The sequence below is a fragment of the Dromiciops gliroides genome, chromosome 2 (genome assembly GCF_019393635.1).
Source record: "Dromiciops gliroides isolate mDroGli1 chromosome 2, mDroGli1.pri, whole genome shotgun sequence".
Taxonomy (NCBI): domain Eukaryota; kingdom Metazoa; phylum Chordata; class Mammalia; order Microbiotheria; family Microbiotheriidae; genus Dromiciops; species Dromiciops gliroides.
Genome location: NC_057862.1, coordinates 388,850,232 through 388,986,088, shown reverse-complemented (window position 1 = coordinate 388,986,088; position 135,857 = coordinate 388,850,232). Strand labels below are relative to the sequence as shown.

The 135,857-nt window shown below is 44.0% G+C and overlaps 2 protein-coding genes across 5 annotated transcripts in view; both read right to left on the bottom strand.

Annotated features, from left to right (window-relative positions):
- The window catches only part of LOC122739680 (pyroglutamylated RFamide peptide), a 1,941-nt gene extending 1,857 nt beyond the window's left edge, over positions 1-84 (bottom strand). The window contains exon 1 of the mRNA XM_043981330.1: positions 30-84. The gene's annotated coding sequence lies outside the window, so the exon portion shown is untranslated. The remainder of the gene's footprint in view (positions 1-29) is intronic.
- Positions 85-14,167: 14,083 nt separating this feature from the next.
- Positions 14,168-75,056, bottom strand: FIBCD1 (fibrinogen C domain containing 1). Of its 4 annotated transcripts, none has more exons than XM_043980140.1 (8): positions 74,934-75,056; positions 73,740-73,852; positions 54,462-54,941; positions 49,025-49,184; positions 48,058-48,194; positions 27,471-27,567; positions 17,813-17,992; positions 14,168-16,107 (listed from the first exon to the last, which is right to left on the bottom strand). In XM_043980140.1, exons 2-8 carry the CDS (start codon positions 73,809-73,811, stop codon positions 15,848-15,850), a joined length of 1,386 nt encoding a protein of 461 aa, XP_043836075.1. In that variant the 5' UTR covers positions 73,812-73,852; positions 74,934-75,056; the 3' UTR covers positions 14,168-15,847. The 4 variants fall into 4 exon arrangements, with proteins under 4 accessions (XP_043836075.1, XP_043836077.1, XP_043836076.1 ...); XM_043980142.1 differs by having other exon boundaries at positions 74,920-74,985; XM_043980141.1 differs by lacking the exon at positions 74,934-75,056 and adding an exon at positions 74,263-74,675.
- Positions 75,057-135,857: the final 60,801 nt, after the last annotated feature.

Below are 135,857 nucleotides of genomic sequence, written 5' to 3'. Positions count from 1 at the left end.
TTTCATGACAAGGAGTCAAATCTACTTACATTATTCCTTCTGGATCTTTCTTCCCCAGGAGGTTGCTGGTTTTCTTAGTTTCAGTGGATGGCCTAGAAAGAGCTAGTCTGAGCTTCTCCTGGGCTCTCCCTGCTTTAAATAGGCCTTCAGGGGATGCATCAATTTCTGAGTGTATCTGGCCTTTTGTGTTCTGATTGCTAACACATTCCAGAGTCTGGGATTCCATTGGGAACAGGAGTGGCCATGGAGAGCAAGAAGGCACTGATCAAACTTAATAGAGATTCTGATTAGAGGGCAGGATGGGGCATATCTTCGGCCCACCCCCAAACACTGTCCAGTCATTTCATCTGGCGAGGAGTTGATGGGATCATTAACTGCATGCTGGACATAGTTGTTTCCTGTTTTCCTCACTGTCATCAATTGCCACTAGTACTAAGAATGGCCTTAGTCGTTTATTCTATTATTTCTTTGCCTTCCCGCTTGTTCTGTTATTGATGTCTCACTCTCTCCTAGAGTCCTGGGCAGGGAATTTACAGAAAAGGAAGGGGGCAGGTGTTAGGTGGGAAGGGAAAGTATTTCATCTATAACGTGGCATTTCTTTTTCTATTTCCTTCTATATCTGTTGTCTTAGGTTAATCCTTCCAAAGCTAGCTGAATTTACCATCTTTCTTAGTGGCTGAGAAAAGCCATAATCTTGATATAGTTTACTGGATATACAGCTTTACAATATAGTCCTGCTACTGGTCTACAGAACTGGTAAATGCTGTAGACTGCAATTTGTCATAGCATCAGCACTAATTGCTACTACAGAGGAGTTAGACATGAAACAGAATGGATCCATTAGAAATGGGGAGCTAGACCTTCCCACCAATGCATGTGGGGAAGGAAAATAGCATTTATTAAACACTTACAGTGTTCCTGACACAAACACTATCTCATTTGATCCTCACCATCATCCTGTGAGGTAGGTGCTGTTATGATCTCCATTTTTCAATTGAGGAAACTGAGGCAGTCAGAGCCTAAGTGACTTGCCCAGGGTCACACATCTAGTGTCTGAGGCTGAATTTGAACTCAAGTAGCTAAAGGCACAATCACCACTGACCTTTTCAAGCTTCTTTCTTTTCAAACAGTTTGAGGAATGGAATTTTTAAAAAATTTTGTTTATACCTTCAGCTCATCATGGTAATGCCTTATAGTGAATAGTAAGTACTTTAACAGTTTTGAAAGTGCTTTCTTGTACATGAGCTCATTTGATCAACAGAGCAATCCTGTGAGAGACTGGGTCAGGAATTTTCATCTCCATTTTATGAATGAGGAAGAAGCAGAGGAAACGAATTGTGCGCACGGCAGAAGGACACTCAATCCTAGGCCTCCCAAATCCAAGCCCTGTGGCCTTCCGTGACACCATGCTATAGCTAATTCAAAGTACAGAGTCGGAGGGAATTGTTTTCTTGTCCCAGAATAACTAGCCCCCTTGGTTGCTGATGGCAACTGTGTCTAATTCTTGTGGGAAGTCTGCTTGCTGGAGATAGAAGAGTGTGTGTTCCCAGAACACCCCTTTGGAAAACAAATTGCACAAATTGACCTTGACAACTTGACAGCCTGGTTTTTGTTTAGCCTCAATGGTTTGGGCACATGAGGAAGAGGGATGAAATAGGTTTTAGGCAACTCACTTTGGGAGTGGGACTGCTAGGGTTGTTTGATCTCAGCTGGTTGCTGGTGATCTGGAAGGGAATTTTATTTATCTGCTTAACTCTGAGAGACCCAGGGGAAGGGACACCCTCCATCCTGTTTGCACCTCCAGAATGATATTCCTAAAGTATAACTTTCCATGTCACTCCCTTGCACAATTATTGCTTCCCCATGGATGACTGAATAAAGTCCAGTTTAGCCCAATAGTCACAGCCTTCCACAGTCGGCTCCCAGCTACCTTTCCAGCTTCATCATACCTATGTCATTCCTATTCATAGGCTGGACTTTATTCAAGCCAGACTGCTTGCTGCTCCTTGAACAAGCCCTGACTAAATTCCACTTCAGGACCTTTATTCATGCCATTCACTGTGGTTGGCATGCTCTCCTCCCACATCTCTCCATTCATCAAAGATGTCCAGTTCTGGCTTAAATGTCACCTTCTCTGTGAAGTCTCTGCTCCAGTTGAAAGTGGTCTCTCCTCTCTCTGAGTTCACCTCATATTTTATACTGCTCAAGAATTTCTCAGACTGTGCTTTGGATTCGACTATAAGCTTTATGAGCACAGAGACCAACTTATGTCTTTAGACTCTGTCAAGAGGCTTGTAATCTGGGGAGCTTACCTGCAAGTCCTGTTTAACCCCATTGAGTGGTGTCTGAGAATAGCTTTCACCATCTCTGCTAGGCTCCCTCATCACCTTGGTTAGCTCATCAATCCCAAACCATTCTAATTGTTGTCTTACAGTTTAATCTTGTTATCTTGCACCTGTGGCCATGCAGGTGTCAGCCTCAAGGGTCTGTGCTCCCTAAAGGACTCAAAAGTCAACCTTTGTTATCTATCTACCAAGGCCAGCATGAGACTGGAGACCTATTTGGAGCCCAGGGTAGGGATAAGAAGAGCTACCCCCCCACCCCCAGCTGATGCCACATACTAAGGGTCTGAGGCCTCTTTGGTTTCGGCAGGGGTTTCTTTGTTTTGTATTTCCTCTTATTTCATTGAATGGTCCTGGTTTTTCCTCTCCAGGAGAGGGGAGAGTTGGTGTGAATTTTATAAAGCCTCAGTCCCTTTTGACTTGTCTGTTGGGAGAATCTAAACAAAGGGGCCAGGCAGAGAACAGGGATGAGGCAATTGGCTCTCAGCATCCCTCTTCCCTTTTACTATATGACCATTTAACCTGTTCCCAAGTTGAGGGGAAGTCCTGGATGGTTTGGGATTGTTTCAACTGCATTTTGTCTGGCATTGGGGACAGACCACTGGTGAGTTTTTGCCAGTTTTCCTTTTGGTTTTGTCTAGAGAAAGGGAGCAGGCTCAAACTAAGAAGGGTTTTGTTCTAGAAAGATCCAGAGCTTCTACCTGATCAAAGCAAACTATGTGAATATACAGAGTTGAGATGATTGGAGGGGAGTAGAAGATTACCTTGTTTTAAGCAATTATGACCCCCACTGGCCTGCTAGTATATCAAAGTTCCTCCCAGTAACCCACTTTTTGCATTAAAGGCATGATCTACAGAGGGGATCCCCACCTTATTTAAAACATTGTGTTACCCAGGAGGAGTTACAGAGGTTAGTGTTTGAGCTTAGTTATCTGTCACCTAACAGGGATCAAAGCCTTAAGAAAACGGAACAATAGATAGACAAGTTTTAACTTTGAGGGGAGAGGGAAGAAATAAAGAGATATTCTGTAAATACTCTTTATTAGAGAAGGACAAACTGAGATAAGAGCATCTAAGTGGTACAGTGAATAGAATGCCAGATCTGGAGTCAAGAAGACTCATCTTCCTGAGTTCAAATCTAGCCTCAGACACTTACTAGCTGTGTGACCCTGGGCAAGTCACTTAATCCTGTTTGCCTCAGTTTCCTCATCTGTAAAATGAACTGGAGAAGGAAATGGCAAACCACTCCTTTATCTTTGCTAAGAAAATTCCAAATGGGGTCACAAAGAGTCAGACATGACTGAACAACAACAAAATATGAGAAGGCAGAGTGAGAACGTCCAGCATCTTTGGGAATGGGGATAACAATAATAGGTGATATTTATATATTACTTTAAGGTTTACAAAGGACTGTACATCACTTAGCAGCCTGGTGGTACAGTGGAGAGATCACTGGACTTGGAGTCAGGAAGACCTGAGTTCAAATTTAACCTCACACACTCTGTCTTCCTCAGTCTCCTTGTCTGTAAAATTGAGATAATAAGAGGACCCACCTTGCATGGTTATTGTAAGGATAAGATGAGATAACTGGGGTTAGGTTATATGTAAAGTGCTTTGTAAACCTTAAGGTACTTTATAAATGCTATTTATTTATAAAACAATATAGCTCTTTAATAAGTAATAATATAGTATATATTTGATATAATATGTAATAAATAGCACTTTATACATGCTATTTATTTATAAAACTTTAATAAATAATAATAAACATCATATGTTATAATACAATCTGTAATAAATAGCACTTTATACATACTATTTATTTATAAAAACTAATAAATAATCAATAACACATTATATCATATAATATGTAATAATAAATAGCACTTTATACATGCTATTTATTTATGAAAACTATTTCTAACAACTCTATGAAGTAATATTACAGGTTTTATTATCCCTACTTTACAGGTGAGAAAGCTGAGCCCGAAGGAAATTAATCCAAATAGCACTAGTGTTAGAGCAGTATTCGAATCTGGGACTCTCCTTGCTCCAAGCCCAATACACTTTCCATTCCTCCTCACTGCTTTTCATCCTGCTTTGGAAGTGGCACCAAAGACAGCCTTTGTCATCTCCCCAACCTTGATCTCCCTCCCCATATCCCATCTGCTACCTCTGTAGGAATATACTGTGGTTTGGGGGATGCAAATCCCCCTGAATCCAGAGGCTTATAGTCAGCTTATGCTCAACAAACACGTGTCACCAGAGCACATGACTGCAAAACTATTTTCTCCATTTCTTCTTTGAGCATCTAAGCACCCCCCCCCCTCCCCAGCTGCCTTCAGGGACTGAAGCTGATTCCTGGGAAGTGTGGACCAGGGATAAGATAGGTAAAGACCTGAGCTTGCTACTTTTGCCTCTGAGAAGTTAGTCCCCCAGGAATGGTTGACAGGTAAGGTTTGGGTTCCCAGAGAGTTCAACAGAGGGAAAAAAGCATGTGTCAATCACAAAACTACAGGGGTTAATTCCATGCCAGCTTCTGAGCAGAAAGGCTTTTAATGTTGCCAAGGTAAATTCAGAGGAGAATTTATTGCTTGGATTGATGAGTTGGGCAGTAAAAGCAGACTTTTAAGGAAATGAGCCTAGTGGGACCAACCTTTGGGCAGGCTGCAAACATCACTGCTCTGTGGGTTAACTGGGTTGTTTAAATGACCCTCGGACATTTAGACCTGGAGAGAAGTTTAGAGATGGTCCTACATCAGCCTCTTCTAGTCCCATTAGCAACTGAGACACAGAGAAGAGAGACTTTTTTTTTTTGGCACCAGGTCACTCAACATGCGGAGTTGGGACCAGAACCCGGGGCTCCTTAATTTTATTTTATTTTTTGTGGGGCAATGAGGGTTAAGTGACTTGCCCAGGGTCACACAGCTAGTAAGTGTCAAGTGTTTGAGGTTGGATTTGAACTCAGGTCCTCCTGAATCCAAGGCCAGTGTTTTATCCACTGTGCCACCTAGCTGCCCCCATCTCCTTAATTCTTAAGCCTCATTAACTGTTAGCACTTTAGCAACAATGAATTCATCAACCCCTTTCTGGGATAAAAGTTAATTGAGATCCTTCTTGAAGAACGTAGGACACAAAATAGGTAAGATGGATGGGGAGTTGTGGGAAGGCACTGCCCTGGGTGTGATAGCAGGGCCTCAGTCGTGAGGGTGATTCCTATCTCTGTATGAGAGGTGGACTCAAGGAATAGAAAGAAGTGCTCTGAGAGGTTCAGATCTGATGCATTTGGACAATTTCCCTATTTTGCCATAGCCTTGTATACAGAGGCAGACCCCTGAGCTTGGGGACACATAGGCAGTCACAAGGATTAAGGCGTGCAGTGGGATCTGCCCATTCTCTGGGCACCATGTAAAAGAACTTGATCTCACTTTAGCCTTTTCAATCCCATCCAGACGCCCAGAGGATGATCCCTCTTGGGAGACTTAGGCTGATTTGAAATAACAACAGCAAAAATACATGCATGGGTCAAACCAACTCATATGGTGGGTTCTTATGTACTCAGATTTTCTTGTGTCCAATATCTTGTGTCTTTCTTGTGTCTTATCTCTGCAGTTCTCTGAAATTCACAAAGCACTTTCCTCACAACAACCCCAAGAGACAGGTAGTGCAAATATTATTGCCTCCATTTTACAGATGAGAAAAGTGGTTTAAATAATTTGTCCAAAGTCATGCAGTTACTAATTTTTGGATCAGTGATTATTCCAGCCTAGGTCCCTTGACTCTAAGTCTGGTATTCTTTCCATTATGCAACACCACCCCTCACATGGGCCATTGAAATCTTTTAACTACATATAGACTTTTCTTTTTTTTTTTTTTTTTGGTGGGGCAATGAGGGTTAAGTGACTTGCCCAGGATCACACAGCTAGTAACTGTCAAGTGTCTAAGGCCAGATTTGAACTCAGATTCTTCTGAATCCAGGGCCAGTGCTTTATCCACCGCGCCACCTAGCTGCCCCCAAAACTGGTTTTTCTTTCTTTTTTTCTTTTACATATAGACTTTTAAAAGATGTTATTTGTTGTAAAAGGATTTGACCTGAGGTGTATATCCTTAGTGCTCTCTTGCTCTCTCTCTCTCTCTCTCTCTCTCTCTCTCTCTCTCTCTCTCTCTCTCTCTATATATATATATATATATATATATATATATATATGTATGTATGTATACATATATTTATATGAAAAGCACATTCATAGATTCAGATTCAGGAACTATTATATCGTTAACCTCTGGTTGTTTTTTTAATGACTAGACACTAGGGGCTTTTAGTTCTTATTAAGGGGTTTTAACACATCAAAACAGTGGTTAAGAAAACAATTAGCCTAAGTAACAAAAGAGGACCCACAAGGACAATTTGTCACTCGGGCAGTCCACAGCATATAAACCCACTGTAATGTAGCATGATCACCAAGATTCGTCTAAACCACACCTCAGTCATAGAATTCTGAATGGATAGAATGGTTCAGCAAACACTTGCTTATCATATGAATCACCTGTGAATAAGGCAGGTATTAATCCTGCCCTCAATACAATGAGCCTCATTGACAGGTTTCCTATCCATACACAGAAGTATCACATGGGAGCCCTATACTACCTCCAGCCAATAGAAGTGGAATATCTCTGGAAAGCCCAAAGACACAGAGTCAGTGAAGAAAGAAAGGTCAGAATAAGTTGCTTTATTTTAAGGAGATTGGAAATCCATGTAAAGAGAGACACCAATCACACGCTACTTATACGCATTGGACCATTAAACATCACATTTGTTCCAGCAGCTTCAGCCAACACCTAGATAGACACAGACTTCTGAAGAACAGTGGGGGCCCATGGCCCAACAGGAGCTGGCTAGGAAAGAAGTTATGTCTAGAATCAAATCATGTTAGAGCTATAAAGGATCTTAGAACATAGAACTTGGGATGCTAGAGCTAGAAGGGGACTTAAGAACATAGACTATTAGAGTCAGAAAGGACCTTCAAGAAGATCCAGCATAGATGGATGGGTCTAGGCCTGAGCGGGACCTCCATCTAATCCAACCCTCCCCATCCCCATTTTGCAACCAAAGAAACAAAGGACCAAATGATCTATCCAAGGTCACACCATTAGTAATAGTCAGAGGTGGGATCTGAACCCAAGTCCTTTGACTGCAGAATCAATTGTCTTTCCACTTCTGTCCATCTCTTTCATTTTATTAACATGAGAGAGGACTACCTTACAGTCCAGTTCGGTTTCCATTGCTTCATATTGCTTGTCCTTAGTCCAGTGGACAGAAAGTCTCCTTCTGTTTCAGGTGGTCTCTAGCTCCCTGTTTCAGACTCGTGACCTCACAGCCATGCCCTCAGAATCAGGAAACCTCCTGGCCAGGCAGCTCTGCGGTGTCACAGGCAGGAATGCTGGTTAGAGTAGCCTGGTAAGAGGCCACGGCACCATGTCAATAACCAACTTCTGTTCAGGGAGACTAATGTGATGGTGGGATGGGCACTAGACAAGTCCCTAAGCATCATTTGCCCCAGCTTGCTACCATTCCCTGGGAGCATGTTGCTTCCTATCTGTGGGCCAGAAGGGGAGACACTCACCTAACACAACTTCAAATGTGGTTTGGGAAAATGTATGCAGGGACAGCTGAGGGGAGGGATGACTATCCTGGTGTGTATGTTTGTGTAAGCATGTACACACATGGATGGTTATACATCTGTATGTATCACTTCATAGCTCTCAAATCACATTTTCAAATATCTACATTATCTAATAAGAGTTTGACAATAACCCTGCAGGGGAGCCAGGCAGGCAGCCAAGTAACTCCTATCCCCATTTTATAGATGAGGAAACAGTTGAGGTGAGAGGTAAACTGACTTGCCCATTGTCACACAAGTTCATGGCAGAGTTAAAGCTGGGTCTCCTGACCCTTTTCACTGTACCAAGCTTCCAGGGAGTGTGGAGTCCTCTTTACTGAACCTTCAGAGGAAAGAGCCATTTCTCCCACACTGGTCCATGCCATGGGGTCCTTCCTGCACTTCCCCCTCCCCTCTCAGACTCCTTTTTCTCTGCTCCTGATCCCTTGTGTAAAGACAGTGTCCTCTTAGGAAGAGTCAGTACAATCTAAGATGGCAGGACCTGTTTACACATTCCCATTTAATCCCCTACAATCCCTGTATCCTTAGACTGTATTAAATACCTTCTTGGCAGCTCCAAATCAACTCACTTAGAGATTCCTAGGGGGTGATGTGGAGATTCAACTGCTTCTGGCTCAAATGCAAGCTAAGTTTTTGGCCCCAGAGCAAAGCCAACCAGGGCAGAAACCAGAGGAGTAAATCCTCTGGGAGGTTGAAGGAAGATCCTTCCAACATTCTCATGTGTGGAGGATGCCTGGGGTGGGGCCAAGAGGTGTGTGTGTGTGTGTGTGTGTGTGCACGCACACGCAGGGAGGGAAGGAATAGCAGGAAGAGTTTAGCAGGCACAAGCTCACAGCCATGCCCAAGTGCAAGCTCTAGTAAAACTATTTACAGGTGGTTGCAAAGGGAAAAATAATTTGGAAAATATTTGCAATCCAACCTTTACTTCTCTCCTGGGGTTCCTGCTGGGGAGTCCCTAGGCTGACGATGCCCAGGGCAAAAAGTGGCAGAACATAGAGAGGACAGATTCATATCAGCCTCAGTGTCCAGCAAGCAAATCTGGGTGTTTAAAATTCTTACAGTTGGGGAAGGGAGTGCTTAGGAAAGAGAAGGAGGTGGTACTAGATAGAGAGATACACACATATATGTTTATACATAGAAATACATGCCTGTATGATTACACAGACAGCATATCTGTATGTATATAGAATATATATGTGTTTATGCTGTATGTGTATATAGTATATATTCTCATGCTTTTGAAGGGGGAGGCAGGGCAGGACTAGAGATAAAGGTGCTGATTTTTTTTTTAGAGTTTTTTGTTTGGTTTGGTCTAAGTTGCTGATTGAAATTCAACCACTCTGCGCTTATTCTCAGGAGGAAAATAATAACCATAATAATAATTGCTTGCATTTTTATAGCACTTTAACATTTATATACATGATTACATTTATTCTCTTGCACGGTAGGTGCTATTATTATTACCACCGACTATTATTCCCATTTTATAGATGAGTAAACTGAAAACTGAAGAGACAAGATAGCTCACTAGAGGTCATACAACTAATAAAGTATCAGGGCTAGGACTCAAACGTACATTTTTTATTTCAAATCCAGGACCTTTTTCACTATCTGAAGCAACCTCTCTCTAGAAATGCAAGAAAATCTCCAATACAGGTGCTAGCTAATCCATTGTGAACCAGGACCATGAGCGGGGGCGAGCATCACCACCAGCCCTTTCCTTGCTGTGCCCTCTATGGGCCAGAAAAGCCAGAAGACAGGTTCTGGAATGGAACCTCACGAAAGTCCTCATGGTAGCCAGTTGGCACAGTAGGAAGAGCACTGAACTTAGAATCGGGAAAACTCATCTCCATGAGTTCAAATCCAGCCTCAGGCACTTACTAGCTGTGTGTCCCTGGGCAAGTCACTTAACCCTGTTTGCCTTAGTATCCTCATCTATAAAATGAGCTGGAGAAAGAAATGGCAAATCACTCCAGGATCTTTGCCAAGAAAATCCCAAATGGGGTCAGGAAGAGTTGGGCATGACCGAAATGACTCAGTAGCAACAAAGTCCTCATTAGCCCCTGGCAGGATGAAACAGACCCACTGTAGGCTTTGGCAGGCTTTCTACTTCGCTTTGTGAAAGGGATAGTGGTGTGGGGAGAAGATATGCTCTGGCTTTACATGACATGAACCCACTCCCATCCTCAGAGAGTGCATAGTCAGTTGACAACATGTCTCATAAAGAGAGTACCCTATGGTGGTGACCTGGGGTCTGAGCCCTAACTACCATGGGATGGCTGGGCCTTTGCCCCAGGGGGCTGAATTTAAGGGGTGCCTGTGGAAACCACAGAGGTTAGCACCTAGTTAGCAAGAATAATTAGTCAAAAAAGAAAGCTCCCAGATGGCAGCCTGGGCTAAGCTCTCCCTGAATCTGCCACTCCTCTTCCTCTCCCTTCTTCCCTGGGGAAAACAAATGGTGCGCTGATTGAAGCTTGCCCCTCGGAGGCTTTAAGTACTTGTCCTAGGTGCAAAACCCCCTAGTTACGGCTCTGCCAGGTACACTTAGGAGCCCAGGGACACCTTTACTCTTCAGGCTTCCCAGGGGAATAGGTGTTCAACTTTAATTTGACAGGGAGAGTTATTGAAGTCAGGAGAGGCTAGATGGCTGAACTGAGCCGGCATCAGAACTTGGAACAGACTTTGGGGATCATAACTGCCTTTCCTTGGCTCTAACCACTAGACTTTGCTCTTCCTCCACCCAAGCGCCGCTGCCGCTCATCTGTGTGACAGCCAAAAAAAAAAAAAAAAAAAGGGCAAGTTGCCTTCTGTGCCTTCTGATTCATGTGCATCTGTGAATCAATTAACATCTCACCAGGAGTTTGTTTGGTGACAGATCAGAAAATGCTTGGCACTTCCCACGCAAGTTTCCCAGAGAGGGAAGTCAGCTCGCCCAAGTCCTAGCTAGAGCAAGGCCTGGGGTATCATGACCCTTGAGACCAGCTACTGTTCTCCTGTCTTTCTTGGTTAAGACTGGGGACCCCAGGGACTCTGTCGAGTCCTGCCTCAGTTCCTGAGTGATGAGAAGCTAAGCTCTAGAACTGGAGATGTGGAAATTGCTTTTCCAAGTCCCTTAATTTAATTGAAAACAAATCAATAAATGAAAAGAATCTGTTTGGGCAGAGAGAGAACAAGCACAGAACCTGGGGTAAACAGGCACTGGGTAAGCATCGCAAAGTCTTCTAATGCCTAACTGGGGCACAGAGGGGGCCCTGGGTTCTTGAAGGGAATACCAATGCATCACAAGCTCTAGCAGGTTCTACCAAATGCTTCCAAGTATGAACCTGGTGAGGACCAGCCTAGAGCAGGGAGGCTCGTGTCTAGAAAACTGGCCACTGGCTTGTAAATGTATTTATTTATTGTCACTTCTCATGAAACTTCTAGCAGGGGAAGGGAAGTTTCGTCACCTGTGACTGTGGGGGGTGCCCACACTGATAAAATTACAGACATTTGAAGTACCGAGTAGAGGGATTGGACTTAGACCTCCTGACTGGACAGTTGCCAGGCCAATGAAAACTGACCCTTTGGATCTAGGCCTGGGCCTCCATCTGGCTCTGCCTGGGGTGAAGGGAAAAGGTAGGGTGCCCATCATGCTTTGGAGCATGATCGATCACCAGCAACCCAGGTCAGGGAGAACGTGGGCCACTTGGCCCTTCCATTTTTGCTCATCGTCTGTTTTTGACTTGGAGCTGGAAAATGGTTATGTTCAAGCTAAACAACTTGGCTAGTTGGAAAAGGGCCCAGCCATCACCTATGGTTTAAAATATACCCATGCATCCTTCCTACCATGAGGCAAAACTGCCCCCAATGTCCCTTTGGTCTTTGCTAGATTTCCAGCAGAGAGAAGTGTCCTTATTTTCTGTGTTTTCTGGAAATGCAGAGGGTTTTGTGGGGGTGCCTGTATAATGACTGCCAGGGGAAGAAAATTGAGGTGAACCCTGTTCCTTCAGGAACCTCCATGAAGAAATATTAACTTGGAGGGGGGGAAGTTTTATATCTTTATTTTCACTAACTTCAAACTGAAATTTAACATTTCTCTCAATAGTTTAAAAATATTATTCTGAGAAGGGGTCCATAGGCTTTACCAGATTGCCAAAGGGGGGCACGATACATGGTTATGAACCCCTTTACTAGTCCAACCATATATTGTAACCTAGAGGGGTAATGTGACTTATCCAAAGTCATACAACAAGTTAGTGGCAGAGGCCAGGATAAAAATGCAAGCCACCTGCCTTTCAGCTGAAGGCTTTCCCACAATGTCTTATTATCTATTTTTGCTTGAACACAGTTTCCAAGGAATGATGCATACATGTGTGTGCATGTGCGTGCATGGGTGCTAAGTGTTAGGAGTTGGGAGGTGGTGTTTGAGCTTGTATGGAAGTTTGAGATCACTTCCTTCCTGGCTCCTCCTTCACTTCTTCACTTGCCCCCCCTGCCCTTTTGCCAGACTCTTTGCCTAGGACCCAGGTTGTCTGGGCCACACAGTATTTTCTTTCTTTCTTTCTTTCTTTCTTTCTTTCTTTCTTTCTTTCTTTCTTTCTTTCTTTCTTTCTTTCTTTCTTTCTTTCTTTCTTCTTCTTTCTTTCTTTCTTTCTTTCTTTCTTTCTTTCTTTCTTCTTTCTTTCTTTCTTTCTTTCTTTCTTTTGTGGGGCAATTGGGGTTAAGTGACTTGCCCAGGGTCACATAGCTAGTAAGTGTCAAGTGTCTGAGGCCAGATTTGAACTCAAGTCCTCCTGAATCCAGAGCCAGTGCTTTATCCACTGCGCCACCTAGCTGTCCCTGCCACACAGTATTTTCATTCATTCCTGGGGAATGAGCCTCACTCAGGGTGAGGTAACTGCTATATCTCCAGTCTGCTCTGCTATTCCCTTCTTTAGGATCCTTCTGGGTCCCTGCCCTTGGTCGGTTTGACAGAATTAGGCCATCACCCTGACCTCCCTGGCCCTAGGAGGTCAGCAAATCATTCTTCACCTGGCATAGGGGAATGGCCTTAGACTGAGAGAATGAAAGCTAGCTACCCTCAGTGGAAAAGGAGGAAGATGGTAGAATGGAAAGACTGATAGCATTTTAAGTCAGAGGTGATGGTTCTGATCATGGCTCTGTCATTTCCTGGCTGTGTGACCTTGGGTAAGTCACTTCATCTCATGGGACCTTGGGACCCACTATAAAATGAAGAAGTTGGTCTAGGTGATCTCTGAGGTCCCCCGAAGCTATAAATCCTAAATCATATGAACAATGAAGGCCTCCCTTCCCTTGCTTTCAGAGGCCGGCTGGTGCTAATCCCTGTGCGCAGGGGGCAGGGCCTTACTGCATTTCCAGGGAAGGTGACTTCAAAAGAAGCAGAAGAGAAAAAAAAAAACCACCATCCCTGACAACTGAACCATAACTACTTCAGCCTGCTAATGAGGGTTAGGATGCCGGAGGGAAGTTCCTGACTGAGGGAATTTCTGTCAACCTGGACCCACAGTCTGCAATCACAGCAGGAAGGGTTGGGTTGGGGCTGCCTCCTCCCCTTGCTTTTTAAATGAGGAACACAAGGCCATGGGGACTATGCGCTCCTTGTCTGGAGCTCTCTCTATGGACTGGGGGCCTGGTCCATGATGGCCGAGCCCAGAGGGGAAAGGAGGGAAGAAGCCTCCTTCTGTGGAGTCCAGGAATGAGGGCACCTCCCTCAGCTGAACCATGCCCTTTCCAGCAGTGCCCAGGTCATCCAGAAGGACAGATCCCAATGTCTCCCGGCCCTGAGGCTGAGCTTCTCCACCAGCAAGTGGGAGGGAAGAGATGGGCATGAAGCCCATTCTGGAACATCTGGGCTTGTCCCCAAACAGCTTGTACTGGTAACCACCTTCTTGGCACGGAAGAAAAAGAACTTGCCGAGAATGGGGAGTCTCTCACTGCAGGGTCTGGGAATATAGCAGCAGGCATGAAAATACTCAGCTCAATCTGCTTTTGCCCCCTGCTTTGGGGGGGTTAACATAAGCAGCCTTTCCATCTCTCTCTCTGCCCCACCTTGCTTCCTTCATCCCCCATCTCTCTCTCTCTCTCTCTCTCTCTCTCTCTCTCTCTCTCTCTCTCTCTCTCTCTCTCTGGCAGGGCAATGAGGGTTAAGTGACTTGCCCTGGGTCACACAGTAAGTATCAAGTATCTGAGGTCGGATTTGAACTCAGGTCCTCCTGAATCCAGGGCTGGTGCTGTATCCACTGCGCCACCTAGCTGCCCCATCCCCCATCTCTCTAGCTGTTGGGTTAATGTTCTCCCAGAGGACAGAGCTGCTTGGTGCCCAAGGCAGAACAGGCCAGGTTTGGCCCCTGTAGGTGGCCCACATGGGAGAGGTCCAGGGGCAGAACAAGGCAGGGGCTCTCGGAGCTATCCAAATGAGACAAGCTTCTGTCCTCTGAGTCTGAATGAGGTTCTCTTTACATAGTTCTAGAAGGTCAGGCACAGGCTACAATCACAGTCCAGCCTGGCCAAGTTCTGCCTCCCCCTGGCCCATAAAAGCCAGAGTCTCCCAAATCTCTTTGGCTCTTTGACTGAGGGAATGCCTTGGCCTGGGGATCAGTCTGAGGGCTGGTTAGTTCCACACAGGGAAGAAGGGAAAGAAGCCACCAAGTCAGTGTATCACTCCTGGCTGGAGCCTATTCTCAGCTACAAGACCAGGGGATGGCAGAAGCAGCAGGGCTGAAGGTGAATTTCATTGTACTTAGAAGGGTTTGGGTCAGGATGTTGACAAGAGGTCTAGCCTGAGAATCCTGATTGCAGAAAAGGCTGGGGGGCAGGGTGCCTCAAGGCACAGAGCAAAAGATCCTTTCTGGGAGGCACAAAATTTAGCCACTGAATCTTTCTTCAGTCCCTCCCCATCTTGTGCCAACGTGGTCTTTGTGTAACCCACCATGCTTTTTGATCTGTGCTCACCACACCAAGCTAGGTACTTGGAAACCCCCTCTACCATCTCTAGTCTGGTCTAGCCTGGGCCAATCTCGTGGCCCCAGGGACACTAGGCCAACCTCTATTCCCCATTAACAAGTCAGAGATCAGGTGAGGAGGAGAACTTTAGGAAGGACTAAATGCTGAGACTGAGGGTTGGCCTGGCTGGGTTCAGATCACCCATCTCCCATTCCCAAGAGAGGAAAGCTAGAAAATCCATGCTCCTTACTTCATGTCACCTTTGATGGGTTTCTTAATTTTTTTCCCCTAAACGTCATCTGAGATTCTGATTCCTCCTCACTGCCCCAAAAATTCTATCTTGTTTTTGCACCCCTAACTCTGGTGGAACCTGTTATTACCATTGTGTCTATCTAACATAGGGAGACAGAATTTTGACAAATCCAATTAGATACAGGACTGGCAAGAATACCTATTGGATGGGTAAAAATCTAGGGCAGATAATAAAATATGGATCTTAAAGTCATCTTCATAGTTACGTTTACACCTAGATATAGCTACCAGTGTGTGAATATGTGTGTATATATACATATATATGTACATATATATATATATATAAACACTCTCATATATATTACTTTTTCCACCTTCAAAATTTACCTCCCACCAGCTGATACAGAGGACAGTTTTACATCTCTGAACCTGGAGAAGAGTCTTTATCTCTGGTTTTTCTCAACTCTTTGCCTGCAGGGACCACTGTGATATTGTCACTGGCGGGAGGACGGTTCACCCTGGCTCATGGACAAAACAACATAAGAGTTTGGGGAGAGAATGGAAGGCAGACTAACAAGGGTGGGAGAAGAGGGAAGTGAATAAGATAGGGTGGGGGCCGTAGGTGCCAGTCTACTTTTCGTCTCTGACTGGTCGGATCTTCATCTCAGTGAATTTGAGCGAATACTGCCATCCCGTCCAGGAGGACCACTCGATGCCATCCGCATAGGAGGAGTGGTGACCCCTGAGGTACTGACCATTGAGGTTGGAGGTGTGGCAATTTCGATACCACCAAGCCCCATGGTAGAAAGCAGCACAGTTATTCTCTGAGTGATCATTGTCTTGGTCCTTGGTGGTGAACTTCATACCATTGTGTTTCAGGAAGGAATCACCTGTATCCCAACACACAGACACAAACATGCACAAATGAAACATAGATAAAAGTAATAGCTCACTTTTCTCTGGTGCTTCAAAGTCTTCAAAGCTATTTTTTTCACAGAAACTCTTTGGAATGGGAGAACATAAGTGTTATTAGCTATGTAGAAGAAACCTTAGTTCAAAAGGCAGTGAATAGGGGCAGCTAGGTGGTGCAGTGGATAGAGCACCAGCCCTGGAGTCAGGAGGACCTGAGTTCAAATCTGGCCTCAGACACAACACTTACCAGCTGTGTGACCCTGGGCAAGTCACTTAACCCCAATTGCCTCACCAAAAAAAAAAAAAGACAGTGAATAGACCTGTAGTCAGGAAGATGTGGGTTCAGATCCAGCCTCCAGGATTTATTATCTTGGTGACCTTAAGCAAATGACAGCTTTTCTGAACATAACAAGTAGAGTTGAACTAAGGTCCTTTCTAACATTAAATTTGTGACCTATGATTTGCCCATGGACCACAAGACCTGTGTTCAAATCCCCCCCCCCCCCAGTATCTAGTTAGCATCCTTCGATGCTGTGATGGGCTAAAGTAGAACAGACACTGGACTGTAAACAACAGAACATCAGAGCTGGAAAGGAATTTTAGTCATAGTCTCACCCTGAACAGCCAGGATCCACCAATAGTCTAAATGACCATTTGCACTCAGATCTGGCATTGAGATCCAGACTTAGCTCACCTATCCATGGCCACTTCTGAAATGGCCTGATGGGTTTGTTTCCTTCTTCATGCTATCCAGTTCTGAAATAGCTCACTGGACAAGCTTTAGCTTGTCTATGGGTCATCATTAGGACTAAAGAAATCTTGGGAGTGTGTGTGTGTGTGTGTGTGTGTGTGTGTGTGTGTATGTGTGTGTAGAGGTGGGACTGGAAGGCTTCATTCCCAGGAAAAGAGAAGAAGGAGAGAAAAAATCCAGGGGATGATAGAAAGAAGTGTGCATGGCTGGCAATGGACTAGAGCATCCCTCAATGTCCATGGGGTCTTCCTAGGGCAGTTTCGAGGGTGGCCTCATCACAGTAGACAGGTGAAAATGAACATGTAGGCCAGACTGAGAGCAGGCATCCTGAAAGGAAAAGAGAGGTTCAGGGCCAGGCAGCCTCCACCCCATGGTGGAAAGGAAATCTCAAGGACTGAGGTCTCTGAGTGGAAAAGACTCCTCCATCTGCTGCAGCTTCTCTGAACCACTGCCCATTTTACTTAATCCCCCAAAGCACAGGATCTCGGTGATGATCTTGATTTACTCTTGTACCCTTAGGAGAATCCTGCCTTCATGCCTCATGTTTCCTCTCCCAGGTTTTACATTTAGAAAGGAGCTTTTAGGTCAAGTACCAAAGGTTAACACAATAGGACTTTGTTGATGGGGAAAACATCTTTTTTTTTTTTTTTTTTTTTGGTGAGGCAGTTGGGGTTAAGTGACTTGCCCAGGGTCACACAGCTAGTAAGTGTCAAGTGCCTGTGGCTAGATCTGAACTCAGGTCCTCCTGAATCCAGGGCCAGTGCTTTATCCACTGTGCCACCTAGCTGCCCCTGGAAAACGTCTATCTTAAACACATCCGCATCTGCTTGGATGCTCTCCTCAAACCACCACTGGATGAATTGGACACAAATTCCTTATTCCATCAATATCCACACCAGACCCTGCTGAGCTAGCCCATCCCTAAACCGTACCTGCAGTGCCAGAGTAATCAGCGATGGTGATGGGATAGCCGTCTTCCTCTGGGTCCACGGAGAACAACCCCACAGCAAAGTTTCCATAGTGGGCATAAGCTGTGCCATTGTCAAAGTCCTCCAAGTCTATGTGCAGCTCGTAGGTGGCCTGCATGGTCAGAGCATGAATCCTCTTGAGACCTATGAGCCGGGGAGACAAAGGAGGGAGATAGATGGTGATCTTTGTGGGGTTTGGCCCATTGTGGGAACTAAGGAGCAAAACAAGCCAAATTTTATAGCTATGGAAACAGAACAGAGCTCTTGAGCAGACAAATGCACTGCACCCAATCCCTGAGCCCTTATACTCCTTCCTTCTTCCTGTGTGTTGTCATTCAGTCAGCTGAAAGTCTACAGAGCCATTGTGCTGACCTCATGGTTGTGTGCCTGTGAAAGCTGGTCAGTTTCCCAGCACCATGCCAGGAAACTGAACTGCTTCTATTGAATGGTCTTAGGAAGATTCTGAAGATCACTTGGCAAGATAAGGTACTGGACACTGAGGTCCTTTCTCATCTGAACTGCTGAACATTCAAACTCTACTGTAGAGAACACAACTCCAATGGGCTGGCCACATGGTCTGAATGCCAAACATATGTTTACCTAAAAACCTCTTTTTCGGAGAACTCACATGAGGCTAGCACTCACATGGAGGTCAGAAGAAGTGAAATAAGGACACTCTCAACGTGTCTCTGAAGAACTTTAGTATGGATCATAAGACATAGGGGGCGTTGGCACTAGATGGTACACCATGGTGTGCCCACATCAAAGAATGCACTGTGCTCTATGAGCGATGCACAAAGAAAATGTGAGATGCTCAAATCTAGAGATAGCTCCCTACCAAATGTTCAAAAGGACTATTTGTGGCTCACCTGTGGTAGAGCTTTCTAAACACATATTGGGGGTCAGCTAGGTGATGCAGTGGATAAAGCACTACCCCTGGAGTCAGGAGTACCTGAGTTCAAATCTGGCCTCAGACGCTTGACACTTACTAGCTGTGTGACCCTGGGCAAGTCACTTAACTCCAATTGCCTCACCAAAAAACAAACAAAAAATTATATTGTAAACACATATTGGTCTGATCAGCCACAGTCAAACACTGTGTACTTTGACCCCAATATTGTGATGCCATTTTGGTCCTATTCGAATACGAAGGATGAACAATAAACAACCAATGCTGTTTAGCCATTTTTCAGCCATGTCTAATTCTTCATGACCCCATTTGGGGTTTTCTTAGCAGAGGCACTGGAGTGGTTTGCCATTTCCTTCTCCAGCTCATTTTACAGGTAAGGAAACTAAGGTAAGCAGGGTTAAGAGACTTGTCTAGGGTCACACAGCTAGTAAGTGTTTGAGGCTGGATTTGAACTCAGGAAGATGAGTCTTCCTGACTCCAGGCCCAGCACTCTATCCACTGTGCCATCTAGTTGCTCCCTTCTTCCTGTGTTTGTCTATTCATAATGAAGATGTGGACTGGACCCTCCCCGCTTCAGTTTCCTCCCTTTCTCAAAAGTTTTTATTAACTAGCACTTATGAAAGAGAGAACACAGGTCTTGGAGTCAGGAAGACCTGGTTCAAGGTTCAAGCCTTCCCTCTGGGGCACACTCACCTGTGGCCAGGGGCGAGTCAACTAACCTCCAGAAGCCCGAGGCAACTCCCTGTGACTAAGAGTTCTAGATAAGCTGCCACTGCATTGGCAGAGGGAGTTCCTCACTCCTAGGACCCTACCAAAAACTCTTGTGGGTTATTGATCTCTGTGCTAGAATGGATTCCTAGGATTATAAAAGGATAGAGCCGAAAGTGACCCTCGACTCTAAAATGTTAGAGCTTGATGGGATCTTAGACCCTAGACTATTAGGGCTGGAAGAGACCTCAAAACCTAGAGTGTTAGAGATGGAAGAGACATGAAAGTGAAATGGAAAGAACTTTAAACCATAGAATGTCAGTGCTCTCAATGACTTTAGAATGTAGCTATCAGAACTGAAAGGGGGGGCAGCTAGGGGGCACAGTGGATAGAGCACCGGCCCTGGAGTCAGGAGGACCTGAGTTCAAATTCGGATTCAAACACTTAACACTTACTAGCTGTGCTCTTTACGTGGTGGCAAGGAATTGGAAGTTGAGGGGGTGCCCATCAATTGGGGAATGGCTGGACAAGTTGTGGTATATGAATACAATGGAATACTATTGTGCTCTAAGAAATGATGAGCAGGAGGAGTTCAGAGAAACCTGGAGGGTCTTACATGAGCTGATGATGAGTGAGATGAGCAGAACCAGAAGAACATTGTACACAGTATCATCAACATTGAGTGTTGATCTACTGTGATGGACTATATTCTTCTCACCAATGCAATGGCACAGAAGAGTTCCAGGGAACTCATGATAGAAGAGGATCTCCAAATCCAAGGAAAAAAAAAAAGTAACTGTGGAGTATAGATGCTGAATGAACCATACTATTTCTTTTGTTTTTGGTGCTGTTGTTTTTTTTTTTCTATTTTGAGGTTTTGCATCATTTCTCTGATTTTTTCTCTTATAACAGGACTAATGCAGAAATAGGTTTAATGTTATTATGTGTGTATATATATATGTGTGTATATATCTATATCTATATCTATATCTAACCTATATCATATTACCTGCTGTCTAGGGGAGGGGGAAGGGAGGGGAGGGAGGGAGAAAAATCTGAAATTGCATAGCTTGTATAAACAAAAGTTGAGAACTATCTTTACATGTAATGGAAAAAATAAAATACCTTATATGTAAAATAAAAAAAATTAAATAAAAAAAAAACCCAAAAACAAAACAAAAAAACCACTTACTAGCTGTGTGAGTAGGCACACAGGCAAGTCACTTAACCCCAATAGCCTCACCAAAAAAACCAAAACAAAACAAAAAAGAACTGAAAGGAATCTTAGGACACAGAAGAGCAGAGCTAGAAGGAACTTTAGAGGTCCACTAGTCAAATCCCTTTCCTCACCCCCCCCCCCCCACACACACTTTACTGATGGGAAAACGGAGGCCTGGAAAGAGCAAATGACTTCCAAAATTAATCCAGCTGACATCATTAATAGTTTAGGTGGAGCTAAAACCTCTTACTCCACCCTGCCCCCATGGAATCAAATCATAACAGAGAACATCCTTAGGTTAGGATTTAGCCTCCAGATTTATCAGTAGGGGGACGGTGACCTACAGTTGTTCACAGTTGCGTTGGTCTCATTAGGTCTCCCTGAATTCCTCTCAGACTTTACCAGGTCAGAGAACAATCTAATGTCTCTTCTGTGTCCTCTTCAGCTCTGATATTCTATATTCTTTTTTTTTTTTTTTAGTGAGGCAATTGGGGTTAAGTGACTTGCCCAGGGTCACACGGCTAGTAAGTGTTAAGTGTCTGAGGTCAGATTTGAACTCAGGTACTCCTGACTCCAGGGCCGGTTCTCTATCCACTGCACCATCTAGCTGCCCCTGATATTCTATATTCTATAGTTCTTGACTGCTCTGATATTCTCTGATTTAAAGCTCCTTCAAGTTCTAATATTCCATTTTAAAGTCTCTTCCAGCTCTAAAATCCATCTCCTTTCCTCCTTTCCTCTTTCCCTCTCTTCCTTCTTTCAACGTGCCTCACCTCAGGTAGGGCGGGTAGGGCTTTCTTCAGATGTTGCATGTGTGAGCACACACACCCGAATACACACACACACACACACACACACACACACACACACACACAGAGGCACACACATAACTACCCCCCACATACAGCTTTCCTGCTGGTTTGATTAGCTCTTGATTAAGAGGGCATTTAATTAAACGCCTTATGAGTTATCAGCAGCAAGTGACATTTCATCAGTGAGGTTTACATCTCTCTCAATCTCTCCCTCCTGCCTCTCTTTCTAGAACTCTAAGCCCCGTGCTTTTAATGTATGCATTTTAGTGGCAAGAGAAGAAAGCAAGAATCTTTCCCTTTCTAGCGTCAGTGAGGAACCCTCCACCTCCCAGTTCCAACTGAAAGAAGACGAAATGTCTAGGTTAGTAGTTCCCAATCTTTTGTCACTGCTAATAACCTGCTGGTTTTGACCTCAAATCTGTTGGACCCCCGCTATAGTCAGTTCTCTCTCCCATGATGCCCAGGGCTGTGTGGTAGACTCGGGCCAAAAAAGAGGTAATAAATAAGAGAAAGCCACATTTGATGAATAAATATTCTCCTGGGGTTGCTTTATGACCATGAGTCATGGAATATAGCAAATTCTCTGAAGAATTAAAGTTACAAGTCACCCAAAGAACAATGGACAGGCAACCACATATGACTAATGAAGAATTACGAAGGAAAAAGGCTATGACCAAAAATAAGTACAAGTATTAAAACAGATAGGCCAGTCATCATGGTAGTTGCGGTGGGGGGGGGGGGAAGATAGAGAGAGAGACAGAGAGAGAACCATGGGATAATCTACATGCTTCATTGGCTTCCACGAAATGTTCATTTTTAGAGAAAGGATGAGAGCTACAAAGCAGGAGAAGGCATAGGTGGTCACAATTGGCAACACTGGGAGGAGGAGGTACACCAATAAAATCACAGAGGCCTCAAAGTATCAAAGAAGTAAAAATAAATGTACTGGTCACTGATCAAAATTCTGATATTAATTCATGACAGCACATAGCTTAATGAACCAACTGTTCAAAATGTTTGCCATCAGTGCCTATGCATTTCTGAGATTGATGTACCACACACTGACCCATATGCACACACATTTCTATACTTTCTCTTCATTCTTCTCATCTTGTAGGTCAGGTGTCCTTTAACCTTTCACTTAAACTCATTATGTGCCCAGCAGTGGCTACACATGGTTTTGGTTTGTTGTTGTTGTTGGTGGTTTTTTTTTTTTTGGATTGTTTACTTTCAAACATACCTCTCCGGTGACTCTGAATTGTCCATTTTCCAACAAGTCTTTAAAGCTCACTTATGTCACACAAATGTCAGTTGTCATTTTTTTTGAATTTTATTGTTGGAAGGGACCTCGATGGCCAGCTGGACCAATCCATGGCCAACAGGAATGCCCACTCTCATATACATAACAGATGATCACCTATCACCTATGTTCCAGCTTGGAGGCCTCCAAGGAGAGGGGCCCCAGTGTCTCCTATGTCAGCCATTTCACTTTTAGATAGTTCTAATTGTTAGGTTTGTCCTGACATGAAGCCTCATTTTTTTGTCCTTTTTTTTGCAGGTCAATGAGGGTTAAGTAACTTGCCCAGGGTCACACAGTTAGTGTCAAGTGTCTGAGGCCAGATTTGAACTCAGGTCCTCCTGACTCCACCTAGCTGCCAAAGCCTCATTTTTTCTTGTGATGTCTATCCCTTACTCCTGGTTGGGGCCAAGAAGATTAAGTCTGATCCCTCTTCTCCATTACATCCCTTCAAAGACTTGAAGACAACTGACATTCCACCATTTTGAATTTTGTGATTCCATGATAATGAAACCAGCTCCCTAATTGCTCTTACTGGTGCAGCTAGGTGGTTTGGTGGATGGAGTGCTGAGCCTGGAATCAGAAAGACTCATCTTCCTGAGTTCAGATCTGGCCTCAGACACTTCCTAGCTGGGCAAGTCACTCAAGCCTATTGACCTCAGTTTCCCTATCTGTGAGCTAGAGGAGAAAATGGAAAACCACTCCAGTATCTCTACCAAGAAAACTCCAAATGGGGTTGGTCACAAAGAGTCGGACACAAGTAAAACTACTAAGCAACAAAAAATTGCTCTTATAAAACAGTACTATTTAATGATTGCATTCCCCCCCCCGTTTTAAACATCTTAGAGTGAAAACTATGCATCGTTTTTATTTTTTGAACCTAAGCAGGATGCATGGCTTTCTGCTTGTCCTCCATTTACACTGAGTGGGTTGCTCGACCAAAGAGGAGAGGGGAGAAGAAAGTTTGTGACCATACTAGGTCCCTCCCCCCTGGCCACAGCCCCACACTGCCTGCCCCTTTGCCATCCCTGCTTCTCTTACTTAAACTTCCATGTCATTCTTAACAGGGTTAGATCCAGAATCCCTGCCATCAGTGCCCTTCAGTTTCTCTTCCTGCCTTTGCCTTAGCTTCAAGCTTTTCCAACATCCAAACCCCCTTTCCTTCCAGAGTTGCTACATTCTGCCAGCATTTATTCATTCATTTAGTAAAACTTGACCAAGAGCCAACTGTGTTCAGGGCACTGTGAAGGGCTAGAGTTGAAAAAAACACATACTCCCCCCCCCAACTTCTAAGGATCTTCCCAACTGTAGATAAGATGGGGAAGGACATACTAATCCAAAGAATGGACTAAGTATGCAATGCTAGGCAAATCCCCTGACCTCTCAGACCTTCAGTTTCCTCCTCTGTAAATCACTAGGATTCTCTAAGTGGCCAGATGGGAATTCTGGGGGCCAGGGGAAGCCCCCACCCCCTTCTGAAACATCTCCGCCATTAGCCTGTCCCTGATGCCTGGAAATCTACTTTTAATGAGTCAATCTTTTGGGTTGAACATTGCTCACTCCCTTGAGCCTCTCAAAATGCAAATTCTCATGTTGCAAACTCCTGAATGTGAATGAATTTATTATATGTTTTAGTCCCAGGGATGTAGCAGCAAGAAAGCTCTGGGCATCTTGGGGGAAAGAGAAGAAGACTGTTGAAAACCAAGATGATTCATGCTGAGGACAAACTTGGAAGGCAGTGTAGAGTAATGGAAAGAGCATTTGTTTTGGGGGTCAGAGGACCTCATTTTAAAATCCTGACCCTGTCAACTACCACATGGGTGACCAAGTTACTGCGTGTCTCTGGAGTTCAGTTTCGTAATCTATAAAGACTAAATCTTACTATCCGTGTGACCCTGGGCAAGTCACTTGGGATCCTGGGTTCAGTTTCCTCATCAGTAAAATGAAGGGGTCAGAGTCCATAATCTCAAAGGCTTCTTCCCATTCCAAATCTATGATCCAGCTACTCTGAGTTCAAGGGACCTGAGGGACTACGGCTGTGAGAGATCACTTGCTATGAATCTGTCCTATCTTGTTCACAGGTTTTCCAAGGGTTGAGATGCCCCTTGGATTCCTGGAGTCATATCCCTGTTCTGCAGGAGTCAAGAAATTATTTTTAATATAATTTCCTTCCCCGATCTTACCAACTCCCCCCACCAACTTCTTAAGAGGGGAAAAAAGGGGGGGGAAGGTGCGGGGCGGGGAGGGGGGAGGCTGATTTGTTCTTTCTCTATGCCTGTGCTCTCTTCTCTCCAGCCCCGTATTGATTTTCCCTTCTTGCTTCCCACCCTGGTCCCCCGTCACCTTTACATGGTTTAATTAACTGCTCCTTCATTCCCCTGCTCCCAGCCCCTCCCCTGGGCTTGGCGTGCCAGCCATCACCTACCTCCCAAGGAACTCAAATTAAAAGATGCTGGGCAAGGGAGAGTGGAGGGAGTGGGGAGAGATGGGTGGGCTTAAAAATAAATAACCCACCGCACACTGATGGGAAGTTTGCGGGGGTTTGTGTGACGGAGCTGCCGCCCCTCTCGCTTTGACATTCACATCAGGGCTTCCAGCGCCTGCCAAGAGTTAATCAGGGCCCGACTAAACGGCTCCTTCCCGCACCTTTTCGAAGCTGCGGATAGATTTCAATTAAGATGCCTTAATACCGGCGCTGCAGCCAGAACAGCTCCAATCTGCTGCAAAGAGAGATGGGGGAAGGAGATGCCAGGGAGCGCCGCACCTTGTCTTCACTCCCTCTCTCCTTCCCTCCCTCCCTCTCTCTTTCCCTCCCCTCCTCTCCCCTCCTCTTTCTTCTCTTCCTTTCTCAGCACACCACTTCCCTCAAGGACCTTTTGTCCCCTCCATGGAAGTGGAGAGAAGTGAAGAGCCCTGAGCCACAGCTGCCACCTTGGCTATCTCTCCTCTCCTCTCCTCCTGGGCCTCGGGGTGTTTCTAACGCAACTACTACTCAGCCAGACAATCCAAGCTCTACCCCACTCTGGTCCCAACCTCCACCCTTATCTCCCACAGTCCCCCTGTAGGAGCCTGCCCACCACAGCCAGCTAGGTCTCCTTTCCATTCCTCCTTCTCCCCCACTGTGATCTCTGCTCTCCTACGGGCCGGACTTTGCTTATACCAGGGGTTCATAACCTGAGATTCCTAGATTCCAGGGGGTCCCTGAACGCGGATGGGGGGGAAACTCTTGTTTTATTATTTAACTTGTCAGATATTCATCCCCTATTTTCCAAATGGACTATCAGCTTTTTTAAGTTAGGAATTGTTTTATACCTATGGACCTCCCATTGGGCATTTAGTAGGAGACTAACAAATGCTTTGGGGCAGCTAGGGAGCTCAGTTGGATAGAGTTCTGGGCCTGCAGCCAGGAAGTCCTGAGTTCAAATCTGTCCTCAGATACTTCCTAGCTGTATGACCCTGGGCAAGTCACTTAATCCCGTTTACCTCAGTTTCCTCATCTGTAAAGTTAGCTGGAGAAGAAAATGGCAAACCACTCCACTATCTTTGCCAAGAAAACCCCAAATTGGGTCACGAAGAGTCAGAAGCGACTGAAACAACCAAACAACAACAACAAATACTTGCAGATGCATACAGGAGTATGACAGCATTCCAGGAGCCTTCTCCCATGAAGAGGCCCGCCCCTCTCCTACCTGGTTACTGCCACCACCCTGTCTCAAAGACTTAAAGGTAGACGGAGATGTCTGGAGCCCCTGCATTTAGTCACCCTCCCCTCCTTCCTCTCATACATTAGCATTAATGGGTATTCCCATTTACATCTAACAGACATTCAATGACTTTTTTTTGTGTGCGTGAGGCAATTGGGGTTAAGTGACTTGCCTAGGGTCACACAGCTAGTAAGTGTTAAGTGTCTGAGGTTGGATTTGAATTTAGGTCCTCCTGACTCCAGGGCCGGTGCTCTATCCACTGCGCCACCTAGCTTCCCCCCATTCAATGACTTTTGATGTGGTGTTTTGCAAACTTTAAAGGAGCTATATAAATGTCACTTATTCTATTGTTATTATTCAGCAAAAAGGAGGTTTCAGGACTACCGATACAATAGGGTGACAACAAGAAAGGGCACTGGTGGGGCAGCTAGGTGGCACAGTGGATAAAGTACTGGCTCTGGATTCAGGAGGACCTGAGTTCAAATCCAGTTTCAGACGCTTGACACTTACTAGCTGTGTGACCCCAGTCACGTCACTTAACCCTCATTGCCCCACCAAAAAAAGGCACTAGTTGGGGCATTAGGAGATCATTGGATTGTAGCCGCACACTTACCATGTGACCTTTCTGGGCCTCAGTTTCTTCATCTATCAATTGGGGATAACAATACCTTCCCACCCTACTTCACAATGCACTTGAAGGTACCATTTGAAATCATATTCATGAAAACACTTTGAACATGATGAAGTCTTGTATAAATGTAAGGGATTTTCATCACTTATTCATTCATACATGAATGTGTTCATTTATTCAACTAGTAAATGAATTTTCCTCCCTTCAAAATGTACAGGATTCCTAAGAGTGAAAACTCTACTTCCTTCTCCCTACCTTTGATTCCTGGTCCCAAGAAATGACCAGGCTTCTGGATGATGGCTGAGGGGGGGGGGGAGAGTGTCCAGAAGGGTAATCCATACCTAACCAGTGTTCTCCAGTGAGTTTGCCAAAGCCATCCCTGTAGGCCTCCCAGCCTCGGAAGAAGTTGACAGAACCATCTTCCCGACGCTGAAAAACCTGTGAAGAAGAGACCAATGAGGAGAGAAAATGAAAGACTGGAATCCCAAAGAAGAAAGGAAACCCCTCTGGTTTCCCTTCCCCACCGCACCCACATGGCAGATGACAGGACCAGGAGAGCTGCCATCAGCCTGTGGGTTGTGGGTTGTGGGTCCTGGGCTGCCATGGCTCAATTAGCCTCAAGCTGAGCTCATCTCTCTGAAGCTTCTTTCCCTGATGAATCTAGACTTGTTGGCTAACTTTCCTGGAAAGGCTCTGAGTTGGTTGTGTCTGCTTTATCTGGTCAACCTGGAAATCACAGCTGAATCTTTGTCTCCTGGGTTCCTTGGAACCCAGAGGACCTGGGTTCAAACTTTACCCAGAACACTTCCGACCTGTAGGACTTTGGGTATGTCAATCACTTAATCTCCTTACATCCCAGTTTCCTCTACTGTAAAATGATCAGATCAGGTTCCATGGCATGTGAGACCTCTTCCAGCTCTTGGTCTAATGATTCTAGAGCCATCCTCTGATCTTATCATCAGGACCTTTAAGGCCCAGGAATTCTGTACTTCCCAGAGAGACTCTACTTAGGGTGTTCTTTTTTTTGTCCCCCCAGGGCAATGAGGGTTAAGTGACTTGCCCAAGGTCACACAGCTAGTAAGTGTCAAGTGTCTGAGGTCGGATTTGAACTCAGGTCTTCCTGAATCTAGGGCCAGTGCTCTATCCACTGCGCCTAGGGTGTTCCACTGAAGAAAAATCTAGACACCTGGATTCCAGTCCTAGTTCTACTGCTAACCCACTGGAGACTCTCTTTAGACCTCAGTCTTCTCATCTGTAAAATAAGGGAGATGAATGAAATGACCTCAAGGACCCATCCTGCTTAAAAAGGAAAGAAATGGAAAAAAACCTATGCTGTTAAAAAAATATATGTCCTTTCCTTTGACAAATAGCAAGAGGTTGGAATCTCCTCTCATGTCTCCTGACTCCCAAAGGGCCCAATCTAATTACACTATATGCCAGAAGCCAAATTACTGTCATGCCTTGGCAAAGGTGCCAGTGGTCACCAAGGGAACCGGGGATGGAGATTCTCCCTGGGAAGGAAAAGGGAAGAGAGGGAAAGGGAAGCCTGGGTCTCCGGCCAAGGCAGTGAGCCCTTGCGGCGCTTGCAGAGCTTCCTTTTAATAACATCCCTGATTTGGGACTTGGGAATCCCAGCGGCTAAATTGCTTTGAAATAAATGCCACGTCGGTTTGCGCCAGAGCTGACTTGAGTATTCACAAGATTCACTGACGATTCTGTTCTGCGCTTGTTACAAACACACACACACACACACACACACACACACACACACACACACACACACACACATGCACGCATGCACGCACCCCAAACCTTTTCCATTAGCCAACGTTTTCCTTGCTGTGTTACTTTGCCATTTATTTAACAGACGCGGAATAAGTATTAGCTCGCTGAGACCCCAGCTACATACATGAATGTCCAATGAGTCAGAGATCATATCATCTGAGGGCTTTAGAGCTGGAGAAGACCTTAGAGTAATCTAGTCCAACATCCTCATATTACAAATGAGGAAACTGAGGCTGAGTGAGGGAAAGAGAGTGACCCCAGTGAATGGGAACTCCTCGTTTTTCTTATTGAGTGTGCTGATTCGGGGTCTGATTTTGTAACCTCCCACAATATTCCCCTTTGCAGACTGGAACTTCCCAGCCTCACTTGCTCCTGGACTACTAATTTCTTTGGGGAGATGTCAAATTCCATTGTTTGGGCAGCTTTTACATGAGGAAAATAGAAGGAGATGACACATCTTTTTCTTGCTCTGGTACCTCAGATCCAATGAGACATTGAATTTTTAAAATCCTCAGAAAGGGCTGGTTCAGCATGGAAGGAAATCCAATAAGATTTGAAAAGATCTGAGATGTAAGTGAGAAAGGTATTGATAGTTGGAGATTTGAACCCTAAGCACGTGCCTTTTTTTTTAAGTCCTAATCTTTGGCAGAAACACAGGGACCCAAAGGAGACTCTAGGTCCGAGTTGCTATTTGTAAAATGAGGGGATTGAACTAGATCACAGGTTCGTTACCATTTTTGTGCCAGTCTGATGAAGCGTGGGGGCTCCTTCTTAGAATAGTATTTGTTGCCTACATTCACAATCAAAAGAAATGCTAAATTAAAATTAGAGGTTAGAGGGAAAAAAAGATTTAATTTTTTTCTCATCCAACTTTATGAATTTCCTGAAATTTATCCATTTAACTCCAGATTAAGAACCCTGGGACTAGATATTTTACAAAGTCCCTTTCAGCCCTAACGTTCTGTGTTCTGATATTGTATGTCCTAATATTCTATATTTTATGTTCTGGGGTCCCTTCCAGCTCAGATGGACAGTCTATGTCCCCAAATCTCCTACAGTTATTGTTCTTTGACCATATGGCACCTATCCCAACCCCCTACCTCGAGGTACTACTGAAAGAGAATGGCCGATTCTATTCTTTTTTAAGATGTGACACAATAAACATTTATTAAATGCCTATTGTGGGGGCAGCTAGGTGGCGCAGTGGATAAAGCAGCAGCTCTGTATTCAGGAGGACCTGAGTTCAAATACAGCCGCAGACACTTGACACCTACTAGCTGTGTGACCCTGGGCAAGTCACTTAACCCTCATTGCCCTGCCAAAAAAAAAAAAAAAGCCTATTATGTGCCAGATGGTCTACTAAGCACTGGGAATACAAGTACAAAAGGAAAGAAGTTCCCTAGGTACTGTGAGAGATGTGGAAGGAAAAGTCTCAGTCAGTGATGCCCTCAAAAAGCTTACCCTCTGGATGGTAGAGGGAAGGCATGTGTTTGTTCGTACTGTTTCCTCATCCTGCTCTGCCAGTTTGAACCCTAGCCATCCTTCAAGGCCTAGATCAAGTCTTACTCCTTCCACGCAGCTTTTCTTGACTATTCTCCAACCTACTCCTTTTCCCTTCTTGAAATTCATATAGTGTGCCTCTAGCATTAAATACTAAGTCCTTCTCTTGGCATTTAAAACTCTTTGCAATCTACCTTTCCAACCTGATGATACATCACTCATACTTATACATTCTACAGGCCAGCTAGGTTCCTCTGTAGATAGAGTTTGGAATCAGGAAGACTCATCTTCCTGAATTCAAATCTGGCTTAGCTGTGTGTCCTTGGGCAAGTCACTTAGCTCTGATTGCCTCAGTTTCCTCATTTGTAAAATGAGCCGGAGAAGGAAATGGCAAACCACTCCAGTACTTTTGCCAAGAAAACTCCAAATGGGGTCATGAAGAGTGGGATGTGACTGAAAATGACTGAACAACAACATATTCTACAAGTCCAGCCAAAACGATCTGCTCATTATGCTTTCTTCATGGCATGCCCTCCCCCATCTCTGTGCCTTTGAATGGGCCATCATGCCCTGCCTAGAATCACTCTCTTCTCACTCCCACCTCTGTGGGCTTAATTCAAATGCTAACTTCTACCGGAGGCCTTTCCTGATCCCCTCCCCCCAATAAGAAGCCTTCCCCCTCCAAAAAAAATATTAACTTTTATTTGTTTTAAATACAGAGATTAACTGTATGGGAGAAAAAGTAATTAATTAACTGTATATGAGAAAAATTCTGTACTCATTGTTTTGGGCATAAGCCTGCCAGGGATAGATTTGTTAATTAAGTAATTCTAAGCATCTCTGCTTAGAGACAAGCCCAAAGGGACAGGCATCCATCATGTCTTTGAAAATTTCTCTGACACAAGCCATTTTAGCTCACAATTTATAGTATTACCAAACAAAAAGATAAAATTTCTCAATAAGACAAAAAATAGTAACAAAATTGAGCTGGAAGTTCAGGTAACAGTTTGGATTCATGAAACAGAACAAAAGCCACTTAGCTTTGGGTGATCTTTCAGAATACTTTTCTTAAAACCATTCAATCCCTCTTTAACCATTCCCTCAAAGTATTCTTCTTTCAGCCTGGTCAAAAGTGAACTCAAGAGATGCTTCTATTAATTTAATTAATCAAATACTATTTTCTTCTCCCAGTCTGATCCTAATTACTTAGCAAGGGGCCCTTCCTAGGCTGAAAAAGCTGATCCTTTTAGAAATTGGCCAGGCCTTGATAAGAATGATGTGAAAAGATTTCAGGGGCAGCTAGGTGGCACAGTGGATAAAGCACTGGCACTGGATTCAGGACCTGAGTTTAAATCCAGCCTGAGACACTTGACATTTACTAGCTGTGTGACCCTGGACAAGTCACTTAACCCCCATTGCCCTGCCCCACCCCCCAAAAAAAGATTTCAGGGCAGGACATTGTTCTTTTTGGGGGGGACAGGGCAATGGGGGTTAAGTGACTTGTCCAGGGTCACACAGCTAGTAAATGTCAACTGTCTAAGGTTGCATTTGAACTCAGGTCCTTCTGAATCCAGGGCCAGTGCTTTATCCACTGTACCACCTAGCTGCCCCCAGGACATTGTTCTGAAGTTTTAGTTAAAGAAAGACTAATAAGCGCTTCTCATTGAGATCAGACCAAGGTTTTCAGACTTAAGTACTGCCCTGATATTATTTTGCAACATGTAGTCTAAAGTGGGAAATGGGTGGGCTTCCACATGCTTCCATAATTTATCTGTCTCACTAGAACATTACATAGTCCATGGCACATAGTAGGCATTTTAATAAATGCTTGTTGATTGAATAGACTTACTGTATATATATTTATATATGGACTTGTTCTCTTGTTTCATGTGTATCTACTTGTTCTCTCTACCTATAGAACACATGCTCCTTGAAGGCAGAGACTGTTCCAGATTTCATCTTTTATCTAGGTCTAGCCCAGTGCCTGGCATCTAGTAACCCTTTCATAAATGCTCGTCGATTAATTAAGCTTAATAATCGCTTAGTTGAGCTATTGCTCAGTTGTACCACACAACCTAGCGTTTTATCATATGCTACCAAGCACAGGGATCACTTCTCTTTCCTTGTGTAATGGAGGTACACAACCTCCATCGTCTTCCCCTCTGAAGGGATTGTGTGTTCATCTATTTCCCACAGTGTTACCTGGGCAGGAAGTGCACGCTCACTAAATGGTAGGAAGTGCCTTTGGGTCTGGGCCGTAAAGGACATATGGGATTTGTCTTTGGAAGGATTAAGGAGGAGAGTGTGGCCTTACTGTTGGGGGCTGTCTAGCATCAAGAACACTGGGCTGGGCATTGGAAAACACTGGTTCAGTCCCGGCTCTGCCACTATAACTAATTGTGTGAATGGAAGTAAGTCACTTAACCTCAAGGGGCCTCCCTTTCCTTGTTTGTAAAATAAGGGGATTCAACTGGATGGGATCTTTCTAGGGTCTCTTCCTGCTTTAGTATTCTGTGATTCTTTTCCTTTCCATTCCCCCAACTGTCTTTGTTCAGGTCAAATTCAATCAACAGATTACTTTCTCCATGCACACTGAAGGCTCTGCAGAGGAATATAGAAATAAATAAGACCTGATCTCTCTCCTCAAGGAGCTTACCCTCCATTTGGAAGAGATAAGATAAGGAAGTACAGGGATAGCCAGAGACCAGACAATAGGTAAGTAGCATATGCATGGAATAAGATTCAGTTGTGGTTCTTCAGTCCTGTCCAACTCTTTGAGATCCCATTTGGGGTTTTCTTGGCAGAGATACCAGAGTGGTTTGCTATTTCCTTCTCCAGCTCATTTTACAGACGAGGAGAGGGAGGTAAACAGGGTGAATTGACTTGTTCGGGGTCACACAGCTTGTAAGTTCCTGAAGTCAAATTTGAAATTCAGAAAGATGAGTCTTCTTGACTCCAGGCCCGGCATTCTATCCACTGTGCCACCTAGCTGCCCTTATGGAATAGATAGGAATTGTGAAAAGAAAGAGAACTCATTGGGCACTGGAGGAATCAGGTAAGGTTTCCTGGATAAGGATAGATATGAGGACTTTTGAAGGATTTCTCTATCCCTCCAGAGATGAAAGGAGAGAATATTCTGCCTTAACAGTAGAACACCATAGGGACCCTTCTCTCCACACCTCTGACACTTTCTCTTTTTTTTTCTCTGATAGTCCTTTTGTGGGGAGGACAGGTAGCCCAATCAGAAGGCACCTAGACTGCTTCCCTGCCAGTGAAGATCACATCCTTTCTTTTTCTTTTTCTTTCTTTCTTTTTTTTTTTGGTGGGGCAATGAGGGTTAAGTGACTTGCCCAGGGTCACACAGCTAGTAAGTGTCAAGTGTCTGAGGCCAGATTTGAACTCAGGTCCTTCTGAATCCAGGACTGGTGCTTTATCCACTGTGCCACCTAGCTGCCCAATCACACCCTTTCTTGCCAGGTGCCTATGAGTGGAAACGACCAGCAGCAGGACTCTTGGGACCAGGAATCAAAGGCAGGGAGGAGGAGGTAGAGTTTTCTGGACTTCTGAAACGCTAATAGATCAGCCCCAAAAGTGGGAGGCCCAAGGGCAGACAGTTCCAAGATAATCAGAAGCAATAGCCCTGATTGTCCTCAGCAAAGAGGAAAAGAGGGGAAAGAGCTGGATCAGGGGATTAATGTGGCCTCTTCTCTCCCTTTCTTTCCTTTCCTTGCTCATAAAATATGAATTTCCCTCTTGGGTTTTAAAAAAATACAAAATAAAAAATAGTTATTTATTTATTTAAAACTAAAATATGAATTTTCCCAGTTCCTGGAGTTTCTTTCCTTTCGATTCCAACCATAAAGTTATTGATGCACAGAAAAGCTGGGCTCTGTCTCCCGATGTTCCTTTTGGGCTAGAGCCACGTGCAGGAAGTCAGGTTGTTGTTTTTTTCCTGGTTAAAAATTTCAAAAGCAAAGCAAAAGCAGGCAGACTTTGGTACCATCTCTTTCCTGCACAGCCTGGAAGAGGGATGTGTTTGCCAAGGGATTAGCTCTGATCCAAATGGCCCTGCATATGGTGGCTGGTGGTTTCAAAGGAAGGGAAAAAAGCTTAACTTGAGGCAGGGGAGGAAAAAAAAAAAAGCAACCACACACAAACCTGGGGCCAGATCATCTAATTGTTTTATGTGTTTGTCAGACACAGCCCCAGGTGGGTTGGGAAAACACACAAGATGCTGAGCTTCAACTCCAATCCTCTGACAATCAACCTTGAGCTTCACGGGCCTGGATGCCGAGCCAGTGGGCGTGAAAAGGGCTCTGTCAGAAGCTGCCAATTGTTTGCCGTGGCGGAAGAGCCATGGATTGAGTTTCCTGGGGTGCTGCTGTTCTCCTGAGTCAGCTGGGGGTGTGGGCTCCCCCTATACCCTGATTGCTCTTCTCCCGGGCCTACTGTCCTTGTCTGGGTGTTTCACTTGGGGGAAGGAAGGTGAGGATGCCTTCTTTTTACATTCATCCTCCACAGCCCTTGCCCACCTCTTACAGAGGCTTCTTTGGAGTGAGCTCTAGGGACTTTTTTTTTTTGGAGGCAATGGGGGTTAAGTGACTTGCCCAGGGTCACATAGCTAGTAACTGTCAAGTGTCTGAGGCCAGATTTGAACTCAGGTCCTCCTGAATCCACCTAGCTGCCCCTCTAGGGACTTTTGAAATCCGTGGTGCTTCGGCAACCTGGACCTTGGGGCTCTCATCACAAAACCTCAGAGGCTGTCCACCTAACAGACCTGGACAAGCATTCCCTGGACCTAGTACCTAACAAATGGTTATGAACTTCCCCCTGAAAACCTCCAGTGATGGGCAACCCATTACCCCCTGAGATAACTCAGGCTGCATTTAGATACTTCCTTATGCTAGGGAGTTTTTCTTCCTCTGAATTAAATCTGTCCCTCTGTAATTTCTACCCATTAATCCTTGTTCTGCCTTCTGAGGTCAGGCAGAACAAGACTATCCCTCTTCCTCATGACAGTTCTTAAAATAAGTGAAAGACAGTAATCATGTTAGCCCTCTGCCCCATCTCCAAGTCTATTCTTCTGCAGACTAAGTTTTCTCAGTTCCTGGAACTGATCCTTGTATAGCATGACTGACCCTCCGCAACTATCCCTATCCTATTCATCCTCATCAAGATGATCTCTTATCATCTTCTTTCCTAAAATTTAGGGTCTAGAATGAAACACTCCAGATGTGGTCTGACCAAGGTAGAAGGCACCCAAACTATTACCTCCCTGCCTTTATTTATTTATTTATTTATTTATTTTTTGCAGGGCAATGGGGGTTAAGTGACTTGCCTAGGGTCACACAGCTAGTAAGTGTCAAGTGTCTGAGGCCGGATTTGAACTCAGGTACTCCTGAATCCAAGGCCGGTGCTTTAACCACTGCGCTATCTAGCTGCCCCCTCCTCCCTGCCTTTATTAAGGCAACCTCAGGTCACTAGGTATTTTGCCTGCCATGTTCCTTAAGATATCAAGATGGTGGGGAAGCTAGGTGGTGCAGTGGATAAAGCACTGGCCCTGGATTCAGGAGGACCTGAGTTCAAATCCAGCCTCAGACACTTCACATTAGTTGTGTTACCTTGGGCAAGTCACTTAACCCTCATTGCCCTGCAATTAAAAAAAAAAAGCTAGGGTGTGATCTTCATGACTGAGCAATTGGTTAATAGTAGCCCTAGCTCAATACTGGGTGGGTGGGTGAGTAAGGGAAGCCCCAAATCCTCCCCTTTCCAGACTTCATGAGAAACAGGGATGCTGCTTTGGGTGAGCCAATGCTTGGTTCTTATTAATCATTTTAACGGCAAGAACAAAAGCCTAGAAATGGTCCTATTTAAATCAGTACTCCCAGGGAATGCTGACCTGCAGAATGTACTTGGAGTTTACCCCCGACTGCTTTGTCCTCTGTGAAGGGAGGCTTAGTAGGGGCTATGGCTGTAAGGTGTCATTGGCTTTTGAACAACTGGATGAAGGTGAGTAATTCCAAATGGCTGGTTTTTTCCAAAGGTGTCCCTGAGGGAGGCCGGCCCCTGGCCACAACAATGGTTCCATTGCTCACGGAGCAAATGAAATCATCTGAAAGTGCTTAACACAGTTCCTGGCACATAGAAGGCACTTAATAAATCCTTATCCCTCCTTCCCCTCCCTCATGGTATTTTGTAGGATCCAGGCATGGTGGAGAGAGAGCTGGCCTTGGAGCCAGAAAGGTGCGGGTTCAAGACACAGTTTGACTGTGTGATCCTGGGCAAGTCTCTTAATCTCTCTGTGCTTTCTCTAAGACTATAAGTGGCAGCGAATATGGACCTATACTAATATAGATATCCTAATACAAGTAAATTCACAGGTCTAGTCCCTATCTCTATATTTTAATAATATATCCCTAGGCAGAGCCAAGATGGCAGAGGAAAGGCAGTGAGCTCTCGAACTCATGACATGATCGCTCCCAAAACCAATATATTCTTATTTTAAATAACATGTTAATCATAGCACCTCCCTCCCTGGGTTGTTGTGAGGATAAAATGAGATAATATTTGCTAAGGGCTTTACAAACCTTAAAGTGATACATAAATGTTAACTACTTGCTTATATTCTTTAAAACTGGAAGGAACCTTACAGATAAATTTGTCTAACCCCATTTTTTAAACAAATGTGGAGAGACTCAAAAAGATTAAGTGACTTATCCAAGGTCACACAGGCAGTGACTGAGGCAAGATTTGAATCTGGGTCCCTTGCATCCAAATCCAGTGTTCTTTACACCTTTGCATAATTAGTCTTTGAGATTTACCTTCAGTCTCACTTTGCAAGTGACCCAAAAAGACTAATCTCAAGATTCTGTTGTTCCCCTTCCTTTGTTATCCCAACTGCATTTTCCAATGACCACTCACCCTTGCTTTCAACTGGCTCCAAAACACCGGGGCTAACTATCGTCAAAAGACAAAGGTTTTCTATGAGGCAGGAGATTTCTAAGCATGGACTATAGGCTCCCTCCCATGGAAGAGCTAGGTCCTAGGGTGGTTAGGGTTGGAGTTGCGGTGCTGGAAGGGAAGCTTACCATCCTCATCTATCAAGTGAATAGGTTGGACTTGATGTCCCATAAGTCTCTGAGGCCCAGGGATGTTAAGTGAGTTGCCTCTAGGTCACACAGGGAATAGGTTGGGAGAGCTTGGTCCTTTGGCTCCCAACCTAGAATTCTTTCCACTAGACCACATTGTTAGAACGATGACAATCTCATTGGAGCAAAGTTCTCCAAAGGGGACCCTTTCAAAGGACAGTTCTCATTGGCTGATCATTTCTGCTCAGTTGTCGTTGCTATTTATGATTACTTATTTGTTATAATAAACACTCTCGTGACGTTACAGTCACAGACCTAACACAGAGCCACCCCCAGCAGTGCTACATTCAAATCCAGTGCTCACACTTACCCCAATTGCCTCACCCCCCCCAACCCCTCCCCCCCAAAAAAAACCAAAACAAAACAAATCCAGTGCTCAGACCCTGTGAATGAAAAGGTTTGGATCCAGGATTCCTACTCTACCACAATCTCGTGACTCAAGGGGAAATCTGGCTCTGCTGGGCTAGGGGTGAAACGGCTTCAGCCATCTAATTGGGCAATCTCCTTCCTACTTCCTAGCAGTCTGGCAGCCAGAGCTCGGCTTCTGGGATGGGGGCTGCAGCCCCTGTGGGTGACAAATCCAATCTCAGTGTCCAGCCCAGTCTGCTTCTTATCTCTCACAGAGACGGGTCCCCCGGCAGTCAGGGATCAGCTTGGAAGCAGTTTCTTTGATGTGTTCAAAGAGGAAAGAATTTTTCCTCCCTCTTTGAGAGCTGCAGGTAGAAGGGGGGAAGAAGGAGGAGAAAAAAAATTGCTTGCAGGAGAGCCAATTAGAAGCAATTCTGAACCAGCTGACCTGATGTGGCATTAAATGTCTCAGAGAACTTGCAGCTCATTGACAAGGTGGACTCTTTTTTTTTTTTTTGCTTCTCTGCACTTCTCTGATGGAAGAAGTTAGCAGTGATGTGATTGCAAGAGGAGCAGGTGTAGAGATGGATTGATTCTGGTGGCAAGATCCTGCTGTGATATGTGCAGAGCTGGCCCTCATTTCCTGTGACCCCAAGGGATGACCATTCCCCTCCCAGGTTTCCCAATTTGGAGTCAGTTGTGAAGCCCTTGGGAGGATTCCCTCATGAAAATGAAGGCTCCTTCTGGAGGGAAGAAGCAAAGCCATTCCTAGGGCATGAGGAAAGGACTGACCAATCTGGCTTTTTACCCCCAGATGGATGGTTATTTAAGGTGGAGGAGAAGGAAGTGGCTCCAAAAAGATCAGAGGCAGAATAATACATGAGGATTGTATGTAACTGCCCCTGCCCAGTCCCCCATCTTAGACTCCAGGTTGCCCTTCTGTGATTTTTCTTCTCTTTCTGCCCTGAGACTTAGGTATAGTGTTAAAAAAAAATCCCTAGCTTTGAATCAGAGGATCTGGGTTCAAATCCTACCTTTGATTCTCACCATCCATGTGACCTTGGGTAAGTCACTTTAACTACCTTGGGACCACTAGGTGATGAAATAGATAATGTGAAACCTGGAGTCAAGAAGAGCTGAGTTTCAATCCTGCCTCAGACACTTACTACATCTGTGACTCTTGGCAAGTCATTTAACTTCTCTAGGCCTCAGTTTCCTTATCTGTAAAATACAGGATTGGACTGAATGGCTTCTGAGGTTTCTTCCAAATCTATGACTTTGTAGATATTAATTTTAAATCAAGGGAAAAAATAAAACATCATGAAGTGTCCAGGCACCTTAGTCCCTTAGGGACAGCCCAACAGAAATGCTATCTTTTTTTTGGAAACTGGGGATCCCTCTCTTGATCAGACTGAAAGCACAGCAACCACCCATGAGCTTGACCCCAATGCTGATCAGCCTGTTTCAGTTTGTCCTTCCTTAGGAAACAGCCTGGAGGCTTCCCACTCAAAGGGACTTGCTACTAGATTGGTGCTAGAGTTGGTGAGGATACCTGATTGGTATTAGCACTACTACTACTACTACTACTACTACTACTACTACTACTACTACTACTACTACTACTACTACTACTACTACTACTACCACTGCTGCTGCTGCTGTTGCTGCTGCTGCTGCTGCTGCTGCTCCTCCTCCTCCTCCTCTTTCTCCTCCTACTGGTTGATATGTATATAGCACTTACTATCTGCCAGGTATTGTGCTAAGAGCTTTACAATTATTATCTCATTCGATTTTCACCATTATTATCCCCATTTTACAGATGAGGAAATTAAGGCAAACAGGGATGAAATGACTTGTTCAGGTTGACACAGCCAGGAAGTGTCTGAAGCTAGATTTGAACTTAAGTCTCAGCTCATAACTCCCAAACTCAAGTGATCCACCAGCCTGACCCTCCCCAAGAGCAGGTAACAGGGACTATGGGCATGTACCACCAAGCCCAGCTAGAAATTGCGTCTTTTACTGGAGGATGAAAGACAAAGGATATATTTTCCCAAGACCTGCCTGAAGCAAGAGGTTGCACAGTGAATGGGTCCCAGATCTCTCTGAATTCCCATTCAGTGTTCTTTGTACTCTGCTACTCCTTCTTTGAGGAGGAGGAGAAGGCTGCAGGAGGAGACCCCTGCCCACACTGTTTTGGCAGGTTTGAGTCCATCAGAGAAAGTAGCACCTGGGCTTGTCAGCCCTTTATCCAAGATAGCTGCCAAATCCTTTCCTTTTGGGACTTTTATCAGGACATTAAGTGTTTCTAGCACATCCAGGACTAGCTTGCTGGGTTTCTTTAAATATCCCTCTGTAGATGTTAAAGTTTTTCAGCATTAAGTAAACCATTCCCTTATGGGTCACTTCCCTTTCCCCCTTTCTCCCCGCCCAGATCCTCTCCCCCCACTCTCACCTCGAAACAACATGAGTTTTGCTGTAAACTTAGAAGACTTGCCAAATCTTACTAGCCATCAGGAGCTAGCAAGGAGGGTTGGCTTAGTCTTTAAGCCTTCCCTGACCTCTCCAGCCCATAATGATTTCTCCAGGGACAACGAATAGATTTCAGGGGTTCATGAATTTGTGTGTGGCTTTTAAAAAAAATATGACTATTGCAATAATGGGTAGCTAAGTAGAGCAGTGGATAGTGCACTGGGACTAGAGTCAGGAAGACTCATCTTCCTGACTTAAAATCTGGCCTCAGACACTTATTAGCTGTGTAACCCAGGGCAATTCACTTAACTCTGTTTGCCTCAGTTTCCTTATCTATAAAATGAGCTGGAGAAGGAAATGGCAAACCACTCCAATATCTTTGCCTAGAAAGCCCCAAATGGGGTCATGAAGAGCTGGGCATGACTAAAACAACTGAAAAGCAATAATTTCAACAACTGGTTTCCTATATAATCCTATGAATTTTATTCCATGCATTTCAAACTATTATTCTGAGAAGCATCTTTAAGCTTTTCCAGTCTGTGAGAGGTTAAGAACCCCTGTCATCAAGCATTTACTATGTGGACCATTTATTTGGCAGATGTTTCATGCTTTCACTTTATGGTCTCCTCATCTAGACTATAAGCTCTTTGAGGGCAGTGACATTTCCTTGTTTCTTCTTTGAAATGGTGCTTCCAAGGAATCTCAACCAAATCCTCTTATAGAACCTCGGGAGATAATAGAGTTGGGGAGAAGGGGAGAGTGTGATAAAGAGGCCCTTTCTTTCTCTCAATGCTTGACCGTCTTCTGTGGGATGGGGGAAGTTGTACTAGATGGGGAATTAGAAGACCCTTGCTTGAATCAAGATGGTTCCTTACTACTCACAGGACCTCAGCCAAGTCACTAAACTTATCTAGATGTATAAAATAAAGGGACTAGACCATATGTCCTCCCTCCCACCTCTACATCCTGTGAATTCCTCATTGTGCTCCATGCCCTGCTAACACATTTTAGGAAAGGACATTGATTAACTGTGCAAAGGAGAGACACTAGGAGGTTCATAGGACTGGAAGCCATGCCTTACAAGGATCAATTTAAGGAATGGGGGGAAGAGGGAAGGTAAAGGTTGGAGGGGAAATGATCATAGGATTACATTTATTTATTTATTTATTTGGTGAGGCAATTGGGGTTAAGTGACTTGCCCAGGGTCACACACAGCTAGTAAGTGTTAAGTGTCTGAGGCCGGATTTGAACTCAGGTCCTCCTGACTCCAGGGCCAGTGCTCTATCCACTGTGCCACCTAGCTGCCTCCATAGGATTATATATTAAGAACTAGAAGGGACCCTAGGGAGTCTATTCCAACCCCTTTATTTTACAGATAAGTCCAGTGTGAAGTGACTTGCCCAAGGTCACATAACTAGTAAGTAGCAGAGGCAAGATTTGAACCCAGATCCTCAGACTCCTAATCCAGTTCTCTTTCTTCTTCACCACTAACTCTGATCACTGTTGCCACATATTTATGAACTTGCAGGATTATAAAACCATAGGCTTTACAGCTGGAAAAGACCTTAGAGGTCATTTAATGCAACTCTTTTATTTTTTAGATCAGGAAACTTAGGGTTGGAGAAGCTATCATATGGAAAAGGGATTTTATTTGTTCTTCTTGCTCACCAGTGGATCAAAATTAGAAGGAAATAGACTTAAGATCAATATTAGGATGTAGCAGCGTTTCCTGTTTGATATTAAATCGAATGTACAACCTGTAAGGTCTGCCTCCAGTTCTGAAGTTTTGTGATTCTGTAATTTTACCTAGATCAGAAATGGGGCAATTCCTTCCAGCTAGTGCCATCACTGGTGTGGATGCTACCCTAGGATCTAGAGATTACTCAGGGTGAGTTTAAAGAAGGTCAGAAACCCCGTTCCCCAAAAGGTTACTGCATTGGACTTTCGGTTCTCACGTGATGCACAGATCTTGTTTGATGCAGTCAGAATACTCTTCCAGGTGCTGAGTCCTATTCTGAGAAATACTACCAGTCCTAGTCCTCCATCCTGGGCTGACCTGGTACCTCATCTTGCCAAAGTTCACTGCTTTCCCCATAGGGGGACCTCTTAGATTGTCAGAGCAGCTAGAAGGCACTCAGCACTAACCTGGGATACTAGGCTTACATGCACTCCTGCAGACCTTGGCCAAAAGTTCTCTTCCAGCCTCTGACCCCTTCTTTCTCGCTTTCGTTTGGGTGGGAGGTTATGCTAAGATGTTCTGATCTGTCTCTCTCAGGGAACTACAGCTCTAGCCTGGCTGGTCTGCCTGGGAGGACAATCAGGAGGTGAAATTTGAGGACAGGCAGTTTGGACAAGGGCCGTAATGAGAATGGATGGTAACCGGTGGCAGGAGGGGCTTCCGTCTCCTTCCCAAACAACAATTGAGTTTCTAAGCGATTCACTTTGGCAGGGCACTGATCTTAACAGATGCCTGTAGGTACCTTGAGAGAGATTGGTTTTGATGGAAGCCAGAATGGATATTAATGTTTATTTGCTGTGGCTAGTGCTATTCACATGATAACTGCTTTTTCAGAGGGTTTTTTTTTCTTTATCATGCCAAAGCTTCAGATCCTAGCCCCTGAGTGGAAGATTGGTGTCATATCAGACTTCCTTATTGACTTCTCTTGTAACCTTCACTGATACTAACTCAGTTGAAATTACCTGCCTCCCAGCCCAAATCCTGAATGACTTCCCCTGAGATCAGTCCCAAGTCCAATAGAGAGGGAAAGATCCATCGCTTCTACCGGTGTCTCAGTCTTTTATTAAGACTGTCCTAACCCTTAACTCTGATTTCTGGGCTACAACGGCAGCTTTTTCCTCTGTGCCTCACTCCTAGGGATCTCTGAAGGCAGAGACACACCATAACTCAGTGCTTCTGTAGACTCAGAGAACAAAAGAGCTTTCAACTTCCAGACAGAATCTCTCCTTTGGAGCCTGAAGACGCGATTGGTGACGTGTTTGTCTTTTAACTCTTCTGAGAAGCCTAAGATCCTGTATCACTAACTCTAATGACCTCCCCTATATCACACTCTACTTCTCCCTGCCCTCTGTCTTTCTTTTCCACTGATGGCCCAGGACTGATCTCTTCCTTTCAGCTTTCACTAACTCCTCACCATCCCTCCCCCAATCACTCTCTTATTCCCCTGGCTAAACCTCTTCCTTCTTCTTCTCAGTCACTTATTTTATTTGAAACCAAACTTCTCCCTAGATATCTCTTGTCTTGGAAATCAATACTTTAAAAATAGTCCACATCAACTTCCTCCGTGAGGAAGGATGTTTTGTGGTTGGTGGCTCTGCGCATCTCTCATAGATGTCTTCCCTAGCCATTGAAGACTGCCCCTTGCTTAGCATATTCCAGCACTCACAGCATGATCAGGCAAATGGGCCTGATTAGTTGACCTCTAAGATTCAGGAGCCAATCAGCTCTGGAGATTAGCCTGTTACAAGGTGGTTACTGTCTACTAAGCTTCTAACACATGGTTTCCCAAACCACAAGCTACCAAATATCTCATTCTTATCCAAATGATAGCCAAACTGGCTGTCATCATCACATGCCCCTTTCCATGGCTTACTGAGCATCCTAACTGGATGGGGAGAGCTGTGTCAGTGGACGCAGAACATGTGCATGTACTAGAGAGAGTAAGATGAAAATGTTTATTTCAAGGTAAAATGATATCTGCTAATGATTATTGTTATTTAAAGTGCACTTGCACAGTTTTTTATAGTAAATTGTGGTAATATTAGAAATTATAGTAGAATTATAAAAAACTATACAGTAAAAAATAAAAATGTGGTCAAATTATTTTTTAAAATTATTGTAAAATTCTGTCTTCAATTAGTATAATTGATGTGCCTGGTCCTTTAGTTTGTAGTCCTACTCCACAGCCCTTATCAGCAACTAACCGCTTGATCATAACACCCATACACAATCCATTAATAATTGGTACTTTTACCATCCTCTTGATCTTCTTTCTCTCTCTCCACCTTCCCTCCATCCCCTCCAGCCCTGAGGAAACCAGAAGTAGCCTCTAATCAGAAAAACACAAGGCACCTATAGGCAAGAATGCTCACAAGAATGTTAAGGACAGAGACAGTAAGATTTGTTTATATGGTGTGGCCCTACTTAACACAGGTTACTCACTGGGACTAAGTTTGGGCCAACTTAGAATCTTGGAGGTAGGGAAGTAGATAGAAGAGAAAACTAAATTTGGAGTAAAAAAAAAAAACCCTCTGTATTCAAATCCTAGCTCTGCCACTTAATAGCTAAACAATCGTGGGTAAGTTACTTTCCTTCTCTGGGTCTCAGTTTCTTCATCTGTACAAAGACAAGATTGAATAAGATCTCCTCTGGCTCTAAATTCCTAGAATCCTGCAAATTCATTCTTTCTCCCTTTGTAGAAGCTACAGCCATACACCTGCTTCCTGTAGGCACTTGATAATCTGCTGTGAATAGGTTTAGATTGGTGGGAAGAGCCAGAACACATCTATGGAAGGGTTGTTGGCCCCAAACCATGGAAAAGTCTCCTAGAATTTAGAGCCAGAAGGGGCCTTAGCTATCACCTACTCTACCCTGCCTCATTCCAAGAAAGGGGAAATAACTTACCCAAGGTCCTATTGGCAGTATCAGAGCAGGAACTAGAATCACACAACCATTCTGATTGGGTCCATCACAAATTTATGTTGCATAACATCAACCAGGCCCTCATTGTTGCTAGGCAATCCTTTTACACCTCCCTAATCAACTCTAGAGTTGTTCTTCCAAACCTTATTACTCCTTCTCAAGCCTCCCATGGCTCCCCATTCCCTCTGTTCATATTTTGCTGGAAAAATGGAGCCATTTGCTGAAAGCTTTCTCTTCTTCCATCCTCTTCATCTCTGATGCCTTCTGCCTCTATCTCCTCTTTTACTCTTGTCTTATATGATGGGGCTGCCTTCCTCCATTCCAAGGCCAACCCCTCTAGCTGCACAAGTGATCCCACTCCATCCTTGTCTTCTCCAGAAGATTGCCTCCTCTGTCATCCCTATTCTCTCACTAATCCTCCATCTCTTCCTGTCTACTGGTTGCTTCCCTGCTGCCTTCAAGCATGCCCATTTCTTCCCCATTTCCACTTGACCCATCCATCCCTTCTGGCTAGCCTCTCATATCTTTCCTCCTTTTTTGTGGCTAAAGAAAGTCCTTGAGAAGGTTGTCTACAATAGCTGCCTCCAATGCCTTTCCTCTTTTTCTTTTCTTAATTCTCTAGTCTATCTTCTGACCTAATCATTCAACCAAAACTCTCTCCAGTTACTTATGGTCTCTTAAATGCCAAATCTAATGGTCTTTTCTCAAACTTTCATCCTCCTTGACCTCTCTTGCAGCCTTTTGCAGCCTTTGATGCTGTCGATCACTCTCCTCTAACACTCTCTTTCTAGGTTTTCACAACGCTGCTTGTGTCTAGTTCTCCTCTTACCTATCTGACTGGTCTTGCTCTATCTCCTTTGCTGTCACCCCCAATAACCATGGTGTCCCATGGGGCTTGCTCCCAGACTATCCTTCCCCCTCCACGCTATTTCATCTGATGACCTCATCAGCTCATTGAATCATCAGATGATTCAATTAATATCTCATGTCGACGATTCTCAGATCTACTTATCTAGACCTAACTTCTTTGTTGACCTCCAGTCTCACATCTCCAACAGCCTATTGGATATCTCAAACTGGATATCCTACAGACATTTGAAACTTGTGTCTGAAAAGGAATTCATTTTATTTCTTCTCCCTAACCTCCACTTCCATAAACCTTCTTCTCTTCCTGGCTTCTCTATTGAGAGGTTGAGGGTACTCCCCTCTTGGTCACTTTGCCTCCTGACCTAAGCGGTCGTCCTCCTTCTCTCACACCCCATATCTTATCAGTGGCCAAGTCCTGTCAATTCTACCTTTGTAATATCTCCCACATATCTCCCTCCTCTCCCCTGACATTGCATCACCCTGGTACGGCCCCTCTTTACTTCATGCCTGAACTTTTGCAATAACCTGCTTGGTTGGTCTCCCTGCCACAAATCTTTCCCCACTTCAATCCATCCTCTACTTGGTTGTCAAAGTGACCTTCCTAAAGCATTGGGTCTGAGCTTGTCACACGTACACACACACACCCCTACTTAATAAACCCCAATGGTGCTCTATCCCCTCCAGGATTGAATAGAAAATCCTCTGTTTAAAATTCACAGCCCTTCATAACCTGCCGCTCCACCTTTATGGTCTTCCCATGCCTTCTGCCTTTCTTTTCTTTTTTTTCTTTTTTTTTGAAATTGAGTTCTTTGTTACCCCAGGGGTCTTTTCCATTAAAAGGTAAAACAAGGTATAGGAACAAGGAAAAGAACCAAAGCGAAGGCACAAATGGTGTTAGAGCTCCCAAGAGTCACCAAGCCAGTCAGTGTTGCAGAAGTTCCCAGATGGTGCAGAGCACCAGCTACTCTGAGATCCAGAATGAAACACTGGCTTTTTTGCTCTTTTCTGAACAGGATCCTCCATTGCCTGATGGCCCTTATGCCAGGAGTGCTCTCCCTTCTCCTCCTAGCTTCTCTACCTTCTTCAAGTCCCATCTTAAATCCCACCTTCCAGGGGCAGCCAGGTGGTGCAGTGGTTAGAATGCCAGACCTGGAATCAGGAAGACTCATCTTCCTGAGGTCAAATCTGGCCTCAGGCACTTACTTAACCCACTATAAAAAGATAAATAAACAAACAAATAGATAGTGAGATAAAATCCTACCTTCCTACAAGAAGTCTAGCCTGGTCACTCTTTTTTTTTTTTGGTGAGGCAGTTGGGGTTAAGTGACTTGTCCAGGGTCACACAGCTAGTAAGTGTTAAGTGTCTGAGGCGGGATTTGAACTCAGGTCCTCCTGAATCCAGGGCTGGTGCTCTAGCCACTGCACCACCTAGCTGCCCCTCTGGTCACTTTTTTTTTTTTTTAGTGAGACAATTGGGGTTAAGCGACTTGCCCAGGGTCACACAGCTAGTAAGTATTAAGTGTCTGGGGCTGGATCTGAACTCAGGTACTCCTGAATCCAGGGCCGGTGCTCTATCCACTGTGCCATCTAGCTGCCCCTGGTCACTTTTTAATTGTAGTATTTTCCCCTCTGTTGATTTTCTTAGATTTTTCCTGTGTTGAGTTTGTTTTTATTTGCATGTTGTCTTTCTCATTATACTGTGAGCTCTTTGAGAAGAGGCCCTGTCTTTTGTTTTTCTTTGCATCCCCAGCCTTTAACACAGTGCCTGGCACATAGTAGACTCTTAATAAATGTTTGTTTATTACTGATTGACAGTCCAGTACTTTCTACTATCCCTTTTTCCTCTATTCAGCATTTGGAAAACAGACAAGTACAAACTTATCTCACTAAAAAGAATAGCCACCCACTCAAGGTAGTTAATTTGTTATGCCAGAGGAGTAACAAAGGTCATGGATTCTTGTCTCTGACACAAGGGGAATACTTGTTTTTACTACCTTAGGGAGAATGGGCTGGTCAAAGAGGCTGTAGGCTGGCATGTCATGAATTTATCTGCAAGCCTTCCTTAGGCATATCTCAGACACATCACAGACCACAGGGAACCAGATAGTGTTTATGTCTGGAAGAATTTGCCTCTGGGGCAGGGGGACTCACCGTCCATCCCCCTCCATCAGTGCTCATGTCGCAGTAGACCTGGAAGCCTGAGGGGTAATGAGTGGGGAAAACAGAATAAATCCCATCTTCCTGCTGGCCGCTGGCATAGATGTCCAGACAATCTCTTGGGCGGGAGCCTGGAAGAAGAGATAGAGCCAGAAGCATTAGGATGGGGAGAAAAATAATTGGGCAAGTTATGAAGTTTTATGACATAGCTTCCTGTCTAGTCCATTCCATTCTCTAGAAAGCAACTAAACCTTGTCTGGAGCTGTACCTCCTTTTGCCTCTGTGTCAGTCTTTCTGTCCTGGGGATTGGGGCAGCAATGTGTGTATCTGTGTGTGTGTGTGTGTGTGTAGGATCAAGAAGACAAGACTGAGTAATCTTGTGCACAGAACTGAAGCTCTAAGACTGAACAGTTTTAAGGGGCAGAGATTAGTTCCCCTGGAAAACAGTTCTCAGCCCTGTGTCCTTGTAATAGGACTATGTAGCTGTTGCTACATCTGGGAAATGAGAGCTGGTCTGTCCTCTGGGGCAGTAGGTTAGTAAACATTTTCCGTCATTTTTTCAGTCATGTCTGACTTTGTGATCCCATTTGGGGTTTTCTTGGCAGAGATACTGGAGTGGTTTGCCATTTCCTTCTCCAGCTCATTTTACAGATGAGGAAACTGAGGCAAACAGGGTTAAGTGACTTGCCCAGGGTCACACAGCTAGTAAGAGTATGAGGCCAGATTTGAACTCAGGAAGACGAATCTTCCTAACTCCAGGCACTATACTCACTGCATCACTTAGCTATCTGTAGTAAACATTTATTACATGCCTACTATGTGCCAGACACGATACTAAGCAATAGAGATACAAAGAAAGGCAAAAAGACAGTCCCTGCCCTCCATTTGCTCACAGTCTAACATGGGGCATAGATTGGGGAGAGGAGGCCTGCTAGGCACCAGAAAGAACAAGCTCACTCACCATTAGAACAGCCCCGAGGCCTGGCCCCCCTGGAAGGAACTTTTTGCAGGTCAGCCTTGATCCGAGGACGTGAAGCCCCTCTGTCTTTCTGCAGAGTGTCCAGGACATCACTGACAGAGCTCACCAGGTGGGCCATGTTGCTCTGGCTCTCTGAGAGGAGCTGCAGCACCGGGGTGGGAAGGAAAGGAAGGATACCGATTCAGCAGGAAGCACAATACAGTCTCTTAGACAGGGCGGCCTCGTGCAAAGAGCAAATAGGATGTGGAGTAGAGGCCCCGGGCTTGAACACTGCCTCTGCCTAGATGATCTCAAGTAGAATTAGAAACTTACATCTTCTGGACAGGTAGGCGGCACAGTGGATAGAGCACCGGCCCTGGATTCAGGAGGACCTGAGTTCAAATCCGACCTCAGACACTTGACACTTACTGGCTGTGTGACCTTGGGCAAGTCACTTAACCCCCATTGGCCCACAAAAAATAAAAGAAACTTACATCTTCTGCCCCCGAATCTGGTGCTATTTCCCCCTGTATCAGGCCACCTTGTATCATACTTATTTGTACTCGAGTTCCTATATTAGACTGTTAAAAAAAGGCAATGGAAATGGCAAACCACTCCAGCATCTTTGCCAAGAAAACCCCAAATGGGGTCATGGAGAAATGGGCACAACTGAACAACAACAGCAATATCATTAGACCACAAGCTTGTTGAGGGCAGGTGCTGTACCCCTTTTTTTTTCTATCTTTATATCCCAGGACCCAGAATAGGGACTTAACACAAAAGATGCTTAATAAATGTTCATTTACATAAGAGCTTTCCTCATCCTTCCTAGACTTTGCTGGCCTATTTTACTCCAATAAGCATTTATTAAGCACCCACCCTGCACCACCTTGCCAGGCACTGGAGGTACAGGGCAAAAGTGAAAGTGTCTGCCCTTAAGTAACTTGCATTCTATCAGGAAAAGCAACGTGTCAATATATGACCTTATACATTCCCAATGTCATCAAAGCCCCTTTACTAAAGACCATATGAGAAAGCAGGGAAAACCCCAGACTGAGTTCACTGTTTAGAATTATAGATCTAGCATTAGAAGAGGTCTCTGAAGTCATCTAGCCCAACCATCTCATTTTACAGAGGAAGAAACTGAGGCCTGGAAAGGTTAAGTGATTTATGTCAAGTCACACAGGCAAGTAAGCTCCAGACGGTGATTTGAACCCAGGACCTTTGACTACAGAGTAGGGGCTCTTTCCTTTTCATTATACTGTCATTTATTATAAATGTGGAGTTGGGTTCAAGGGAGGTATAGAGTGGGGAGGTATTGGTCTGGAGTTACAATTGAAAAAGAACCATACTAAGCCCTCAGTTATCCTACTTCAGGAATCAAGGCCTGGAGTCTCAGGATACTTGTACAGCCCTGTGGACTTTTCAAAATGCCTTCATATTTATTAACTCATTGAAGTTTCACAACATACAGAGAGGAAGGAGGTTTTGTCACTCAGTGTGACCTTGGGTAGGTCCCTTCTCTCAAGAGCAAGCATTATAATGCCCACTTTACAGACAGAAAAATTGAGGCCTAGATTGGGGAAAGGACTTGCCTAAATTTCCATATCAAATTGATGGCAGAGCTAAATTCTGAAGAAAGGTCCTTTGACTTTCCTTCTGGGGTTCTCTCCATTATTCCATTTGGTGTGTAATAAACAACCCACGTGCTAGTTTGTAAACCTGGAGGGAACATAATATTTATGTGGCCATGGGCAAGTCACTCAACTTGTCAGAATCCCAGACGACCCTCTAAGAGTAAGTTGCCTGATCAGTATAAATGGAGGGAGTTTCCATCCCTGGAGTTCGCCCAGCCAATGAAATCACGGGTCTGAACAAGAAAAAAATCTTACAGCTCTGTAATAGACGAGCCATTATTATTGTTATGAATGATGCCCACCCCAACACTTTAACTCTATGACCTTGGGCAATTCACTCAACTCCTCTGGACCTCACCTTCCTCATCTGTGAAATGGAAGGATGGGGACAGACTAGATGACTTTTAAGGCCATCTATGATCCCATGGTCCTACGATGATGATTGCTGTTCCTAGTAAATAGAAAACTTCTTTCCATGGTATTTCTTTAAATATCTTTGCCCCTGTCTCTACCTCATAGTGCATGACATTGGGCAAGTCCTTTTACCCTCTTGGGGATCAGTTTCCTCCTCTCTGAAGTGAGGAAGAGGATTGGTACTAGATGGTCTCTGAACTCCCTTTCCAGTCCTAGGTCTGTGATTCCATGACCTGCAGTAGCAATTGCACCGACTCAGGGGGTCTAGTTTTTGTTTTCTATTCTTCTAGCCAGAGAAGACTACAACATACTTGAGAGAACCAAGACTACAGGCTCAGACCTCATTTCTGAACGAGGAAGAAGAAATCACAATGAAGCCTCAGTCCGCTGGAGAGTTCAAGAGGAGTTTGCCACATCTTCAGACTTGGTGTCCGTCATTTGGAAGATAATAGCTTACTTGAGAAAGGGAAGTAGAAATGTACTTGAGCTTGAAAAATTTCTTGAAAATGTTTCTCTAGTTTATCCAAAGGCAATAAGACTACAATTCTTTCTGTTCCCCTGCTGATTTAACCTTAGTGAAGGAGGTTATTCAGTACTGTGCTTAGCATTTAGGGGACACACAGAACCATGTGGAAGAAAGGGAAAAGGAAGTGGAGGAAGGCAGCTGGATTCCTCATTGTGTTCTGCACCTGTATCTCCGAGACTGGCCTCATCTGAAGACACCAGTAGTGAGTGCTGTGCAGGAAGAGGGCAAGAGTTCAGGCTGAGGGAGTTGGGAAAAGCTGAAAAAGTTGGACAGCTGCTTTTGCAAATGGATAGCTGGAGGATGGTGAGCAAGGAGACGGGCTGGCTGTTGGCTAACACCCAGCTTGCTAGGGTTAATGTCCTTACCTGCTTATTAGCACAGCTGTTAATAAGGCTTTTGTTATAAAGAATAACATCCAGCCTATTCTGCCTTAAAGTTTACAAAATTCCCTACATTCACTATCTCTTTTCAACCTCACAAGAATTCTGGGAGGTAGATGCTGCCTGCCCATTTTGCAGATAAGGAAACTGAGGCTCATAAAATTTAAGTGACCTGTCCCTGGTCACACATATAGTAAATGTTAGAGATAAGATTTGAACCCAGAACTTTCTGAATGCTGCACTTGGAGTCAAGTCAATAAGCATTTATTTTACTTTTTTAAAAAACATTTTTAACATTTTGGGGGGGGAGGGACAATGAGGGTTAAGTGACTTGCCCAGGGTCACACAGCTAGTAAGTATCAAGTGGCTGAGGCTGGATTTGAACTCAGGTCCTCCTGAATCCAGGACCGGTGCTTTATCCACTGTGCCACCTAGTTGCCCCCTCAATAAGCATTTATTAAGCACTTACTATGTGCCAGGCACTGTGCTAAGCACTAGACATATAGAGAAAAGCAGAAACAGTCCTTGTCCTCCAGGAGCTCACATATGTAATAGACTTGAACAAGATGCATATAGAATAGACAGAAAGGAATCTCAGAAGGGAAGGCTAGGAGCACTGGGAGAGGATGCCTAGAGAAGGTAGGATTCAGTCTTGAGGGAAGGCAGGGAAACTAAGAGTTAGAAGAAAGAGAGGAAGATCATACAAGGCAAGGGGGATAGCCAATACAAATGGAGGTGACAGGAAGACCTGAGTTCAAATCCAACCTCAGGGATTTAATAGCTGTGTGACTTTAGACAAGTCACTTAACCTCTGTTTGCCTCGGTTTCCTCAACTGTAATGTAGGAATAATAATAGCATCTACCTTTCAGGGTCCGTGTGAGGCTCAAATGAGATAAGATCTGTAAAGTATTTAGCACTATGCCTGGCACATAGTAGGTGCTTAATAAATGCTTATTCCCTGTCCCCCTTCCCTTTTCTTCAAACGAATAATATTATAAATTAATTTTATTTCTCCTTTAAGAAGTTGCCGGCACCAAAAGAAGTGAGATCTCTGTATAAATGGACAAATTAGTATAGTTGACACATAGTGTAAACATGACTCTAATTAGTTTGAGAATTAATTATGCCATTTTAGCTGAAAATAGTGATACACTGGCAGGGACCTGAAGGCATGGGTTGACAATACAAGTGTGTCCCCTTTAAGGAAATCCATGAAGGAAAATTCAAACTTGCAAAGCTGAAAGCACCGGGGGAGTGATCACTTGCATTATAAAAGGATTCAGAACATTAGAAGCCACTGCCAACTGACAGTCCACCAGAAATAAAGATAAAGCATCTTTGGGATCAGAATATGAGTCAACAGGGAAAATAGGATCTGATTTACCAAACAAAATCTGACTTCTTTGAGGAGCATCACTGATGTGTAAGGCGAGGCACACCTGTATTTATCAAGAAGGAAACTGGCTTAGACCCATTGACAAGGGCTGGCGAATGGACCACTTTACGCACCTTAGTTGTTTATATATGACCTGCTCAAAGTCCAAGGGAGCTGGTGATAGGTGGAGATTCCTGCTAAGAATCTCTGAGCATGCTCAGAGACTGGGTCTCCATCACCCTTATCAGCCACTCCAGGCAGGGGGATAATGAGCATCATTTTTCCAGTTGTGGCTTTCTTATAGAGAGAAAAAAAAGTTCATCGCCCACAAATTGTTGGGTAATGAGACATCCTAGTATATCACTGCTGTCTGTGCCCAAGGTTGGGGCGGCAGGGTGGCGGGGTGGCATAAGAAAATGGACAGAACAGCATCAGTGCAGCTCTAGGATGGGGTGTAGACAAATGCCTTTTGACCTTACAAAGCTTCTGAGTCACCTGAACCCAGTGGCCTAAAAGACAATATGATACAGTGCAAAGAACACCAGGCTGGATATCAGGGGGCTTGGATTTAGTGTCTTTCTACTTGAAGCAGCTAGGTAGAACAGTAGATAGGGTATCAGACCTTGAGTAGGGAAGATGAGTTCAAATCCAGCTTTAGACACTTACTAGCGATGTGACCCTGGGAAAGTCACTTAACCCATTCACCTCAGTTTCTTCAACTTTCATATGGAGATGTTATAGCACCTACATCCCAGGGTCATTGTGAGGGATCAAATGAGATAATAACTGGAAAGCTCTTAGCACAGTGTCTGCCAGTAACACAATAAGTGCTTAATAAATGCTTCTTCCTTTCCAGCCATAAATTGGGTAGAGAAGAATTGTATATTTAGAAGGGACCTTAGAGAGCTGAACCCTTTATTTTACACAGGTGAAAAATCAGGCCCAGAGATAGAAAGTGACTTGTGCAGTGTCACCGTTTTGCTAAGGTTCCTTGAGCTATAACATTCCATGATGCTATAGGTATCTGAGGGACCAGGACCAGTCCTGCCTCCCCTAGAAGATGCTTTGTGACTATACCCAGCCCTGCAGGGAGGCTTCCCCTCTTACCTGAATGAGTCGGCCCTGTTCATTCTGCAGGGCATTGAGCCCCTGGCCCAGGGTGCCATGTCCCCTCTTAAGGCCCTCACAGTCCTCCTGGAGCTCAGCGGCCTGGGCCAAAAGCTTGGGGACCTCATTGGCCAGTGTAGCCAACAGGGCTTGTTCCCGACCACCAGCAGCCCTGAACTCAGTTTCTCGGTCTGTGAGGGCCCGAAGCACAGAGGCCTGGGCTCCCTCTAGGCGGGCAAAGTTGTCAGCGTGGTCTGGGCATCGTGGGTCAATGAAGATGTTGATTCGGGAGCTGTCTGCCTTCTCAATGGTAACCAGGGCACTGTTGTCTTCATCGGGGTTGGTGCTGATGACGGGAGGGGGCTCAGTTACTGGCGTGTGATAGTGGTTCATGAAGAGGATGGCACCGGTGACCGTCACAGCCAGCAGCACAGCGACAGACAGCAGCACAGTGCACAGGATGTAACCACAGCTCATGCGCTATAGAAAGAAAAATGGAAAAGGGGCATGGGGAAGCAGAGAGGGAAAGACAGACGTCAGGCAACCGTAAAGATGTGGAATGCCCCTGCCCAATATTTTCTTCCTGCTCAGCTCTAACCTGGCCACCCCACATCCAGGATGTTACCAAGGTAGAAATTCTGGATCCTCAAACCAAAACCTCAGAAAAAGATTCCCTCCCTCAATTCAAGCTTTGTTAATTGCAAAATCAATAATAGCCCTCCAGCAAGTGGGGAGCTGCTTAGGTGATATTTGCAAGGGAAGAAAAAGGAGGTTACAGAGACTAAGTGCTTCCTCTATAGTGTAACCAGGAGCTGTGAGACAGTCCTTGCCTTTAAGGACCTTCCAGTCTAGTTTAGGCAAACACAAGGGAGGCGTTGGGGTCCAGGGGAAAGAACACTAGATTTGGAGTCAGGAGATCTAACTTATGATCTGTGGGACCTGGGGCAAGTCTCTTCTGTTCTGTGGCCCTTGGGTTTCTCATCCCATATGAGGGAGTTGTATTCAATTGTTTCTAAGATCCCCACCAGCTTTAGATTCCATAATCTAATGAAATGTTTCTAAAAATAACACAAGATCAACATGATTAGTGCCAGTTGTGGGGCAGGAGTTCAGAAGAGGGAGAGTTGGTTGTGTCTGGAGGGGTCTTAGAATGCTTCATGGAAGAGGTGGAACTGAAGATCAGCCTTGGAGAACAGGTATTATTTGAACAGGTGGAAAGGAAAAGGAGGATCATTACAGGTGGTGCTCATAAGCTGACTAGGTAAGGTGTTTTAGAGAGATTTGCTGATGGGACTATGTAAATTCAATATCTGATGGAGCTATGGAGGTCCCTGAAAACATTCTATAATGCTCTGCATTGAATCAGTAAACAGTGGAGGAAGCAGAAAGCTGATGCAGAGCCTTCAGATGATATGTACTCTTGGGTTAATCTCTTGAAGCCCTGAAAGGGCTTCTAGTCCCCAAGGTGATTAATCAGGTTCCAGAACTCAAAGAACAGAAATACTAACCATACCACCTCTAATCTAACTACAGTGTTTATCAACAGCACACAAACCATTGGTGGAGCATTCACACACACACACACACACACACACACACACACACAAATATGTATTTCCTCTGGTCTCAGCCTTGTTCTGATTCGGTGAAATGAATCTACACACCTGGAAATCTACTCCATCCAGAACTGTAGACAGAGTGGCCCACGGAAGTTAGGCTTTGTGAGGTTTTATACTGAGATAGACAAAGAGAGGCTAAAGACTTTCACAAACGTATAAATGTAGGGTAAGAAGAGCCTAGGTATGTTTTAATACACTAATAGGCCAGAAAAGGATAAACACAGGCCTGGTAGAACTTCTGGGTCCTATATATAATGGCTATCATATTCCTTGCCTTCTCAATGGGTGGGGAAGACGCTAGAGGGAGGGAGAAAATTTAGAACTCAAAATTTAAAAAAACAAATGTTAAAAATTTTAAAATAAAAATTATAAACTAAAAAAAAAAAGAACTTCTGTGTCAGGGGCTATACCCATGGATTCATTGGTTCCAGATAGTTTGATGTAGGTTCCTCCTCCTCCCTCTGAAGGAAGGGGTATGGTCTAATATACATGAGTGGTTTCAAATTACAATAGAAACAGGAGCCACTAATCCATACCTAAGGATCCCTGTGGGCCACATATTGACTTCATTTTAAAATGTAATATTATCAATGTTTATTGTTTTTTATTTATTTTGCTAAATATTTCCCAGTTACATTTTAATCTGGTTCAGACTGCATTTGGGAATGTTATGGGCCATATGCAGCCTGCAGGCTATGTGTCTGACACCTCTGTCATATATACATATATATGGATGTATGGATGACAAACCACTCTAGTATCGGTGCCAAGAAAACCCCAAATGGGGTCATGAAGAGCTGGACATGACTGAAAAACAACTGAAATAGTGGAATGAGCCCCAGGCTTGGTATCAGGAAACATAAATTAAAATCCTGGCTCCAAAATTTACTAGCTCACTGACCTTTTCTAAGCCTCAGTTTCTTCATGTGTAAAATGGAAATAATAATAATAACAATATATTCCCCCTAACTTACAGAGTTACTGAGAAATCATTTCATGAACCCTAATGTATACTATTATTAAGTGTCTCCGTTTCTTATCTATAAAATCTAAATAGAAGAATTTAAGGGTTAGAAGGTACCTAAGAAATCATCTAGTCCCAATCCTTCATTTTACAGTTGAGTAAACTGAGGCCCAGGGAATAGCTAGATGGCACAGTGGATAGAGTGGTAGGACTGTGGTTAGGAAGTCTCATCTTCCTAAGTTAAAATCTGGCCTCAGGCACTTACTAGCTGTGTGACTCTGGGCAAGTCACTTAACTGTTTGGAGAAGGAAATGGAGAACTACTCCAGTATCTTTGCCAAATGAGGTCATGAAGCGTCAGGCACAACTAAAATGACTAAACAACACAACTAAGACCCAGAGGAATGTAATGTTTTCCCCAGAGTTACACAGTACATGTATCAGTCAATGTTATACAGTTAATGAGTTCCAAATCCTATGCCAAGGTGTCTCCTTTGAGTTCAGATCTTGGTTCTGACACTGTGTGACCTTGGAGAAGTCATTTGACATCTACAAGCTTCACAAGTATTTTGTTGGGAAAAAGCCCTTCTTATAAACCATAAAACTCTCTAGAAATGGGCCTTGCACACAGTAGGTGCTTAAGTGTTGGACTATAATCTGAGTTCCCTACAAAAGCAGAGGAAGCTGTATACAAGTCTGTTTCTCTGCACAAGGGTATCAGAGTCAGCAGGTAGACGCTGGCTTCCCTAGGGAGCCTAAAAGAGAGTTTCAGGTTCTTTCTCTCCACCCCCCACCCCCGCCCCAAACTGTGAACTCTGAAGTACCTCTTCCATCTGCCTTCCTTCATCTCTCTTGCCCTCCTCCTTTCCTTTCCATTTCCATAAAGCTGACATAGCCAAGGTCTCCAGAGGTTAACATTCCCAATCAAATCACCCAGAAGGCTAGAAAGACAAGTCACCTAATAGTTTGTGGAAGGAAGGAACCCAGAGAGACAGGATTGCAAGAGAGCCATCATCCTAACAAAAGAAACATCCCTTTCGTCACTTGGCTCTATGTCTGCTGATACAGCTTGGGGCAAGGACTTGGCAATATGGAAAAGGCATAGCCAGATTTATGGGCTCTTTCTGTGGGGATCTCAATACCTGACGTGACCAGAACCCAGCAAGCCAGGGATTTTGACTCACAGACTAGGATAAAAGGGTTTTTTTAAATTTTTTTTTTAGGATAAAAGTTTTTAGTGCTAGAAGTAGTCTTGGAGATCATATATTCTACCCCTCTCCCATTTTACAAATGAAGAAACTAAGGCCAAGGTAAAAAAAAAGTCCCTTCCTCCCAGTTACAATTCCGTTCAATTCAACATTTATTAGTGTCTACTATATTCAAGGCTGTGTTATATACAAAGACAAAAAGAAAGAAAAAAAGGTCCCTGCCCTCAAGATGTTTACATTCTATTTGAAAGATACAACATCTACACATAATTCTAATGAGCAGTAACAATTGGAGTGGCTGGGGAGTTAGCAACTTGGGATGACTCCTTGGAGCGTCCAGGCTAGAATTTAGGGCTTCTGATGCTGAAATCTTTCCATCATTATTCCATTGGGCCTCTCTTTGATTAATCTGAATTAAGACTACTAGATGAGTATCTATGAGAGGCAACACAATATAGTGCAAAGGCCTATGGATATGTAATTAGGAAGACCTTGGTTTGAATCCCAACTCAGATTCTTAGCAGTTATGTGACCCTTGACAAGTTCTTCAATCTCTCTGAGACCTTGTTTCTCCATCAGTAAAATGGGCTTACTTTATAGGGTTTGATGAGAATAGAATGAGATGGAAACCTTAAGTGTCAGTTATTAGTATATAGTTAGCATTGTGCCCAATGCTATGGGGGATGAAAAGAAGCATAAGACAACGTGCCTGGTGTTAGGATTGTGTCAAGGAGCAGACACACAGTAAAGGATGGTATAAAATTAAGCATCAGCAATAAGGTTACAGGAGGAATTTCCTGGCTGTGAGCTCTAGACTCAGATACCAGATACCAAGTTTGAAGGGTTTTACAATGTGTCCTTGGCCTTGCTACCAATCTAGACCCCTCTTCCAACCCCTTTTTGGATTGTGCTGCATGGAAAAGAGGCCAGGGCTGCTTCTGGCAATTTATTCAAATCTGATTGTGCTAGGCAGAGTGGGAATGAGTCACCCTCCCCCATCCCACCCCTTCTGCACATACCGAACAAGTTAACTGGTTCTCAAAGTGCCAACCATTTGCTGAGGAATCCTACCATACCCTTCCCTCCGCCCTTACTGTGATGCCTGGCATCCTCAGGGCAGGTGCTGTCCATGGTCCTCCCTTCCTCCTCCCATTCCATGGAAGGCAGGGCTTTCCCTGACCTACACCAGAGCAATACCTCTCCCAAACCTCCAGAGAGCATGAATCTGAGAAAGGCCCACGTGTTCAGAGACAAAGGACAACTTGGGATTGAAAGCCAGACCCCAAGTGCTGCATCAGCAAAGCCTCCCCGTCATCTTCCCTGCCTTTTGGCCCTCTCCTCTCAGCACAAATCTATTTGGAGTGGTACCTTTCCCAGAGCCACCCTTACCCTGGCACTCTGACCATTTGGCTTTAAGGTACTTCTGCCAAGGGCTCAATATGATGTAGGGAGATCAGGTTGGAGTCCCCCCTCTGACTTACCACCCTTTATCTTTGTAATCTGAGAGCTCCACCTCCCCAATCCTGATACCTGGCCCCTTGATAAAGAAAGAGGAAAATAAGGGGGTTCTGCAGAAATAGGTAGGAGTAGGATGATGGGAATTAAGCAGGCAGGAGGGGGGTAGTGCTGGGGACTAGAGATGAAAGAGGCTACTCAGCTTATAGGAGAATTAGTCTTCAGGGACCACCTTAAAGATAAAGTGCCATTCACTTTTATAGGCTGCCTTTTACGTGCGTTGCAAAGAAATCTGTCCAAGATAATAAGAGGGGCTTTTGCTAGAGAGCTACCTTTCCCGAGTTTGCTTTGGGCTTATAGTATATTAATTGAGGCCTTTGCCAATCCTTGCTGAGCTGAGCACACAGGCTGGGGGCGTTCTAAGCAGAGCAGCCCTTTGCAAATCTGGGCTTCCTGAGTCGTCGAGGGGGTGGGCTTATGGAGAAGCAGGAATTGCAATCAAAGTGTTAAGAGGCAGTGTGGTAGAGGGGAAAGAACACTAGGGTGGGAAACAAGAAATCTGAGCCTTAATCCTGGCTTTGCCACCTACTTGATCTGTGTCATTTTACCTCTCTGAGTCTCAGTTATCCCATCTGTGAAATGAGGCATTTGGACTTGATGATCTCTGAGGTTCAGCGTTGGCATTCTCTAATCCTATACATGGATTTCTGATGGGGAGCTTTCTGAAGCTGTGGTGTATGTGAAGGGGAGAGGATTTTAGGGTAAGGACTATTTCTGCCGTCCTTTGCACTACACAGTCCAGGAAACCCCCTCACTATAAGGCTAGCCTCTTTGGGAGATGCCTAGGAAGAGGGGGATAATGCCTGAGTTCCAACACTTGGGTTTGACTCTGTATCAATGAGACCAGAGCTGTTGCTTAAGGAGAACTATAACCACACTAGGTCATTTGGGGAAAGTGCCCCCCCCATTAGGCAACAGCCAGGTCCCATCGAAAAGTCCTATTCTATCACCAATTACTTCCAAGGCAGTGAGGAAGACTATGGGCAACAGACTGGAAATTGAGTAGTGTCCACTGACACTCCAGAGTAGCAGAGACTTTTGGTAACCAATCCTGGGACCTTCTCGTATTGGATCTGCAGAGGGGAAGGAGAAACAGAGGAGGGTGGGGGAGAGTTCTCCAGTATCCCTGTGTCTCCTTCTCACTGGCTGACTGAGCTGTCAATCAGCATCATACAATGCCCAATTAAATCTGTCATTGGCTGGACTGATGATGATCGACAGCTCAGTCAGCTGGTGACCCTAGTACAAAGAAAGAATGGTGTTTGCTCCTGACATCTGAATGTGCCCCATAAACATTTCTGAAATCCCATTAGTACAAAATTCTTGCATTTTATCCCATGATTAAGGTGGCTAGGGGAGGGGGGGGGGACAGGATGAGGCTTGGCTGCCTGGGGTGGGGATCACAGAGGAGAAATACCTAACCCTCATAGGTGCTTAAGCCTGTTCAGAAAGACACATCAAGCCGGCAGCCAGAATTGTCCACAAGGGCTGTGAGAAGAGAGGGAGGGTCTTGGCTCAGGGTCAGAAAGTCTGGATTGCTGAAGGTTTGGCTTAAGCCTCATCCCTTTAAAAATGACTCTTGACTAACCAGCCTGAAAGTGTGGGCCAACAGTGGGACCATGGCTGAGCCATCAGCACCTAGGAAGCTTGGACTTTGATTTATCTTCCTCTGGAAGCCTCCCTAGATAGACCTAGCCCAGGGCTTGGCCTACAAGAGCCAGTGAGTTGATATTTATTATTACTGAAGACATAACCTGGTCCCAGATCCTGGAATGAGAAAAGCAAAGCCCAGGGGGAAAAAGGCATGAGGTCCTCTTAGAGATCCACAGAGGATAGGTCCCAGGTCCTTGCTAAGTGGGCCTATCTTGCTGGGAGACTTGGGACTAGTGGGACTCCAGCAGTGAAAGGAAGCTGCCAGGACCTGATGGAGTCACTGAGGCCCTGAGATGCTCGGGTAATATCCTCTCCACAAACTCCACAATAAAACCCAGGCATGTTTCTATCCTTTGTTCCTTTTTTAGCCAAGTCTGGGAGCTGAGCCGATCTATTCCCAAGGCTAGCATAAGAGCTGGGCCAGCGGCCTCCTTTCTTCCCTGATGCTCCCTTCTCATCGCCCCTGGAAAGGATCTGAGTCTTGTCCTGATTGACAGATTACATCCCTTGAATGAAAGGATCGTGAGGAGAAAACCCGTCTCCCCGTCCAGGGATGGAGCTAGCCTGACAACAGAGGAGTTGTGTCACCAAAGGGAGAAGGAAGAGAGGAAAGAAGAGCAGGGATTTGGAGCCCACAATTTTTCTTTGCCTCTGCTTTCCCCCAAAATTCTGAGCCAGAGGAGAGAACAACTGCTCCTTTTGACAGAAAATTTGTCTTGGCTTGGGGGGAAAACCAAAGGGCAGAGCAAGTATAGAACCTGTGGGAAATGCCTTAGAGATCAGCCAGGGCTGTGAACAGGGTCGACACGGGCTCTCATGGGCTGCAATGACACGATGGGGCAGTGAGAAGGAGGGAGGCTGCCTAGGACTTCTCCCCTTGTGCCCTGGCCTGACCACATCTCTCCTCCCAGGAAATCACCCCCTCCAAGTTCAGGACTTGTTCCTGATGTCAAGCAAATGGTTCTCAGCTGCATCCCTGTGTGATGCCACATCAGAGGAAAGTATGAGGCAATTTTCATCCCCTGCCCATCTCCCTGAGTCCCTGCCACAGGCCAGCCACACAAAGGACAGAACTATGGGTTGTTCTTTAAGCAAGAAGAATTGACCCTTGCCCCAATATTAAAAACCAAAAGAGTGATTCCTTCTGTTGTGGCATCCCCTCCTCTTCCCAATCCACTGTCATCATTATTATCACTATCATCACCTCATCATAGCTATTCTATAGCATTTTATAAACATAATCTCATTGAATTCTCACCACAAACATGTGAGGTAGGTGTGATTATCATCCTCATTTTACAGGTAAAGAAACTGAGTCTCAGAAAGATCAAGTGACTTACCCAGAGACACACAGCTAGTAATTGTCTGAGGCAGGATTTTAACCCAGTGCTTCTTGGCTCCAGGTCCAGCGTTCTATCCACTACACCACACTGCCTCTGTTAATGGAGAGAGTCATTTGGAATACCATGTTTGGGCCATGTGCTCATGACTAAAATATGTTAACCCTCCTGGGTGATATATATGAGTCTAACAAGCTGTGTGACCTTGTGTAAGTCTTTTCCCCTTTTCTGAACTTCAACTTTCCTTTGAGAAAAACGAGGGCCTTGGACTTAGTAATGTCTAATTTCACTTCCAGCTCTAGAATTCTATGTTCAAAGGTTATTATATAGCTGAATGAGTTGATAAATGAATATTCTAAGGTCCCTTTCGACTCTAATATTCTATGATTCAACTTCTGTCAGCAACAAACACAAGTGATAGGGATATAGGTTGTACCTCAATAAATATGGGGTGAATTGAGTTAAAACTCCACTCATAATAGAACAAAGAGAAACAGATTTATATTGGAGCATAAGAGATTTAGTCATGACCTCAGAAATGACTCATGAATGACAAATGTAGAGAGGTTGAATGATGCCAAGGGAAATTCTGAATTAACTAGGCCTGAGGGTTCAAACACATGGCCTACAGGCTGCATGTGGCCCATAACACTCCCAGCTATGGTCAGAACCAGATTAAAGGGTAATTGGGGGGACAGCTAGGTGGCTCAGTGGATAAAGCACCGGCCCTGGATTCAGGAGTACCTGAGTTCAAATCTGGCCTCAGACGCTTGACACTTACTAGCTATGTGACCCTGGGCAAGTCACTTAACCCCAATTGCCTCACCAAAAAAAAAAAAAAGTAATTGGGAAATATTTAACAAAAGAAATAAAAATACAATAAAGCACAGATGATATTACATTTTAAAACTAAATCAATATGTGGCCTGCTGGGATGTTTATGTACTGTTTAGTTGCCCCCATTTCTTTTTGAGTTTGACACATCTACTCTAGGGGCGCTAGGTGGCAAAATGGATAGAGCACTGGGCTTGGAATCAGGAAAACTCATTCTTGTGGGTTCAAATCTGGCCTTAGACATTTACTATCCATATGACCCTGGACGAGTCACTTAATCCTGTTTGCCTCAGTTTCCTCTTCTGTAAAATAAGCTGGAGAAGGAAATGGCAAACCACTCTGGTATCTTTGCCAAGAAAACCCTACATGGGGCCATGAAGAATAGGACACTACTGAAACGACTGAGCAACAAACCACTTCTCTAGGAGGTGGAGTGGGGGTGGGGGTGGGGGGATCCTCCCACATAGGATGGATAGATGACAATATTGCCCTTTAATTGAAGGCAGAGGGAGGGCCGGTTGGAGGACTAGGCTTACAAGAGCTACTCTTTTTTCTAGAGCCCTCACTCATCCTTTCCTCATCCCCATGAAATAGATGGAAAACAGAAATCCTTTCATTTTTCAGATGTAGAAGCTGAGACATAGAGAGGTTAAACAACTGGCCCAAGGTCACACAGTAAATGAGCAACAGAGCGGAGAACAGAGCCCGGGTCCCCTGCCACCCACACTAGCGCTCCAGCCATTAGAGCCCAAGATGCTTATTGGCAGTGGAGGGAGACGGGCAAGTACCTTGAAAATCACATGACTTGAATCTATTGTGCTTTCCTTAGAAATTACATAACTTAGCTGGCTGACCCAAACCAGAGAGGATTTTTTTAAAAGAGCCATCTTTACTTTTCCTCATGTTTCTACAAAAGCTGATTATTCGTAGGCAAGATATAAGTGAAAGTGCTTTATAAATCTTAAAGTGCTATATAAAATGTGAGCTATTGTTAGGGTAGAGCAGAAAGTATTAGATTAGCAATCAGAAGGAAGGAAGGAAATGTGCATTTATTAAGTACCTACTATGTTCCAGACACTAGGCTAAGCACCTTACAACTATTATCTCATTTGTTCCTCAAAACAACCTTGGGAGGTAGATGTTAGTATTGTCCCCATTTTACAGTTGAGGAAACTGAGGTACACAGAGGCTATGACTTGCCCAGAGTCACATAGTAAATGTCTAAGTCTGAATTTGAACTCAGATCTTCCTGACTTCAGGCTCAGCACTCTACTGTACTACTTAGCTGTCTCTGTCTAGGTCAGAAGACCTAGATTGTCATCTTGGCTTTGCCACTAACAAGTTATGCAGTCTTAAGCAAATTGCTTCATTCCTTTGGGTCTTGATTTCTCCATCTGCAAAATGAACATGTTGAGACAGATAGACAGAGACAGAGTCAGTGATGAACAGAGAGGAGAAAGAGAGACAGAGACAAAGAGATGGAGACAGTGATAAACAGAGAGAAGGGGAGGGAGGGAGGGAAGAAGGGAGGAAGAGAGAAAGAGATAAAAAGAGACAAAAAAGAGAGGAGACAGTGATAGAGAGAAAGAGAAAAAGACAGATAGAAAGAGGCAATGACAAACAGGAGAGACAGACAGAGAGAAAAGAAAGACACACACATAGAGACACAGAGAGAAAGTGTTTGCTAAGTATTTAACTATATGTCTGTGCTGATGGTCTTTAAGGTCATTTGCACCTTTAACACTCTCTGATCTATGTTCTAACATATTCTAGGACCCTTCCAGCTCTGATATTTTGTGTGGCAGGGAAATGCAAATAGGAAGTTAATGAACTCAATTCCCAGTGGTGTTCAAGCTGGACCATCTGAGAGCTTTGCAATAGTCCAGGAATAAGAGAGAGAGAGAGAGAGAGAGAGAGAGAGAGATGCCCCTAGACCTCCTGCTCGTAAAACCATTATCACCAGTCTTAGCTAAACCAGGGTTCCTAGAATCCTAGGATCACAGGATTCCAGCATTTGAAGGGACCTCAGAGGTCATTGAGTCTAACTCATATCTAAGCAGGAATCCTCACTGTAATATCCCCAATAAATGGTCATCCAGTCTCTATTTGAGATTTTTAGCAATGGGGAATCAATTTTCTGAAGTAGCCCATTTCTACTTTTTTTTTGGAGGGGCAATGAGGGTTAAGTGTCAAGTGTCTGAGGCTGGATTTGAACTCAGGTCCTCCTGAATCCAGGGCCAGTGTTTTATCCACTGCACCACCTAGCTGCCCCCCATTTCTACTTTTAAACAGCTTTAATTGTTAGGAAGGTTTCCTCTACATTTAACCTAAATTTGTCTCTCAGTAACTTCTACTCATTGCTCCTGTCTGCTGGCCAGTCCCTGACAACCCAGCACAGCAGCAACTCCTAGTACTACCCCTGAGGGTGAGGACTGGGAAGAGATCTTGAACCTTCTAATCATCTGCCTTCTTTAGCAGTGCTCCAACCATTCATTAATAATCCACCTGGACTCCTTCACCAAGGTGTTTGCATAGTCTTCTCTTCTCCTAGTGATATTGAGCCCCCAACTTCCCATTTCTAACCCCTATTTCTCACTCTATCATTCCCATCCACCTCAACCCAACCCCTCTAAGATCCTACTGTATATGCACTCACCCCTTCCAAGGTGCCCTCTGAAACTCTTCCTTTATAATTAACAAACTTCCTTCCTCTTCTCATATTTCTATCATCTAGCTCTCCTCTGGCTGACACTATATCCCTGGTAAACCTTTCCAACACTGAATAAATATTCTTTTAACCAACCTCCTCTCCCCCTCACTCACTGGTCCCAAGGAGGAAATTGCAATACTCCTCACTCCCCATTGCCACCTCTAGATCCTTCCTGTGCCACCATCACTCAGCACCATATTCTTCTTTGAGGCTCTCTCTATCCAAATTAATCACCCAATCCAGATGCTGTTGGTCATTATCTACTGATCTTCCTTTCTCAATGCGTTCAGTTCCTGGCTCACAATCTCACTTTCCACCCCAATTTCTGCCCTCATACTAATGAACTTTAACGTACCTGCTGATGTTCCCTCAACTACACTAATTTCCCATTTTCTCAATCTACTCAGCTTCTTTGAGCTACTCCTCTACTTCATCTCTACCACACACAAAGACAGTCATATCCTTGATCTTGCCAGCACTGACAAATGTTCCACTTCCATGTTTGAGAATGCCAAAATTCCTTTATCTAATCATAATCGGGTTTTTTTTTGGTGAGGCAATTGGGGTTAAGTGACTTGCCCAGGGTCACCCAGCTTATAAGTGTTAAGTGTCTGAAGTCGGACTTGAACTCAGGTCCTCCTGAATCTAGGGCTGGATCTTTTATCATTCTTTCTCTCTCAATGCCTTGTTAATCCTAATTCTAAATCTTCATCTCCAATGTGACCCGAAATCCTTCTACCCTTCGAGAGTTTCCCAGACCATCACTAACTCTCTGGCTCCATTTTTCCCTTCCCTTCCCAATCTCAACTCTTTGGTGAACCAGTTCAATTCTACAAGGTGGGCCAAAAGTCACAAAGGGGTTAAAATCTCATAAATGGTGTAAATCATTTGAAAAGAATTTCCAAAAAGGTATTAAAACATCAGACCCCTTCATGATTTTTGGTCCACCCTGTACTTTATCCTCTACTCTCAATCCCCTTTGGCCCATATCCGATTGCTACTCAAACCCCAACACTGGATTACTGCTACCTCCCACCTCTTATTCAATATCGCTGGGAGAGGAAGAAGATGGGCTAGGAGCAGACAAACAGCTGATGAAGGAGTCCAGGTTAATGGATTGTTGGATTCCTGCTGAAGAAGGCAGATGACTGGAAGGTTCAAGGTCTTCTCCTACTTCTCACCCTCAAGGTTAGCACTGAGAATTGCTATACTCCTAGTCACATGCTATTGAGCAGAACTAGAGGACGTCACACAACCATGCTGACTTGGCCCACTACAGTTTATGTTACTTAATCTCAACTGGGCCCTCACTGCAGCATGACAGTTCTTCTACTCCTTCCTAATTGATTAGCTATTTAATTCATTTCCTTATCATCTTTTCTTTCCTCAGTACTCCCACAGCATACTCTCCTACCACTCTCTCAGTTTAGGACCTGCCTACCTCCCCTAATACTTCACTGAAAAAAAAAAAATTAAGGGCATTCCCTGTGAGCTCTTTCTTCTCCCTTCTATTGATATGACATTCCCCTAATACCTCTCTCATCATCTCCTCCTTTGAGGTGGCCCTTCTCCTTACCAAAGCTTGTCCTTCTATATGTAGCATTATTCCTATCCCTTCCCATCTTCCCTAGGAGATCACCTACACTATCAAACCCTCTTTTTCTCTCTAATTTTCAAACTCTCCCTATCTACTGTTTCCTTCCTTTTAGCCTACAAAGAGGTCCAAGTATCTGCCATTTTAAAATAAAAATACCCTCCCTAGAACCTACTATCCCTTCTAGCTACTGTCCTATATCTCTCTTCCCCTTCTTATCTAAACTCTTTGGGGAAAAAAATCTGTATCCAATATCTCCACTTCCTCTCTTCTCACTCTCTTCTTAATCCTCTGCAATCAGCTTCCAACCTCATCATTCAACTGAAACTGCCTTTTCCAAAGATACTAGTGGTCTTTTAATTGCCAAATCTAACGACTTCTCCCTCTCCCCCTCTCCCTTCCCCCCATTTCTCTCCTAGTCTTCTCTTCCTTACCCCCTCCCTGCCTCTCTCTTCTTCTCAATCTCCCCCCTCCTTTAACTCCCGGCAGTATTTGACACAGTTGACTACTTTCTCCTACCAGAAAATTTCTTCCCTCCAGGTTTTTGTAACACTGTTCTCTGCTGGTTTCCCCCCATCTATATCTATCTATACCAGGCTCACTAACCGTGGGTGTGACCTGGGTTCTATCCTGAACTGTCTTTTCTGTTCTTTCTATATTCTCACTTGATGATCTCAACTCCCATTATCAGTTCGATTATCATCTCAAACAAATGATGTCTAGATCTATTTATCCAGCTCTGGTCTTTCTACTGAGTTCTAAGACTGAGGTCACAAACTGCCAAACTCAGCATGTCCGAAACAAAATTCATTGTCTTCTACCACCACCCCAGCCCCAAACCTATCCCTTATTACTGTTGTGGGCTCCACTATCCTCCCAGTCACCCAGGTTTACAACCTTGGTATCATCTTCAATTCCTCCCTCTCATTCACTTGCCCATGTTTGATAATTCATAAAATCATGTAATGTCTATCTTCACAGCATCTCTTATATGTGCCCCCCTTCTCTCCACTCATATAGCCTAACTCAGCCTCATCCCCCATGAGCCAGGCTAATTGTAATAGCCTACAAATGTGTCTCCCTGCCTCAAGTCGCTCCCCACTCCAATCTATTCTCTACTTTGATACCAAAGTGACTTTCCTAGAGCACCAGTCTGACCACATAACCCTCATGCCCAATAAACTCCTGAGACTCCCCATTACCACTGAGATCAAACATAGCTTCCTTTGGCATTTAAAGCCCTTTATGGCCAGGCCCATTCCTATCTTTCCAGTCTTCCCAGACATCACTTCCCTCAGAAGACCTTCCCTGGTCCCCTCAGCAGAGGCTGTTTTGCCCACTGAGGTCACCTTGTATCTGTTTTGAATATATTTCTATACATGCTGTTTCCCCATTTGGATGAGGGCAGTCTTTCCTTCCCCACCCTCCCCAATACCCTCAGTACTTAGCAGAGTGCCTGGCACACTTCATAAATACTTATTGATGGGTTGCTTTTATTTGGGCCCTCTGAGTCTCCTCCTATGTGACAGTCTTTCAAATACCTTAAGACAGTGATCATGTCCCTCCTAAATCTTCCCCTCTCCAATTCTTTTCACTGATCTTCCCATGGGATGGATGAAAGGAAAGGAGACCCTTTGGCTCCAGGAGTAGAAAGGAAGAGACAAACCCCAGAAAGAGAAAAGTCGCATAAATGAAAACAGGAAAGATTAGGGTTGGATGCCAGGGAGAACTTCTTGGCCATCGGGAGAACAAGCAAGGGAATATGTTTCCTGGGAAGGTTTGGAGAAGTTTGGCCTGATTGGTTTGGAGATGAGAAATCCCCAACCTATTTCTGATAAGGAATTACTCTGGATTTCCCTAAAGTCTCATGACCACTGGTGGGGGTTTGGACACACAGCACAGGTGAGTATGAAAAGTTTCTCTGACATTTCCCATTTCAAACACATTGACCTAGGTCTAGATGCATAGGCACAAGCCTTTGCTTTCTCTCCTAGGAAGCTGGGTGGTGCAGTAGATAGAAAGCTGAGCCTGGAGCCAGGAAGTTGTTATTGAGTCATTTCATGTGTGTCTGACTCTTTGAGAACCCATTTGGGTTTTGTTTTGTTTTTTTGGCAAAGATATAAGAGTAGTTTGCCATTTCCTTCTCCAGTCCATTTGACAGATGAGGAAACTGAGGCAAATAGGGTTAACCGACCTGCCCGGGCTCATACAACTAGTGTCTAAGGCTGGATTCGAACTCAGGTCTTCCCTCATTCCAGGCTCAATGCGCTATCCACTGTGCTACCTTGCTGTCCTAGGAGTCAGAAAGACCCGAGTTCAAATCCAACCTCAGACACTTATTAGTCATAGAACCCTGGACAAGTCATTTAATGTCAGTTTGCCTCAGTTTCCTCAACTGTAAAATGGGGATATAATAGGATCTATCTCCCAGGGTTGTTGTGAGGGACAAATGAGATAATATCTGTAAAGAGCTTAGCCCAGTACCTGACATCTAGAAGGTGCTTAATCTATGCTTATTTCCTTCCTTCCTTTACACCTGGAGTTTCAGAGTCAGCTAGCGAGATACCAAGGGAGTGCAGCATGCAGACAGCTGCAAACAGAGCCCAGAGTGGGAAAATGACTCGACTGAGGTCAAGCCACTAGTGAAGGACTCTGACATGTAACCCGGAAGCTCCTGGTTCAGTTCTCTTTCCCCTACATCTCTGGGCTCCCCTGCACAGTCTGTTGGAGAAGAGGGGAAAGCTGGGGACAGTGACCAAAGCTCAGGCCCCCAGAGAGAGCACTCAGCATGGCTGTGCTCATTTGCCAGGGGGAAGACAGCTGGGCCTCTGCCTTTGTGAGCAGCTGGAGTCTGCACCCCTAGGGAACAGCTGTAGGAGGCCCCAACCCCCCACAAGGGTCTGGGGAGCTGAATTTCAAACAGCACAACCACAAAAGTCACCTAACTCAGAAAGGAAGACAATAAAAAGGACCCTTGATGCATTTCGGTCTGTATTTTGTGTCTTTAGAGTCCTCCTGACCCCTGGAATAGGTCCCCCCAGGGAAGGCATGGGTTCTCCAAAGGAGATGCTCATCAGTCTGGGATGGTTTTGCTGTGGCTCTGCCTAAAGGTCGGAGGACAGACTCGATGAGCTTATTCTGTGTAGCTCCAATGGAGAGGAGCTAGGACCAACCCGTGGAAGTTACAGGGGGACAGATTTAGGATCAGTGCAAGGGAGCATTTATTAACAGTGAAAGCTGTCTAATGGAATGTGTGACATGGCTGATAAAGGTCTGGATGTGGAGTCAGGAAGACCTGGGCTCCAATCTTCACCTCTCTGAGCCTCATTTTCCTCATCTTTAAATAGGGATAATAGTGCCCTCCCTTCCACAAGGGATCTGGTATAGTTTAAGTGAGATAATGTGTGCAAAGCATAAATCTTAAAGCTCCCTAAGTATGGCAGCTGTTACTGGAATTATTCAAGTCAAAGCTAGATGACACTTGTCAGGACTTCTATGGGAGCAGGCGGAGACACGGGGCTGAATTTGATTACCTCTGAGGTCCCTTCTAACTCCAGGGTTCTGTAATTCCCTTGCTCCGGCCCAAAGACATAAAAGAAAAATACAGGGAGAATACAGGAATACTCAGGGTTCACAACAAGGACTGCTGACCATTAGCCTCCCCTCCCCTCCTCCTTTGGGATAGGGCGATATGGTGTAGAGAGAAGTCTTGAGTCAGAAAACCTGGGTTCTAGTTCTACTTCCAACCATAAATAAGCTTTATGACCTTAGGTGAATCACTTCATTTTTCTGGGCCTCAGTTTCCTCATCTGTAAAATGGGGTCAATGATCTTTGTCCACTTCCCTCACAGGGCCTTGGTGAGAACGAGATGGAGAAGATGGATGTGGCAGCCCTTTGTACACTGTAACTAAAAAGCCCCAGAAGGAGCCAAAACCAACAGCCTGTAGCAATGAGATGCAACCCCCATCTTCCTGTGTGTGTATGTGTGTGTGTGTGTGTGTGTGTGTGTGTGTGTGTGTGTGTACCATTTCCAAGCAGGAGCTGTCTCCCCTCCCTCTGCTTCCCTTCCCTCTCACCCTCCCCATGGGCATATGTCTGCAAGATTTTTAAAATGTTAGAATGTTGGCTTTTTTTTCCTTTTCCCTGTCACACTGGGCACCTGTACAGAAGCCCATGGAGGTGACACTGGGCTTAACGTACACATTGACAGTACTTGACAGCATTAGGGGAGAGCAGGGCCGGCTCCCTATGGTGGCCAGTAATGTTCCCTTTCTACAAAGGGAGGCTTCCAACCCTTTCATCAAGGGCTCTGGGATAGCAGTAATGAAGGGGACCTTTTATTTTGGGGGAAGGGAAGATGACCTTCCAGCTGCCTCACCCCCATGATGAGCCCAACTCAAGGACAGAGAAATGGATCATAGATTTAGAGCCCAAAGGAACTTTACAAGGAATTGGTCCAAATGCCTCATTTCACAGATGAGGAAACTGAGGCCCAGAGAGATTGAGTGAGTAAGTTGCCTAAGATCACACAGGTAGTAACAGAGTAAGGATTTGAACCCAGGTCCTCTGATTCCAAATTCAACCCTCCTGTCATCATGCTATGATGTTTTGCCCACAGACAAAGTAATGGGATTTCCAAGAGAACAGCTCTTGAAGGTGGTGGCTAGGGAGTTATTTCTCATTGAGGCCCAGGCCAGTGGGATTAGAGACTATCCCTGGGCTTCTAAGTCCTCCAATCTTTCCTCCCTGGCCTTAGAGGCAAGTCAGATCACCAGCCTCGGCAATCTGCCTCTTCCTGGACCAAAGCTGGTCCCCATCTTTTTCTCTCCATTCATTCTTCCTTCCCTGCCCCAGCCATGCCACCACCATCAGCCCACTGGCTTGTATGTGACTGTGTTCACTGTTGACCCTGGTCCCTAGTGAATGTTAGACAAGCCAGAGTCCAGCTTCTCAGGTGGCTTGCTAGCTAGGTGGCGTACAGGTCATGTCCTGACCTCACTAGCTACACCACAATGCCAGCTCCTGTCTAGGCACAATCAGGGACGCAGGCTGGTTGGTGCCTGTGGCAGTTCACCCACCAAGTACGATATCCCCACATTTCTGCATCCCGACCCTCACAACTACGTATACAATAGGGTGGGCACTACCCTCTATCCTACCCCTTCTTTCTTCCCAAGCCGTCCCCTTAATAAGTAAGTCTAAGCAAGCACTTGAATTATTTCAGTAGATGGGACAAAGGAAGCAAAGATTGCAAATAACCAGACAGAACTCACTGCAGCATGGAGTCAACATGCAAAATCCTATTTAAAAGGTTCTTTAAGCATTTACAATGTGCTCCAGTTACTCAGAGGCGGCTGTGCAGGGTTTATTTACCTGTTTGCTGCTGCCTCCCCCTCAGCCAGCCCGCTACAGACCTAAGGTGCCACGCTCGGAAAAATAAAGAAACTCAATAATTCAGTGCCAATTTGCCGACAGCCACCAGTGTCCTCCCAGATCCCCTCAAGCGGTGACAGGGCGGGGGACCATGAAAGGTGCCCTCCCAGGGGCAAGAAGTCTGGCAGTCTGGGAAGAAACCTGGGACTGCATCTCAACTCTGCAGCCGTGATGCCCGGACCTAGCCCCCTTCGCTCGCGTGCCTGTCAAAAGCCAACCATGCACTCCACACGGCTCTCACTCTCCAGCTGCTGCCTAGATGGTGGGAGGGGAGGGGGAAATAAGAGAGGTTTGGCCAAAGGACTTCTGTTTATCTCTTTAACATCATGCCTCTGGAGGGTGATGGAGTCTACCGTCCACATGCCCACCCTCCTTCCCCCTGATCCTTTTTTCATTCTTTTCCTTTACCTGGGATTTCTCCTGCTGTCCGTCTTCAAGTTGAGGGGCTCCACCCATGGCTTTCCATCTGTCATTTACCATCTTCTAGGAGGACTCAGTGTAAAGAAATGTTTAAAATGGATCTAGACACACAGATGCAGAAGAGGAAACCACCTGAATCTTGCAAAGGGATTTGAGCTTTCTTCTCTCTGCCCTTCTTCCTGGCTGGCTCTAATGCAACCCTGTGGCATGTCAGCCTCCCTCTGTCACTCCCTCTCCGTCACCCTCTCCCTCGCTCCATCTCTCTCTCTCTCTCTCTCTCTCTCTCTCTCTCTCTCTCTCTCTCTCTCTCTCTCTCTCTCCTTTCCCTCTCCCTCTCCCTCTTTCCCCCTCCCTCCCCTTCCTTCTTTCCCTCCCTCCCTTCTTCCCTCCCTCCACCCCCAGCTTTCTCTACTGCCCTAGGTGGTCAAAACCAGAGAAACTCAGGTTAAAAAAACCCAAACAAAACAAATAAACCCAAAACAAAGACAAGCCCGGCAAACAAACCACCCACCAAAAATCCTCAGAAAGAACAGAAGAAAGGCAGCTGTGGGGAGCTTGAGCCCCGTCTTTTTGGAGAGAAGAGAAAAAAGAAAATCGCAGCCCAAATATTTGCAAAAACTTAAGCCACAGCTACCAGCTCAAGTCACCTTAAAAGAAATGGGGTCTAAGCTCCAGAAAGGGGAGCTGCAGTGTGAGGCAGTTTCTAAGGAGCTGTGGACAGTATCTCTTCAGTGCTCCCTGTCACCTCTCTGCTTCCCACCTCTCTCCCCAGCAGGGGTGGGATATTAATCCCAAAAACACAGGATTTAGGGGGAGGGGAGGGGCAGGGTAGCTCTAACACTGCCCCACCGCACCGCTCCCCAGAGTAGGCAGATCTCTGAGGGCTTGGTCCAGGTCCTGGCAGGAATGTGTCTACATGTGGCTCACCCCAGCCCTTGGGTCTAGGGGACTTCTCCCTGAGGGATGCCCTGGCTCAGAGCCTCATCCTTCCCCCCCCCCCCCGCCTCTCCCAGGGGGATGGCCCTACGAAGCTAGTCTCAGACTATAGCCTCCACTTTCTTCTTGGGTCCAGGTGATCCAGGAATGGCAGGGGGGGGGGGTGGAAGAGAGAAGAGGAGAAGAAGGAGGAGGAGGAAGAGGAGGAGGAGGAGGAGGGAGGAGAACAAACCCAAGCCAGCCTACTTCTCGGATGGCGACAGCTGCCAGCATGTAGGAGCTGATCCTCTTCTGAGCTCTCCCGGGCTAATTACCCACCTCGCTCCCGGCTGCTGTTCACGAGAAATGCACAGCACACTTCCCTGTGCCTGGGAGGAGAGGGATTTGTGGCGAGGGTTTCTTCTCCCCCTCTTAATCGCCCCCTCCCATCGTCACTACTTTTTAAAAACATTTTAATCTGCCCAAAGCAGCCTTTAGTGGTAATTTACAAAGTCCTTAATCTGCTCCTCTAATGAGTTGCAACTGTGGGTTCTTTCTGAGGCGAGGCAGGCCACACATATTAAGCAGGAGCCTCAACTTGCCCCCCTTCCCCTCTGCCGGGGGGGCCCCTAGAGAAAGCCCGGACTTTCTCCTCCCCTTTCTGCTTTGTGCCTCTCCTGCCTCCCATCCCTGCCCCCGTTTATCATCCTTCCCTATTAGAGCTCCGTGGTCCTCTCCTCTTCTTTCTCTGCCCCTTTTCCTGTTCCACTATAATGTGCTTGGAGAAAAGATTTCCCCTGACCCCTTGCCCCATCTGGCCTGCCTGCCTGCTTGCCTACCTACCTTCATACTTACCAGAATCCCCCACTGAAATCCACTATTTCTCTCCTTCTACCCCTGGGCTCTCTCTAGGAACAGCAACTCGGAGGCAGGGAGTGAGCCATACATACAGGGGCCTGGAAGAAGGATGCTGTGCAGTGTGCATGGGGAGATCATGGACTGACCCCAAGTGGGGAGATCCTGGGGAAAAACCAGAAAACCTTTCTGCTCGCCTTAGCTCTCCCGAGCAGGGAGCTGTCAATCACTTTGAGATGCTAAGTTCAGAACTCTGCCAGCTGTTTCCCCTTGAGCCATGCCATCCCCTCGCTCCTTCTGAACTCTGCTTTGTTGCTGAAGGGGCCTGCCCAGAGCTGCCCCTATCCCCACCCCAAGTTCTTTCAGTGACTGGTGGGCATTATCACTTTTTAGAACCCCTTCCCATCTCCCCTTCCACTTAATCTCAGAGATACAGGAACAAGGTTTGATTGGGGTGGAAGGAGAAGGTGGAGATGTGAGGGAGCTGCATGAACAAAGGTAAGGAAGGGAGAATGAACCTGGGGTAGGCAGGGGAGAGTGAAGAAACCAGCCTGCTTGCAATGCAGAGTTAGGCTGGAGAAGTAGACGGAGGCCACCAAGTGGCTCCTTTCCAGCAGTGTTTGCGGTCCTCTATTCATGTAGAGCAGCAGTGTGAATGGAGAACTGGCCTTATTTAGAATCCAAAAGACCTGGGTTCAAGTCTTAGTTCTGACCTATATGGTCAGTCCCCCCCCCCCCGCCCCCGCAACTCTCAAGACTACAAGTGACAGAGAAAGTGCTGACCTGCCCTAGGAGAGGGCCTTTCCTTCAGGAGTCCCTTGTATCCATCAACTCACAGGTCCAATCCCTCTCCCTATTCTCTCCTTTTACCTCATCATCTTCCTTTGCTTATGCCTCAGTTTTCCTACCTGTTCAATGGGAATGAGCATGAAAAACCTGGTACCATGCTGCTCCACTAATTAAAGACAATTTTTTAGTTGCTTCTGGTCCTGTGGGTGCTGCTTCTCTTGTTTCTTATTCCAGGCGCCCTATGTTTTTTCAACAAAGTGTGTCCAGTTTCCTGTGTGATTTAGAGCTAGAAAAGAGCTCAGAGCTCAGCCATTGCAGACCAGTCATTTTACAGATACAGGAGAACCTGAGGCTCAGATTGGAGAAGGGTCTTCTGTGATCAGAGGGGCAGTAAACAGCAGGGCCAACTGGAGCTCAAACACGGGTCTTCAGACTCCAAAGCCAGCACCCATCCTACTACACTACACTGTCTTCTGCTGGTTCAGAACCTTCTGGAAGGCAGGTGCCATTTCTTTATTTCCTTTGTAGATCCTCCCTTCTTTTCCCACCCCATGGTGATTCATGCCATCTTGCATTCACAGAGGATATTCTGTGCAAAGAGCACAGAGGAGGACCTGGCTTTCAGACCTGGCTCTGCCATATAGGAGCTGCGGGACCTTGGGCAAGTCACTTAACTCTCCTGGGCCTCTATTTCTTTACCTGCAAAATGGGAACAATAATACCTGGCACTATATACCATTGTGAAAACGCTTTGTAAGGTGCTATGTAAATGTTAGTTATGATTATTTTGTGTAACTGACATGGGACAAAAGGTATGCCTGACTTTCAGATATTCGGGGGTGGGAGTAGGAGAGGCGGAATGGATTTGAAGTGGAAAGCCATAATGAGAAAGATACACCGGAACGCAGTTCCAGGGCAACTTGGCCCCTCCAGTAAATGATTCATGAATGATTCAGCAGTAATAATAGATGGACTTTAAAGAGTAGGAAGTATGCACAGCTCTGTCATCTGTGCTATGAGGGAAGGGGTCATAGAGAATACTAAAGAGGTCAGCTAGGTGACACAGTGGATAAAGCACCGGCCCTGGATTCAGGAGGACCTGAGTTCAAATCCATCCTCACACACTTGACACTTACTAGCTGTGTGACCCTGGGCAAGTCACTTAATCCTCATTGCCCTGCAAAAAAAAAAAAAAAAAGAAAGAAAAGAAAAAAAGAGAATACTAAAACCTCAAATAATCCCAAACAGTGGGTAATCCTAATTTTTATCTTTGGAATATACTAAAAAGGTTTCCTTTCTACCTCCTCTCACCGCTGGCACAACTTCCTAATTAATTATGTTTTAGGTGAGTTGACAACACCAGCAGCCAGAACTTGCACTGGGGGCCCTGAGATAAATTGGCCTGGGCCACAGCCAAGCAGCAGAGAGAACAGACATGCCGCTTGTGGGATGAATAGTTGAGACAGCACTTGACTTGGTCATCTAAGGTCCCAGCTCTGCCACTTCTTAATAGTATGACCTTAGGCAAATTCATTAGAAATGAAAGACATCATTTATTGTTGTTCATTCATATCTGATTCTTTATGACCCCATTTGGGGTTTTCTTAGCAAAGATACTGTAGAGGTTTGCCATTTCCTTCTCCAGCTAATTTTACAGATGAGGAAACTGAGGTAAACAGGGTGAAGTGACTTGCCCAGGGTCACACAGCTAGTAAGTGTCTGAGGTTTGATTTTAACTCAGGAATATAAGTATTTCTGACTCCAGGCTGGGCACTCTCCACTGCACCACCCAACTGCTCCAGAAGAGAGCATAGAGATAGTCTAGGCCAATTCTCTCATTTGCCATCTGAGGAAACTGAGACTCAGGTTGTGATTTGTCCAAAGTCACCCAGGCAGAAGTAGGATTTGAATTCAGGACCCCAGTCACCTTTCTACCACACTGCTGCTACAAACTGCTTGATTTCAGTTTCCTCACCTATAAAATGAAGGGTTCGGATGGGTCAGGAATTCTTAACATTCTTTGTGCCATGGATCCCTTTGACTATCGGTGGAAACTTTTCAATGCATAAAATAAAATATATAGAATTACAAGGGAAACCAATTATATTGAAATATAGTCTGTAGACAGGAAGACTGCAATCATGTGCAATCTCGCAGTGGGTCTAATAACTACAGTAATTTCAAAGTAGTGATGAGCGTAAACGATATTTCAAGATATCTGTAACAACTGTAATGTGAGATGAAAATATCTGTGATTTCTATTGGTGACAAAGTCACAGGTGCTGCTGCTGATGCTACCACAGTTTGTTGCCTAGATTCATAAAGGAAGGAAATGGTACATTGCATTTAGAGGTTAGTGGGAGGGAGAGAACACGCATTTATTAAGCACCTAATACATGCCATTGATTGTGCTATGAAATTTACAAATACTATACCATTTGATCCCACAACAACCCTTAGATGTGCTATTCTTATCTTCATTTTACATAAGGAAATGGAGGCAGACAGAGGTTAACTACCCAGGGTCACATGGCTTGTAAATGTCTGAGGCCAGATTTGAACTCAGGTCTTCCTGAACCCTGACTCCCACTGTGCCATCCAAGTTCATGGACTCCCTGGAATCTATCCACAGAGCCTCAAAAGTCATACGTGCAGGGTTCAGAGTCCCAGGATCAGATGATCTCTAAGGTCCTTCTGGCTCTAACATTCTGCATTTGGTGTTTATCAGCGCACTGACTGAGCTTGTTAAGAGCATAACTTTGTGGTCTCTTCAGTTCATTGAGCTCAGTGGGAAGGAGAGAGAGAGGAGACTGGAGGCAGCACAGCCAAAACCTTAGAATGAGTGAAGGAGCTTCCCTCACCATGACAGAGCCTTCTCCTCATCATGACAAGAAGCAGTTGGATCCTGGGTAGGTTACTGGATCATAGACTCAGAGCTAGAGTGGGGCTTGGAGGCATCACCACATTGGTCCTCACTCCCTTCCTCTTTCTCTTTGTTCAGTGGGCTATTTGTACCAGCTAAACCACCAGCCTTGTCCTTCGCTCACACTCTTCCTCCTACCTGGAGCTCCTTTCCCCCACCAACATTCCACATGCATCAATTTGCTTCAAGCCTCAAGACTCACCTCCTCCAGGAAGTCAGCCCTGACTGCATTGATGGGTGGTTTTCCCAAGACCTTGTATTCCCCTTGTATTCTCCTCTAAACAGCAGAGAGGTGACTAAAGACCAGCTGCTTGTTGGGAAAGATCGCCCAGGGTGCCATGACCCTGGATGTGTTTGTTCTATACCATACATCACATTGGTGTGTTCTGTGCAATTGAGTGGAAAGAGACCTGAATTGGGATGGAGCCAAATTGGGTTTGAATACTACTTGTGTAACTGTGGGCAAATCACTTAACCTCTCTGGGCCTCAGTTTCCTCATCTGTAAAAGGACTACATGGCCTCCAAGCTCCCTCTTCCCTCTAGACCTATGGCCTGAAGTCCAGTATTCAAGACTGCCTGGTCCTCTTTGTGCTTAAAGCCAGACCTGGGATGCTACTGCCGCTTCACACACAAGGACATTCCATCTCCTAGTTCTAAGTCTTTGCATAGGCAAAGTTGAGAATGCAGTGTTTTCCCCATGTTGAGAATACAATATATTCTCACTGTCCCCTCTCCAAATCTCTAGCTTCTATCAAGGCTGAACTTACATGTCACATGAAGCCTTTCCCCAGCAGCTCATGCCTCCCTACCACCATCCCCACACTACCTTGGATTTACTTTGTATATTGTTGGTCAGCCATTTTTCGGGCTTGCCTGACTGTTTGTGAGCCCATTTGGGAGTCTTCTTGACAAAGATACTGGAGTGGTTTGCCATTTCCTTCTCCAGCTCATTTTACAGATGAGGAAACTGAGGGAAACAGGGTTAAGTGACTCTTCTAGGGTCACACAGCTAGTAAGTGTCTGAGGCCAGATTTGAACTCAGAATCTTCCTGACTCCAGGCCTGGCACTCTGCACTACGGCGCCATCTAACTGCCCATTTACTTTGTATAGATTTGATATCTACTTCTAGGTGTGCATGTGGTTTCCCACAACAGAATTTAAGCTCCTTTAAAGTGGAGACTGTTTTATTTTTGTCTTTGGCTCTCCTGAGCCTAACACACCCCCTGGAATTTAGCAGTAATCATTTAATAAGTGCTGATTGACTGATAGATATCAGGAAGAGCCCTGAACTGGGAGTTAGAAAGTATGGTAAAAGGGGGCAACTAGGTGGCGCAGTGTATAAATCACTGGCCCTGGATTCAGGAGGACCTGAGTTCAAATCCGGCCTCAGCCACTTGACACTTACTAGCTGTGTGACCCTGGGCAAGTCGCTTAACCCCCATTGCCCCACAAAAAAAAAAAAAAAAAGTATGGTAAAGTGGAAAGAAGACAAAGGCAGCATAGCCTAGTAGAAAGAGTCACTCTGGAGTCAGCAAAATCTGGATTCAAGTCTTACTTTTGACCCATATTGACTGTGTGACCCTGGACAAGTCACAGGAGTTTTTAGTATAGCCCAGGAAATGTTTTAAGATGGAAAACTGTAAGATGCATGCCAGAGTTGCACTGGTAGAGGAAATTCCTCACTGAGATTTATTTCCCTCCACTTCTAAGATTACAGAGAGGGGGAGACAAAGAGAGGGAGCAAAATGAGACAAAGAAGAAGAAAAAGGAGGAGGATGAAGAAGGAAAGAGAGGAAGGAAGGAAGGAGGGATAGAAGGAAGGAGGGAGGGAGAGGGGGGAGAAGGAAGGAAGGAAGGAAGGAAGGAAGGAAGGAAGGAAGGAAGGAAGGAAGGAAGGAAGGAAGGAAGGAAGGAAGGAAGGAAGGAAGGAAGGAAGGAACTAGATTTGGAGTGAAATCCCAACTTTGTCATGTATTACCTATGGAAGCTTGGACAAGTTGTTTTCTCTTTCTATGCCCCAGTTTCCTAATCTGTAAATTGAGGAATTGAACTAGATGACCCCTAAGGTCTCCCCCCTCCAGCCTTAAGTTTATAATCTTATTGGGTTTCAGTCCAACAGGTATTTACCTCTCTGAGCCTTAATTTCCTTATCTGTAAAATGGACTCAAAATCTCTTCTCTGCCTCAGAAGATCAAATGAGAAAACACCTGTGAAAATTCACTTCAGCTGTACAGAGCTAGATAAATGTCAATAATTCTTACCAGGCATCTTCTTGCCCAGCTTTCTGTGGCTTCTGTCCAGTTCGTAGTCTAAAAGTACCCAGTTTATCAGTAAGGACCCCCCAATTCCCTCCATCTCCAACTCCCCCTAGGGTTTCTTAGGGCAGTCAGCTTTGAGTGTAAAGCTGTTTCAACTTAACTCCGACAGTCAAATTTATCATTAAAAATAAATTTATTGTGGCTTCACGTGGCATGGAAGGCTGCCTCATGGTGATTCAATGCGCTTGTCATACCTCAGTGTTAGGCACGGTGAGCTGAACAACTGGAGAGTGTCCAAGTCCGGCAGCTCATTTTCTGCAGCTGGAGCCAGAAATGTACAGAGGGCTGACATTTAATTTAGAATCCAACATACCTTGACATAAACTCGTAATACAATAGTGAGGGGTGGGAGGGGGGCTGCCAAATGGGAGTGGGGAGAGTCCAAATGACAGGATGGATTTTTATTTTTTTATTATTTTTTAAAATTTTTGCTTTGTCAACAGTGATGAGAGATGACAGAGGAGAGCCTGCAATCAAAGGCTGAGTCCAGACAAGAAATTAGCACAGAACCAATGAATTTGGGTTCAGGGATGATGTGAGATGTGGGGGTAGGGCGGGCACACCTGGGGATGGGGGGGGTAGTCTCTGATCCAGTCTCAATTCAGAGGCTGCTGCTCTTGGGCTTCCACTGGAATGATGGGCAGATCTAACTTGCAGACCCAACTCTTCAGAAACTTAAACCATGACACCAGTAGCAATTAGGTATGTGGTGCAGGGGGTTAAACCAACCACCAAACAAATCGTTCCCATTAGGAAGTCCAGTCTGTGGCTCACAAACCAAGTCAGGGATGGGCAACCTTCTCAAAGTGGCATGTCTAATTGCCAGTTATTAGTTCCCTGGGATGCCAGGGAAGGTAGTGTTGCCCATGCATCAATTTCTTTTTTAAAAAATATTTTATTCCCACCAGTTACATGTAAAGACAATTTTTACATTCATTAAAAATTTTTTTTTGAGTTCCAAATTTTATCTCTCCCTCCCTCCCCTCCCCCTCTGAGACAGTAAGCAATTTGATATAGGTTATACATGTTCAATCACCATGAACTAATTTTAAAAAATCTTTAGTATTTGTGTGTAATAGGTTGTTGATGCCTGTCCTAAATAGAACTTAGCGGCTAGACTTTGTGCAGGCTTTAAGAAGTTTGGATAATACATTCAAGTACTAATGGACCCACTCACCCCCCACCTCCCTCAATTACCTAGCTTAATATCTGTTTGGATATTTCATGAACATATTGTTTGTTTGGACATATCATCTTTGCACAGGTTTGAATCACAGCATTGCCACATACCACCTCTGTGACTATGAGTAGGCACTTCATTTCTTTGGCCCTCAGTTTCCTCATTTGTAAAAAAAAAAGGGGGGGCTTGGACTAAATAATCACTGAGGTTCCTTCCAACTCTAAATCTGATGCACCTTTGACTCAGACAGGAAAAGCCTGATAAAATCCAGGTAAACAGATAGGTGGATAGAGTGTTGAGCCTGAAGTCATCTTCCTGAGTTCAAATCTAGCCTCACACACTAGCTGTGTGACTCTAGGCAAGTCACTTAACTCTGTTTGCCTCAGTTTCCTCATCTATAAAATGAGTTGGAGAAGGAAATGGCAAAACACTCCAGTATTTTTGCCAAGAAAACCCCAAAATGGGGTCAGGAAGAGTTGGACACAACTGAAAAATGACTCAACAACAACAACAAAAGCCTCTACCTGACCTCAGTCTTATAAAAGGTGTCTTACTTTGAGTTCCTGTGGGTCTGGATTTGCTGGACTGAATTGGATCAAGAGTTGTTTTTTTGGTTTTTCCTGGATTGACCAGAAAGAAGAAAAGATCAGAAATGACGCCAGAAAGCCCACTTTGTTGGTTTTCCTTTGCTTAGTTTGGACTCACTGTAATAAAATGAGAGAGCTATTGTCCAACACTTTTCTTGACGTTTGCTGGGCGCTCAGTCTTCCTCTCCTCCAACTGCTGCCACAAATAGAGATTTACAAAGAGGAGAGAGATGCTTCTTGCAGGCTACCATTACTGTGATACTAGCTGCTTAATAGGTGTTCTCTGACCCTCGGTGACAGTATCATTTTTCTCTCCAACCCCTGTACCTCTGTCCCTTGCCACACAAGTATAACACAACTTAATAATCCTGTAAGGGAGTTTGGGGGCATAGTATAGACTGTATACACCTGAGGTAAACTTTAACACGGTTTCAGTCAGATTAACTAAGGATTATTGTTGTTTCTGTCATGACTGATTCTTTGTGGCCCCATTTGGAGTTTTCATGGCAGAGATGCTGGAGTGGTTTACCATTTCCTTCTCCAGCTAATTTTACAGATGAGGAAACTGAGGCAAACAGGGTGAAGTGACTTGCCTGGGGTCACACAGCTAGTAAGTGTCTGAGGATGGATTTGAATTCAGTTCTTCTTGACTCTAGGGCTGGCGTTCTATTTACCGAGTCACCTAGCTGTCCTTAACTAAAGACTAACAAGCACTAAACAGCCTACCTATCCGGAATACTTGGTCTTTGAATTTCTATTCCTTTCCTCTTTCTGTCCCCATCCTTCTCCTATGCCAGTTATATTATAGTTGAGAAAACACTGAATTTAGGCCTAGGAGAACTAGCTTTAAATTCCAGCTCTGTCACTTATTAGCTGAGACCAAGGACAAATCAACTGAGCCTCAGTTTCTTCATCTGAAAGATGGGAATCAAAGGCTCATCAATTTAGAGTTGGAAGAAATATTGGAGATCAGGTAGTCCAATTCCCTTCCCTTTGTAGGTGAGGAAACAGACTGAGAAGAAAAGTGATCTGCCCAAAACCACATGAGAGTATAAGAAGCAGGACTAGGATTTAAATCTACATTCTCTGACTCCAAATACAGGTGCCTTTCCATTATACTACACAATCTGTCTCAGAAGATTGTTGTGACAATCAAATGAAATGTTGTATATAAAGTGCTTTGCAAAATTATAAAGCATTATATAAATGTCAGCTCTTTCTCCTATGTCCATAATGACACATGAAAGTATTTATTAAATATGTACAATGTAGCGGACTTTGTGCTAAGTGCTGGAGATATACACATATCTAGAAGTGAGCTTACATTTATATATATATATTTTTTTTCAGTTCCAAATTCTCTTCCTCCCTCCTCCTCCTTCTCCACCATTGAAAAGGTAAGAAATAAGCTAAACTTAATACATATGAAGTCATGTAACACATTTCTGCATTAGCCATATTCTAGGGGCAAAAAGGTAAGAATAAGTAATAAAAGGGAAAAATATGTTTCAATCTGCTCTCTAAGTCCAACAGATCTCTATCTGGAGAATAGCATTTTTCATTATGATTCCTTTGGAATTATGAAGGATCATTGTATTCATCAGAGCTACTAAGTCTTTTACAGCTGATTATCATTACAATATTGCTATTACTATGTGTATTGTTCTGCTTCTGCTCACTTCACTTAGTATCAGTTCATTTAAGTCTTCCCAGGTTTTTCTGAAATCATCCCTCCCCCTCATCATTTCTTACAGCACAATAGTATTCCATCACAACCATATATCACAACTTGTCATTCTCTAGTTGATGAACATCCCTTCAGTTTCCAATTTTTTGCCGTTACAAAAAGTGCTGCTACAGATGCTTTTGTACATATAAGTTCCTTTTCTTTTTCTTTGATTTTCTTAGGTTATAGACCTAATAGTGGTATTGCTAGGTCAAAGTATAGGCAGTTTTATAGCTCTTTGGGCATAGTTCCAAACTATTCTTCAGAATCGTTGGACTAGTTAACAGCTCCACCAACAGTGCATTAGTGTACCTATTTTTCCACATCCCCTCCAGCATTTGTCATTTTCCCCTTCTGTCATCTTAGCCAATTTGATGGGTATGAATAGATACCTCAGAGTTGTTTTAAATGTACATTTATTTAATTATTAGTGAGTTAGAACATTTTTTCATCTAACTATAGATAGCTTTGGGTTTTTTCCTCTGAAAACTGCCTGTTCGTATCCTTTGACCATTTATTAACTGGTAAATGGCTCTTATTTTGAACTCTTTTGATAATTTATTTTTATAAATTTGGCTTACATCCCCATATGTTTGAGAAATGAGACCTTTATCTGAGAAACTTGCTGTAATTTTTTCTTCAGTTTCCTACTTGTCTTCTCATTTTGGCTTCACTTATTTTGTTTGTGCAATTTTTTTATTTTATGTAATTATTTATGTAATTTTACCTCCTGTGAACTTCTCCATCTCTTGTTTGGTTATGAACTCTTCCCCTACCCATAGATGTGACAGGTACTTTCTCCCCATGATTTCCTAATTTGCTTATGGTATCACTGTGTCTAAATCATGTACCCATTTTGAGCTTATCTTGGGATATGTCATGAGATGTTGATCTATGCCTAGTTCTTGCCAAACTGCTTTCTAATTTTCCCTGCAGTTGTGTGTCAGCAGGATGGATCGCAATAAGATGGCCAGAGTGGGTGACTGGATGGAATGTGGAAGATGGTCTAGGATCTGGGGATGGCTAGATATAGTGGGACATGTAAGTGTGAGTTTGTACCCACCATTCATGACTCTTGCTACTACCGCTACTACTACTATTATTATTATTATTATTATTATTATTATTATTGCAGGGCAATGAGGGTTTAGTGACTTGCCTAAGGTCACACAGCTACAAGTGTCTGAGGCCGCATTTGAACTCAGGTCCTCCTGAATCCAGGGCCAGTGCTTTATCCACTGTGCCACCTAGCTGCCCCCTCCATAGTAGTATGGGATTCTGTCTATATGGACATTTTTACAATCTGGTTTATGGACTAATGATATCTCTCCTATATTGATGCTAATAATCAATACAGTATTTATCCCTGTATACAAGGGATATGTTAAATGGATACAAAGTATAGTGTTATAAAAGTTCAGAATAATTGTTTGTCCTTCGTTCTCAAAGAGGACCATGACATCAGGGTGATATCATGCCTTACGCTGACTTGGATTTAAGGGGGGGGGCAGGCTGTGCAAGGTCACAAAACTCAATCTCTCCTCCAGAACCATCTGGAGCCAATGGGAAGGCATATATCAGGAAGAATGCAGATGGCCCTGGATGGTTTTTTTTTTTTTGGTGGGGCAATGAGGATTAAGTGACTTGCCCAGGGTCACACAGCTAGTAAGTGTCAAGTGTCTGAGGTGGAATTTGAACTCAGGTCCTCCTGAATCCAGGGCTGGTGCTTTATCCAGGCCCTGGATGTTTAAGGCAATTGGGATTAAGTGACTTGCCGGGGGTCACACAGCTAGTAAGTGTCTCAGGTGATATTTGAACTCAGATTCTCCCAACTTCGGGGCCAGTGCTCTTTCCACTGCACGACCTAGCTGCCCCATTCAGAATAATACATTCTAAATGGACGCATGACTTTAATATGAAGGACCACATCCTAAAAAATTAGAAGAAAAGTAAATCATATACATTTCATAGCTGGGAGTAAGATATGTATTCTTAACTAAACAAAGAATAGGGGCAATTGCAAAAGATAAAATAGAAAACTTTGATTACATGAAACTTGAAAAGCTTCAATACAAAGAAAATTAATACAGCCTGGGTAAGGGAAGCAGTCAAGTAGGAAAAAAATCTTGTAATCAAGTTTCTCTGATAAGGTTTGGTATCTAAGATATATAAAAAATGAACATAGACATATATACACATACATATATACACACCTATATACCTGTATAAAACCAAAAGCCATTCCCCAATAGCTAAGTGTCCAAAGAAAATGAACGAACAGTTCTCAAAAGAATCACAAATTATTAACAATCATCTAAGAGAATTTTCCAAATGAACAGTAATGAGAGAAATGAAAATCAAAACAAACCCAAGGTTTTACTTCACAACCTCCAAATTAGCAAAGATGACCAAAAAATGGTAACAGTCAATGGTGGAAAGGTTGTGAGAAGATAGGCACATTGGTATATTGTTGGTGGAGCTGTGAATCATTACAACTATTTTGGAAAGTAATTTGGAATTGTGCAAATAAAGATACTAAAATGCCCATACTTTTTGATTCAGACATTCCATTACTAGGCCCCCAAGGAAGCAATTGATAAGAAGAAAAGTTTTATGTTTCTTTTTGGGGGACAAATTTTAAAATTTATTTTAGACTTAAATACAAAATGAAAAAAAGAAAAAAGTTTTGCCATGTACATGGAAGAACATGAAAGGATTCAATATAAACAATAAATTTCCATTTCAAGAAAATCTATATAATAAATACAATACATTGTTTTCACATCTGCCCAGCTTTTCTTTTTTTCCTTGTTGGTTTGCTTTTGTTCTCTTCTGTTTACTTTTTACTTTATTATTCCCCCATTCTTCCCCCTCCCTAAAGAAGGCTGCAATTAAGCATGGATATATTATATATATATATATATATATATGTGTGTGTGTGTGTGTGTGTGTGTGTGTGTGTGTGTATGTACATGTACACATACACATACATAGACATAGCTATCTATAAACATATACACTCATACACATATATGTAAGACCATACTATGCTTATTTCCACTCATCATCTATTTCTCTGAAGGTGGATAGTATCTCCTTCACAAATCCAAGTCTTTCCATGCCTTTCCAAGTCAACCAGCTCATCATCAACAGCAATATTCCAACCCAATCACATCCTATCTGGGAGATTGTCCATGAAAGTTTTTTTCCCCCAAATTTTCTGCATTCCTTCTATTCTTGGCTACATAGTTTTATTTATACAAGAAAATTTTAATTTAAAATAATTGAAATTATCCATTTTATACTTCAACAATGCTCTCATTTTATAATATAGTTTAAGGTCTGATACTCCTGAAATGATTTCCTTTACATCTTTTTTTTCCTGGTTTCTTTGAAGTCTCTGACCTTTTGTTCTTCCATACGAATTTTGTTATTATTTTTTCTAATTTAATAAAACAATTTTTATTAATTTAATTGGGATGACATTGAGTCTGTAGATTACTTAGGTAAAGTTGTCATTTAAAAAATTATGTTGGGGGGCAGCTAGGTGGTACAGTGGATAAAGCACCGGCCCTGAATTCAGGAATACCTGAGTTCAAATCCGGCCTCAGACACTTAACACTTACTAGCTGTGTGACCCTGGGCAAGTCACTTAACCCCAATTGCCTCACTAAAAAAAAAAAAAAATTATGTTGGCTTTACCTACCCATGAACAACAAATATTACTGCAATTATTTGAATCTGCGTTTATTTGTATAAAAAGTGTTTTATGTTTAAGTTCAAATAGCTCCTTTGTGTGTTTTGGCAGGTATACACAGGTATTTTATACTGTCTAATTATTTTAAATGGTCTAAAATAATATCGAATACTACTGCTGGTATATAATGTAATTTATCTATTTTTCTCTTTTGATTAAATCTATTTTAACTTTAACTTTGATATCATGATTACTATTCCTGCTTTTTTTTAACATAAATTCTATTCTTGTCCTTTATTTTATCTTTGTGTGCATCTCTCATTTTTATAATGTTTCCTAAAACAGTATATTGTTGAATTAAAATTTTTATTCTGCCATCCATTTCCATTTTATGGGTAAATTCATCCCATTTATAGTCTAAGCTACAATTACTTATTGTGTATTTTCCTTCTTCTTATTTTTCCTCATTATCTTTCTCACCTTGTTTACCCTCTCCTTCCTCACTGCTCTGCTTTACTTCTACCTGTTATCTTGCCCTCCTATTCCTTATCGTACCCATTCCTCTCTTATTCTCCCCCCCCATCCTCTTTTAACCCATTCCTGATGAGAGTTAGGTTCCATTACTACCCATCTGCTGCCCTACTAGATTGCTCTGTATAAATTTTTCCTTTTGTGCCTCATTTGTATGAGATAATTACTCCTTTTTATCTCTCTCAAAAAAAAATCCAAATCTCTCTGTCTCTCTACAGAGTTTTAATTTTTTAAGAAGCCTTTCTATCAAATTGCCCAAATAATAATGACAGTCATAAAAGTACTGCTAATATTTTCACATCTAAGTAAACACTTTGTCCTTATTGAATCCCTTATAATTGGTCTTCACTGTTTACCTTCTATTTCTCCCAGGTGTTATATATTTATTTTTCCCTTAAGTTCTGGTTTTTTTTTGTTTCAAAAACTTGAAAGCCTTTTAATTTGTTAAATGTCCATTTTTTGTTGTTGTTGTTGTTTAGGATTATGCTTAACTTTGCTGGGTAAGTTACGCTTGATTGTAACCCCAGCTCTTTTGCTCTATGGAATATAGTATTACAAGATCTGCTGTCCTTCAACATAGGAAAGAAAAAGACTTAAAAAATTATAACAGCATTTTATGATAGTAAAGAATTGGAAACAAAGTAGATACTTAGTGATCAGGAATTGTAGTACATGAATATTATTATGCTATAGGATATTGTTATACATTAGAATATATAGAATAGTTCTGTGTAATAGAATATTGTACTACAAGAAATTATGAATGTGATGAATACAGAGAAGCAAGGGAAAATCTATATGAATTAATGCAGAGTAAAGTGAGCAGAACCAAAAGAAATATCTGCAATGCCTACAACTATGTAAATAGAAGGAACAACCACAAAACAACCCAAACAATACAAAGAACAAGCGTAACTCCAAAGAAATGATACCCTTACCCCTTTGCAGAGACCAGCGGTCTGCATATGTGGTACATCACAATGTTTTCAGACCTTTTCTATGTATTTATTGCTAGAGGTAACAATAGATAGTGCAGTACATAGAGTGCCAGGCCTGGAGTTAGGAAGACCTGAATTCAAATCCAGCCTCAGACAGTTACTAGCTGTGTGACCCTGGGCAAGTCACTTCACCCTGTTTGCCTCAGTTTCCTCATCTGTAAAATGGAGATAATAATGGCACCCATCTCCCAGGACTGTTGTAAGGATCAAATGAAAATATTTGTAAAGAGTTTAGCACAGTGTCTGGCATTTAGTAAGCAGTATATAAATGTTTACCTATTATTATGGATCAATTTTGCTGATTTCTTTCTTTTTATTTAAAAATATTATTTCTTATAGGATGGATTTCTGGGAGGGAGAGAAGAAGGTATCCTGGGGGAAATTTTGGTGATGTAAGAAACAAAACACACCAATAAATATATTTTTTAAAGAGTTCAGAGGAGGGGGCAGCTAGGTGGTGCTGTGGATAAAGTACTGGCCTTGGATTCAGGAGGACCTGAGTTCAAATATGACCTCAGACACTTGATACTTACTAGCTGTGTGACCCTGGGCAAGTCACTTAACCCTCATTGCCCTGCCAAAAAAAAAAAAAAGAGTTCAGAGGAGATAAAGACTTCCTGAAGAAGAATCCTGGGAATTGAGCAAAGCTTTGATTCTCTGCCCCTTGGGAACCCACTGAGGCCAGTTCTGACCCACCTTAAAGTCATTTTAGTATGGCCAAGACTGGCCCTCCCCTGACCTTTCATGTAGTTCCCCCATTGTACTTGCATCTGAGTTGGGCATGGAGCTGCCTCACAAAGGAGCAAAGATGCTCAGCCACTCTGTTGGATGCAAGGCATAGAGCAGCTTGGAAAAGGGGTCCATGTGAATGTTCAGACTAGTATCCAAGTCATGAGCTATTTGAGGAGTGGTTTGACCTAATTCAGAGCATTGAAAAGACCCCAGAGAGCTTCATCAGTTTAAACCTCTTCATTTTGACAATTGAAGAAACCAAGGCACAGAGAAATTAAAGGATTTGTCCCAAGTCACAAGTAGCAGAGGCAGGATTCGAATCCAGATCTCCCTCCAAATCTAGGATTTTATCTACTACTCTGCTGGGAGCCACCCAGAGAGAATGCCTAGAAAACCCTCAGAATGAAATATGCTAGTGACTCTCCTTACAAAACAAAATAATTCGACACCCCCCCCAAAAAAAACCCTCTTATATTTATATTGCACATCCTAATCTATTTACATGTATTTCCTACAATGCCATGTAAACTCTCCAAAGATAGGGACTGTGTTTTTATCTCTAGCACCTAGGACTGTGTGTGGCACATAGTAAGTGCTTTGCAAATGCTTACTGCTCGATTGGTCATAAGATCATTGATTTAGAGATGGAAGGGACTTTTGAGGTGATCTAGGTTTTTTTGTACTGATAAGGAAACTGAGGCCAAGAGAATGATTTGCCCAAGATCACAAAGTAATAAACCACAGAGCTAGGATTTGAACTCAGCTTATCTGGCTCCAAAGTCATCACTCTTTCCACTGTACATGATTGGAAAGTAACTTAGAAATAATCAATGCAACTTTTTTCTATTACTCATGAAGAAACTAAGGTCCAGAGATGAGAAGTAACTTGTCCAAAGTCTCAGCATTAGGTCTCCTATCTCTCAAGCCAATTCTCTTTCCTCCATACTTCCATACTCCCTCCTCACTTAGGAGAATCCCTACTTGGGAAACCTGATCAGAGCAAGTTACAAGCAGTGGGAATGACTAGGGCAAAACTGGTCAAACAATGAAGCCACTTTTCTTCCTTTTCTCATACTACCTGAGCGCAGCCCTCAGAGACCATCTTTCCTCTCCTATCTCCACCATCTGGCCCTCCTAGCTCCATTCCCAGAGCCTGTGCATTCTGGAATCATAGAACATAGGACATCAGATCTAGAAATGATCCCCAAGATCATCTCATCCAAACCTCTCCCTTCACTTGTCCCAACCCTTTTGTCTGTTGTCTTCTAACTGGTGCCTTCTTGTACCTTTGGCCACTCGCCCCACCCTTGTTACCCCCAGGGAGGGTCCAGGATACTTGTGTTTGTCTCTCCTGCTGACACAGCTACCTAAAGTCCTGATCACTAAGTCCAAAGAGACTCCCTTGCCTTATTGATTGGGCTTGTTAATTGATTGTGCATTCATGTGTATGGGCTGTCATTCTTTGTTTCCTGGGAAGCCCTGTGTCAAAGAATTTTGCTTTGGGGCAGGCAATACTAACAGGATCACAGTTTATCACTGACTTGCCCTGGGCCAGCAGCTTTATTCCTGGCAGGAGGCATGACTGGCATCATCAGGCATGTCAAATGGTGTTTTCTTTGTTATTGAGAAGCATGTGGCAGAGTAAGCTAAGGAGATATCCCTGCCCTGAAGACGCTTGCTCTCTTAAACCAGCGGCCTCCCCAGTATTACCTGGACAGATGGACAGACACACTGCTATCCCTCGAAGTTCAGCACCTGGCCCCAGGCTTCTTCCCCATTGACACCTCCAGGGTTATTGTGAGGAGCAAAGGAGATAATAATTGTAAAGTACTTAGCACAGTGCCCAACACATAGCAAGCACTATCCAAACGTTAGCTCTCATTATCATTATCATTATCATTATCGTTGTTGTTATTGTTGTCATTGTCGTTCCCTACATATTTCCATACCCCATCCTACTCCACGCTAGGCAAACATCTCCTTGACATTCCCAAAACACACGCTTTTCCACATCAGTGCCCTTCTTTTCTTCATTCCCTTCTTCCTTCCCTTCATCCTCCCTTCTTTCTCTTTCCTTCCTTTTCCCCATTCCCTCCCTTTCTCCTTCCTTCCTTGCTTCCTTCCTTTTTCCACATTCCCTCCCTCCTTCCTTCCTACAAGCATTTACTTTCTATCCCTCACACTGCCTCTCCAATTGAACAATTCTAAAAATGAAAAATAAAACTCTCATAATAAATATGCATAGTCCAGCAAAAAAAAATCCCACATTGGCCATATCCAAAAATCTATGTTTCATTCTGTATTTTAAGTCTCTCATCTCTCTGGCAGGAGGTGGGTGGCATGTTTCATCTTCAGTCCTCCAGACCTGTGCCTTATCACTGCATTGATCAGAGTTCCAAAGTCTTTCAAATTTATTTTTCTCTATAATGTTGTTGTCATTATATAAATTGTTCCCCTGGTTCTGTTGGCTGTACTCTGTAGCATTTCATAGAGATCTTCCCAGTTTCCTCTGAAACTATCCATTTCATCATTTCTTATAGCACAATAATACTCCATTACATTCACATACCACCATTTGTTTAGTCATTCCCCAATAGATGGCCACCCTCTTTGTTTCCAGGTTTGGGCTACAATGGAAAGTGCTGCTATAAATGTTTTTGTACATATGGGTCCTTTTCATCTTTCTTTGATCTCTTTGGTGCATAGGCCTACTAGCAGAGTTGTATTGATGGGTCAAAAGGTACACACAGGTTAGTAACTTTGGGGCACGGTTCCAAACTGCTTTCCAGAATGACTGGAGCAATTTTCACGGCTCTACCAAGAGAGCCTGTTATCCTCAGTGCTTTCTTGTCTAGTGTTGCCCCCTGCCTGGCATGCTTTCCCCTCATTTCTACCTGTCAAAACCCTCTTCATCCTTCCAGGTCCATTTCAAATCCCACCCCTGTTGTGAAACCTTCCTTGAGCACTCAGCCTCCAGTTATCTCTCCTCGTATTCTTTAGAGCATTTATTTTTGATACCACTCTTGTCAAATTCTCACATCCTATATTCTAGTGCTGTGTACATAACTACAGGCAATATTATTCCTATTTTATAGATAAGGAAATTGAGGTGCAGAGAGGTTAAAAAATTTATCCAGTGTTAGTTCCAAGGTTCAAAACCCAGGTATGTGGATATAAGGGATTAAAAAGGGAGAGGGACAGCAACTACAAGCATAGCTTCAATGCCTGTATCAAGGAGAGAGATTCTCAATTTGGGGACTGTGGATAGGTTTCAAGGCATCCATGAACTTGGATGGGAAAAAATTGTAACTTTCTTTTCACCAGTCTCTAACTGAAATTTATTATTTCCTTCAATTATTTAAAAACATTATTCTGAGAAAGGGTTCATGGGTTTTCCAGATTGCCAAAGGGATCCATCAAACAAAAAAGGCTAAAGACCCCCCTGGTCTAATAAGACAAATCTTTCTCTAAACTCATTACAACTTAGGTCCCTGAATCAATCAAAAGAGGAACTTATGCAGACTCATCCTGAGGGGATGGAGACCACACAGGGTAGCAGGAAGGGCAGTAATAGTCTTTCCTCCCAGTCTTCCCTCCTCATTCATGAAAAACTGGTCCATGTTGAATGATGTTGGGTTGGCTCAGTATGTCTTGCCTATGTACAATTTCAAAGAGTAAAACTGAGAATAGAGGATTTCCAGTTAATTCTAGTTCTGCTTTTCTAGCATAAGTCCCAGTGTAGTGGCTCTACTGCCTATCTTAAGCTACCATTCCTCTGCTCATCTTTCCAACCCTTTCCCCTCCATATTGGCCTCCAGCCCCACACCCCAAGCCTGACTTTGGGGACAGCGAAGAGCGCTTCCAGCCATTGAGGCCCCTGTGCCAGGAAGGTTGAAGGCTGCCCTCCAACTAATGGCTTTTCTGGGCACTCATCCCAAAGTTTGACGTGATAGACATCCCACCCCACTCAGGTCCCAAGGAAGAAAATAAACTCAGCCTTCTAACCCAGGCAAGGCAGGCAGGGAAGGAAAGAGGGACAAAAAGTGGTTTCCTCTAACACAGGAAGGAGCTAAGAAGAAGAGGACCACAAACCTGGAGTAGAGAGGGGGAAGGAAGCAAGAGACCTTGAACTAGCTGCAACTCATTCTAATCAAGGAAGTCAGCAGGGAGCTGATCCAGGCGACAGCGTGGATCGAGCACCTACTGCAGGTAGGGCCCCATGGGAAATCACTAAGCAAGGAAAAGATGGAGTCCCTGACCTTGGGGACTATGTACTCTGATGGGCAAATAGACATAGAAAATGCACAGAGACTTACAACCCACACACAGAAGTGAAGATTCTTCTGCTTGGCATTCAAGGTCCTTCCTAGATGACTCTTATCTACCTCTTTTTCCTATACTACCATAAATGAACCCAACCTTCAAACAACTGACTAGTCAATTGATCGATCAATTATCAAGCCTTTGTTGAAGGCCTGCTATATACCAAGCACTCTTCTAAGTGCTACAGATACAAAGATGGAAGTGAAATAGTCCCTGCCCACAGGAAGCTTTTATTCTAACTGGGGAGCTGTATGCTGACTATACAAAATGAATACAGGGCAGTTTTGAAAGAGACAGCCCCAGTAGCTGGGTGGGCTGGTGGAGGTGGGATCAGTAAAGGCTTCATGTAGAAACTTGAGCTGAATTATAAAGGAAGCCAGGAATTCCAAGAGGCAGAGTTGCCCATCCATCCACCTCCTTTCCTTTACAGCTAGACCAGCTGCATGTAGCCCTCAACACTCCTCATACAGCCTTCACCAGATTAAAATGTAATTGGGAAATACTTAATAAAATAAATAAAAGTACAATAAAACAGATAATATTACATTTTTAGCTGTCAATATGTGGCCTGTGGGGATTCTTGTGTGCAGCCTAGCGGTCCCCTTTTCTATCTGAATTTGACAACAATGAGCTAGACTATAAACTCTTAAGGGCAGGGCTTAACACATAGTGGGCAATCAAGAAACGTTTGAGAATGGTAATAATGAAAAAAAATATATAGGACCAGTAGGAAACACTCCTCAAATTAATCTTAAGACTGTATTTGTTCACTTCCATCCCCAAATCCTAAGTAGCTTATGATTATCATTATCCAGCTGAGTCAAATCCAAACTCCTTTGCCCTCCATGATTTCTCCCTACTGTGGCTGATGCAACCTTTCCTCCCATGAGTCCCTACCCTCTGACCTTGGTTGTCTCTCCATCCACTACTGAAGGGCTAGATTATCCAATGGGTACATGAAGTTCTTGCTGGAGACTCCCCCCCGCCCCCAAGTTTAGGCAGAAGTGGTTAGCCAAGGGGCCTTTCTTTCTTGTGCTGCAGAATTTTCCTTCCTCCTCCACAGCCCCCAAGGGGCATGGGCCCATCAACCCATGGGTCAACATATAACTGAACAGTGAGGGCCCCTGGGAAGGTGGGGTTAGGAGAAGGATCACAGACCTTCTGTAACCCTTTCAAGAGCCAGGAATAATGGGAATATTATGGAGAAGTTTAAACAGGAACATCCTATTTTAGGGACCTCCATGAGATACTCCTGGTAACTTGTTAATCTTAAAATTTACATTTGGGGGGCAGCTAGGTGGTGCAGTAGATAAAGCACCAGCCCTGGATTCAGGAGGACCTAAGTTCAAAGCCGGCCTCAGACACTTGACATTTACTAGCTGTGTGACCCTGGGCAAGTCACTTAACCCTCATTGCCCCACCCCCCAAAAATTTACATTTAAAATTTTAAAACAACATGGAAAGACTCATCTTCCCGATGTGCCTGGTCTCAGGCACTTACTAGCTGTGTGACCCCAGGCAAGTCACTTCACCCTGTTTGCCTCAGTTTCCTCATCTGTAAAATAAGATGGAGAAAGAAATGACAAACCACTCTAATATCTTTGCCAAGAAAACCCAAATGAGGTCATGCATAGTTGGACATGACTGAAACATGACTGAATTACTGTAAATAAAATAAGAGGTTGGGATTTTTTAAAATGTTCAGTATGTACCAGAGTTTTTTTAATCATAAAAGTATTTTATTATTTTCCAGTTACATGTAGAGATAGTTTTCAACATTTGTCTTTATAAGATTTCTAGTTCCAAATTCTTCTCCCTCCCTCCCTTCCTTCCCTCCCCCCTCCACAGGACAACAAACAATCTGATATAGGTTATACATGTATAATCACATTAAACATATTCTGCATTAGTCATATTGTGAAAGAAGAATCATAACAAAAGGGAAAAACCTCAAAAAATAAAAACAAAAAACAAAAAAAGTAGAAACAGGATGGTTTAATCTGCATCCAGATTCCATAGTTCTTTTTTTCTGCATGTGGAGAGCATATAATTCCATAGTTTTATTTTTAAATGTTATAAATTCTGAAGAGAGGGTCCCTTAGTAATTCATATACCCAGTGGTCACAGGAGGTCTTACTCTACCATTGGTTCCCTGAGTATATTATAATCATTCCCAACCTCTTACCATTTTTCCTGCTGTTTTTCACCTCCTTCACCCTACTGGAAAAGCTGGTTAACTTTCCCCTCCTCTTTGCCTATCCAAATCTTTCACGATCAACATGAGCTTATACCTCCTCTCAGAAGACTTTCTTAACTATCCCCAGCTCTCTTCTTGGAAGACTTGAAAGACTTCTTGGAAGTCTCACCACCATTTCAGAAAATATGGCAAGAAGTATATGAACAGATGCAGAGTGAAGTGAGAAGAACCAGGAGATCATTGTGCAAAGTAAGAGCAATGTTGTAATGATGATGAACGGTGAAAGATGTGACTACTCTGGCCAATGATCCAAGACAATCATCCAAAGGACTCATAATGAAAAAAATGCTATCCACATTCAGAACAAGAACTGATGAACTCTGAGTGAAAATTGAAATATAATTGTCTCTTTTTAAAAAAATATGGCTAATGTGGAAATGTGTTTTGCATGATTTCACATATGTAGTTGATGCCATGTTAATTGCTTTCTCAGTGGTCAGAGGGAGTCAGAGGGAGGGAAAGAATTTGGAACTCAAAACTTAAAAAGAAAAGAATGTTAAAAATAAATAATAAATTAAAGTGATTTAAAAAAAAGTCTCACCACCACTAATAAGCTGTGTCTTTCATTTTCATACTTAATCAGATACTTTGCCTTTGACTGCTATTGAGCTATTTCATATGTATGCATGCACCCCAACAAGTGTGAGCTGTTCCTTCTCATCATCATTAAACATTTACTGAGTGGAGGCAGCTGTAAGATAGTGGAAAGAACACTGGATTTGGAGTAAAAAAACTAAAACCAAAACACCACTTAGTTTCAAATCTTAGCTCTGTCCTACCTGTATGACCTTAGAGAGGACACAACCCCCCTGTGAGTCTATTGTCTTATCTGTAAAACAAGGAGATTGGACTAGATAATGTCGAAGGTACAGATTCTTAAATTAGGCTCCAATTTCCTCTAATTCTATTAAAATGTTTTTGTGAGAAGGGCTCCATGGGCTTCACTAGACTGTCAAATGAGTCCATGACATGCATGTGCACTCATGTACCAGCACACACACACAAAAGCCTCAGAACCTCTTCTCTAAAAACTCTTTAAGGGGCTAAATTGTATGCCTCCATCTCCAGGCCCCACGTGTGAGGTGCTAAGGGGACAAACAAGACTGAGAAGCTGGCCCTACCCTGAAGGACCTTGCTAGCTAGTACTCCTGGAGAGCCAAGGCTATGTCTTATACTTCCCTGATCCATGAAAGAAACACAATCCATGCACAATATATACAAAAGACTCTCTCATACAGTAGGGAAAGCACTATATTTGAAGAAAGAGGACCTTCCTTCAAATTCTAGCCCTGCCACTTCATTGCTATGTGACCTTGGACAAGTAATTTGCCTCATCTGGGGCCAGCAGGTAGGTGGTGCAATGGGGAGAGTGCCAGACCTGAAGTTAGGAAGACATGAGTTCAAATCTCAGACACTTAGATCAACTGAGATCATATCCGTAAAGTGCTTTGCAAACCTTAAAGGGTTATCTTCATGCTAGCTATTATTTAACCTCTCTAAGAGTCAGTTTCCTTAACTATAAAAATGAGTGGATGTGTTGGACTGGATGACTTCTAGCATCCCTTTCAGCTCTAAATCTATGCTCCTATAGGGATGTCGTCTTAATAATAGCTGCGCGTTTAATAGGTGCGCAGTAAATGATAGTTGAATTGAATTTCGTTGGAGGAGATGCTGCCCAGGCTGGATCAGCCCTCTTTGTAGGGTTCCTCAGGGAGGCTTCTCTGGAAGAAGGGAGTCTTTAATGCAGGTTGGTACTGGAGAGGAAGTAATCATATCACATTCATTATCTCCTTTAAGCCTCTCAGCAGATATTGTTATCAAGTTCCCCTCCACTCCCACCCCAACCCACCCCACCCCCCTTTAAAAAAATGCAGAGGAGGGCAGCTAGGTGGCGCAGTGGATGGAGCACTGGCCCTGGATTCAGGAGGACCTGGGTTCAGATACGGCCTCAGACACTTGACACTTGCTAGCTGTGTGACCCTGGGCAAGTCACTTGGCCCCAATTGCCTCATCCAAAAAAAATAAAAAGATTTAAAAAAATGCAGAAGAAAGAATTGAGATTGGGAAAGGTTAAGTGACTTGTCCATACAAACGTCAGAGGTCCTATTCGAACCCAGGGCTCCCTCATTCCAAACCCAGCATTCCTTCCACTGTACCACACTGCTTCCCAGAGGGCCTCGCGCCGTTTAAATCTCCCAATAAGTTTCTGGGTGAGACCTGTCCCCCTTTCAGAACTTCAAAGGGCTGTATGGAACTGGGGGCGGGGCGAGGTTGGAGGAGCCTGGTGACTATCCCGCTACCCGGAACAGACTCCGTTCTGCTTGGAAATCACAGCCTGGGACTATTAGAGCGCCTGTCACAGCCAGAAGCACTAATTCTTATCTTGGGGATGATAGCGGCCTTCCCCAGCTGGGGAGGGGGTGGAAAAAAGCCCTTCTGCAAAGCTGGTTTCCAGCGCCTGTTAGTCTTGGATGATGTCGCGGTGGTGCCACCCGAGAGATTATCTACATTCCTCCTGAGCGGTGCGCCACGATTCTCGCCATTAAAAGCAGCTATTAGAGAGATTCATGGGGTGGGGAAGGAGGGGGGAAGCTAATCGCCCTGGTCCTGATTGTAATTGTCCAGAGGTGTTGGCCCGGCTAATAAATACCCCTGTTTGCCCGGTGTGGTTCAGCTCACGCGGTAGGACTTCTCCCTGCTGGGACCGTGCTGTGTAATGTTCTTTCAACATAACTCTATTTAAATTCACATTTCCATCATTCCCCAGAGTAGCCAGCAAGAGAGCTCACAGCATGATATAAACTTAAAAAGGATTAGATGAGGTGGGTTTTTCCCCCTTTTATTTTCCCTCCAATGAAGGATGTGGGCTTTGGGGAAGGGGACAGAGCTCTCCTGTGACAGAGAAACAACGTTTTGGAGCTGGAAGGGCCTCAAGAGACCATCTGGTCCAATCTTGTAATCTGATCTGTGGAGAAACTGAGGCCCAGAGAGAAGTGACTTAGCTGGATCACACAACTAGTTGGCAGTCCATCTGGAACTCCTGACTGGCAGTCCAGAGCTTTCTTTTACATGAAGAGGGTGTGTGTGTGTGTGTGTGTGTGTGTGTGTGTGTGTGTGTGTGTGTGTGTGTGTGTTTAATCTCTGAGATGGGCAGAAATGAAAGATGGATGAGATGGAGATGAGGGAGACTGGGTGCAGAAAATATTGAGGACTGGGAGATAATCATTAGAACACAGATTTAAAGCTGGCAGGGACCTTTGAGTTCATAACTAGTCCAAATCGCTCATTTTACAGTCGAGCAAACTGAGGCCAGAGACTGAAATAGCTTGTCCAAAGTCACATAAGTAGTAAGATGGCAGAGTCAGGATTTGAACCTGGGTCTTCAGACTTAAAATCCAGTGTTCTCTCTGTTGTACCCTCACTGTCTCTCCCAGTCATCTCAGCCAACTTGCATTCTAAACCTGTCATTATGGGTTTGTAAGTCTGATACCTCCTCGAGACTCCTTGTTACCCTCCCCCCAGTCTAGCATCAAGGAAGTAGACAAACTATAAGGTTCAGGGTGGAGGGAGTATGGTGAGGGAGTTGGGGGGGAGGAAAGGGGGCTTCACTATAAAACAACTTGGCAGTCGAAGTGCCACGAATATCGGCTTGGCTGAAGCCCCCATTGCCTATCCACTGTAACATATGCAACAAGTGATCTCTGATTGCATCCCTCCAAAGAGGGAGAATTCATTACTCCTCAAGGTGGCCCAGCAGCTCTAATTGTGAGGAAAATTCTCCTGACATCGAGCCTACATTTTCCTCTTTGCAACTCCCTCCCCACAACACCCTTGCTCCCGGTTCTGTCCTCTGGGGCAAAACAAAACAAACCCGATCCCTCCTGCCCATGACAACCGATAACATATCTGAAGACAGCCATTATGTCCGAGTCTTCTCTTCTCCAGCCTAAACATGCCTGCCTCCTCACCGAATCCTTCCATGGTGAGACTCAAGGATCTTCTCTGAGCACATCTCCGCTTATCAGCATCCTTCTAAACCGTGGTGCCCAGAACTAATCTGGCCAGATCAGATCTGACAAAGACTGAGGAGATCGTCGCTCCCCTATTCCCAGAAGCTCTGCCCCTCTGAACGGAATTTAAGATTGCATTAGCTAGGGGCAGCTAGGTGGCGCAGTGGATAGAGCACTGGCCCTGGAGTCAGGAGTACCTGAGTTCAAATCTGGCCTCAGACACCTAACACTTATTAGCTGTGTGACCCTGGGCAAGTCACTTAACCCTCATTGCCCAACCCAAAACAAACAAACAAAAGATTGCATTAGCTCATGGGCCACTAAAACTCCCCGATCTTTTTCAGAACAGCTGTTATCTAACCATGACTCCCCCATCTTTTGTACCCAAGTACAATACTTGACATTCATCCCTATTGAATTTCATCTCACTATATTATACCCAATGTTCTACCTGATCAAGATCTTTTTGGATCCTGTCTCTGTTATCTACTGTTAGCTGTTTCTTCTAGCTTTTTGTCTTCTGCAAATCCAATGAGAATTCTGCCTATGCCTTTATCTAAGTCATCGATAAAAAATTTAAATAGCATAGCACCAAGCACAGATCCCTGTGGTACTCCACTGGAGACTTCCCACCACACTGATATTGAACCCTTGGGTTTGGCCCTTCAACCAGTTTTGAATCCATCTTATTGTAACAGCATTTATCTATATCACCCCATCTTCTCTCCAAGGATTATACGCGATTCTTTATCAAAGCATCCACTACTGATTGAAGACATTCTGGAATTGATGTGTCCCTGTTTGGGGATTGAGATGGGAAAGAAGGTGGATTAGTACCTAAGATATAATTATGAGGAATTCTCATTTCAGTCATTCAGATCAGAAATTTGTAGTCACTTCTAGTGTTACAGTAACCTAGGGCACTGAGAGCTTAAGTGAATTGTCCAAGATCCTACAGCCAGTATGTGTTAGTAGCAGTACTTGAATCCAGTTCTTTATGATCCCGAAGCTGGTGCCATCTATACAGTTCTGCCTGCCATGATGATTCCCTATCCAACATGTAAAAGTCCTCCTTGGCTCACTAATGAGGACTTTGTTCTGAGATTGCAGATGTGTTTAACCAGATGCTTCATTCCCTTTAAGAAAGTTAACTCTTGGGCAGCTAGGTGGTGCAGTGGATAGAGCACCAGCCCTGGATTCAGAAGGACCTGAATTCAAATCCAGCCTCAGACACTTGACACTTACTAGCTGTGTGACCCTGGCCAAGTCACTTAACCCCAATTGACTCACAAAAAAAAAAAAAGTACAGACGACACATCTTTTGGGGGCAGCTAGGTGGCACAGTAGATAAAGCACCAGCCCTGGATTCAGGAGGACCTGAGTTCAAATGTGACCTCACTTCACACTAACTAGCTGTGTGACCTTGAGCAAGTCACTTAACCCTCATTGTCCTGCAAAAAGAAAGAAAGAAAGTTAACTCTTTGATATGGTATGAATTCCTTGCCCAGTCCTAGGTACTTGTTGCCTCCACTGGCAACATATTGATGTTAATTGATTCTCCTCTGGCTTGTAAACCTGAATTACACCCTTGGGATTGGCCTCTAATAGGAGGATGAAGAGTTGGAAAGGGAAAGAGAACAAGTTGGACACACATCGACTTGATTCCCTGGAAGGAGCTGGAACAGCCAAGAAGCCTTTATAGGGTAATATGCACCTGGGAATAATGTGCATCCAAGAATCAGTGGCTGAGGAAAAGCTCCGGCCAGGGGAGTTCTTGCACCATGCTTCCTGGATCTGGTGGAGCAGTCGCCAGAGAAAACAGGAGCTAGAATAGAGGAAGAACAAAGGACAGCACCACAATTCAGACTAGAGCATTCAGCCTTCATTTGCATTGTGAGTCCTGTGTACTGTGCAGGGCCAGGGAAGAGGTATCAACTTTCTACTGATGCTGAGTTTCCCGACCCCTGCCCCGCATCTGTACAGGGACTCCACCCAGGACTATATAGGTCCGTGGGAGGTGGGGCTCCCTGGAATGGGAAAAAGTCATCTTGACTATTTATGAGCTCAAGTGTGAGCCCTTCGCTTTTTTTTGGTTGAGTTTAATAAAAACCTGTCCTATATTTGATGTCATGTTAGCTTGAGTGCCTGCATAACTTAAGCCCTTTTCATTTTTGATGAGGAGATCCAGATATGAGTCAAATCCTGATGTTCCTAGTTGAAACCCCAAGTGAGGGCATGAACCAAAGAGATTTCTCTGATAAGCCCTTAAAATGGATCCCAGTCTGTGAATGCCTAGACCTTCAGTCATGGACCATGGATTACATTATGATCAATGATCTGGAGCTGTCAGGTAAAGACACTTTATAGGTTATAGAATTGGTCAAATCATGTCATATGACTTTTACATGGGACCCCTGGCTGGAGTAACCCAGTAAGGTCCTTGGGGGGGAAGGGCAGGTAGGAAGATAGAGTTTTCAAAGGCCACATTTTCTATGGGGGGGGGGAGCAGCAGGGCAGATTTGACCATCTAGGCTGGGGCCTTGCCCAAACCCCATAGCTGACTTGCCATGCTCAGGGGATGTCAAAACCCAGATCTGAGATCTTACCAGTTCCACTTACCCTAGCCTAATTCTGGGAAGAGGGAAGGCAACAAAAAGCAATCTTCTCTGAATGTTAATCCTGCTTTCTGAAGGCTTGGGTCAGGTCTCATCAAGTGAGACTAGTGTTTAGGCAAAGTCAACCAGTTATTTTTCCCAGTTGGGTCAGCAAGAAAGGAATTGAGGAGGGAGTGGTGTCTGTGCTTTTTGAGAAGAGACATTGTGCCAATTGTATGCCAGAAATATGCAAATTAGCATCTGGGATTTGGGAGTCAACAGCTTGGGCACTGATTGAAATAAGGCTATCACACCATTCCTGAAATCCCCTCCCCTTCACCATTTCTAATCAAATGGCCCTCCAGGTGGGGGTGATTTTCACTTATCCAGCTAGGCAAAGTCATGGGATGCCAGGGCCTTGGCCATTTTCCAGGAATGGTGAACCACTGGGCAGTATTGTGGGCAGACTACAAAGCAAGAAGTAGGGAATGCTGTCTGCTGTCAGGACCCTCCCCTGATACTGGGGAGAGGGTGGATATGAGATGTGTGTGTGTTTGGGGGAGGAGGATGTATAGCAGCCTCCCAGAGGTGGGTAAATCTAGAGCCAGGTGGCACTTAGAGGCCATTTAGTATGATTTCCCCTACCCACATCCCACCATTTTGCAGAAGAGGAATCCGAGGCCCAAGAAATCTAAATTCAAGATCTGAATTCAGGTCCTCTGATTCCAGAGCCAGTCTATTTCACTCTAACTTGTTGTTGCCAAGGACCTTCCTGTAGTCTCTCTCACCTTACTGGTCTTGGGGATGGACCAGCCCACCAAGCCTCCTGGATTCTGAGGCAGCAAAACACTGGAGGGGAGGGCAGCTCTGGGAAGCCCAGCAGTGTCCTAAGCAGGGAGATGTCTTTGACTGTTGTTCCTGATTCTGCTTGGGTGGGCTCTATGAAAAGGGACTGATAATCTCTCTTCTGCCTACTCAAGAGGTTTGATTGTAAGGGATTCTAGAAAAAGGCTGGTCTGCTCTGGACCCCAGCCCCAAAAGGGGGCTCCCACCACTCACCTTCAAATGAAGTTCCTCATTCCACTCTCCCATCTCCCAGTCTTTGAGCAGCACATTCCCAAGGATTGGTGCCAGATCGAAATGTGTACTTTAGCAGAAAATAAAAGGGTTAAAAAAAATTCCCATCCAACCCATCCCTTGAAGCCCTAAACCCCAGGGTGTACTGGCCTGTTAATTCCTTGATTATTAGGCACTCGAAACAGGACTATCCAGGTTCTCTCCCTGCAGTGCCTGATTACGAGGTAGGTCGCTCATTTTATACCCAGATTTGACGCTGCTCCCCGCCAACCTGATGCTCGGCTCTCCCACCGAGTTCCTCCATCAATTATTGACGTCAGAACCGAGAGGACTGACAATGCAGACAGGGCTGAAAAAAGTCATTGTAATCACCACCTGGAATGGATGCGGGCTGGTTTACCCGGCACTCGGCACCCAGCATGGGGGTTGCCGCCCAGCTCAGGGTGGGATGACGAGTGGTGGGGAGGGGGCATGATTACCGTTGGGGAAAAGGAGAAGGGATTCATGCATCAGACAGGAGATTGAGCAACATGATGTCCAAGCTTCCTCCCAGCTCTGAGATTTCTAGGATGATCCTAGGTCATACCCTTAGATTCCCAGGCCTGTGTACTTTCAGTCTTGGCTCCTACATCCTTCTGCTTAAAGGGGTTTGTGTGAGGTATGTATGAATGGAAATCTCGTTTCCAGTCCTGGCTTTGACATGAACTAACTGTGTGACCTTAAGTAAGTCATTGAACCTCTCTAGGCCTATGTAAAATATGAAGAATAATCTCTACTTGCCTGAACTCCTGGGACTTTGGGCAGGATGTGAGACAATAAAAGAATAACTCTAAAATGTTCTACTGAAGGGAGAAAAGCTGGCTTGTTTTTTTTTTTCCTGTGCCGTCTTAGAAAAGTGGGTGTCGGAAGTCTGAGCCCTGGATGGGGGTGGTAGTTTGAAGTATGCCAATCCTTTTAATATCTGTTTTGGAGAAATTACCCATAGAAGGGATAGCTAGTTCTCTGCCTCCAGCAACGCCCCATTCTGCTTGCAACAGTATGGTATGAGAAAAGACCTAGAGGCAACTCTCTCCCCATAGACCAGAGCTCCCAGAGCCAGCATCCTTCCATACCTTGGCTAAGCACACTCTCAATTTTCTCAGAGTATCTGGTATCATGAAACCCTCTTTCTGCTTCCTTGGGATTAAGGTTATAGAGAAGGAGTAAGAAAGTGGGAATAAAATGATAATATGCAGCCTGATCAGTCATGTCTGACTCCTCATGACCCTGTTTGGGATTTTCTTGGCAAAGATACTGGAGCGGTTTGCCATGTCCTTCTCCAGCTCATTTTGCAGATGAACAAACTGAGGCGAACAGGATTAAATAACTTGCCCAGGGTCACAGAGCTAGTGTCTGAGGTCAGATTTGAGCTCAGGTCTTCCTGATTCCAAGCCCAGTGCTCTATCCACTGTGCCACCTAGTTGGTAGCAGATAAGCATAAATACGAGCAATGGGAAGAGGGGAACGACAAGGTGGGTGAATGTGCCTGAGAGACTCTAATCTTTTTCTAAGCTATGTCACATTAGGGTGGTTGACTCAAGTTTTATGTTCTAGGAAGCAAAATTCCAAATCACTAATCATTTATTAAACACCTACTATGTACACAGTACTGGGGATACAGACAAACACAAAAAAGCCCCCGACTACAGGGAGCTTACATTCTCTTGCAGAGGTGCAACAGCAGCATTAAGTGGTAGATTTCATTTTGCACCTGGGAATCAGGAATAACAATAATAATATTAGCCAGCATTTTTATAATACTTGAGGGTTTATAAGATGATTTACAAATATTATCTCATTTGATCTTCATAACAACACTGAGAGGTTGGTGCTATTATTATCCCCATTTTACAGATAAGGAAACTGAGGCAGACAGAGGTGAAGTCTTTCTAAGGGTCCTACGGTTAAATAACTGATCAGAATTTGAACTCAGGTCTTCCTGATTCCAGGTCCAGTACTCCATCTGTTTTGTTAAATCCTCAGACACTCGATAACTCTGGGCCAGTCAACTTCTTGGCCTCAGTTTTTTCATCTGTAAAATGAGGGAGTTGGACCTGATGGTTTCTAAGGTCCCTTCTAGCACTAACTCTATAAAAAGGCAGCTGGGTGGCTCAGTGGGTAGAGAGATGGGCCTGGAGTCTGGAAGATCTACATTCAAATCCAAAGTCAAATACTTACTAATCTCCCAGTGTTCTTGTGAAGATAAAATGAGATGACACTGGCACTTAGCACCATGTCTAGCACATTATAGACCTTGTTGTTCCCTTCCTTCCCCCTGTCCCCCAGCACATGCATAGATAACAAACCATTTGTTGGAGGAATAAATCACTCACAGCTTGGAGGAATCAAGGGAGGAGGTGATTCCTAACTTGGGCTTTCTGGGGATTCTAAAAGGCAGAGGTGAGAGCAGAGGGCATTCTGGGCAGAAGGTACATACAGTATATTCAAAGATCTGGAGGTGGGAGGTAGAATATCACGCATGAGGAATAGAGACCAGTTTGGCTGGAGTAAAGAGCTGCTATCATGACCAGGTGAGTGAACAGAAACCCTGGGAAACAGGTGAGGGTGAGAGAGGAGAAGGAGGTGATGATGTCCCTGCTGCTTGCAAAAAGACAATCCTGAGGTGCTATTCTGCATACCCCCGGCCCATAACTCCCCACTTCTATGCTTTCTTTCCAATATCACCAAGACAATCGGGGTAGGGCTAGGGCTGGCCACCTGGTAATAATGCCCCTTCCCTTTTCTCTACCACTTCTGACTTTTTTTGTGCCCAAAGGCCAAGGAATGAAGATGGATGCCTTGCAAATCCTATGTGTCTGTGAAAGAACCGGCCCAGGCAGAGGATAATGAGGACTCGTGGCCGAATATTTATCGATCTTCTTCATCCCAATGTCCCTGTGGCAACAGGGCATCACTGATGGGGGGACTGGACCTCGGGGTGGGGGGGGGCAGTTGAGTATGCTACTTATCTTTGGGGAGCTAACTGTGGCTAAGCCAGATCCCTGAGCTCCCAGACCAGAGCATGTTCCCCTGGGCAAAATGCTTTCCCCCTCCAGCTATGGCTTCTGTTTCAGCACCAAGTAAGCACCCCTGGGCAAAGACAGTCCATGTTCTACCACTGACCAGCTGGGTGATTTTGGATGAATCACTTCCTCTCTCTAGTCCTCGCATTTCACCAGCTGTGAAACTAGGCGAAGCAAGATGATTCCTAGGGTCCTTCCAGCTCTGACACTTGATGATTCTAAGGTATAATCAGTCGGTGAGCCTTTCCTTGGGTTCAAATCTTGATTCTGATGCTTAACTCCTTGTATAACCTTGGCTGTGTCACTTAACCTTTTTGGAACTCACTTTCCTCACCTGTAAAATAAAGAGGCTTGGGGGCAGCTAGGTGGCACAGTGGATAGAGCACCAGCCCTGGAGTAAGAAGGACCTGAGTTCAAATTTGGCCTTAGACACAACACTTATTAGCTGTGTGACCCTGGGCAAGTCACTTAAGCCCAATTGCCTCACCAAAATAAAATAAAATAAAATAAAAAAGTAAAGAGTCTTGGGCTAGATGGTCTCAGAGAGCCCTCCTGGCTCTAGGTCCCTAATCCTCTGATGCTCTTGGGATCTCCCCCCACAGCCCCAGTCCCCTTCAGCCCCAGCTTAGGAGGAGAGCCCCAGGCAGAGGGTAACTCCAGATGGAAATGCCAGGTGGAAAAGGGGGAACAGAGCAGGGCCAGAGGGAGGTGAGACAAAGGGAAAACAAGCCAGACATTGGCAGCTCTGAATCTGGCCCCTGAGTAGCCAGGCTGCCGAGTTCTTGGAAGCAGGCCATTAAAATCAGAGAATAGGCCCTCCACACACACATCTTCAGACATCATCACCATATTAATAATGAAAGGGCAGCTCTCTCAAAGATCTTAGACCCTCGCGCTCCGCAGCAGGCAGGAGAGCAGAATGCAAAGTTGTCGTGGGGATGTCACTGCAAACAGATGAGGGAGGCCACCATGCTGAGGTGGGCCTGACACAGTGGGCGGCAGCGGGGCTCAGGTGGCTTTCCAGTCCTGGGGGTAGGAGGGGGAAGGAAGCAAGGGAGAAAGAAGGACTCTGCTTGGTTGTCTTTAAAGATGCTTTGCTAAGTTTCATTAAATATGCATCTACCTCCGTTAAAGTTTAATTTCCCACTTTGAGATGTCACATTTTTCATGACCGCCTGGGACCCGGGAGGGTTGAGCTTGGAAGGACTAGCCGACAGGGACATAGGAGTAGCTATGGGGTAGCATGGGATGGTCCATCAGAGCTGGGGCCTCTGGGCTCCTGTCAGTACAGGGTGAATAGAATTGATGGACCGCCCTCCCTGTGGGTTCCAGGGCCCAGCCCCAGTGCTCTTGGGAAATGGGAGAGAGGGAACAAGGCATAGTAGAGAGAACACAGGACTGGGAGTCAAGAGATGGGCCCCTTTGCCACTAACTTGCCATGGAACTTTGGCTAAGTCCTATTTTAGGCCTACTTCCTCATCTGTCAAATGGGAATAATGATCCCTACCCTCTCTAACTCAGGGAAATCTTGGGGACCCAGTGAGATTTGGTATGTAAAAGTACTTAGAGGGGGCAGCTAGGTGGCTCAGTGGATAAAGCACCGGCCCTGGATTCAGGAGGACCTGAGTTCAAATCCAGCCTCTGACACTTGACACTAGCCGTGTGACACTGGGCAAGTCACTTAACCCTCATTGCCCCACCCAAAAAAAATGTAAATTAAAAAAAAAAAAGTACTTACAAACCATTAAGCAGCAAGCATATGCAAGGGTGAGGGACCCCATCAGTAGTATTGAGAAGCCCTGCCTCCAATGTACTTCCCTAGCTGGGCTGGCATCAGACCTAGAATTCCCACCACTGCAGCAGCTATTACCTTGGGTTACATAATTCTCTCCTGGAAGCCCGTGGTTGTACGTAGGAATTTTATACCAACAAGGCCCCAGAAATAGTGGTGGGACACATACAAATGTGCACGATGGAGGGGGAGGGGACTTTCAACTGAGAATTCTGAACTGGACTAGAAGAGGAGGGAGACTCGCCTAAGGCAAGAGCCTAGAAAAGTCTCTGCCACTTGCTTCTTCATTTATGTCTTCTATGCCTAAAGAGGCAGTGTCAGATACTGGAAAGAACAATAGACTCCTTGAGTCAGGAGAGACTTAGCTTCAAATCCTTGCTTCTGACCATTGCTGGCCTTGTGATCACAGGTAAACCACTTTATCTCTCTGAGCCTCAGCTTTCCTAGCTGGAAAATGGGATTAATCATCATTTCTTTAGATCCTACCTCACAGAGCTATGTCAAATGGGATAATATATGAAAAGATGCTTTGTAAATTTTAAGGGGCCATAAGAAATCAGCTATTATTTATTACACCACTGATAATGGGCTCATTTGCCAAGAGCTTGCCCTTCCACAATAATAATTGACATCTATATAACAATTTTCCATTTGCAAAGCACTTTATATATTATGTGAAACATGGGAGACACTAGCACAGGACTGCCCAGCATGGTGTACCCACATCAAAGAAGGCACTGTGCTCTATGAGCAAAGCAGAATTTCAGTAGCTCAAAAGAAACGTGAGATGCACAAATTTAGAGACATCTCCACTTCCAATGTTCCTGTGAACTATTTGTACCCAATCTATGGTAGAGCCTTTCTAGATCATATTGGTCTGATTAGGCACAGTCAGACACACTATACTTTGATCCCAACATAGTGATATCATTTTTTGGGTCCCCTTTTAGAAATAAAAAAGACAACAACCAACAGGTATTGTAATCCTCCATTTTACAGATGAGAAAATTGAGGTTCAGAAAAGTTATGTGACTTGCTCTTGGTCACCCAGCTTAGTCAGTATCAGAAACAGGACTTGAACCTAAGACTTCCCAATACCAAATGTAGCAATCTACCCATCATATATATTGTGCTACCTTTCAAGATGAGTCTCTTCTGTCACTGTCCCTTAGGAAAAAAAGGCTACAAGAGAAAGGCAACTTTTCTATGTATACCTAGAATATTTGTCTCTTAGAGACCAGAACATGAGAAAACTTTAAGTACTGTATCAGCCCTGGGAGTCTGGCAGGGCAACCATTGTTGAAGGTAAGGGAGACAGACATCTGGCTTTCAGTACCTTGGCTAAGGCTCATCGACCCCTGTTCTAAAGGGGTAAAAAGGCAATAAGCTCTTTGATATGTTTGATTTAAACCTGGAGAGTGGACAGAGGGAGAAACTTCAAGTCATCAAGCATTTCTTAAAGGGCTACTATGGGGCAGCTAGGTGGCACAGTGAATGGAATGCCAGGCCTGGAGTCAGTAAGACTCATCTTCCTGATTTCAAATCTGGCCTCAGACACTTACTGGCTGTGTGACTCTGGGTAAATCACTTTACCCTTTTTGCCTCAGTTTCCTCATCTGTAAATGAACTGGAGAAGGAAACGACAAACCACTCCAGTATCTTTGCCAAGAAAACCTCAGATGGGGTCATGAGGAGTCAGATGTGACTGAAAGACAACAACTGGATTAAGCACTGTGCTAGGTGCTTGGGATTCAAACACAAAAATGAAAACAAATTAATTCCTTCAAGAAGCTTACATTCCACTGAGGGATACGACTTGTGCATACAAAGTAATTTGAAGAGAGGTAACACTGACAACTAACTATAGGATTAAGAACTGGAAGAGAGGGGCACCTAGGTGGCACAGTGGATAGGGCACTAGCCCTGGATTCAGGAGGACCTTAGTTCAAATCTGGCCTCAGACACTTGACACTAACTAGCTGTGTGACCCTGGGCAAGTCACTTAACCCCAACTGGAAGAAATCTTAGAGACCATCTAACCCATTTTACAGATATAGTACCCGAGGCCACACAACTACTAAACAGCACCTCCCACGGAATTATTAAATGAAAGAAACTTTCCTCTATTCAATTAGAGGGTAGGGATATGAAGGGTTAATAAATGACTTGGCTTTGCGTACACATTTTCAGCCTAGCCAGGACCCAGTGTTGCTTGGCAGGTGGTACTAGGTCTTTAAGAATAAAATTCATTCTGAATGAACAGCTTTGGGTTCGGAGAAATAAGGCCCAGAGAGTGGATACATGCCCGCGAAGGCAGCAGGCCTGAGCTCCCTTGTACCTGACGGGGATGTGTTAAGAATGCATAGGTATTGGAGGTGGCAAAGACCTATTAGCTCACAGAGGCCGGGCCCCTGCGGGCCAGGCGCTGGAGACAGAATTGAAACAGTACCATCTGCTTGCTCAGCTCAGAGGAAAAACACGCTGGAGTTGGCAGAGGAAAAATGGGCCTGCTGCCTTGTGGCAGAGCACCCTGTGCCGCTGGGTAAACTGCTCCCAAGCAGAGGCGCTTGGTTCAGGTGCTCCAATGGGAACAGGGGCCAGTAAAGAGAGGGCTACCCATCCCCCATGGCTGCTGCTCAAGGACCAGTGATGTGGCCCACTCTAGGGAAGACCCAGATATGACAGGCGTGTTATGGACCATTTTCGCTGAGATCTCCTAGCCCAGAGGAAACTGAGATGTAGATGAGGAAAGGCAATGCTCCATTAGCATTTGTATATTACCCACTATGTGCCAGACACTGTGCTAAGTGCCTCTTACAAGTGTTATCTCATTTGCTACTCATAACAACCTTGTGAGGTATATTTTATAGTTAATGGAACTGAGGCAAACAGAGGTTAAATGACTTGCCCAGGGCCACTTAACTACTAAGTGTCTGAGGTCAAATTTGAACTCGAATCTTGCTAACGCCAGACCCAGTCCTCTATCCACTGAGCTACCCAGCTGCCTCCAATGAGTGACTAGAAAGGAACAAGATTCCATGAGAGTTCAGAGGGGACACAGACAGAGAGAGAAACATAGAGACACAGAGAGAAAGAGACAGAGACACAGAGACAGAGTGACAAAAAGAGAGAAACAGAGACACAGAGAGAGACAGAGATAGAGACTGACAGACACAAAGAGAAAAAGAGACAGAGACATGGAAAGAAACAGTGACAAAAAGAAACAGAGAAACAGAGAGACACACAGAGAGATACAGAGATAGAGAAACAGAGATAGAGACTGAGAGTCAGACAGAGAGAAAAAGAGACAGACACAGAAACAGTGACAAAAAGAAACAGAGAGACACACAGAAAGATAGAGAAACAGATAGAGACTGAGAGTCAGACAGAGAGAAAAAGAGAGACCAAGATAAAAAGAGACAGTGACAAAGAGAGAGGGGGGAAGGGAGGGAGGAAAAGATGAGAGAAGACTTTACAGAAGAGGTAACATTTAAGTTATATGCTTTCAAGCAGTAGCAAAAGAGCCTTTAGGCTGGGGCCAATCTAAAGAAAGGCAATCTAAATCAGGCTAAGGATTTGGGATTTTATTGGGCAAGCAATGGGGAGCCATTGAAGACTTTTGAGCAGGGAGGTGACACGATTAGAAAGCTATAGGGAGGTTCATTTGGCAGTGGGGGAAAGACTAGCAATAGGATGACTGATGAGGATGTAATTGCCTCAGAGTCTTTTCCCTCCCTGGAAGGCTCTCCCCCCTCCACACTGCCTCTTAGAAACCCAACCCCTTCCTTTCAAGGATCAGCTCAGGCACCCAGTCCTAAGGCTTTTCTTAATCCCTTTTGTTTTTAGTGCTTTCCCCTCCCCCATTACTCTGCATATTCATTTGCTTGGTTTAAAAAAAAAATTCCTTTCAGTAAGTAGAATGTAGGCAGTAACTATTACATTTTTGTCTTTTTATTCCCGGGTGCCTAGCAAAGTGCCTGGTGTGTAGTAAACACATAGTAAATGCTTTTTGAAGTGTCCAGGCCAGTTAGAAAGGTTTTTGTTGTTGTTTGGTCAAATATGACTCCATCTGAGGTTTTCTTGGCAAAGATACTGGAGTGGTTTGCCATTTCCTTCTCTAGCTCATTTGACAGATGAGGAAACTGAGCAAAGAGGCTAAAGTTAAAAAAACAAAACAAAACAAAAAACAGGGTTAAGTGACTTGCCCAGGGTCACACAGACAGTAAGTGTCTGAGGTCACATTTGAACTCAGGAAGATGAGTCTTTCTGAATCCAGGCCCAGCACTCTGTGCACTATGGTGCCCCCTAGCTGCCCCAGTTAGGAAGGTACTGCATACAGGAAATCTTCCTTGGAGAGGCTTCACAGAGTGGTTCCAGGATCATATCCAGGATCACACAGAGACTTACTTAGAAGCAAAGCAGGACCTAGATCTAAAGCCTGTGGGTTGTTCAGGGCCCACTCCATCTCCCCTCAGATAGGTTCCTCCTTCCTTTCTGGAGCTTTTAGGAATAAGCCACTTAATGGCCCCACCCCAACAGCTGTCACCAAATGCTGGGGCCAGGGCTCTGCTGAGGATGCAGCTCTCGGCTACCTGCTGAATACCAATTAGTTATGGAAGAGTTGGGCTGCCTCCTTCCAGGGAGGCACAGAACCATCTGTGAGGGGCTGCCTATCACACAACATCAAAGGCATTTTTGCTCAGGCTTTCTGAGGAGGACAAACCAGTCTTGGGAGTTACAGAAAATATCTTTCATCCCTTCCGTTCTTTGGCCTGTTCCTCTCTTCACTCTCTTGCTACTGCAGTGGAATATTGATTGGATTGACTTATTATATCCCATTGTTTCTAAGAAAATTTGGCTTTGAACAGCTCCAGATGGGCAGAGAGGAAGCAGACAGTGGCACTGCTGTCTGATTGGACCAGTGTTCATGGGATGGGGGAGGGTTGGAAGGAGGGGTGCTACCAGGTCCGAAAGGAGACCTCTAACTAGTCAGTAGGACTTCATGGTGCTTCCTTGAGGGTCCCAGAAACCCCCTTCCCCTCATCCCCAAGCCCAGACTATCCCTTTGCTAGATAGCAGAAACATCAGATGAGTATTTGTATGAAATAGCATTGAATCAGGTTGGCTTCTGGGCCCTTTCAGTTTGTATTAGGCTGTGAAGTGTCACCAAGGAAGGTGGAAGTAGTCCGATTGGCAGGCACTCACTTTGTGGTTGTGTAACTGACTCCGGTTCTGGCTTTTGATAGAGTTGTTTCTCTTGACTGGCTGAATCTACCTGGTCTCCTCTATGTTTTTCCTGGCTCTACCCTGTTAGGGTCCTGTGAGCCAACCTAGAAAGAACATTGGATATGATACAGCGGGAAAAGCACAAACTTTAGATTTAGATTGATAGGACCCAGATTCAAATCCCAGCTCACAGAGGCTCACTGCAAGCAGATGACCCTCTCTGGGTCTCGGTTTCCTTGACTATAAAATGAGAAGATTGAAATAGCTGATCTCTGAGGTCTCTTCTAGCACTAAATCTATAACCTCATGACTTGTCATCAGAAGACCTTGGTCTGGAGTCTAAGCCTATTACTTTTGGTGTGACCTTGAGCAGTCAAGTCACTTAGCCAGTCTAGGCCACCTTCTCTGTAAATCGAAGGTTTCAACTCTAAATCCCATGAATTGAAATACTCAGGAGAAATCCAGAGAGATAACACAAATAAAAAGATTTGGAGGCAAAAGACCAGAGTTCCAATTCTATATTTTCCTCCCATTGATTAGCTTGCTGCCTCAGTCACCTTGTCCAGAATCTCTATTCCATACTTGTTTTCTCAAGGAAGTGGTTTCTCAAGAATTCAGCATGAGAGTGTAAATCGGGAAACCAATGGGACATCCAGGGATAGAGTCAGAATTAAAATGGGGAAATCTGTGTTCTAATTCCAACCAATAAATGTGATGAAGGTCAATTCTCTTAATTTTCTCTGGATTTCTGAGGACTTTTCCCCTTCCATAAAATGGGGATAGTGAGAGGCCAATGTGGTATATAGGATTGGATAATGGACTTGGAGTCAGGAAGAACAAGGGATGTACCGGAGCCAGCTTAAATGAGCCATTGAAAGTCAATTGCTACATTTTCAGTGTGAGCTCTTACACCTCAAAAATCAGCCAATGCAACAAATCAGGGCTTGATTTCTTGATTTCTAGGCCTAAGAAAGTGATGGAGAAAATCTTAATAATTGAAGATTAAACTTTCAAGTGTGCTGTACATTTCCAGAGAGACAGTTGTTAAAAATTTACCAGGAAACTCCTGGGCAGAACCCAGATTCAGATCCTCCCATTTCCACTTACTGTGTGACCATGAAGAGATAATTCAACTTCTCTGATCCTCAGACAAATGTCTAAGATTGTAAATGAACAAAGTGTCACCCTGGATGAAGGGAGTTCCTACACTGATTAAATCACACATCCTTTTGTATTGATGTATTATAAATAGGAATAATAATTCCTGCCCTACCCATCTCACCCTCTCCTTGGGAGAATAAAATAATAATAATTTGCATTGAAATAGAACTTGGGGGTGGGGCAGCTAGGTGGCGCAGTGGATAAAGCATTTAGGAGGACCTGAGTTCAAATTTGGCCTCAGACACTTGACACTTACTAGCTGTGTGACCTTGGGCAAGTCACTTAATCCTCATTGCCTCACCAAAAGAAAAAAAAGAAATAGAACTTGAACTTTTCAAAGCCTTTTATAAACATGATCTTATTTGATCCTCACGTCAACCCTGTGAGGTAAAGGCTACTGTTATCCCTCTCTGGTCAGTTTGACTAATCACAAGGCTTGGATGAGATGAGAGTCATCGACTCTATTCTTCTGGTGAGCTGGAGGACCACCAGGCCTTACCACATGCCCTACCACTGTCTCCTAAGTTCCTCCAAGATTCACCATCTGCCTTGCTTCCATACCTTGAAGAATTTTGGCACTGGGACAGAAACTATCAAATGCTTCCTTCTGTGTCCCTATATTCCCACACAGTAGGCACTTAATAAATCCATTTTCATTCATTTTACTGATGATGGTGAAAGCCAAGGGTCACACAGCCAGTAAGTGTCTAAGGTCAGCTCAAAACCGAGGTCTTCCTGACTCCAGAGTCCATCACTCCAAACCCCTATGCCAGGCTGATCACAAATGGGGCAGTGTCTATAAAAGTTGTGAGCACTGTATCTAACCCTTCCTTGGGACATAGATGGGGCCCTCTCCAGTCCTGACACTACTGTAAGAGGCACTTCCTGTCCCCATGAATGGCTCCTGTAGGGTCCCCTCCCTAAGCTGTAGTAGTCATAAGTGTGGGATTATAGATCAAGTCCCTCCAAGGAGGCAGTGGATGAGACAGTGAGAGTACTTCTGTCCTCCCCAATATTTTCTCTGTGTTTGGAACAAAAGAGGTTAGGTGTTGGAGAAATTCAAAAGGCAGCCTAGAAAAGGAAACCCCACTAGAGAAAGACCCCAGTTAAACAGTGCTCCTGCCTGGGCGACCAGCCCTGATTATTATGAGCAGCTCCCACCATCCTCTCCTCCAGGAGAGATTAGCCCATGTATAGTTAATGACAGCAAATGGAATGCCATTCCAAACACACAGAAAAGACTTTTAACTTAAAACGTTGCTATGTATATTTCAAAGAACCTCCCTTGGCTAAGCCAGGGAAAGAATGTGTGCAGAAATGGAAGCTTCCCTTGGTCACAACGGGAGGAGAGTTAGTCACCCCTTGTGGTCAGCCAAGCTCCAAGGAGTTCTTGCTCAGGGTGGACTATCTTCTGGGACTTCGTGGCTTCTCTGCAGTGTCAAAGTCATCCACAACGACTGTTAAACTATGAGCCACGTGCAGTTCTGTAAGGATTGATACTAGAGTGTCTAGCCTCAGACACAGATTGGCTGAAGATTGGGGATGTTTAACACGAAGAGGAGGAGACTTAAGGGAGGCATGATAGTTGTCTTCAAGTATTTGAAGGGCTGTCGTGTGGAAGAACAATTTAGCTTGCTCTGCTTAGCCCCAAAGGGCAGAACTAGAAGTAGTGGTTGGAAGTTGCCGAGAGGCAGATTTGGATTCAGAGTAAGGGAAAAACTTCCTAAGAATTAATTCTGTACAAAAATGGAACGGGCTTCCATGGGAGGCAGTGGGCTCCCTGTCCCCGGACGTCTTTAAGTGAGAGATAGATGAACACTTGTTCCGGATATTGTAGAGGGGATTTCTGTTCACGAATGGGCTGGGCTGACTGATCTCAGAGTTCTTTCACAACTCTGAGATCTGATGATTCTGTGATACTGGCTCAGAAGTCAGATTAAAGAGATGCTCTCCAATAGAAGAATCCTCAAATATAGACATCCTCTACATAATATTGCACTGGAAATGCTGATGTTATTTATTCCATGAAAGCACGCTATTTGGCAAAAAGATATTACAAGGAGTGTTCCTTAGGAGCAATGTTAGCAATGAGTGATTGACTAAAACAAAGTTATAGTGGAGTTTTGTAACTTTATAATGAGATTTGGCCATAATGTATTAACTATGTTATTTTGAAAAGGAAAAAAAAATTACTAGAGGCAACCTTATATGGAACGTACTTGATTTGTTTCCAACATAAATCACTTCATATATTTTTCCTCTGAAGGGTCTCTCTAATGCAGTGCTCCTTCAATTCTTTGGGTTCCATCTTATAGAGGGTCTTAATTAAACAATGATCTGACTTTTTTTCTATAAGATGATGCTGAGCTTTGCTGTATAAATTATCCTTGGGTACAAGCTATTTTCTTTTAGGTTTTGATATTTTATATTCGAGCTTTTCCTTTAATTTCTTATTATTTGTGAGTAGTCCTGGGTGATTTGGACTGGAGCTCCTTGTCATGTAAACTGTTTCTTGATGGCCACTTATAATATTTCTCTTGGATCAAGAAGGTCTGGAGTAAAAAAACAAAAAAGGTCTGGAGCTTGGTGGCCACATTTCTGAGTGACTTAAATTCATATCCCTCTCTTTTGGCATCCTATGGATTCTATCAAGCTATACTTTATCCTCTAGTTTTAATACTTCTGAGTAATGTTCTTTTATGGCTAACTAAAATATGAAAGGATTTTTTTTTCCTGAGAGTTCATTAATTCTTTTTTTTTTTTTAATGAGGCAATTGGAGTTAAGTGACTTGCCCAGGTTCACACAGCTAGTAAGTGTTAAGTGTCTGAGGCCGGATTTGAACTCAGGTACTCCTGACTCCAGGGTCAGTGCTCTATCCACTGCACCACCTAGCTGCCCCAAGTTCATTAATTCTTAGATTATCTTGTTGAGTTCTGACTTTCAAGTGTGTGGCCTTAGCTTATAAAGACCTCATATGTTTCACCAACTTTGCTGTCTGTCTTTCCTTTAGTAGTTCTCATATTACTTCGTTTTAGTTTTATTTACTTAAATTTCTTTTGGCATGTCTACTACTTTGTTGAAATTTTCTATCTTTCTTTCTAAATCACTGATTTTCTTTTGAGTTTTTCTTTAAGAGCTCCAATTTTTATCTTTTTCTTTTCCCATTTGTTAATTAGGCTTTTCAAACATCCTGGGGGTTCTTATGACTGATCCATTCTCTTTTCTGGGATTATAGTTGTAGTTATTGTAGAATTAATCCCTTCTTCTGGAGATTTTGCCTTCCATTTTCTTTTCACACATTATGTGTGTCTTCAATGTATTAACAGGTTTTTTTCTTCTTTGTTTACTCATTTCTTCAGTCTCAGCTGATTTTTCTGTGGTGATTTCCTTTGTGAGGATTTCTATACTTTCTCCCTCATTATTTTTTTGTACTTTTATTTTGTTTGGCACATTTCTTGCTATTTTGAGATGATGAAAGGGATCCAGGCTTAGATATAACCTCTAAAGGGGACATCTTTCTAGAAGTTCTCTGTTAATCTGTTTTGGTTGGTCTGTAGGGAGGTATAGGAAGAAAAACCCCCAACAGCTCAGAAAATGAGTCTTTTTTCCTTCCTTTTGTGGCTGTCCACCCCGGCTAGAATAAGTTGTCTCTGATAGCCCTGAAGAGATAGTATCCCCTTTTCTAAACTGGCATCATCTTAGAGTTTAGATTTCTCTGAATCTTTGTGCAGTTCAACCATTGTAATGGTTTCAAGAGTCTCCTCTAATTCCTCTCTAGCTTGTATTTTTATCTAGATTCCCAGAACTCAGAGTCTTTAGGTTGCATTTCCTGACTATGCTTCTGTCTATATGTTGGGCATTGGAATAGTGGTTTAGGACTTAGAAATATGTAACATGGGATGGCATAGTAATAAAGAGCAGAGGGTAGATCCTCTACAAATCTCCTGATTTGTTTCAAGAATTTTTCTGGCCTCTCTCTACTCCCTTAGAGCTAAGGGTTCATGACTTGCAGACTTCAGTTTGAGGAAAAGGGGGGGAGGGTCAATCACAAGATCTGCTTCTTCCTTTTATCCAGATCAAAGATTTTTCTCTGTCTCTGTTTTTATCTGTCTTTCTCTGTGTCTCTATCTCTCTCCATCTGTCTCTACATCCCTATTTGTGTCTGTCTCTGTCTCTGTGTCTGTCTACCTGTCTCTATATCTGTGTTTATCTGTATGTATCTCTGTGTCTGTCTCTCTGTCTCTGTCTCTCTCTTCACAGGTGAAAAAAATAACAAAATGACTTACGTCAACTCAGTCTGAGTTACCAAGACAACCTTTTCTTTCTGCCACTATCAGAAAAGGAAGCAGAGACAAAGTATGAAGGTGCTCCCCGAACCTTGTTACAAGCCATCTAAGGAATTTCTAAGTCACCCAAGTTCTTCATTCTTCACCAAGGGTCTGTCCATATTCTAGGAAAGTCTGATTGATAGGGGGAGAAATGCATTGTATGCATGTGTGCACATGTGTGCACACCTCAGCACCTTCACAACAGGTCTCCAGCTTTGATCTGAAAGATCCAAGCTCTGAACAGTTACTTGCATTCATCCAGATTCTTGGTAGTAAGATAATGAATGCAGGAAGAATATAGGGGTGTAATAGACATATATTAAGCACCTCCTATTTTTAAGACAATGTGCCTGGGATAGGGACTGGACCTGCAGTTTCTTTGATATAGGGAACTCACCTATGAGGAAACTCCTACCAATGCAGATTGCATATTCCCAGCAATGTATAGTCTTAGAGATTTGCCTAATGCACAGAGAGTTTAAGTGACTTGTCCAAAATCACAAAGTAAGTATATGTCACAAACAGGCCTTGAACCCAGATCTTCCATAGATGCTGTGCTGGGAATCTAAAGATAAAAACACCCCCTGCCATATCAATCAAACAAACAAAGGATAACTTTGGTAAAACAATGAAATCCATTTGGAGAAACAAAAGGTGAAGAATCTCAAGTGAAATAATGAAAAGGAAAGGGGCCTCATAGTACAAAATCTTAAACTATACTATGAAGAAATACTCATGAAAATGATTTGGGAAAAAAAGAAAATTATTTGGAATTGATAAGAAATAGAGAGATTGATGGATGACTGGAAGAGACTAGATATACAACAAACAGAAGCAAATTAACACACTATTCACAGCCTTCACAAAACAAAATATTCCTCCAGTATACTATAGGATATTACTGTGTTCTATCATTTGGTGAACCTAATTAATTATTAGAATTCATTATTGGACAAAAAATTTCTGGGAAAACTGGAAAGCAATCTGTCACAAACTAAACAGAAACCAGCATCTCCCCTCATATATGAAGATAAACTCCTAATGGATACATGACAGACATAAATAGGATGACATCATAAACAAATTAGATGAGCAAGGAAGAAAATACCTTTCAGGTCTATGGATAGAGGAAAAGTTCATGACCAAATAAGTGACAGAGACAATCCCAGAAGGTAAAGCAACAATTTTGATTACGTAAAATTTTAAAAGGCTTGCACAAACAAAACCAATGCAGCTAAAGTTAAAAGGAAAGCCGATATCTAGGGGATTTTTTTTTTTTTTGCAGCAAGCTTTTCTAATAAGAACTTCATTTCCAGGACAGATAAGTAACTGATAAAATTTATAAGAATAAAAGCTTTACTCCGATTGATAAATGGTCAAAGGATGCAACAGGCAGTTTTCTAAGGAAGAAATATAAACTTTCAATAGCCATATGAAAAAATGTTTTAAATCACTAATACTTAGAAATGCAAATTAAAGCAACTCTAAGGTTCCAACCAACAGTGTGCTGGTAAATCTTTAACAACCAACTTTGGCGGGAGAGGGGAGAAAATGTATGCACAACACATTTTTAAGTTTAATCTGCATTATTTACGTTTTCTGCTTCACTTTCTTAAGTTTAGACAATCAACAAAACAATAAATCAAGCCCTGATTTGTAGAGTTTGCTGATTTCCAAGTTGTAAAAGCTCACACTAAAACTGTAACCCTGGTTCCACCTGGCACCCATCAGATTACCAAAGTTGGCAAAGGAAAATGACAAATTTTGGAGGGACTGTGGGAAACCAGGCACATTAATGCTCTGTTAGGAGAGCTATGAAATAGTCCAGCCATTGTGGAAACAGTTTGGATCTATGCCCCCCAAAATTACTAAACTGTGCATACCCTTTGACCCAGCTATACCACTACTAGGCCTATGCCCCCAAAGGGATGGAAGAAAGAATAAAAGGACTCATATGTACAAAAGTATTTATAGCAGTTCTTTTTTTGTGGTGGCAAGGAACTAGACTCTAAGGAGTAGTCCATCACTTGAGGGATTGCTGAACAAATTATGGTGTATGGATGTTATGGAATACTATTAATCTGTGAGTATGATGGAGATATTTTTGGTGAAATTTGGGAAGACTTGTATAACTGATGCATATTGAAGTGAGAATAAGGAGAACAATCTATACATTATCAATACATTGTAAAGACAAAACTGAAAGGTTTAAAAACTCTGATTAACACAATAACCAACCACAATTCCAGACAGCTAATGATGAAGCATGTCACATACCTCTTGACAGAGAGATTATGGACTCAGGGTGCAGAATGAGACTTTTTTTTGGACATGGCCAGTGTAAGGATTTTTTCTTTTTTGCTTCATTACACATATTTGTCACAAAGGTTATTTATTTTTTTCTTTTCAAAGGGGATAGGAAAGGCAGGAAGGAGACAAAATAAAATTTTTGTTCATTCGAACAATAAAATGTAAAAATAAAACATAAAACACATCTATCCTATGTTCTCTTTCCTCAGGACCCTCCTCTAGATTTCCAAGATGAAATTAGCCAGCTAATGGTATTGGTGGGCTAATTTACTGCCTACTCCAAACAACAGATTTGCATTGGGGTCTTCTGAATATACTATACTCTAATCCAAAGATAAGACTCTAAAAGTGGACATTTTAAACAGCAGGCAAGCTGGTCAGTCTTTTTTGTGGCAATCATATATGAACTCATAAGTGGCTAACTATAAAGTCTTTCTAACAACTGATCTTTGGGCCATCAATTAAAATCTGCTACTGGGCAGCTAGGTGACACATTGGATAGAGCACTGGCCCTGGATTCAGGAGGACCTGAGTTCAAATTTGACCTCAGACAGTTAATACTTCCTAGCTATGTGACCCTGGGCAAGTCACTTAACTCCAATTGCCTCACCAAAAAAAAAACAAAACACAACACCAACAAAAAACAAAAACAAACAAACAAACAAAAAACCTGTTACTGAATACTTGTTATGGGCAGGTTCCTGTGATAGACCCTGGAAACACAAAGAACAAGATATGGTCCCTGCCCTGAAATAGAATATAAGCTCCTTGAGAGCAACAACTGTTTCATTTTTTTTTCTTCTCTACACTATCTCTTCTCTGGCTACCTCCATAGCCATCACTGTGTCACTTCAACAGCCATCAACCAAATGCCAATAGCATATCTTTTCCTTACCACCCTGTCCCCCTCTAGTGCTAGACCTGGGAAACACAATTAAATCAACTTTGCCATTGTTCCTGGATAGTATGTATCACTCTACTCCCCAGTGGCCTTACATACCATCTAAGCATAATGGGAGGAGTGGCCAACAAGGCCGGGTTCTTAGAGCATTGCAGTGTGTTCTGCCTGTTACCAACCCATGTAGAGATTTGATGAACCAACTTCTGCAAATGTATGATGGAGAAGTCTTTCCCTTTCCCTTTCCCTTTCAGAGCATTTTCTTCTCTTCTGTCATGTAAGCATTTCCTATCACGCATTTCCAAAAGCAGGCTTACCAAGCCTTCATGTGGGATGATACCTGGCAGAGAATATTGTGTTTGTTCTAAGGGCTGGGTCCTCATTGGTCAGTCTCTTCCATTAAACCTTTAATGTGGGGCAGCTAGGTGGTGAAGTGGATAAAGCACCGGCCCTGGATTCAGGAGGACCTGAGTTCAAATCCGGCCTCAGACACTTGACACTTGCTAGCTGTATGACTTTGGGCAAGTCACTTAACCCCCATTGCCCCATCAAAAACAAAACAATGCAAAACAAAAACCTGTAATGTTATCAAATCAAATCTGCCATAGTTCCTGGATGAGGAATGTCAATCTAGTGCCCTATGGGCTTGTAACTTTCCTGACCAAATTGTCCCTCCTTGGCTACCACTGCCCTATAAGTGTGGTTTTCTTCATTTGAATGTAAGCTTCTTGAGGGCAAGGATTATCTTTGCTGTTGTATTTGTATCCCTAGAGCTTAACACTGAACTTAGAACATAATAAGCACTGAATAAATATATTTTCATTCATTCATACATTCAATCATTTTTTTCTTTTTATCTCCAGCACATAGCCCAGGGTCTAATATTTATGTAGCCTATAAAAGCATTAAAGATCCTTAATCCAGCCCCTGCTTACACTGATGAGTCAGGCCCCCAGAGCAAGGCTATTTCTTTTCCCCTCTCCACTCTGAGCCAGGGATCAAGAGGTACCCTGAGGGGTTACAGAGTTCTCTAATGCTATTGACTTGAGCCCTCATTCTGGTGTATCAATATACCAATATCAATTGTCAATTACAGGTGGAATCTCCCTTATATCAATACTCTCTGATGTGCTACATCCCAGTTTCATTTAACCAATTAACAACAATTAGCTTTTCTTTTCTTTCTTTTTTTTTGGGGGGGGGGCGGGGCAATGAGGGTTAAGTGACTTGCCCAAGGTCACACAGCTAGTAAGTGTCAAGTGTCTGAGGCCGGATTTGAATTCAGGACCTCCTGAATCCAGGGCCAATGCTTTATTCACTGTGCCACCTAACTGCCCAACAAATTAGCTTTTATAAAGGGATAGCACAAGATGAAGAAAAGTACAAGCATTCCCGTTAGCCAACTCTCCTCTCCACCACTTAGGTTCCTGGGGAGAATAGGCTCAGATTTAAAGCAACTATTATAAGTACTCACCCCAAACTGGAGAAGGAAATGGCAAACCACTCCAATATTTTTTCCAAGAAAACCCCCAAAAGGGTCACAAAGAATTGGATATGACTGCAAACATCTAAACAACGACACAACATTCACTTCTGAATTTGGTTTAGCCAAAGGACAAAGTTGCTCCAGAAAACAGTGTCCCAGCTGCAAAATCCAGTTCTCTTCTGGACCATGTCCCACAGGTCACTCTTCAAGATCTCAGTGGTACTTTCCAACCTTTGGAATAGTTTAACTTGCAATTCTATAGTACTTTATGAGTATATAAATGAAATTGAACCCTACAAGGTCACAACCTAATATATTCCCTTTACCTAAGAATAGGAAAGAATAGATCCAATAGAAACAAAAGAAACAGCAGAACCATAGAGCAGTGGCCTTGGTGGTGAGTAAAGGATCAAGGCTTCTCTCTGTCCCCACCCAGAGGCTTACAGCATTCCTTTCCTTCATACTCAGCACAGCCAGGGAACATAGAAAAGGAAAGAAGATTGGCTGGTTGGTTGACTCACCAAACTGGCTAGTGCCTTTTGAATGCACATCCCATTCTGGTTCAGTGATCTATAAAGTCTTTCTTCACCACATAGTTAGCAGATTGAAATTCTCTCAAATGGATAGCCAGGTGCCTTCAATTCACATAACCAGGTACTTCCAGTAACAGGCTAGACCAATGCACATGTTCCCTAAAAGCACTGGTCAAGTCCCATTATATTGTTGTTGTTCGGTCTTGTTCAATGCTTTGTGACCCTGTGTGGTGTGCTGTGAAACATAACACATATGGGGTTTTCTTGGCAAAGATAATGGAATAGTCTGTCATTCCCTTCTCCAATGGTTTAAGGCAAAACAGAAGTGACTGGCCCAGGGTCACACAGCTAGTAACTGTCTGAATCCAGATTTGAACTCAGGTCTTCCTGACCCCAAGCCCAGTCCTCTAGCCACTGAGCCACCTAGCTGCCTATCATACTTAGTGGCCACTTACATATTTTTGGTAGATTGGCTGATTGTTAGTTCATATTATAATTATAATAATACCTAACATTTATTTAGTGCCATAAGATTTATAAGGTGCTTTACATATCTCATTTGATCTTTACAACAACCTTGGGAGGTGGGTACTGTTATTATCCCCATTTTCCAGGTGAGGAAATTGAGGCTGAAAAGGTTAAATAATTTGCCTAAGCTTGTAAATGTCTAAAATAGGATTTGAACTCAAGTATTTCTGACTCCAAGTTCAGTACTCAATTCCATGTGCCATCAGTATAATTAAGGAAATGGACAAACACATGAAAAGATAAGCAATAAGGTTGAGATCCAGTAAGTGCCCAATTCACAATATAGATGGTAAGTGCTGAAGGAACTCAGAACAAAGGGAGCAAAAACCTCTCAGACCCCACATGGGACTTATTTAGTGTACTTTGTCCTTTTTAGTGTATATATTTGTTGTTATTCAGTCATTTTTCAGTCATATTTGACTCTTTGTGACCCCATTTAGGGTTTTCTTGGCAAAGATATTGAAGTGGTTTGTCATTTCCTTCTCCAGCTCATTTTACAGATAAGGAAACTGAGGCAAACAGGGTTAAGTGACTTGCCCAGGGTCACACCTCTAGTAAGTGTCTGAGGCCAGATTTGAACTCAGGAAGATGAGTCTTACTAATTCCTAGCCCAGCACTCTATCCACTGTGCCACCTAGCTGTCCAATGCACATATTATAGACAGAATGGTTATTAGACAGTGGCTGGAGTGCAGAAAATCCTGAGGTCAAATCCACCCATAGACCCTTACTAGTGGTGTGATCCTGAGCAAGTCACTTAACCTTACCTTCCTCATCTGTAAAATGGGAATGATAATTGCATCTAGTTCCCAGAATTGTTGTGAAGATCAAGTGAGACAAAATTTGTAAAATGCTTTGCAAACCTTTTAAAGTTCTACATAGGGGTGGCTAATTGGCCCTAGATTCAGGAGGACCTGAGTTCAAATGCAGCCTCAGACACTTGACACTTACTAGCTGCGTGACCCTGGGCAAGTCACTTAACCCCCATTGCCACACACACACATGCACACACAAAGTTCTACATAAATAGAAGCTATAATTATTATGATTCCTAATCTCTGTCTCCCTTCCTCCCCCCTGCCCCCCTCCCCCGCCAAAAAAAATGTAGACAACATGAGGGTAGGTACTGTGTCTTACTTAACCTCACCTAGGCCTAGCCCAGTGTTCTTGCAAACTGGAGGACCTTAATCAAAAGACTTGTTGAATGGATGAATGGGTGAAGAAGTAGGACAAGTAGGATGGGGGGCATGGTGTGAAGAATGGGCAGGATTTGGATTAGAGGAGAAAGGAGGATGTTCCACAGGAATTATTTTAAAAGATACACAATGAGAATGCATAGGCATTTGGAAGATGGGAAGGAGGGTAAAGGGGAAGGAATTCACGAGATAATTTAAGCAATTGATCTCCCTTGGTTTCTATGCCGAGCCCCCTCATCCCAGCAGCCCTTTCTGCCCAAGTGTTATCACGAGCCTTATAGCTAGAAATAGGCAGAGAGCACAGGGGTCCACATCCAAGGGATAAACCCACCCTAGATGGCAAGGATCTAGGGCCAGTCGGGCTCCTGTTGATCCTCTCAGCTTGGACCTCCCTCAGATCTTCCCTGGCTGGCCCACAGTGACCTGGCCTCGACCTGAAGCGATTAACTCTTCCCAGGGGAAGGGAAGTAATTCAGTCTCTGTGTTTACTTCTCCAGTGCGAGCTTCTGAATCTTTCATCTTGACTGCTGACTGTATCAAAATCCCTGTGGTAATTGGATCAGGTGCACTATTTTCCATGAAGATATTAAATCAGCCCTTCTGCTGGAGTCCAGAACGATACATTTCAGAATATAAAGACTCAGTAGATCACATTACCCAAGGTATTTTTCCTCCTTAAAACTTCTCCCCCCACCCTCTTCTTAATCACAACTGCTTCCTATTTGTTGCCAAATAAATTGGGTCAGTTTTCCCTCTTATTAGCCAAAGGAAAAGAGAGAGAGAGAGACAGGAAGAGGGAGGAGACATGGAGAGAGAAGGAGAGACAGAAACAGAGGGACAGAGAGACAGAGACAGAGAAAAGAGAGACAGGGAGAAGAGAGGGAGAAACAGAAAGACACACACAGAGAAAGAAACAGACAGAGACAGAGAGGGAGAAACAGATAAAGAGAGAGAAACAGAAAGAGAGAGACACACAGAGAGAGAGGAGGCCACACACAGAGACGATGTGAAGGAGAGGAAGACAGAAGTAAGTAAAGAAGGGAAGAAATATGACATGTTAACAAATTAGGAAAGAGATCCGGAGACATGGCATGATTTGTCTAGTGTTATATAGGTAATAAGTGACAAGGCCAAGTTATGAGCCGAAGATCAGCTACCCAGGCAGGCTTTCTTTGGGAAGAGGGACTAGAAATGGGGGTGGGGAGCCACAGACAAGATATCTACTAAGGCCTAAGAACAGAATCACCTTTCTGTGGAAAAGCTGAGGTCCTCATTAGGGAGTCATGGGCAGTCACAATGACATGGAGGGAAGTCCTCACATCAAGAGCCTTCATCTTTGTGAAGGGTGGGCAGGGATGGGAGGGGGGTTATTTCAAAGGGCACCCCACTGGTTCAGTAGTGACACAGCTGGGTACAATGCCTCCCACGTACTGTGACCACTTGGATTCCACAGCTGCTTGGAAATGGGAAACAGGCTTGGCCCCTTCTGTTCTCAACATGCCAGCTCTTAAACTTTGGGACTAGAGCCAAAACTCCGGTTGCCATTGTGGTCCAAAGCCTCTCTTTGTTGGTAAAGGATCACGAGTTCATCTGATTTCCATCAAGGGACAGGCTTGGGTGGAATCCCACCCAAGGAAGATGTGAGGAGTGAGATGTAAGAGATTTTGTGGAGTTACAATTTTCACGATTTGTCCACGGCTTGGATATGTGAGGTCAGCTGTTAAGATGAACCAAGGTTTTGAATTTGGGACTCTGGATGGCATAAATAGGGAAGTTTATAAAGGGTGTTGGTTTGGGGGAGGAAGATAATGAGTTCTGTTTTCAACATGTTTAGACTGAGTTGGCAGGGAATGAAAAATAATGGGTCAGGGGAGGGGTTGGCAGGTAGTCTGGCTGGATGCTTCTGTGCCTGTGGCTATTGAGAAGACCAACTAGTAGTCTCAGGTGGGCCAAGCTCAGGACCACCAGCTTGCCTGGGCATTCAGTATGGCAGAGGAGCTAAGGATCAGATGGCCTGGGAAAACTTGGGTTTTCCTTTTGTAGGAATCACATCAGTGGCTTTAAGATAAGAATCCCAGCTTGGGGTACCGAGAAGGGGCCCTTGCACAGTGGGTCAAGTTAAAGTAAGTAGACTTTAAACCCCTTCCTGCTTTATCATTCTGTGGCCCAACATTTTCTTAGGGTCCTGTGGCCTCTGACCTAGAGTTCCCAAGAGAGTAGGGGATAGGTCAGATATCCTCAATGACACCGCTGTTCCTGACCCTGTGACACAGAATATTCACTGGCAAACCCTTCCCAGAGACAGATGTCATGCAAGAGGACTTTACAAACACAGATAACACAGGGAAAGTCACCCAGAAATGCCACAGCTGCACAGTTCTACTTCAAAGATGTCTCATCTGTCTTGCTCACTCTTTCTCTCTTCCAAAGGCAGTAGGATGGGGTAGCTCAGAACACCAGACCAGAGGTTCCAGCTCCCTTTCCTTTTATCTGCTGCCTTCAGGCAACCTCATTATGGGAGAGAGGCGGGTGCCTTCCTTAGGGCTATTAAAGAAGTTCTGGTCTTCTAGCTTCCACAGCTTAGTTGGGCTGGCTCCCTGGTTGTGGTCACATGATCTGTATTCTGGGGTCCTTTTTAACTGGAAGATTCTAAGGAAATGAACTGTTTTCCTTTGAATAGCCAGGGAACCAGAAATCCAGAACACAGTGCCTCTGGCCTAGAACCCAGCTCTAGAACCTCCCCGTCTTGGTGGCTGGTAGCCAGTTTCTCATCCTCCTCTCCCCAGCCTTGTGAGTAGTAAAGATGGCTAAGTGCTAGGAGAGTCCAGAGGCAGGATAGATTGGGTGGAGCCACAGGTCCTCAGGAGGGCCCCAGCCTGGTTTGACTTGTACCCAGCTCATTTATTTATCGTCTGTAGCATCATGTTCACAGCCCTGGTGGAGGTGGGGGGACTAGAGGCAATTGAATAGGGGACCAGCTTACTTATTATAACTTCATAACGGGCAGTGGCAATTCGGGAGGTGCTGATATTTATGGAATAAATACAGTGCGATTTATGGCCATCTCTCCCTCTCTGATGCCCCATCTGATATGCAATTCAATTTCTTTTATTGTCTTTGGGCTTTTGCCATCATAGAGAATACATAAATAAATAAATATATGGGCAAATCAGAGCCAGCAGGCTAAGCCGGCCGCTGCCAGTGCGGTGCCTCGGATCCCATATTAGGCTCATCTATCACGGCTTATGAACACGATGTCTGTCACTGGGTTGAGATAGAAGGCGGGAGCTCCGGCCACTTGTGGTTATTTAATGCCCCCCATGGCAGGCCAAGCTGGTGTTCCGGCTGCTGCCCTCGGGCCACATTTGAGGTTGGGTCATTGCATCCTGCCTCCCCTCCCTTCCTCCAAGCCGAGTCCCCTCCCCCCACCCAGCTGCTCAATTTACTCGCCCCATCACCCACAAGGGAAGCTTCCTGTCCCCTGAAACCAACTTACATCCCCTGTCATTCAGGCTTTTCCAAAACTTCTTGGATGAGTGGCATCTGTCCAGGACACAGTCTTCCCAGGGATGTATTTCTGTCTCTTCTCAAAGCTAAACAACCAGGAAGTGAATATTCCACCTCTCCTCAAACCCCACCCCCCAACTGGACTTGTCATGTACTCCCCAATAACGGGAGAGTTGGAGAGAAGGGGTCACTTAGCCTGTGAAGGAGGGAGCCACGCCTGAGGGGAAGAAATAGGGTACCAGTTCATGTTGAGATAGATATGTGATTACTATGGGGATTTACTCCCCAAGACTAACTCCCCATCCCCTCCTATCTTTTCTGTATTGGTCTAACACCATCCTCCCTCAACCCTCTGTTCATCTCCCACCAGGTAATCCTATCAGCTAAGATTTGGACTCCAATTTACTCTCTTGTCTCCCTGTCAGGAGTGCTCAGTCAGCAGACAATAACAGTCAGAGAAGCCCCCTCCCTCCCTAAGCCGGGTAGAAAGAAGGAAGTGCAGTTAGGAAATTTCTCTGGGAAACAATGAATCCAGAATAGTCCCTGGTCACAGCAGTCCAATGCCTTTGTACATTCCTCCATGCCCGGTCCTTCTAGGAGACTGAACAAAGAGCTAATTGATCTTCAGGCGCACGTTGAAAAAAGACAAAAGAACTCCACAGTCACCAGGTATTGTTACTATTATTGCTATTATTTGCAAACAGCATTGAATTCTAGAAAGTTGTATAGATTTCCCCATCTTTATTCACAAGCAGAGGCAAAGCTCAGAGATGATGCTTCCCCAGCCTAAATACTATTCTCAGGTTTGGATTCTCAAGCTCAGAATACAGACACTGAGAGCTGTGGGGGACCAAGACTGCTTCTCACAGTTCACATGGCTAACACTGACTCATGATGGCTCCTATCTCTGAGCTGGGGGCGGGGGGGTGGGGGTGGGGGGGAATTTCTCCCTTTACAATGGCCAGAACTAATTCCATACAGTTTATGCATCCCTCATACAGTACTGATAAGGAAGATTTTTATTGTTGTTGAGTACTTTCAATCATGTCCAACTCTCTTTGACCTATTTGGGGATTTCTTGGCAAAGATACTGGAATGGTTTGCCATTTCCTTCTTTAGCTCACTTTATAGATGAGGAACTAAGGCAAACAGGGTTAATTGACTTGCCTGGGGTCACACTAGTAAGTGTCTCAGGCTGGATTTAAACTCAGGTCCTCCTGACTCCAAAACCCACTGTCCACTGAGCCACCTAGCTTCCCCCCAAGGAAGAATAGTAGGTCTCAATTAGGAAGCTCTAGACAGCATTCTGCTAGTCAATACGCCTGCTCCTACTCATACTCCTAGGCTGATAAAAGTGAAAAAAGAGCAGTGGATTTGGAGTGAAAGGATCTGGATTAGAATCCTGGCTCTGCAACTTACTATCTGTGTGACTTTGGGAAAGTCATTTACATCCTTGGGACTCAGTTTCTTCATCTATAAAATGAATGGGTTGGACTAGATGGTTTCTGAAGTCCCTTCCAGTTCTAAATCCATAGACCTATATCATTCTTTTTAATAGCTCTGCATGGTCTACCAAGTGCTTTCCTCACAACAATACTCTGAAGTCAGTTGTAGAAGTATTAATTTCTGAATTTTCTCATGACTTTCCCTACGAATGGAATGTCCTACCTCCCACTCTTCATCCATGTAACAAAGAAAAACAGTTACATAAAACCATCTGACCCCATTACCTTATCAGCATATATAGCATTCTGCATTTCCAGTATCCTACCTCTTCTGGGGATGCATTCCATGCTCTTTTCTCTGAGAACAAGATTAATCATGATGATTACTTGGACTTAAGGGTTTTTTAAATGTTTTTGAGAGGGTTTGTTTCTATTTTGGTGGTCATTGTGTATGTTAATATCCTGGTTCCTTTTATTTCTCTTTGCATCAGTTAACCTCCCTGAAACTCAGTTTCCTTGTCTGTAAAATGAGACAGTTGGACTAGATAGTCCCTAAGCTAGGAGGAAGGAAATAAAAATGTATTAAGAATCTACTAGCAGGGACAGCTAGGTGGCACAGTGGATAGAGCACTGGCCCTGGAGTCAGGAGGAACTGAGTTCAAATCCAGCCTCAGACATTTAACACTTACTAGCTGTGTGACCCTGGGCAAGTCACTTAACCCTAATTGCCTCACCAAAAAAACCCCCAAAAAACCCCCAAAACAAAAGAATCTACTGGGGGGGGGCAGCTAGGTGGTGCAGTGGATAAAGCACCAGCCCTGGGTTTAGGAGGACCTGAGTTCAAATCCAGCCTCAGACACTTGACACTTACTAGCTGTGTGAACCTGGGCAAATCACTTAACCCTCATTGCCCTGCAGAAAGAAAGAAGGAAAGAAAGAAAGAAAGAAAGAAAGAAAGAAAGAAAGAAAGAAAGAAAGAAAGAAAGAAAGAAAGAAAGAAAGAAAGAAAGAAAGAAAGAAAGGAAGGAAGGAAGGAAGGAAGGAAGGAAGGAAGGAAGGAAGGAAGGAAGGAAGGAAGGAAGGAAGGAAGAAATAGGAGTGAGACTCAGAAGAGGAATCTTTTTTGCAATTCATTTTATTTTTTTCTCTTTTTAAAAATTTATTGCTTTATAAGTTTCCCCAAGTTACATGTAAAAACAAATTTTCACATTGATTTTTTTAAACTTTGTGTTCCAAATTCTCTTCCTCCCTCCCTCCCCATCCCTCCCTAAGAAATCAAGCTATTCAATATAAGTTATACATGTGGAATCATGCAAAACAACTCCACATTAGTCATGTTGTGAAAGAAAACAGACAAAATAACTTTAGAAAGAGGAACTGACAAAAAATAATACTTCAATCTGTATTCAGATACCATCAGTTCTTTCTCTGTAAATAGATTTTTCATAAGTCCTTCTGATAGCATCCTGCTCATCATTTCTTTCAGTTACTAACTGTATTATCCTCCATCCTATTCCCTCTCCTTGATATTTACTCTATTTTCTATCTTCTTTCATCCTATCCCTCCTCAAAAGTGTTTTGCTTTTTACTGTCCCTCCCCCAATCTGCCCCCCCTTCCTTCATCTCTCCCCCCCTTATCCCCTTCCCCTCCCACTTTCCCACAGGGCAAGATATATTACTATATCCACTTGAGTGTATATGTTATTCCCTCTTTGAGTCAATTCTTATGAGAATAAGGCTCACTCTCTCCCCTGCTCCTTCCCCATCTTTCCCTCCAATCCATAAGCTTTTTCTTATTTCTTTTATGTGAACTACTTTACCCCATTCCACCTCTCCCTTTCCCTTTCTTCCAATGCATTCCTCTCACCCTTTAATTTTATTTTAAAGATGTCATCATGGGGCAGCTAGGTGACACAGTGGACAAAGCACTAGCCCTGGACCCAGGAGGCCCTGAGCCTAAATATGACCCCATACAAAAGCCACCTCACCCTGACTGCCCCCCTAAAAAGGATAAACAAAAAAATAAATGTTTTACAGATATCATCCCTTCATATTCAATTCACACCAGTGCCCTAGAAGAGGAATATTAATAAGCCTTTTTGGTTATTAGAAACCAAAATAGTGATCCTTGCATGGCTCTATTATAGAAATCCCTAGTCTTGAGGCTAGGAGTCAGAATGAGCAGCTTCTGGGGCCCAGATTCAAGGTGGAACCAGAGCTAGAGAGGATGTGAACCACCAAAAGACCATCTTTCCCTTCCTGTCCCTTTCCAAATGACCTTGGCTTTAACTCTGGATGCCTCTGGTGACACTGCATAAACAGAGACAGAGATGGTCTATCCCATGTTCATTTGGAACAGGACTGTGAGGACCCAGGCATTGTGCCTTGGGGTTAGAAACACAGTGGGGTATTCTGCCAGCATACTGGCTCGTGCTACAGCTAAAACCTCACATCCACAGGTGACATGCTGGGCATTGTGTCTCTCCAGCTATGCCAATCTAACCATTTAATGTATTATGTGGCAATGAGCCCTTGGCTTAATGAGCAATGGCCCAAGTGGAATTGTCTCTTGAATCAAATTAAGACTCCTAATCATGAGTTTCAAGGAGCTCCACCAATTAACCTAGCTAACTTCAGTTCTCATTACTCATCACATTTCTCACTACAGTCAGGCAATCCTACTTACCAATCATCTGAACATGGCTATGATTCTATGCACATGACAATGATCAGCATAGATTCTTGACTTCTTAGAGAATTCAGAATTAAATGGAACCTTAGAAAAAGCTGGAAGGAGCCTTAGAACATAGAATGTCAAAACTGGGAGGGGCCTTAAACCACAGGCTGGCAGAGCCAAAAGGCAACTCAAAAATTACCTCCTCCAGCCTCCTCATTTTATAAAGAAGTAAATGGAGGCTCAGAGAAACAAGATGACTTGTTTGAGGTCACCTGGTAGATTTAAGTAGCAGAGCCAAAACTAGAATCCAGGCCTTGAACCAATGCCCCCACCACCACTTCCCAGTCTAGGAATCTAGTGGGTATAACTGAGGCAGCCACTACTACTTGTATCTAATGCCTCTTTTATTCCACCATGTTATGGTTACCCCATTTCCTCTAACA

Coding starts and splice junctions, on each gene's coding strand:
- FIBCD1 (XM_043980140.1), bottom strand. CDS start 73,811: ATGGTAAATGACAGATGGAAAGCCATGGGTGGAGCCCCTCAACTTGAA. Junction 54,942..73,739: donor GACAGCAGGAGAAATCCCAG/GTAAAGGAAAAG, acceptor TTCTTTCTATAG/CGCATGAGCTGTGGTTACAT. Junction 48,195..49,024: donor GCCTCGGGGCTGTTCTAATG/GTGAGTGAGCTT, acceptor CTCTTCTTCCAG/GCTCCCGCCCAAGAGATTGT.